General features: G+C 44.8%; 10 protein-coding genes and 1 non-coding gene across 22 annotated transcripts; 5 read left to right on the top strand and 6 right to left on the bottom strand.

Annotated features, from left to right (window-relative positions):
• Positions 1 to 17,834: 17,834 nt before the first annotated feature.
• LOC112897157 (photosystem II 10 kDa polypeptide, chloroplastic) lies at positions 17,835 to 19,584 on the bottom strand. The gene is made up of 4 exons (XM_025965375.1): positions 19,337 to 19,584; positions 19,110 to 19,165; positions 18,912 to 18,964; positions 17,835 to 18,128 (listed from the first exon to the last, which is right to left on the bottom strand). The coding sequence occupies exons 1-4, from the start codon at positions 19,526 to 19,528 to the stop codon at positions 18,034 to 18,036; spliced, it is 396 nt and encodes a 131-aa protein (XP_025821160.1). The 5' UTR covers positions 19,529 to 19,584; the 3' UTR covers positions 17,835 to 18,033.
• Positions 19,585 to 26,619: 7,035 nt separating this feature from the next.
• Positions 26,620 to 34,160, top strand: LOC112896479 (tubby-like F-box protein 13). 6 transcript variants are annotated; one of them, XR_003229467.1, is made up of 6 exons: positions 26,620 to 27,004; positions 27,117 to 27,195; positions 27,392 to 27,482; positions 28,067 to 30,661; positions 30,745 to 31,178; positions 31,252 to 32,136. XR_003229467.1 is itself a non-coding variant. In XM_025964454.1 (5 exons), the coding sequence occupies exons 3-5, from the start codon at positions 32,847 to 32,849 to the stop codon at positions 33,917 to 33,919; spliced, it is 600 nt and encodes a 199-aa protein (XP_025820239.1). In that variant the 5' UTR covers positions 30,757 to 31,178; positions 31,252 to 31,346; positions 32,750 to 32,846; the 3' UTR covers positions 33,920 to 34,160. The 6 variants fall into 6 exon arrangements, 2 of the variants coding, with proteins under 2 accessions (XP_025820239.1, XP_025820238.1); XR_003229464.1 differs by having other exon boundaries at positions 26,622 to 27,004; positions 30,755 to 31,178; XR_003229465.1 differs by having other exon boundaries at positions 26,622 to 27,004; positions 27,279 to 27,482; positions 30,755 to 31,178.
• A 456-nt stretch (positions 34,161 to 34,616) lies between these two features.
• LOC112896918 (obg-like ATPase 1) lies at positions 34,617 to 39,787 on the top strand. The gene is made up of 12 exons (XM_025965042.1): positions 34,617 to 34,665; positions 35,077 to 35,267; positions 35,385 to 35,508; positions 36,023 to 36,114; positions 36,202 to 36,300; positions 36,417 to 36,530; positions 37,144 to 37,208; positions 37,702 to 37,818; positions 38,342 to 38,417; positions 38,664 to 38,756; positions 39,250 to 39,300; positions 39,389 to 39,787. Exons 1-12 carry the CDS (start codon positions 34,617 to 34,619, stop codon positions 39,485 to 39,487), a joined length of 1,170 nt encoding a protein of 389 aa, XP_025820827.1. The 3' UTR covers positions 39,488 to 39,787.
• A 2,280-nt stretch (positions 39,788 to 42,067) lies between these two features.
• Positions 42,068 to 48,397, bottom strand: LOC112896325 (KH domain-containing protein At4g18375-like). 2 transcript variants are annotated; one of them, XM_025964260.1, is made up of 8 exons: positions 48,240 to 48,397; positions 46,506 to 47,116; positions 45,566 to 46,063; positions 45,241 to 45,480; positions 44,876 to 45,163; positions 44,710 to 44,768; positions 44,503 to 44,593; positions 42,068 to 43,851 (listed from the first exon to the last, which is right to left on the bottom strand). In XM_025964260.1, exons 2-8 carry the CDS (start codon positions 47,103 to 47,105, stop codon positions 43,720 to 43,722), a joined length of 1,908 nt encoding a protein of 635 aa, XP_025820045.1. In that variant the 5' UTR covers positions 47,106 to 47,116; positions 48,240 to 48,397; the 3' UTR covers positions 42,068 to 43,719. The 2 variants fall into 2 exon arrangements, with proteins under 2 accessions (XP_025820045.1, XP_025820046.1); XM_025964261.1 differs by having other exon boundaries at positions 46,506 to 47,112.
• A 6,063-nt stretch (positions 48,398 to 54,460) lies between these two features.
• Positions 54,461 to 58,537, top strand: LOC112896326 (cold-responsive protein kinase 1-like). Of its 6 annotated transcripts, none has more exons than XM_025964266.1 (7): positions 54,461 to 54,596; positions 56,112 to 56,199; positions 56,294 to 56,400; positions 56,495 to 56,705; positions 56,797 to 57,034; positions 57,123 to 57,273; positions 57,741 to 58,286. In XM_025964266.1, the coding sequence occupies exons 2-7, from the start codon at positions 56,145 to 56,147 to the stop codon at positions 58,080 to 58,082; spliced, it is 1,104 nt and encodes a 367-aa protein (XP_025820051.1). In that variant the 5' UTR covers positions 54,461 to 54,596; positions 56,112 to 56,144; the 3' UTR covers positions 58,083 to 58,286. The 6 variants fall into 6 exon arrangements, with proteins under 6 accessions (XP_025820051.1, XP_025820052.1, XP_025820050.1 ...); XM_025964267.1 differs by lacking the exon at positions 54,461 to 54,596 and adding an exon at positions 58,414 to 58,537 and having other exon boundaries at positions 54,606 to 56,199; positions 57,741 to 58,089; XM_025964265.1 differs by lacking the exon at positions 54,461 to 54,596 and adding an exon at positions 54,606 to 54,849.
• Positions 58,538 to 59,173: 636 nt separating this feature from the next.
• Positions 59,174 to 61,747, bottom strand: LOC112897839 (NAC domain-containing protein 21/22-like). The gene is made up of 3 exons (XM_025966232.1): positions 61,465 to 61,747; positions 60,793 to 61,109; positions 59,174 to 59,741 (listed from the first exon to the last, which is right to left on the bottom strand). Exons 1-3 carry the CDS (start codon positions 61,634 to 61,636, stop codon positions 59,346 to 59,348), a joined length of 885 nt encoding a protein of 294 aa, XP_025822017.1. The 5' UTR covers positions 61,637 to 61,747; the 3' UTR covers positions 59,174 to 59,345.
• On the top strand, positions 61,161 to 61,234 carry TRNAV-AAC. Its single transcript has one exon. It is a non-coding gene; the product is annotated as a tRNA-Val (tRNA).
• A 10,022-nt stretch (positions 61,748 to 71,769) lies between the features above and the next one.
• On the top strand, positions 71,770 to 73,974 carry LOC112896917 (putative F-box/LRR-repeat protein 23). Its single transcript, XM_025965041.1, has 3 exons — positions 71,770 to 72,107; positions 72,918 to 73,612; positions 73,691 to 73,974. The coding sequence occupies exons 1-2, from the start codon at positions 71,770 to 71,772 to the stop codon at positions 73,567 to 73,569; spliced, it is 990 nt and encodes a 329-aa protein (XP_025820826.1). The 3' UTR covers positions 73,570 to 73,612; positions 73,691 to 73,974.
• A 3,910-nt stretch (positions 73,975 to 77,884) lies between these two features.
• LOC112896916 (putative F-box/LRR-repeat protein 23) lies at positions 77,885 to 78,809 on the bottom strand. The gene is made up of 2 exons (XM_025965040.1): positions 78,520 to 78,809; positions 77,885 to 78,410 (listed from the first exon to the last, which is right to left on the bottom strand). The coding sequence occupies exons 1-2, from the start codon at positions 78,807 to 78,809 to the stop codon at positions 77,885 to 77,887; spliced, it is 816 nt and encodes a 271-aa protein (XP_025820825.1).
• Positions 78,810 to 79,545: 736 nt separating this feature from the next.
• On the bottom strand, positions 79,546 to 81,042 carry LOC112897952 (putative F-box/LRR-repeat protein 9). Its single transcript, XM_025966357.1, has 3 exons — positions 80,740 to 81,042; positions 80,255 to 80,659; positions 79,546 to 80,154 (listed from the first exon to the last, which is right to left on the bottom strand). Exons 1-3 carry the CDS (start codon positions 80,769 to 80,771, stop codon positions 79,644 to 79,646), a joined length of 948 nt encoding a protein of 315 aa, XP_025822142.1. The 5' UTR covers positions 80,772 to 81,042; the 3' UTR covers positions 79,546 to 79,643.
• Positions 81,043 to 100,339: 19,297 nt separating this feature from the next.
• On the bottom strand, positions 100,340 to 102,663 carry LOC112896913 (putative F-box/LRR-repeat protein 9). Its single transcript, XM_025965035.1, has 3 exons — positions 102,463 to 102,663; positions 101,819 to 102,216; positions 100,340 to 100,847 (listed from the first exon to the last, which is right to left on the bottom strand). Exons 1-3 carry the CDS (start codon positions 102,661 to 102,663, stop codon positions 100,340 to 100,342), a joined length of 1,107 nt encoding a protein of 368 aa, XP_025820820.1.
• Positions 102,664 to 108,121: the final 5,458 nt, after the last annotated feature.

The following is a 108,121-nucleotide window of genomic DNA, read 5'->3' as shown; positions in this document are numbered from 1 at the left end:
ATCTCTGGTGCTGGAGTCAGGGATCCCACATATTGGATGTATACTTTGACCTTTCATTTTCTTTGAGAAATTAAAATCCACTAGCTGCAGATGTCCTTATCTGTCGACTATAAGAATGTCACTATCTGGCTCAAGAACTAGCTTCATCTCCTAGCCACCACAGTACTCACCAAACCCTGCTACTTGTTGCAACAGATCAGCCTGCAAGTTAAGAAGATGCAACACGCAAACAGCTTCAACTACCTCTGGTCTCAGGCATACATTATTTGAACGGATTGGTCTCCAGTAGACAGAAATACAACACACAGCAGCTTGTTCCTAGACCAATCGTCCATGGATAATTTAATTCAAGAAAAATAATAAAAGTGTAATTTTCCAGCAGCAGCAGCTATCACCTACTCCATCCGTTCCAAATTATTAGTCATTTTAAATTTTCTAGATACGTAATTTTTTTTGTTATGTACCTAGAAAAGCCAACATCGATAAGGCACAGCATACTTGATTATACACCAGGCTGGGTTGAGTTTGGGCCGGGCTAGAAAAAAAACACGATGCTTTTTTCCGTGGCCCGTGCCCGACTCGACCCAAGCATCGGGCTGAAAATCAATCCTGGCCTGTGCCCGTTGCACATCGGCCTGGGCACTCGGTTCTAACTGAACCGATCGGTTTGGTTCCACGGTTCCTACACAAGTTCGGTTCTTAGAAATCAGGGACCGATCGGTTCTTTTTAAAAATGGGAACCGAGGAAATTTGGTTTCGATTAGTTCGGTTCGGTTCCGGTTATAACCGAACTAACCGAGTTCCGCCTCTTCACCTCCGGTGCTGCTGGACCACGCACTGTCGATGTGCAGCCGCCGTTGATTCGTGGCCGCACGCCATCAATCCGCCGCTGCCGCGCCCTCCCGCGGCTGCACGTTGCCACCACCACCCCATCCCGCGGCCGCGCGTTGCCGCCCCCGCCCCCGCTAGGAGGAAGGGAGGGAGATGGCGGCCGGGCGTGGCGCAGGGCGGGGGCCGGACGCTGGGTGGCGGGGGGCGGAGGTGGGGGCGACTGCCGGGGCGGGGCAGCCGGGTAGGGCTAGGGTCCGTGGAGGTGGGGCGTGGCCACGCGGGGCGGGGGCCGGACGCGGGCGGTGGCGGGGACCGGTGGCCGGGCGGCGGCGGGGGCCTAAAAAATAATTGGCGAGCACCATTGCGTTCCGCGAAACTCAAACCCAAGACCTCTTGTCTCGCATGTAATTTTCTTACCATCCCACCTGCACGGCACATGTGACTCTAGATGGGATGCTTTCTATTTAAACTAACCCGCAAATAACCCTTTAGTTCCGGTTGGTAACTCCAACCGGGACTAAAGGGTCCAACCGGGACTACAGGATCTTCCTTTAGTCCGGATTGGTGTTATCAACCGGGACTAATATCTAGAGAAATATACTCCCGATTAGTAACACCAATCGTGACTAAAAGGTAACTACTTTTATTCCTGGTTGGTGTTACCAACCGGAACTAAAAAGTCCTTTGACATCCATAAAAATTTGTATCCGGGACTAATGAGAGCATTAGTCCCGGTCTAAAGTCTACCGAGACAAATGAGAAAGATGAATGTGGGTTTCTGTACTGGTGTCCCTTAAAAAAATAAACCAAAACCTGCAGTTAAAATGAAAAGTTATTACATCATTTCAGTTGAAAAGTTGTTACATCAGTGTTATTCCTGTAGTGTATCAAAGAAGAACAAAATTAGTACTTTTCTGAAAACACTATCGATTGTAAAGCTCCATGATGAAACTCATGATTTCAGCCTCCAGCAAGATGCTCAAAAGCTTGCAATCAAATGCCCATTTAGCTAGTGGTCCATAGCAGTCAAGAAACAATTTACACAAAAAAAAGACTTGAAGCCCATGTGAAATAGAGTAAAATAAATTTTTAAAAAATGGCTCACCTGTTACTAAGTGGTTGCCACAACATTCCACTTCTCATCAAGTAAAATATTGAACTGCTTTGATAATTTGATGTATCTTTTCAAGTTACCTCAAACAATTATAAAAGAATAGACCGAATGGTCAAGAGTGCAAGGCCAATGGGCGATGACTCCTGTTACTGCATGAGGATTACGAACCCATCGCAAAATATTCAGAAGGCAATAAACAAAGGATATGCATATCATCCTACTTATTGGACATAGAGAACCAAGACAGAAGATGTACTTCACTAAGTTTAGGGAAGATATATCATCAAATAGCTGGTGGATAAAGGCACCTAAGACTGAGTTCAAGACGTCTGCTCCATGCTGCCCCTCGCTGCAGTTAGTCAGGCAGGAGGGGCTCGTAGACCATCACCTTGTTGACGGACTCATTGATCCCAAGATCTATAAGCTCCACAGTTTGCTATGCTATTCCCATTATTATAGCATTTCTTAAACCTACCTGCATCAGAAATGAAATCATTTAACCAAAACAAGTGTATCAACCATCCTGCATACTAAATCTTGTAACTTTTCTTTTTATCTAAATGTATCGTGGGAACCTAGACACCATTTACTTGGCTAGCATAAAACTTTTCTCATTTACAAACCTCTCATTTGGCACACAATAATTTAATTATTTTCCCATTACCATTTGAACATCGATAAGAATCCATGCACCATAGAAATAAAAAAATATTCACAATTCTATAGATCACACAAAGAAATACTAGCCACGCTGCAAATTAAATATTTTGAAATTTCTATAGATCAAAAAATGGGAATGGATCTTGTCATGTCCACTTTATCAAGTTTATCAGATTATTTGTCCTTGATTGCAACCAACCTTCTTGGCAAGTGCTCTAGTGGGAGATCGCTTTGCAACATGTGTACATTGATGCTCGCCCAACAAATAGACTTTGTGTCAACATCCTTCGGTCCTTCATCTTGATCTCATTTCATTTATTGTTTTGTGATTCCTCCTTCAAGTGCCCAGCCACCAGCTCCTTCAAGCGCTATCCGAATCTGATTGGATCGTTTGTCAAGTTAAATGCATATATGACTTTTGTCAACCATAATTTATTGCTGCTTCATGTGTGTCATCTTGTTCAATTGACAATACATGTTGGTAAGAAGCAAATTTAATAATAAATCTAATATATAAAGGAAAACATGATGTGCTAGCTATTAGCTAACCATTGGAGAGTTTGATGTCACGTCAAGACATCATCTTGAGATTCTTCTATCTTGAACTATGCTGCTGATCTTGACCTCAATGCTTCTAGAATACATTGCTCAAAGTAGAAAATATGGAAAGAAATAAGAGCTCCAGAAAATTAGTGTTAGCTTGATTATGTGATTTACCTTGTCCCCAAAGTTTCTTTTCTTCTCGATCACCTCAGTAGTAGTGCGCTCTCTCCAAATCTGATAGAATACGAGGAAAAGGTGGACTGTGAACGCCATTGGCAACCACAACATGCTTGTTAATTCATCAGTTAGCACATCAACCCACAAAACTTGCGCGTACTGAAGCGTCCCCCCATCAGGGAAGACTTAAAAGTGTTGATTTATCAGTCCCAGGAGGCTGATAACACTTTTATTACATCAGATGGTACATCACCGTACAACTCTACGCGGTAATGGGCAGTGAAGCGCCACTATCGCGAGGATTACAACTAAAACCCACACTATTATACTGGCTACGAAAAGAGGATCATCAGAGTCTTGCGCCATGCGGAATCCAACGGTGGCCTCAACCACAGGCAAGACTGGGTGCAGGACGAAACCCTACTCGTTGTCTTCGGGGACGTAGTCTGGGTCTTCCACTGTAAAAGTAAGAATGGGGTGAGTACAAACGTACTCAGCAAGTCCAATCACACCCACGGAGGGGGTATAACAGAATTTAATGCACAGGACATTCCAAGGATAAGGGTATGGTTCATTTGCGGAAATCTCATTTGTATGCAAGGGTTTGTTTAAAAAAAAAAACATTTTCCCAAAACGAGTTTTCCTTAACACCAAAGAACACACGACGTTGATCCACACAGGATCCGAGTTTTAAACTGCTACCGGACTCCCTGTCCGCCGTAGCTCTCGGCACAACTGCCGAACTCCTTCCAAATAACTCACACCAGCCCAATACATTCCCAGGGAGAAACACTAGTTATGTGACCACACCGTAACTTGCCCAATACCGTGGGCACGGCTATTCGAATAGATTTTTAACTCTGCAGAGGTGTGCAACTTTACCCACAGGTGGGGTACCACAGCACGAACACCTTAGTGCCGGTGCAGATCCCATCAAAGCCATTACCCACCTTAGCTAGACCTGACTAGCCATCACGGGATCCATCAAGGGGTCATTCGACCTATCTCCGAGGTTTAACCGGGGCATAAGTCACACAGAGCTTATCCCTTCTCCTTATCACCCGTTGCTCTCAGCTCTCCTGATGGCTACCAGACTAACTAGTGGGATTTATGCTAAGCCGTTGCCCATACAACGGTCAAGTGGTTCGCACGACAAGAAGCTAGGTGAGATGTCACATCAACTCGGTCCTTAGGGGTGACAAGATGGATATCTCCCTTCCTCGCTCAACCACACAGGTACGAGCACACCAATCGGCAATTCACACAGAAATGCCATCCATCTCGTCTAACTCACTTTTCAAAACCACATTTTATCCCTTCCCACCCACACGCATTTTCTTTATAAATCAGGCAGTCAAAGTATGGTTATTTCAAACAAGGGTGGCTATCCTACCGGGTTTCCAGCACGCAAAACAATGCAATTTTATAAAACAGGCCATTAGGTTGTGTTTATAAAAACTAGGACAAAACATGCATCAAAGGGCGGAATTGAACTTGCCATCGTCAAACCCTTGCGGGAAGTCCTGATCGAAGCGCTGTCCTTCGGGTTCGGGGTCGCAGTATTGGTCCTCAGTTACTTGGTCGCGGTCGGGAACTTCGTCGTTCACTCCGTGTCCTACGACGCAATCAAACAGGCACACAATCAAGCACAAAAAATAAAAGCTTTTATCGTCGAGCTTGAATCGGAAATAATTTAGTTACGGAGGTCGGGGCAATATCTCTGGGTGGTTTCTTAATGGCATGGCTAGAACTATACTAGAAAGGGAGTGGTAAAGTTTCGGGTCAATCGGAGGTCGTTTCGCACATAAAATGACGCGCTAAAGGTGGTTTCAGGGCTTAAACGGGGGTCCAGGGGCTTGTTCGTAATTATCCGGAAAGAGTAAGGATCTATTTGCGAATCTTAGAAATACCCTAGGCATGCTAAAAGGTTGTCATACCTATCTAGATGTATGCATTGGGGGGTTCGATTTGAAATATCAAAACGAGCGAGGTTTCTTTTGTAAAAGGGAGTGGATGGGGTGCTCCTAGAAAGAGGGGGGGTTTTCTTTGGAGAAAAGGAAGAAGGCCAGGGGCCTTGTGGCAATTTTGCCACCATCTTCCCCTTCTCCCCGTACAGAACAGAGGAGGGGTTGGGGGGGGGGCGCCGGCGGCCAAATTCCGGCCAGCCAGGGCCAAGGGCGGCTCGGGGGTATGGGGGATGAGGGAGAGGGGGGCACGGGGATCCCATCCCCGGCCTCACCTTGAGCCGAGGTGGAGCGAGGGGGCCGGGCGACGGTGGCCTGCGGGTGGCGACCGAGCGGCGTGCGGCGGCGGAGTTGGGAGCGAGGGAGGCGGCGAGCGGTGGCAGGGTAGGTCGTGGGAAGGGTGGAGCGGGGTGGGGCTGTACTTATAGGCCGGCGGGGCGATGAGGTAGGGGGGGGGTTGGCCGGCGGCTCCGCGGACGGCCTTTAATGGCGCTTGGCCGTGCGCGGACGTCGTGGGGCGGCGTGGCGGTGAGGGCGCCGAGGTGCCGTACGTGAGCTGTGCCGGCACAGGAGCGGGGAGTGATGGCGCGTGCGGTGGGGCGGGATGCGGCACGGCGGGCGGCGCGGCCTGTCGACGGGCGGCGCGGCGTGCCGTGCAGCCCCGGGGCCGTGTGCGCGAGCGCGTGGGCGCGAGCGTACGCGAGCCAGAGCACGCGTGCGCGGGGGATGCGGGGAGCAGGGACGCGTGGGCGCGTGCGCGGCGGCTCGGGCGGAGTGTGGCAGCGGCGGGCGGCGCGGCGTCGCGGCGCCGGGCGCGCGCGCGTGCGCGCACGGCACGCGTGGCGCGGGCCAGGGGGCGGGGTGCGGGTACGGCGCGGCCGGGCAGGAGCTCGCGCGCGGCCACGCGGGGCACGCGGGGGCGAGCGCGTGCGCGGCACGGCAGCGCGCGGCGTGGGGTGCTCGGGAGCAGAGGCAGGGAAAGAGAGGAGGGAAAAGGAGGAAGGGAGGAAAAAGAGGAAAAGGAAAAAGGGAAGAAAGGAAAGGAAAGAAAGAAAGAGAGAGAGAGATTGGAAAAAGAAAAGAAAAGGAAAAAAAATGGGAGGGAGAAGAAGGAAAAGGAGAGAGAGAGAGGGAAGGGATGCGTTGGCGCCGGTCGCGGCGGCGACCGCGGCCGGTCGGCCACGCGCGCGCGGGGATTCGCGCGTGGCACGAGGAGCGCCGGCGCTAATTGCGGCAGCGGTCGCGGCCGGTCGGCCACGCGCGCGGTATTCGCGCGAAGGGAGTCGCGTCTGCGTTAGTTATAGCGGACGGTCGCGAGCGATGCGGAACAGCGATCCGGTTAGGGTTAGGGTTTTGACGTCGAACCGAATTACTCAAGCGCATGATTTTATTAAGTAAATTTTCAGGGCGTCACAAACCTACCCCACTTAAATGAATCTCGTCCTCGAGATTCGGCTGGCTCCTAAATAGATGGGGAAATTCGTTCTTTAGAGCCTCTTCGCGTTCCCAGGTGGCTTTCTCTTCTCCGTGTCTGCTCCATTGAACTCTGCATATCCGTACTTCGGAGTTTCTTGTCCTTCTGGTGACTGTGTCCAGAATTCTGACCGGTACTTCCTGGTATCGCAGATCTGGCTGTAGATCTATGGTTTCCACCGGCACATGTTCCCCCTCGGGTACTCTCAAACACCTTCTTAATTGCGAAATGTGAAACACTGGGTGTACATCTGACATTTCTTCTGGTAACTCTAGTCGGTATGCCACTGCTCCGACTTTCTTTAGAACCCGATATGGTCCAATGTATCGAGGGGCTAATTTTCCTTGTACCTGAAACCTTCGTGTCCCTCGAATGGGTGAGACTTTGAGATAGACAAATTCTCCCGGATTGAAACTTATTTCCCGCCTCTTCTTGTCCGCATAGCTCTTTTGTCGGGACTGAGCCGCTTTCAATTTCTCGCGGATTTCCGCTACTTTTTCTTCTGCTTCTTTTATGAGCGCGGGTCCTACTAGGGCACGTTCCCCGACTTCTGACCACATCAAGGGGGTTTTGCACTTTCTTCCATAGAGGGCTTCGAACGGCGACATGCCCAAGCTGGCTTGGTAACTATTATTGTACGAGAATTCTGCATAAGGTAGGCTCTGTTCCCAATCATTTCCATAGGTCAGGACGCATGCTCTCAGCATATCTTCCATGATCTGGTTCACCCTTTCGGTTTGACCGTCCGTCTGTGGGTGATATGCGGAGCTGAAATCCAACTTGGTGCCCATGGCCTGATGCAAGCTTTTCCAAAATCTAGAGGTGAACTGGGTTCCTCTATCCGAGACAATTCTGCTAGGCATTCCATGTAACTTTACTATATTTTCCACATAGAGTTTTGCCAGCTTTTCTCCACCATAAGTGGTTCGTACGGGTATAAAATGAGTCGATTTAGTGAGTCGATCCACTATTACCCATATGGAATCGTGTCCCTTCTGTGTTCTAGGCAGACCCACTACAAAGTCCATTCCTATCTCATCCCATTTCCAAACCGGGGTAGGCAAGGGTTGCAATAATCCTGCCGGCTTTTGATGTTCGGCCTTGATCCTTTGGCAGGTATCACAATGCGCCACAAATCGCGCGATATCCGCTTTCATTCCACTCCACCAATATTTTTGCCTTATGTCCATATACATTTTGGTGGATCCTGGGTGGATGGAGTAGGCCGAGTTATGGGCTTCGTCCATAATTATCTGCCGGAAATCTCCATTCTGGGGCACACAAATCCTATCCTCGTACCATAATGTTCCCTTATCGTCCACTCTAAAACCTGGCGCTTTGTTTTCTCCAGTTTGCTTGCAGATCTTTACTAACTCCTGATCCGAGCTTTGAGCCTCTCTAATTCTATCCTCTAGGGTTGATTGGACGCTTAACACATGGCTGGAAACTCGAGGAACAATGTGCACATTTAATCGTGCCATTTCCTCGCACAGGTTGTCATCCTTGGGTCCATAAGTCTTCCGGCTTAGGGCATCGGCCACTACATTCGCTTTTCCGGGGTGATAATGGATTTCCAAATTATAGTCCTTGACTAACTCTAACCATCTCCTCTGTCTTAAGTTCAAATCTGGCTGGGTGAAGATATATTTCAAACTCTTATGGTCAGTGTAAATTTCACACTTATTTCCAATTAAATAGTGTCTCCAGATCTTAAGGGCATGCACTACGGCTGCCAATTCCAAATCATGGGTCGGGTAATTCTGCTCATGAGTCCTGAGTTGGCGGGAAGCGTATGCAACGACTTTCCCTTCTTGCATCAGTACACACCCTAATCCTTGTCGGGATGCGTCACAGTAAATGACAAAGTCCCGATGAATGTCCGGTAGGGTCAGCACTGGGGCGGTTGTCAATCTTTGCTTCAATTCTTGGAAACTTCTTTCACAAGATTCCGTCCAGGCGAACCTCTTCTCCTTCTTAAGAAGTTCCGTCATAGGTCGGGCTATCTTGGAAAATCCCTCGATAAACCTTCGATAGTACCCAGCTAAACCAAGGAAGCTCCTGATTTCACTAACGTTAGTTGGTCGCTGCCAATTGGAAACGGCTTCGACCTTCTCTGGGTCCACTGCTACGCCTTCCGCGGTCAGGATGTGACCAAGGAAAGCCACTCTTTCCAGCCAGAATTCACACTTGCTAAACTTGGCATATAGCCTATGTGCCCTCAGCTTTTCCAATACTACCCGCAGGTGTTGCTCATGCTCCTGAATACTCTTGGAGTAGATAAGTATGTCGTCGATAAAGACTACGACAAACTTATCTAGCTCATCCATAAATACCTTGTTCATGAGGTTCATAAAATAGGCAGGGGCATTGGTTAGTCCGAAGGACATTACGGTGAACTCAAACTGTCCGTAACGGGTGACAAAAGCTGTCTTAGGGATGTCACTTTCTCTAATTTTGAGCTGGAAATATCCCGACCTTAGGTCGATCTTGGAAAAATACTTGGCTCCTTTTAGCTGATCGAACAGGTCATCAATCCTGGGAAGGGGGTACTTATTCTTAATGGTGACCTCGTTCAGTGCTCGGTAGTCTACACACAACCTCATGCTTCCATCTTTCTTCTTGACAAACAGCACTGGGGCTCCCCACGGCGACGAGCTTGGTCTAATGAAGCCAATTCGTTGCAGTTCTTCTAGTTGCTTCTTTAACTCCGTCAATTCCGAGGCTGCCATCCTATAGGGTCTCTTGGCTATAGGGGAGGTTCCGGGGATAAGGTCGATGACGAATTCTATATCCCTGTCTGGTGGCATACCGGGGAGTTCCTCGGGAAAAACATCTGGGTATTCGTTCACTACCGGGACTCCTCCTAAGGGCTGGGCTTCCATGCTAAACACCATTGGGTCAAATTTACTATCCCGGGTATGGCAGATCACTTGTACTCCTTCAGGGTTTGTTAGGTGTACCACTTTGTCAGTGCAGCCTACGAGACCATGGTGTCGGCTTAACCAATTCATTCCAAGGATTACGTCTATTCCCCCAGACTTGAGTACTACCAAGTCTGCTAGAAATTCTACCCCACTTAAATTGATCCTTACCCGTAGACAGCCTAATTGACAATTTATGTCGCCCCCAGGCGTCCGGGTTAATAGGGGTGTTTTTAGTAGTACTGTGGGTATTTTGTGTTTTTCCACAAAGCTTGAGGATATGAACGAGTGCGATGCTCCAGAATCAAATAGTACTATTGCCAGAGCTGAGTTGACTAGATACTCACCGAGCACTACTCCCTGAGCTTCTTGAGCCTCCTGCGCGTCGATGTGATTGACGCGGGCTCGTCCAAATGATTGCTGGGTTTGCTTCGTCTGCTGACTGTTGTCATTGTTGCGGACGGGCACTCGGTTGGCACCGGTCAGGGCTGGTCTGGGTCCATTCACCGAGTTGGAGAAGGCTGATGTGGCCGGCTTATTCTTGGTATAAGGGCAATTGGCAATGTAATGCCCTATTTCGCGGCAGTTGAGGCAGGCCCTAACATTGTTGTTGTCGGGGGTGACTTGGCTTGTATTGCTCTGCGGGGTCCTCGTGGTATTCTGGCTCCTGGGCAGGGCCTGTGGTCCTGTCACCTGCGACTGAGTTCTATACTGCATCGGAGCCTGAGATCTTGGTGCAGTGTAGTTGGAGTTCCTCGGCTTTTGGAAGCGGTCCTGCTGGCGGGCCTTGCTTTCCAGGAATTTGCGTTTGTTGTCCTTTCTTTCTTCAGCCTTGGCCCTTTCCGTAAGGATGGCCTTGTTCATCAGAGTGTTGAAGTCAGGGTAGATCTGAGGGGTTACGTTTATGTGATGTTTAAGTTGTTTAATTCGTATATATATAAGGCAGAATCTACCTCCTGCCGGTACTCATATAAATAATCAGCACACAACAAACCAGCACACAACATCACAAACAACAAGCACAAACCATTTTATTACTGCAAGGGGGTGCAACTTAGGCTAAGGCTAGGTCTCGTACTACTCGTCTGGGATCAGGTACCACAACAAAAGTGGCTAGGGACACATTACTAGGGTGGCGCCGGTCATTTTACTCGCGGGGCAGGCCTTCTTCTGGGGCAGAGAGCGTGAGTGATCCTTTCTCGCCGTCCTCTGGGTCTCCATTGGTCGAGGGTTGCGCTGCAGCATCCCTTTCGACGGTGGCAGCAGAGCTTTCAGGGTTCCCGGGTGGGGCTTGTGTGTTTCCAAAAAGGGGTCCCCACCCTATGACGGGTGTCCCGAGTAAAACATGGTCTTCCCCTATCGCCGGGACTGGTGTCCCGCTTTGGGTCCAATCTTGCATACGTCGGTCTCGGGCCTGCCTGAGGCTCTCTTGGGCGACTGCTTCGCTACTGACTGCGGCTGCGGCTCTCGCCTCGGCATGGGCGGCTCGGATCTGCTGTATCCTCACCGCGAGCTCTGCTTGCTCGGCTCGACGGGTCTGCTCCCTCAGAAGGTTGGCTTGCTCATCAAAGAGTTGGTCCAGGGCGGCTAGGTAAGTAGCCACTTGGTACAGGGGTCCTTCTTCGTGGCGGCGTCGTTCCAGGTTTCTCATGCGTGCTTCCCAGACTGGGGTCCTGATGGCCGGCGGGAAGAACTTCGCTGGCGTGGGGGCGAGGTGTTCTTCAAAAATCCGGCACAAATAACGGAGTGCTTTTCTGATGGCCAGGGGGTAGGTATCTTGGTGTCTAAATCCTGTGGCGGTCGCTCGCCAAGGCTGAATGTCGGGGTAGCGGTTGCTCCTGGCGATGACCAGGATCACCCTGCAGCGGAGGGTACCATGGTGCTCGTACTCTCGGCTGTAGTACCTTGGGCGCTCCGCAACGCCAAGGTCTTCCAGGGTGTTGATCAAAAGGCTGGGGAATCCAGGTGCAGCTTGGCAGTCGCCCTGGGTCCATCCTTCCTCAGCCATCTGAAACAGAAACAGGGTAAACAATCTGGTACAGGTGTAAAAGGGAGTAGATGATCTTTATTATTACAACAAGGGTGGTACAGTTTTCATGGATACGTGGTCATTAGGGTAGGGTTCTAGCTCGGGGTGCTAATCCTATCATGGGGATTCTTCCTCGGTCCTGATAGAGCGCTTCTTTATTGGAAGGAACCGATCCATCTCGTTTTCGGTCTGCGTACCCTTATCCCAATGGGTCTCCATGGGCTCTTCTTCTTCTTGTCCAAGCCCCCTCATTCGGGCAATCCAGGTGCGTCCTCGTCCCTCAGCGGGTGGGAAAAATCCCATAGGAGTCCGCTGAAGGTGGTGCCTGTAGAGCACACGCAGTCGTCGCAGGGTTTTACGAGCGGCCTTTCGATAGGTGTCGGGGAAGCGGAAACCAGTGGTGGAGATGAACCAAGGGTCCACATCAGGGTAGCGGGTGTTTTTCTCCACAAAAACCATCATGTCGCACCGAAGGGTGCTTCTGGCGATGTACTCGCGGTAGGCATACTCCGGTGGTTCCATAACCCCGACGCGTTCCAGGCTGAGCAATAGCAACTTAGGGAGGCCGGGCTCTGCGTGGCAGATTCCGCTAACCCATCCATTGCCAGCCATCTGGAACAAGGCAAAAGACCAGTGGTGAGTGTTTGTGCAGAAAGTTTCCAAATCGGGACAAATTCTAGGGCCTGAAAAGGGGTCTCGCTCCTAGGGTCACGTCCTACGGCCAGCCTACGGCTCTGATACCACCTGAAGCGTCCCCCCCATCAGGGAAGACTTAAAAGTGTTGATTTATCAGTCCCAGGAGGCTGATAACACTTTTATTACATCAGATGGTACATCACCGTACAACTCTACGCGGTAATGGGCAGTGAAGCGCCACTATCGCGAGGATTACAACTAAAACCCACACTATTATACTGGCTACGAAAAGAGGATCATCAGAGTCTTGCGCCATGCGGAATCCAACGGTGGCCTCAACCACAGGCAAGACTGGGTGCAGGACGAAACCCTACTCGTTGTCTTCGGGGACGTAGTCTGGGTCTTCCACTGTAAAAGTAAGAATGGGGTGAGTACAAACGTACTCAGCAAGTCCAATCACACCCACGGAGGGGGTATAACAGAATTTAATGCACAGGACATTCCAAGGATAAGGGTATGGTTCATTTGCGGAAATCTCATTTGTATGCAAGGGTTTGTTTAAAAAAAAAACATTTTCCCAAAACGAGTTTTCCTTAACACCAAAGAACACACGACGTTGATCCACACAGGATCCGAGTTTTAAACTGCTACCGGACTCCCTGTCCGCCGTAGCTCTCGGCACAACTGCCGAACTCCTTCCAAATAACTCACACCAGCCCAATACATTCCCAGGGAGAAACACTAGTTATGTGACCACACCGTAACTTGCCCAATACCGTGGGCACGGCTATTCGAATAGATTTTTAACTCTGCAGAGGTATGCAACTTTACCCACAGGTGGGGTACCACAGCACGAACACCTTAGTGCCGGTGCAGATCCCATCAAAGCCATTACCCACCTTAGCTAGACCTGACTAGCCATCACGGGATCCATCAAGGGGTCATTCGACCTATCTCCGAGGTTTAACCGGGGCATAAGTCACACAGAGCTTATCCCTTCTCCTTGATCACCCGTTGCTCTCAGCTCTCCTGATGGCTACCAGACTAACTAGTGGGATTTATGCTAAGCCGTTGCCCATACAACGGTCAAGTGGTTCGCACGACAAGAAGCTAGGTGAGATGTCACATCAACTCGGTCCTTAGGGGTGACAAGATGGATATCTCCCTTCCTCGCTCAACCACACAGGTACGAGCACACCAATCGGCAATTCACACAGAAATGCCATCCATCTCGTCTAACTCACTTTTCAAAACCACATTTTATCCCTTCCCACCCACACGCATTTTCTTTATAAATCAGGCAGTCAAAGTATGGTTATTTCAAACAAGGGTGGCTATCCTACCGGGTTTCCAGCACGCAAAACAATGCAATTTTATAAAACAGGCCATTAGGTTGTGTTTATAAAAACTAGGACAAAACATGCATCAAAGGGCGGAATTGAACTTGCCATCGTCAAACCCTTGCGGGAAGTCCTGATCGAAGCGCTGTCCTTCGGGTTCGGGGTCGCAGTATTGGTCCTCAGTTACTTGGTCGCGGTCGGGAACTTCGTCGTTCACTCCGTGTCCTACGACGCAATCAAACAGGCACACAATCAAGCACAAAAAATAAAAGCTTTTATCGTCGAGCTTGAATCGGAAATAATTTAGTTACGGAGGTCGGGGCAATATCTCTGGGTGGTTTCTTAATGGCATGGCTAGAACTATACTAGAAAGGGAGTGGTAAAGTTTCGGGTCAATCGGAGGTCGTTTCGCACATAAAATGACGCGCTAAAGGTGGTTTCAGGGCTTAAACGGGGGTCCAGGGGCTTGTTCGTAATTATCCGGAAAGAGTAAGGATCTATTTGCGAATCTTAGAAATACCCTAGGCATGCTAAAAGGTTGTCATACCTATCTAGATGTATGCATTGGGGGGTTCGATTTGAAATATCAAAACGAGCGAGGTTTCTTTTGTAAAAGGGAGTGGATGGGGTGCTCCTAGAAAGAGGGGGGGGTTTTCTTTGGAGAAAAGGAAGAAGGCCAGGGGCCTTGTGGCAATTTTGCCACCATCTTCCCCTTCTCCCCGTACAGAACAGAGGAGGGGTTGGGGGGGGGGGGCGCCGGCGGCCAAATTCCGGCCAGCCAGGGCCAAGGGCGGCTCGGGGGTATGGGGGATGAGGGAGAGGGGGGCACGGGGATCCCATCCCCGGCCTCACCTTGAGCCGAGGTGGAGCGAGGGGGCCGGGCGACGGTGGCCTGCGGGTGGCGACCGAGCGGCGTGCGGCGGCGGAGTTGGGAGCGAGGGAGGCGGCGAGCGGTGGCAGGGTAGGTCGTGGGAAGGGTGGAGCGGGGTGGGGCTGTACTTATAGGCCGGCGGGGCGATGAGGTAGGGGGGGTTGGCCGGCGGCTCCGCGGACGGCCTTTAATGGCGCTTGGCCGTGCGCGGACGTCGTGGGGCGGCGTGGCGGTGAGGGCGCCGAGGTGCCGTACGTGAGCTGTGCCGGCACAGGAGCGGGGAGTGATGGCGCGTGCGGTGGGGCGGGATGCGGCACGGCGGGCGGCGCGGCCTGTCGACGGGCGGCGCGGCGTGCCGTGCAGCCCCGGGGCCGTGTGCGCGAGCGCGTGGGCGCGAGCGTACGCGAGCCAGAGCACGCGTGCGCGGGGGATGCGGGGAGCAGGGACGCGTGGGCGCGTGCGCGGCGGCTCGGGCGGAGTGTGGCAGCGGCGGGCGGCGCGGCGTCGCGGCGCCGGGCGCGCGCGCGTGCGCGCACGGCACGCGTGGCGCGGGCCAGGGGGCGGGGTGCGGGTACGGCGCGGCCGGGCAGGAGCTCGCGCGCGGCCACGCGGGGCACGCGGGGGCGAGCGCGTGCGCGGCACGGCAGCGCGCGGCGTGGGGTGCTCGGGAGCAGAGGCAGGGAAAGAGAGGAGGGAAAAGGAGGAAGGGAGGAAAAAGAGGAAAAGGAAAAAGGGAAGAAAGGAAAGGAAAGAAAGAAAGAGAGAGAGAGATTGGAAAAAGAAAAGAAAAGGAAAAAAAATGGGAGGGAGAAGAAGGAAAAGGAGAGAGAGAGAGGGAAGGGATGCGTCGGCGCCGGTCGCGGCGGCGACCGCGGCCGGTCGGCCACGCGCGCGCGGGGATTCGCGCGCGGCACGAGGAGCGCCGGCGCTAATTGCGGCAGCGGTCGCGGCCGGTCGGCCACGCGCGCGGTATTCGCGCGAAGGGAGTCGCGTCTGCGTTAGTTATAGCGGACGGTCGCGAGCGATGCGGAACAGCGATCCGGTTAGGGTTAGGGTTTTGACGTCGAACCGAATTACTCAAGCGCATGATTTTATTAAGTAAATTTTCAGGGCGTCACACGTACCCACGTGGTTGAAGCTCTTGAACATCTTGGGGTGTCCGGTTGCCATGAGAAGACTTGGAGTGCAAGAAATTTGGTGGTTGACTGATCAAGGGTATTTCATCGAACACCTTCCAAGCAGCTATTTCTCAGATAGAATAGTATAATCAAAGGGGCGGCAATGGGTAAATGAGCCTTGGGGGAGGCAACATGAGACACGATTTGTCAAGAAGGATACCCCATCATATCAATCCCTTGGCACCCGTGGGCATTGCTGGCGATGATGTTGTCACCATCACGGATGTGTTCGCCTTTGTCAAGTGCCAGCCATAAGGAGAAACGTACAGCACCGGCCAACTCTACCAGGAGCTGGATGAAATCCAATACGGGAGACAGGAACTCCCTTGGTAGACCAGTGCTAGAGAATTTCAATCCATGGCAGGAAGCGCGGGGGACCTAGACGGGGAGGAGGGGCAAGCATTGTGGCTGTGGCACTTTGTTGAGGGCGAGCAAGCGCTGGATCTCGAAATTACGAGTGGCCCGACCATCACCATTGATCATGTGCTTCATCTAGGCCGCCACCGCCGCCCACCGTCATGGACGCTTCCTGTTGACCCCTTGGGCCCCCGCCACTGTTGAGGGGCTGGCTATTGTGATGGAGGTGGAGGTGCCGAGTCAGGCTGCCTCCATAGCAGCCACAACTACTGTTTCCTAGGCCTGTAAGCCACCGCCAGTGCTGCTGGCCATCATAATTCTGGACATGGGAGGGGCGGCTATGGCGAATAGAGAGGGGAACGGGTGCGGCTGCTATCTAGGCGAGGCGCCGAGGACGTGCGTTTGGCGAGTCAGTAGGGAAGCGCGAAATCTTGCGAAGAGGTTAAGAGGCAGCATGTGGCAAACGTCGGGGCGTGATCCTTGGATGCGAAATTGACGGGCGGGATTGGGCGGGTACGCGCGGGCGAGTAGGAAATTTTTTGTTGAAAAAAATAGGGGTAAAAAGGCAGAAACATTTTAGAAAATGTTGTTTTTTTCAACATTCTAAAACTTTTGCATCTTTCGATCGTCAAGCGGGCCCTTGTGTGAGGGGTACGTGGGAATTTTTTTGATGAGGAAGGTTTTCAATTATTTTAGATTCTTATAGTATATAAAAATAATAGAAGATAGATAGATTCAAAATCAGATCATATTCTTTTTCATATTAAATCACTGCTAAGAAATATATTTATCTGGTAATATTGTTTTGCTGAGTTGTTCGTATCCGAATTTTATACTCCCTTCACTCATGAATACTCGTGATATTTTGGATGAGGTATTCAGGTAAACATTTCAAAATTTGATAATAAATCTTTAAAATAGTCAGGTGACATATGTGTGGATTTATATTGAAAATATTTTTCATATCCGCATTATTATATTTGAACTTATTAACATATTCTAGTACAGAATAGTGATCAAGGGAACATATTGGAGATTGTGTGTTCTATCTAGATCATAATTACTTTTGCTTCGTGGCTCCCTCGGTCCCATAACATAGGGTATTCTAGCATTTTTATAATAGACTAAGAAGATGAGAAAATGATGTATGTCTCCATATTTATTGCCTTATTAATTGAGTGTAATGTTCCACGTTTCTTTCTATGCAGTTAGTAAATTGTATGAGGACCAAATGCTCTGCACACGTCGATGCTATGCAGGTTTTCATTTTCATCCATATTTGACTAAATGAATAGATATTCAAATTGTATTCGCAACATCATTTATTTGACATCGACATATTCAAGCACATCAAAATCACATTAGTATCTTATTTAGAACACATGAATGCGAATATGTTTGACCACACACTTCATTCATATCTTATTCATTTTCTATCCCTAATGACTGAATTATTTGTGTATGGATCGTGTATAACTTACACTACATGGGACCGGAGGACGGCCAGCCGGTTAGCTGCTCCATCCATGGAGTCAGCGGCCATGGTTCAATCCCCGGTGGACACGCTTTCGCTAGAGTGGAAAGCGGTCCGGCTAGGAGCAAAATGCTCAGGTAACGCGGGGCCTAGTCTAGCCTCTGACCTCTAATAACTTACACTACATGCGTCGCATATTGGGCATAACTTAGTACATACATATATTATCCAGCACTTAGCATCATCATCTTCGAAAAGGCTCACAAACAGAGAAAGTTACCAGTTATTTAATCTAAATATATAGCATCATCAAGTAATTAATCATTGTCCCAAAAGTATGGAGAGCCGTAGTAGCATTGTTGCTTGAACCAAGCATTATATTGGGCATCCCAAGCAGGCTAGATTACAGACAGACACCCGGGCTGATCTTACACGAACCGCAAGCGCTTGCATGAATAATGTTCTTAGCTGGCGAGGGCGCTGGTGTTGTAAACAAGGAGGGCGCCGCCACCAAGGAGCCCGGCGAGGGTGACGGCCCAGATCAGAAGTCCGGTGGTTCCTGTAACATAAAGAATAAGGATATCAATTACCACAAACCTTTATTTCAGAAGGACTCCATGTAGGATCTTAGTCTCCATGCGAGCATTACTACAACATGTTGGATATGATCCAAATTATAACCGTGTCTTGTGGGGACGCCGGGAGAGCCCACGGTTCGGGTTACGTGATTAGCGGATTTATTTTCGTTGACTGCAGTCAGTTCAGTCCGCCCTATATATACATCTTGCAAGCCGCATGGGAAGAGTTGACGACTCAATGTATTCTCTGCGTTGTAACTCTCTCATTATCTCTCATTACAGTGAAGATCGCCGGTTGGCGTCCGCAGTTTTTTCGCGCAAGGATTTTCCACGTAAAAATCGTGTCTCGTGTTCGATCTTGTTTTCGCATTATTTGCTAACACAACATGTTCTTTGAGGTCATGTTTGTTTCCTATCCCAAAAGATCACATAATCCAGCTTAGCTTATTATATAAAGCTGGATTATGTAATCCGGGCCAGGGTGGAAACTTTTTTTAAAAAAAAACAGGACCTAGACACCGTTATGGAGTCACAATACTGGTGTAAATGTAAATTTTAAACGGTGTGTATGATAAGGAAATTAATACAGACATTATGGACCACAATAAATTAAATATAATGAATGAAATTTTCATCGCTTTTAAGCTGTGCATACTAACTGAAATTATTCAACCAAGCACATAGATCTGGTGCTTAATTTCCTTGTAACCATAGCAATATATATATTACGGACAAGTGAATGAGTGAAATTACTAGCTACTTACCGCCGACGTAGACGTCACCGGTGGGAGACCAGTCCTCCTCCTTGTAGATTGGGCTGCAAATTGTTTGGCAAACAAACATAATAAGCGTCCAATCAACTACATACTGATATTCACGCACGTGAACAGCTCTATGATCCTCTCCCAAACAACACATGGATCTTCATGCCTGCTATCGTCTACATGATGATGCATGCTCACCTGTATCCGTCGACGTTGGCGCCGTACTTGTCGACGAACTGGTACACGCCCTTGCCCTGCATCCATCAGAAAAGCAAAAAGTTCAGCTAGCTTTATCAATGGTCATAGATGTACTGAATCTATATCGTCGAAAATCTCTCAGAAATTCCTGTGTTCCAAACTGGGATTAATTCGAGTCAGAAAGAAAGAAAGAAAGAAAGAAAGAAAGAAGCAGTAATAGGTCTCACCTTGACCTTCCTCCCGGAGGCATCTTTGTCGACGGTCAGGCCACCCCCAATCCCGAAGGGCTTGTCGGTCTTGATCTTCTTGCCGGTGCCGCAGACGACGGCGAAGGAGGAGGCGCGGCGGCCGAGGGACGGCAGGCCCTGGGCCCTGGCCGGCGCCACCAGAGCTGACGACGAGATCATGGAGGCCGCCATTGCTGCTGCTAGCTGCTGCTGCGATTTTCACTCGCTCCTGCTGTGTGATGCGCCTCAGAACTGCCAATATACTTGTGGCGCCAAAACCTGTGGATAATGCCAGGAGGACAGGTGCGGCCGCCGCAGCGCCACGTGGCGGCTCGCGGTTGGTTCGGGCTGATATGGCAGGGCCAGAACGTTATCCTCTGGGGATTTTTTGTGGGCAGCGGTGAACTCGTCTCTTTGGAATGGGAGGGAAATTTTGTGATGGATGGATGCACAAGCTTCATTCTTTGCCATGAAAAGAATCAAGAACCTGTGGACCTGTGGTGCCATGCAGACTTGTCCTACTAGATGCCAACGGATGCACTTCGTTCTAGAATGTGCTGGTATGAGGATGATGCATCGACTCAAATTTGTTGTGGGGTGAAGAATAAGGTATAGGAAAGCAGCATGCCAACCTTCATAAAGTTGGAGAACAATTATGCTAAAAGCCCATTCGTTCAGCACATTATCATATTGAGCGTGTGTGTTTTCAGTTGGATGACTTGTTACTAGCTAGGGAAACATCTCAAACACAAACAAAAATGGTAGATGACAATCTATTATGGACAATATAAAAATCACTAAGAAAAAGAAACCGTGGTGTATAGAATAGTGGTTATCTTGGTACACCCATGTTGCTCGTGTGTAATACTCCCTCTCGTTTTAATTTTTCTAAAACACAAAATTTTTACTGTATACTGTTTAGTTCTAAATGTATAATTTGGCTTCCCTAAAAGCTATGAATCTAGAGAACCAAAATAACATATAATTTGAAACATAATGAACATCATCTAGAACTCAAAAATGGTAAAATACTGAGCAAATATGACCCGTGGTGATTCCATGCGTGCTTATAAGTGCACGCGTGTTTTACAAAATAGTAAACACTAGTACTCCCTCCATCCCAACTTGTAGCTACATTTACAATTGTTCCAAGTCAAATATTTTCATTCTTGACCAACAATATCTCTAAAAAATAATTAATCTTAAGCAGAAAAGTTACCTGCTATGATGGTTTCAAGATAAATCAACTAGTATCATTTTTATGTTATCAATCTTTATTTTGCTACTAGCAAAGTCAAAGCTTAAAGATTTGACTCGGTGAAACCTAAGGCTCCCTTTGGTTCAGGTGTGAACCTCACATTCACGTTCCAAAAATTAGATTTCCAGCTAAAGGGTTCCCTGGAACGAATCGATTCTCGTAAATCGACGATTCCGGCTAGTGTAAACTGAAATCGGGGCGCACCCCAGATTTCACCATTTGTCAGCGGTATTTACCCGCATTGCCATCCGTTATGCAGGTCCTCCCGCCGCCGCTGCAGGTCCTCCCGACCCCCCCCCCCCTGATGGAAAAAAATTCCGTGCGAACCTGCCGCAAAAGGTCTTTATGCGAACGGTTGTTGATCGATGACACGTGGATATCCAAGGGCACGGTGTCCACGTGTATTGCTCCGGCTCCGTGACTCCGTATCTCGTATATGGCTCCGTATCTCCGGCTCCGTGCCTCCGTACGTGATCGGCTCCGCCTTTTTCGCTAGGAAAAAGAAACTGCTGCCTTCGACTTCCTCGATCGCGTCGCCGCCTTCAACTTCCAGTCTGGAAAACTTTCGATCGCTTGCGCCGCTGCTCGCTCGTTCCGAAAAACTTCATCGTGGTGAGGCCGCCTGCGTACATCCTCTTGGTAAAACGTATTATTTTGCTTAATCGTTAGTTCTTCCTAACACTAGCAGCCGCCATGGAGGTTGACTCATCGCTTGGTGAGGACACCGTCCTGGCAGAAGATCATGATGTGGTCGGGCAGGAGGATGTTGAATTCACTACGCACTCCCATAGCATGGAACGTGTAGACGATGGGGTTCAGGTGACTCATGAGGGTGCTCAGGCAACTAAGGTAAGGTCACGTTGTTTGTTTGATCTATCTTTTTTTCAGTCATTTAGTAGATAATAATGTATGATGTTAGATAATGCTGTACAACAGGTGGCTGATAAAATTGGACAAAGTTCAATCATCATTCCTCAAGTTGGAATGGCTTTCGAATCTGAGGACCACGCTTGCGAGATGTACAACGACTATGAAGGAAAAATTAGGTTCAGCATTAGAAAGAGCACCACAAAGTATCGATCAGATAGCACTCTATATTAGAAATACATAGTTTGTAGTGCCCAAGGATGTGGGAACACTGAGTCATCAAAAGGCACGACGCGGTCAGGATGCAGTGCTCGCATTCAGTTTGGTGTCAGTAAAGAGGGGATTTGGACAGTGCAAAGGGTTGTACTTGAGCATAATCATTATCTTGCTAGTCCGAACAAGAGGAAAAATCTAAGATCCCAACGATGTGTCATAGAAGCAGATAGAAAGCTAATTGGCCAGATACGGGAAGCTGGAATGAGGCCTGCCCAAGTGTATGAGTTCATGAAGGAGTTCTATGGAGGAGCCGACAAAGTGCCATACTCAAGGATGGATTGCAATAATGAGATTGGTCGTGAGCGCAAGAAATACTTAGAATCCAATGATGCACAAACACTATGCAACTACTTGAAGAATAAGCAACGTGAGGATCCTACATTTTTCTATGCAGTAGATATAGATCAGGAAGATGGACCTCATAAAGGCCGTATAACTAATTTTTTTTGGGCAGACGGTCAGTCGATCATGGATTATGCATGCTTTGGTGATGCTGTGTCATTTGACACCATATTTCAAACTAATAAGTTTGAAATGCCTTTTGCTCCAATTCTCGGAACCAATCATATCACAAGCAAACCATACTTTTCGGAGCTGCATTGATATTTGATGAAACTATTCCATCGTTTGTTTGGCTCTTTGAAACTTTTTTGACAGTAATGTCAGGAAAGCACCCAAGCACAATCTTCATCGATCAAGATGCAGCCATGGCAGGTGCTATTGCATATGTATTTCCGAACACAAGCCATTATCTTTGTATATGGCATATCTATCTTAATGCTGCTAAACATCCTGGGCATGTAATTAATAAGCATAAGGAGTTTTTGCCTGCTTTCAAGAGTTGTGTCTATGAGGATAGATCAGAGTATTACTTCAATAAGAAGTGGCATGAGTTGTTGCGGGAGTACAACATTGAGGACGATGACTGGCTGGCAAACCTTTATAGCTTAAGGGAAAAATGGGCTATTACCTACCGTGACTCTTTTACAGCTGACATGACCTCTACTCAAAGGAGCGAAGGCATGAATAATGTCTTCAAGAAAAGGTTTTGTAGAAAGCTGGGTCTTTCGGAACTCCTTGTAGAATGTGAGAAGGTTTCTGCCAGTCTTCGTGAAAATGAGTTGAATGCAGATTTTCATTCACGTCGAAAGATCCTGGTTCCTTATAGTCCAAATTTACCTATGTTGAAGATAGCAGCTGAATCATACACAAGGGGAACGTACTCAGAGTTTGAGGCAGAATTTAAAGATCAATTTCTATTAGTTGGTCAATTGTTAAAAGTTGAGGGGTCAATCTTTGACATATACGGTTGCATATTTACAATCAGACCAAGGGGCGACAGTTATGTTCAATATTGAAAATATGACCATCACTTGTTCTTGCAGAAAGTTTGAAGCTACAGGTGTGTATAAATTTTTTAAATTGTGATATATTTTTTATATACAGTTTCATGAATAACACCTACATATATGTCCGTCGGAGGAAATCTCCAGCCGGGTGGCGGAAAGCACCCGCCTAATCCTAATTAAGGATGGGTTTGGAGGAGTCTTATGAGCGCTAGATCAGTGGACAGATGAACGCAGGAAAGACGCAAGGATTTAGAGTGGTTCGGGCCGCTGGAGCGTAATACCCTACGTCCACTTTGGTGCTGTATTGACTATGTAAGCCCTTAGGTGGAACTTTGCTTGGACTTGTGCTTGTGTATGCGACCTTAGTATGTGTCTGTTGAACCTGTCTTCTATCGAGTGCACTCTCCCTTTTATAGTCCAAAGGGAGTGCTTACACTGAGAGGGGCCCCGACAAGTGGGCTCGGCCAACGGGAGTCTGTTCTACGAGAGATATGGAGGTCTTCTCCTCGAGCTCCTCTCCCTAGTCCTCTCGATCGAGAAGTTGATGTGCGTATCCACAGCCAGGATATGGCCGTGTACAGCCTTGTCTTGCACAGTGTCCGATGTCAGCGTTGCCCAACAGTGAGGCCGTGCTGTCACTGTTGGGATGGAACCTCCTGTCAGGTGGTGAAACAGCACTGACCCGTTGCGTGCGCACTGTTACAGCGCACGCCTTGGCTCGCCTATTATAGGCCATCATCACGCGCGCAGCGCCGTGACGGGACTGTACACAGTCCGCGCACTGTACACGGTGATACGACGCGCCGCCTTCAGGTCAAGCAGGCTTACCGTAGTGTCAGCATACCTGCCCCGTGTGTCAGTGGCAGGCCGCTCTTTTTGACTTGGGCGCGCCCGGCCCAACTACCGCATTAAATGCTGGTAGGTGGGGAGGTGACCAGCGAAGGGCCTCCAGCCGCAAGCACGCGGCAGGGCCAGCCTCGCTCCCTCTGCAGGACGGCACGTGGCGGCACCGGACCCCTTCCCGGGGGAAGGGGGGTCCGGGCCCCCGAGGCCGGTCGGAGTGGTCTGGCCTGTGATGGACCGGCCATCACACGTGGCGGCCCCGGACCTCCCTGGGGAGACCGGGTCCGCCGGGGCTACCCGAGAGCTCTCCAGCCTTCCTGGGGATGTGGAAGCCCCAGACCTGAAATAGCACGGGGAGGGTCCGGAGACCACGGTCCCAACTGTCAGGCCCGGGCCGTATGCCTCATCCCCCAGAAGGCGAGGGGGAGATTACGGATTGTGAGACGCCAAGGGCCTGGACACCCTAGCAGGAGGTACCCCTGTCTGTATGTACCGACAATGTCAGGTATATTATGCAAGCATGCCCTCAAAGTATTCAACATAAAGGATGTTTTTATTTTGCCATCAAAATATATACTAAACAGAAGGACTAGATATGCAAAAAGAGAATTTTTTGTTGAGAAACATGGGATTGAGAAGGAGAATTTGTCCACTCAAGCTGCACGTATCTCGCGAAAGGCGACATCTGTTGCATTGAAATGTTCTCTGTCGAAAGCACTTCTTGATGATTTGGAAAATGCCATAGATAAACTAGATTTGGATGCAGATAATTCTATAATCAAGGTGCAAGAAAAGGCCAATGAGCTTCCACCAGTTTCATCTTACTGTTCTGCAGATACATTAACAGGCAAAATATCTTTTAGAGTTCCACGTGTAGTAAAAGGCCCAAAGAAAAAACGGTCCACCACATCCCTTGAAAAGAAAAAGGGGAAAAAAAATAGAAGTGCCAAGGAAGACAAAGGTGCTGATCCAAAACAAAAAACGTTAAGACACCTGCCTTTTTATTTGTACTTACTTACATGTAAGTCTTATGTATAATTTTATATTCTGTGACATATAGTACCTTGGAGCCAGTACGATTGAAGCTAATAGCATGCCAAACTATGTGTACGGCCAACCTTCAGCTACGGCGCTTCCATCAATCTAGGGCTGTTATGCTAATTCCATAATGCCGGACTTTAATATGCACATGAATTCTTCTGTGATGGATGCTCATGTTATGCAAGGAGGATACACAAGTCTCTTATTTGGAGTTGATAAAGATGCTGCATCAACTACTAGGAAATTACAGTTTGATGGAATACTAGATCATGAAAATATATGACCGTACTCTTTGGCAAGTTTCATGTTTCAATTTCCCTTCTATCTTGTTATTTGTAATATGATGGAACCAGTTAGATTCTCAACTGATGCAATTGAACAGTCTCTGTTTGTTAGTACTAAAATTTCTGTAACTGAGATGGTTCAGTTTAGTGTGACATGATGGATTTGAACTGCTTGTATGCTTCTTTTTGTCAACTTATCTTTAAAGCGCAATGCCCCATACAATCACTTCATCTTCACGAAGAGAATATATAAGTCTTCGAAGCTAGCCGGTAGTTTGGAACTTCACGATCTCCAGCCAAGACGGTGCCCTCACTGGCGAGCGAACGATCTGAACTCTTTCTCCTCATTTCATCAAACACTTGATAGGCCTGAGATATACATCAAAGCTGATGGCATGATGAAGCGATCGAAAGCTTTCCGAACTGGAAGTTGAAGGCGGCGGCGCGATCGAGGAAGTTGAAGGCAGCAGTTTGTTTTCCGGCGGCGCGATCGAGGAAGTCGAAGGCAGCAGATTGTTTATCGTATCGAGGAAGGTGGAGCCGAATATGTACGGAGGCACGGAGCTGGAGATACAGAGCCATACGAATCGAGGCCTTTGAATACGCGTGCCATACAAGATACGGAGGCACCGTGCCCTTGGATATCCACGTGTCATCGATCAACAACCGTTCGCATAAACACCTTCTGCGGTAGGTTCGCACAGAAATTCCCCCCCCCCCCCCCCCCCCCGACGCCCTCCCGCCGCGCCCCCCGCTGTGCTGCCCGCCCCCCGCCGCCCCCACCGCCCCCTGCCGCGCCCCCCAACGCGCCGCTCGCCGCCCGCCCGCCGCCGCCCCACGCCGCGCCGCCCGCCGCCCGCCCCCAACACGCCGCCCAGCCGCGCTCCCCAACGCGCCGTCCGCCAGCCGCCGCTCGTCGCCGCCGCCGGCCGCTCGGCGCCCCTGCTTGCCCCGCGAGCCCCCTCCAGCCGAGCACAACGATTGCCGCCGCCTGTCCTCCCTCTGCACGTCGCCGACGCCACAGCGCCGCTACAGCCTCGGTCTAGACGATTTGCCTTCTTTATTTTGCCGGTACGTAGTCCTTACTCCCCTGGAGTTGAGAGAGTTGGATTGATTATTGTTCTATTCTGGGGGAGGTTCTTCTTCTTGTTGGAGTGGCGGAGGGCCCGGTATTGCCCGGGCAATACTCGGCTCGGCCCAGCCCAACTAAAAAGATCTAACCCTATCGAGTCTGCTCCCCACCGTGACTCTGCTCCCCACCGTGATTCTGCAGCCCCGCGCGCAGCCCCGCCCGCCGCCCGCCCGCCCGCCGCCGCTCGCCGCCCGCCCGCAGCCCCGCCCGCCGCCCGCCCGCCGCGGCGCCGCCCGCGCGCCGCCGCCCGCCGCCCGCAGCCCCGCACGCCGCCGCCCGCCTCTGCCTTCTGCGGTTCTGCCCTTGAGCACTGCCTTGAGCCCTTCTGTCAAGACGTCAAGTTCTTGGTAACTTGGTTTCCTCTTTGGTTTTCACTTTTCAGGGCACTGCTAAGAGAGTCCGGTCACAGAGATTTGGGAATTTGTGGAGCTGCACTGCTGCGGTCCCCGGTCCACGCGGCCTCATCTGCGCCTCTGCGGCCTGCGGGACTGCGGGCTGCGGCAGCGGAGGGCCCGCTGGCCGCCGCCGCACCGGCCACCGCACGACCGGCGGTTGCGCGTGCCGCTGGCCAAGGCCAGGAGCCCAGGAGCGTCCGCGCCTTCGCCAGTTTGCCTGCAAGTACGGCTCCAGGCTCCAGCCCGCCTCCGCACATTGGCGCCGCTTTATTCCTCTTTTTAAACATTCTTCACTTAAATATATCATTATTAACTCATTTTTATCTTTTTTGCAGATTTTTAATTGCTATATTGTAATTGATATTTGGCTATTAATTTATCATGATCGCGTCATCACGATGACCTCTTGATAAGGTATTTTTTTCGCTCTCATTTCAGTCTCATTTTACATTTGCTTGTTGTGAAAAATGTTTAAATTGCGGCATGCATTTTTTTAGCTCGTTGTCTCGGCAATACCTTGATTTTATCGCGTCCTCCACCACTGTTGTTGCTGCGAGCAATCCAATGCGCCTAATACTGCTTCCTCTCTGCCCCTGCACCACTGCCGCAGCGCTCGCAAGTGCGGCCGCGCCCCCCGTCGTCGTCGCCGGCGTGCAGTGCGCACCCATCCGTCCGGAGCGAGGTTGATTTCTTCTTCTGTGGTAAGAAGAATCCCTACCCTACCTTGCCTGGATGGTTGTAGCCTTGTAGGATTAAATTCGTTTGCCTGCTAGATATACCAGTTTGCACTGGGACTGCGATAGTGCGATACCAGTGTCCTTGTAATTTATACTTGAGTTTGGTGATTCCAGTTGTGATAAAATCATAAAAAGGAATAAATTTACTGACTTGTCAAACCTGTCGGCGAGAGCTGCCCAAATGTGATTGTTACTTTGAGATTCCCTTCTACTTGTCCTGCATTATGTGCTCGATGACTGCTTGCCGGCTCTGCTGGGCTTGGCAGGTTCAGCCGGCAAGCCTGCCAGACATTTGTAGCATGCAGGTAAGTACCTGGTGGGTACTGCAAGACCTGCTTGCATCCTTACCTGTAATTGGTGGCTTTAACTGTTTTAGCTGATTTACTGTAACATTATTATATAGAGACAGAAATTGTCTTTCCTCCGGTCATCTCTTGGGTTTAGCCATTATGTGCAATCGGCATTGAATTTAAATGTTAGGTTTTCCTGTTCAGTAATGGGGACCATCTAAATTTTTTTTATACATGTATATTTCTTTTTCGATGCAGGCATATTTCTTTCTTTTATCAATAATGGTTGATGGGTCGTAGGAAGAACTGAAAGATTCATATCTCCAATGCTCCTGTGGCGGTGGCCCAAATGCACTGCTGAATGGTTCAGGCACAGGAAGGTTTTCCCGTGGGAAGCTGCTTCCTGCCCCTTCTCCGTATTCACTGCTTCAGCTCAGTTAGATGACTCGAGCGGTGATGAAAAGCTGAATTGTGCTCCTGATAATGAACCTTTCCGGAAACGACGCCGGACTCTGAGCTCTGACAGTGTTGTGCAGACGCTCCGCTGCCTGAGGAGGAAGCCTGCTGTTGCATTTGCCTACTTTAAAGATACACAGAGCCTTGGGTTTCACCATGACTTCTCAACCTTCTCAGAGATCACGCAAATTTTATCCCATTCATTCCAGGGGAAGATGCTCGTATCCTTGTTTTGTGAGATTATCTCAGCAACTGATAGTGGCGGTCCGGAAATCTTAACATCACTCCTTGATCACCTCAGGAAAACATGTGTCACTTCTCACGTGCTCCCGTTTGCAGTAAATTGCTTGATCAAGGCATGCACCACATGCTACGATGCACAAGCAACAATAGAGGAATTTTGTCACCTTTGCAGGCTTGGATTTCTCCCAACAGTTTGGGCTTGCAACTTTGTGCTCCAATTTGTATCTCAGAGTGGTGAATCAGATATGGTTGTCGCAGCTTATGATCAAATGAAGTGCTTTCAGTTGACGCTGGATTCTCATTCATTGAAAATAGTCACTAGGTCGCTTTTTCAAGCAAAGAAGGCAGATGAAGCATTCCAAGTGTGGATTGGGATGATTGAAATGGGAGTGACACCAGATGTACGTGGATACTCGTCATTTATAATTGGCCTTTGTGATTGTGGAAAGTATGACCTAGCTTATAACATGGTAAGCAGATATACTGTTCTACAAGAAATCACCCAGGAGAGGGTTCCAATTGCAGCCATGGCTTATAACATGGTAATTGATGGACTATGCAAAGAAATGAAACTGGAGGAGGCTGAAAAAGTCTTGGAGAACAAGACCAAACATGGATCTGCCCCTGATCTATATGGTTACAGCTATCTCGTTCGTAGTTATTGCAAAATGGGTAACCTACAAAAGGCGTGGCAACATGTTGAAGCTATGGTATCCCATGGCATCGATATAAATTGTCACATTGTTGGCTACCTTCTACAGTGCATCAGGAAATTAGGCATGACATCAGAAGTTATTGTGTACTTCCAGAAATTTAGAGATTTAGGAGTCCATTTTGATGGCGTGCTTTATAACATTGGCATGGATGCTTATTGCAAGCTCGGTAATATGAATGAGGCAGTTCAGCTACTGAATGAAATGATGGCTGAAGGTTTGGCACCAGACAAAATCCACTATACATGCCTGATCAACGGTTACTGTCTCAAAGGAGAAACAGAAAATGCTTGGCAAGCATTTGAGCAGATGCTGAAGGCAAATATAAAACCAGATGTAGTTACATATAACATACTGGCTAGTGGATATAGCAGAAACGGTCTTGTGATGAAGGTATTTGATCTTCTAGAGCACATGATGGATCAAGGGTTGGAGCCTAATTCACTCACCTATGGTGTAGTTATTGCTGGTTTTTGTAGAGGAGGCAACCTGAGCGAAGCAGAGGTGTTATTTAATATAGTAGAAGAAAAAGGGATTGATAATATTGAAGTGATGTACAGTTCTATGGTTTGTGGTTATTTGCACTCAGGCTGGACTGACCATGCTTACATGCTTTTCCTTAGGGTTGCTAAACAAGGAAATACGGTGGATCAATTTTCATGTTTAAAATTGATAAGCGGCCTTTGTAGAGATGGAAAAGTCGAAGGAGCTTCAACTGTATGTAATATGATGCTGGAAAAGAATGTTGTTCCTGATGTAATTTCCTATAGCAAACTTATATCAGCTTATTGTCAGACAGGAGATATGCACAGTGCTCGCTTATGGTTTGATGATATGGTTGAGCGAGGACTTTCTGATGTGATTGCATACACTGTAATGATGAATGGTTATTGCAAGGTTCGCCGGTTTAAAGAAGCATTTGACTTATTTGATCAAATGAGAAATTTAGGAATCAAGCCTGATGTAGTTGCATACACTGTGCTATTGGATGGCCACCTAAAGGAGATCCTGCTCCGAGGGTGGCAGGATATTGAATCTAAGGAAAGGAAGATTTTTCATCTTAGAGCAGAGCATAAGAAGTTGCTGAGCTCTATGAAAGACATGGAAATTGAACCTGATGTAGCCTGTTACACAGTATTGATTGATGGACAGTGCAAAACAGAATATCTAGATGAAGCTCAGGGATTGTTTGATGAGATGTTAGTGAAAGGACTTACTCCTGATGTTTACACATACACAGCTCTCATAAATGGATACTGCAGCCAGGGAGAAATAGCTAAGGCTGAAGATCTTTTACAAGAAATGATGGATAAGGGAATGAAGCCAGATGAACTGACCTTTTCAGTATTACATCAGAGAACCTTGAGATAAAGGCCCATTCATATTTATGGTGTACATAGCTGTGTGTTGATGAATGACTGGAGATCATGCCAACATAAAGGTAATGCTTTCTCATAATTGCATTTCATCTTGTCATCATGAATTTACTAAATATTTTAGCTTATCCAGTATAATGATGTTTAGCCACCTGCAGACTGTTGTGTTCTGAGAATCCTACCAGATTAGGTTACCAGTGATCTGTGAGCCTGTATGTCAGGAAGGCAGACACCTGGAGCATGGAAAGACTGCCCCATTAGCACAGCATTGGGTAATCGAGGAGAAGAACAAAATGCAGGTACTTTCAAAGTCAAGAGTCAAGACCAATGACTACCAAAATGGAGCTGTGCACATGCCATGCTGGCAAAGCCTGCTGTGGCAGCTGCGCCAACTATGAGGTTTTACCAGACTATTTTGTTCCTGTGACTAGCGGTGTATTCCCAGACAACCAAGAGGGAGTAGACAGAGGTAAGCTCTCTGGGATTCGGTCCCAGGCTATGGGGAGCTCTCGATGCTCCTGAGACTGTGCTACATCCATTGGGCTGTAATGAGGTGATCCCAATTGTTTGTTCATACAGTAGGTACGTATCAACTTCTAGTATTCAAGATCTTGTATTTGATACCGGGAACTCATTTTACCCTGTTGTTTAACAGAGAGCAAGCTGGTTGCTGTTCGGTTGCACTCTTGAGGCCGTCTCACTGCCTGAAGACCATCTCTCTTGCAGAGACACTGATGCTCACCTGTGCAGGTTACTTAATTTGCGCAGTGCCCACAGATTCTTATCATTTTGGTTCCTCCAGGGGACTAACAGATTAAGGGTCCCTTTGGTTCTGATTCTTGGTACCGATTCGCGTCCAAGAATCTGGAATCCGAACCAAAGACGTCCATCGCAAAAACCGCTTCCGAAAAATCACCCGATTCCCGCAGTTCACTTTGGAATCGGGTGAGACACCAGATTTTACCGATTCCATCCCGCCGCCGAGCTCCCGCCGCCGCCCCCACCCCCGACCTCGTGTCACACCCCCCGCCCACTCCTCCGATCCGGATCTAGCGCAAGCTCGGGCTCGGCCTGGGCCCAGGCTCCCGCCGCGGCGTCCCCGCAGTCGTCAGCTCGAGCTCCCGAGGTGCGTGCCGCGCGGATCCGTGCTCCTCCCCTGGCGATTCTTCGGGTTTTGTCGTTCTTGAGTGTTTTCCGTTTGGTTCGCGCGGAAAGGAGAGGTTTTTAGGCCGTTCCTCCTGCTGATTCCGTCGGGCGTGGTGGATTTGATGGAGACTGGCTCGTTTTTTAGGAGGAAATTTGGTGGGATTGGTGTGAAAGGGAGGCGCTTTCGACTGTTCCCGTAGTTGACTTTCGTAGGATTTGGCCGCTAGAGAAGGATTTTCTAGTACTCATTTTTGGGGCAACCATCGTCGTATGCGGTGGAACAAATGCTGCTCCACCGTTCTGTTGAATAATTTGTGCCTGTGCTCATTTTCGTGTGCCTCCTGGGCTACATCTGATTTACTTCTCGTAATGCAAAAATCCCTGGTACCAGTTATGCTTGGTTTGATATGAGCGATATTGCTTGTGTTTACAAACGATGCATATGCATCTGCTATTATTGTACTGTCTTGTCTCTTTTCTTTTTATGTGTAGTGGTTACTAGTGGAAGTTAACATGTTTGCAGTGGGATCCTGACCAAATCGAGTGTCCATCCAACCAACCCAACTAACTGTACTCAAGTCTCATTGTTTTTAGGATGGTACAGCTTAGTAAATTGAGGTTGGTGGGTTGGTGGCCATATTAGGGGAAGGTACACGTTTGTTCTTTATTGGTGGTGATCTGACCTCAACTTGAGGGTTTTGCCCTTGATGATAGGCTGTTGTAGAATTAGTGCGCTGGAGCTATATGCTGGTTTGATCACCATCCGTAAAATCTGGTTGCTAGTAGTAGAAACTATCTTTGTCTAGCGGATGTGTTGAAATTGACATAGTGCTTGCTTTGTATGGCATACTGCCCAATTACTGTACTACATATGGGGTTTGCTTTTTCTAATTTAATCTTACATGGAGGTAGGCTGTTAGATGTAGGAAAAGGACATGGCTGACCACATGTTTCTCTCCAGAGGGAACTGCAATAAATTGTTACTAACAGACTAATACATCTTGCAGGTCTTGCTGTTCAGCCCTTCAGCTAAGGGAGATGCTTCTGCATCTCTAGGAGCTCTTTTTTTGGTACTTCAGCAGTGTTCTTTCCTTTTTGGAGTAGATGTCATTTCGAAGCATTGTGCGCGATGTAAGGGATGGCTTCGGGAGCTTATCTAGGAGGGGATTTGAGGTCAGGCTTCTGGGTCATCGCCGAGGGAAATCTCATGGTGCTGTACATGAGCTGCACGACCCAGTGCCTGTGGTACAGAGCAGCTGCTGGGCTAGCTTGCCTCCTGAATTACTTCGAGATGTGATTGAGAGGTTGGAGGCCAGTGAGGATACATGGCCTTCTAGGAAGAATGTAGTTGTTTGTGCATCTGTCTGCAGAACATGGAGAGAGATGTGTAGAGAGATTGTCAAGAACCCAGAGTTTTCTGGGAAGATCACTTTTCCTGTTTCTCTGAAACAGGTAATGGTTCACTTATGTTATTAACTTTTTCTCTATTTGTTCTTATTCTTTGGCAATATCAATATTCCTTGTTCAACATTAATATACCACTTTTGTTTGGATAAACTAATAAGCTTCTGTTGTTCCTCTTCTTTGTACAGCCTGGGCCTCGAGATGGAACTATACAGTGTTTCATTAAGAGGGATAAATCTACACAAATCTACTACCTGTACCTTTGTCTTAGCTCAAGTAAGTTTATTGCTGTGTGGAACTATGGAATCTTTTGATAAAAGTCCGGTATCTGTATTTCGTTGTACTAAAAGTTGAAACTCATGGTGTTCTGTAGAGAGAATGCTAGTTATTTTCTCACAAAGTTACTCTTAATCAAGTAATCAATCATGCTTTCTTCGCAGTCCTTTGTAGTCATTGGACGCATCAGCAATCATGAAGCATGGAAAATTCTTATACAATTCTGTTTCTCATTTTACTTAAATGTTTCTGTGTTACCAATATTTGTATGCATGCACAGACAGCTTTGTGTTATTAACTGCATATTCATTTGGCAACCTTGATATTTTAAAGGTGACGACGACGATGAGAAGTTCTCAATTGCCGATGAACCAGAGGCAGAGCAAGTCCTGGTGGCAACCAAGCGGCAATCCAGGAGGAACACCCCTGTCCCTAGTAAATACAATGGCTCGGATTCACCTTCTCTGCCTGAAATTGTAAATGATCAGCGGCTGTAGAAAGTTCTGCAGTTTTCCATTCTATATTAAGTGAAGGGCACAATAATGCTTTTGAGTACCTCTAGTTTATACAAATAAGGAGTAATGGCCAATATTTATTTTTGCATGTATGGTTCTTTTGCCTGGTGTGTTCTACCTATTCCCGTGAATTCTTCACTCGTGAAGTTGTTGCTGGGATATAGGATGCAACTGAAATTCGGATACTCTATTGTTTCTGAGGACTGTTCAGTTTAGTTTGCTCCATGGATGTTGCTGTCCTTTCGTACCATATTTCTGCGTGCCTGTGTTCTTGCACTATATTTTGCTGCTGTTATTAGTTTTGTTATGGGATTAAAATGAGAGGGTTTAATTTAATGTTTATTGGAGCTAGGCTCGTTCCCAGCAGCCGATCGGTTTGAGTTCATTTACATTTTATTGTCTTTATGATTTTTCATGTAGTTTTCTGTGCGTTTGACCATGTTTGGCCAAACCCTTTCACAATTCGTAGCTTTGAGTAAGCAACAGTCTCAGCTCAGGTCACCCCTGGGCCACTGGGTGATCAGCTCTTCTGATGAACGGCGATGAGGTGAATGTCCATCTCCTTCAGCATGACTGACCGCCCACAAGAGTCACATGGTGCCATCCTGGATCCACAGATACTCTCATGCTCATACATGTTTCGGAGTCGGTCACGAGCATCAACTGGTTCTCCACCAGCATGGACCGTGTCACCGCAGAACCGGCACACAATCAAGCGCAAAGGGCAGGTTGAGGATTGGTGTTGGATCTGATGAAGTCAACTTCGTAGCTTTGAGTAATGTACACAGGAGCAATTAATCAGCATATAAATAGTCTTATACAGTCTCAGGGGTAAAACTGACATTTCTCACAGAATCCCACGGTTGACAGATGTTTCAGCCAAACAGCTTTCAGCTTTTCCACAGCTGTCAGCTCACAGCAGCTTTCCCACAGCTGATTCTAGAAATCAGATTTTTAGGAATCCACAGCTGAACCAAACACATCCTAAGCTAGCCAGGGAAATGAAGGATGCACCGTGAAATTGTCAGGGCTTAGGGTTTGCTTACTGTGGGGGTTGGTATATTCTGGACACAATAGAAGAGCTCAAGCTTTTTTTTTTTCTTTTTTTGTAATTAAACTTTGGGGGGGGGGGGGGGCAGGTGTTCTGTCATTCCATTGGAGCTGTATATACGTCTTTGCATTTGTGTCAACTTTCTTCAACATAGTAACAAAGCTCGCAATACCAGCTGAGAACTTCCCTTTCTGTACCATTAAACCAAATGAGGCACATGTGAATGTTCCAGATGAGCGATTTGACTGGCTTTGCCAACTTTACAAGCCAAAGAGTGAGGTCTGTTTCTTTTCTTTGCTCATAAAGTAAGGACTAGCTTCTTAGGTTAAGTTTAGATGAGCAGTGACTGTTGAAATCATGTTTCAGCTGTATTGTGACCATGGAAATTCTATGCAGGTGCCTGCATATCTGGAAATAACTGACATAGCTGGGCTTATTAGAGGTGCTCATGCAGGGGATGGTCTGGGCAATGCGTTCCTGTCCCATATACGTGCTGTTGATGGAATCTTTCATGTCTTGAGTACGTTTCTGTTCTAGTTTTGTTAATATTTAGTATTCTAATTAAGTGTGCCTCATTTTAGTCAACATTCACCACTATGCTGCAGATTATTCATTTGTTTTTTACAATACCTTCATTCACTGATAATTTGATTGATCTAATTCTTCTTTAGTCTGTAGTGCCATATAAAATTATAAACTGGAAGTTTTAATTCAACATTTAGTGATAATATGGCTACCATATTATTTCAGTGTGAGGCAAAAGAACATTTGCGATTAATGAGTGATTGGTTTCATTCTTTCCTTTTTTGTTTCTTCTTGTCTGCTGATGCCTCATAGTGTTTCTAGTAATTTTTTTTCCAGAATAAAAAATTATAAATAGTTTGTTGCTCTAACGTAGACCAAAATTAACAGATTAATTTCTCATGTCATTCCATTCAAGGAATATATGTTCTTTAGCAAGGTTTATTTTCTAATTTAACTAGACATTATTTGTTATACCTTTTAACTGATTGAGTGTTGCGCATGGTTTTCAGGGGCATTTGAAGACTCGGAAATTACTCATGTTGATGATACAGTAGATCCTGTTAGAGATTTGGAAACTATTAGTGAAGAGCTCAGACTAAAGGTTAATAGGATTTCTGTTTATTGGCGCATCACCTTGTACAACATTTGAAGCTTCTTTTGACAGTGATCTATTGTATTTTCTGTGCAGGATATAGATTTCATGAATAAGAAAATTGAGGACCTTGAGAAGTCAATGAAGAGGAGCAATGATAAGCAGCTCAAAATTGAACATGAATTATGTGAGAGGGTGGGGCATCAATTACTTCTTCAATTTTGCCTCATAGCCATGTATCTGTTAGTGACCTTAAATATAACTGAAAATGAAATTTTCTGTATTGTTAACTTGGGTTTATCTCTCAACAGGTCATAAAACATCTCCAGGATGGGAAAGATGTCCGCTTAGGTGATTGGAAAGCTGCTGACATTGAGATCTTGAATACCTTCCAGCTACTTACCGCAAAGCCAGTTGTCTACTTGGTATGGGTTCTTGCTCATCTGCATGCCCATTCTATTTGTCAATAGTCTACTACGAGAAACTTGATGTTTTTGTTTTCATGATTTTAAAGTGTCCATGGTTCTTAATTCAGATTCTCAGTTAATTGGGGTATCATATGGGTTTCTAAGGAAAAAAAGGCAGACAACTATATCATTTTATTCTTTTTATGAATGCCTTTCTAGGTGGAAGTGTCTAACATGTGCTTGTTACGACATAGCTTCTTTCTGCAATGCTCTCTGCTCTGTTTCCTTGTATCTATTTCTCTGCTTCCTGTTATCAACATTTATTTGGAGCCATTACACATTGTTACATGAAAGGCAACTAGTACTAGGTCAGTTGTTTGCCTTAAAGGGTTCTAAAATAATTATCCGTGTATGATGTATTATGATATCGATTATTTATGCATGTGTACTTGTGTAGTAGCAGAAGAAAATGCATTTTTTATGTATGGATGCAGCCAACATTCAGCTGAATCTGGTTATAAATTAACCATTTAACTGGGGTTTTTTTTCAAAACTGCTTCAGTCTTTTGATGTGACCCTTTATTAATAATTGAAATGCATAGGCTGCAAAACCAATCTGTTATTTGTGCAGGTGAATATGAGTGAGAAGGACTTCCAGAGGAAAAAGAACAAGTTTCTACCCAAGATACACGCTTGGTATTATTTCTTTAAGATTATATTTCCCGAAGTGCTAGGTTTTGTGGTACAAGTGACAGAAAACCCTAGATCTTATCACGTGTCGCACATCCAAATAACAAGGTTTAAAATTTTGATCCCACTTGCCAGCAGATGTTAATTCACGTTGGCAAGTTGGCCCCTCATTAGCTTCTAGTGTAGAGCCACATCATCTGTAAATGGAATCTAGATAAGAAAGCTTGTTATTTGGTTCATGGTGGAACTTTGTGATGTAATTGGATAAGTGGACCACAATATGTTGGTTAAGTGACGTGTGCCAAAGAACTATAATTTTACATTTGAACAGAAAACCTGGGTTTTTGTGAAAGACTCTTCTATAGATGTTACACAGATGTTATATCTGGTTGTAGCCACTTTACTGATAAAAAAATATAATCTTTTTCCTTTGGTAGTGTATGTTCTGTAAATGTCAGCATTATAAGCACAAATGGGCTGATATAAATATTTTTTTCAGGGTGCAGGAACATGGTGGTGAAACCATACTTCCTTTCAGCTGTGCTTTTGAACAGAAACTAGTGGATATGCCAGAAGATGAAGCTGCTAAATATTGTGCTGAAAACCAGTTAACAGGGCAAGTTAACTCGCCGTGATATTTGAGTTGGTTAGCTTGGTCATGCTAAATGCTTGTAGTGATGCAATATTGGACCTATCTCATGAGGTTGCAGTTTCAACTAGGACAAACTAACATCTTAACACACAGAGATTTTATTTCTTACTCATGGAATTCGAACAATTTACATTTAAATTCTAAAACTTTAGAAGCTAGAATATTCATCCCTAAGGCAAATATTAAGTTGAAGTAATTCTTTTATACGGACATCCCTAGCCTTCAAATAATTGCCAACTTTTGACCAATCACACATGGTTAAGCAACAATCTTTTTTGTTTAAAATGTGGCAAAATGCCCCTTAATATCATCTCAAGCAGAAATAAAGAGGGGCATTTTGAGAGTATAGGCCTGAAGGCTAGGGAAGTGCCAAGTGTTTGTAAAATAAAAAAACATTTACCTAAAAGTGTCAGTTGTTTGACAACTTTCTGAGTTCTCTCATTGGTTCTCAATTTCAACTAAAATGTTTCTCTATTATGTCCTGCAGCATGATCCCAAAAATTATTAAGACTGGTTTTGCAGCAATTCATCTGATATACTTTTTCACTGCTGGTCCTGATGAGGTACTTGTTCTTTTCACTGCAGCATAATCTATCTTCTGTTATGTTTTGCTAAAATGTAACAGTAGGACAAAGGTGCCTGGTACAAAACTAGTCTGCAGGTAGTTGTGTTTTGTTGTAAGAAACGTCATGACCGGAGGGGATACCAATTAATGTGCTTTTTGTTGAACTTTAATAGTGTTCAGTTTTCCATTAGGAGTATGAATCTGAATTAGCTGGTTCAGTGACACCTATGAATTATTTCTTCAGGTCAAGTGTTGGCAGATCAGACGTCAAACCAAGGCCCCTCAAGCTGCTGGTGCAATTCACACCGATTTCGAAAGGGGCTTCATATGTGCTGAGGTAACCCTCTGCTATTTTATGTAGCTGATATATTTGTTAATTATTGTGATCTGCAGCAGCTGCAGTTACATATAACCTGATTTTACATAGTTGTCCTACTTGAACATTTTGATTGTCTGAATCTAGATGCTTCTGAAGTAACTTGTTTTCACCTCTTGATGTATTTGTGTCGATGATGTTCATTGATTAACAGCACTCCTGAGTTCTTTATTTGATGTTTCATACTTCTGCACATGTTTATTAAGGAAAAACACAAGATAATATGCCCTTTTAAAGCCTGAACAGTGTGATTTGAATCTTGTAGAGCTTAGGTCAGTCATTTACTAGAGCTCTATTCATGTTTGTGCCAATGTAGTTACTCCCTCCAGTCAAAATTTGTTGTCGTTTCAGACAACCAAATTGTCCTGCACTTGGTTATATTTTGCTGTGATAAACATCAACTACTCCTGACTTGAAGGAGTATATGATTGTTACATCTACTTTTGTGGGTCAGGTAATGAAGTTTGATGATCTGAAAGAATTGGGCAGTGAACCTGCTGTCAAGGTATGTGTGCCACCCCCGAACAACCGTTCTTGTTCAAGTGCCTGTGTTGAGTTTCGGCCTTAGAAATCCAATTCCATGTGTACTGTAGGCTGCTGGAAAATACAAGCAGGAGGGGAAGACTTACGTGGTGCAGGACGGGGACATTATCTTCTTCAAGTTCAACGTGTCTGGTGGCGGGAAGAAGTGAAAACGTCGGGCATTTGATAGTGCGTTACATCTTACCCTGGATTCCTACATTTTTGAGGCCACTAGCCAGTAGCCAGGTACCACAGTGCAAGTTTAAGATTGTACAACGAGGCTTTAAACAGTTGGAAAGATTGTATTCAAATAACATGTACGGTGGTATATCATGAGGAGCTCGCTGTTACCGAGTCGTCTGCATGCCAGGAAACTTGGAAACAGTGGAGTTGTGTTAACACTTTGCATCGAGTAACCTGGCATGCTGCAAATGATTTGTTTGTTGTAGAGGGAAGTTATTTGAAGTAGTTAGGGCAGAATGTGCTCTTGTGTGGAGTTTTTTTTAAAAAAGGGCTAAAAAAATTAAATTTGAAAAAAGGGTACCGTTTTGAAAATTTTGGAAAAATGGGTGCCTCGGATTGGGCGGGAGGCGTGGGGCCGGCGACCTCCCGCCCATCCAACGGGTGGGAGGTCCGAAATTTTTTTCCAGGCCTCTCCCGAGGGCTTCTTCACGAATAAAAAACTTTTCTTATTCGTGAAGTGGCCCCCTGAGGCATCCCGCCTAACGAGCGGGAAGTTTCTATTTTTTTATTTTCTGTTCGAATTTTTATTTTATATATTATTTAAAATTTATATTTTTTTCAAATACAAGATTTATTCGCATTCTCTTTTATATAGATATAAAATTTTAATTCAAATTTACGAAGAAGATTACTGTATCTATAAAACTTGTACGAAGATGGTTAAACGATAACATTTTGCAACGTATAATCCAAATATTACGATAGTACGATACATCAACCCATTAAAAATAAAATAGTATCATATAAAAAATAATTTAAATATACAGAGTCCACCGAATTAGGAGTATCTACTCTGCCTATTTCGGACCTCGCGCTCTCTTGGCCCCCCCCCCCCCCCACCTGGTCCTAGGACGTCAGCGTATGTGGCCCTCTGAATACGTGAGTGCATCTGGAGCATGGTGAGGACGAGGCGGAGGAAGCGCCGGTGTGAACGGTTATGAACGGGTCATCCTGGGACTGTGCAGCTGGAGCATCATATGTCTGGGAGAGACCAATGATGTCAGGCCCGGCGCCGCCGCCTACCAACTTCGAGTAGGTAGGACACCCGCTCTGGAGGCAACCGGGCCAACAGCTTTAACCGCAATGGGAAGCCCGAGGAGGTAGGCACGTGTTCTGTCATTCCATTGGAGCTGTATATACGTCTTTGCATTTGTGTCGGCAACAAGATGATGAATTTCCTCACTGAGATTTTGCCCTTTATAGATGAATCAGACAGGATTTGAAAGGTTGCACAAAGTAGATGCAGCCAATAATCTGTTCGGATGCATTGTGAAGTGCTTTGTTCCTGCAGATTTTTAGTGTTATAACTGATCTAGCTGGTTCAGTGTAACATCATTATACAGACATGCTGCCACCGTATAGCTCTTGTTTCAGGGAGGGTGAAACATTTCGGTGTCGGGGTGTAGTAGTTCCATGGAATTTTGCAGGTAAATTGTATACAACCCAGGGCCCACAAAATATAGTATGTTGCTGGATTAAGGCACAATTTGAGTTTGAATCGCAAAATTCCATTTTCAATCTGGTTGGTTGATGGCTCTCTCTCTGGCGAAAACCACGAACTGACCTGAGCCTTGCAAATGTTGCCAACACAACAATAGATTTCATCGCACTTACAATAACACCTGCACATGTAGGATTCACTTCATGAATGTGATAATCATAATACCACGCTTTTGAATATCGGGCATAGATGATGATCAGACAGACAAAACTTGAGTGGTTACACAAAATTGAATTGGCATTGCATCTCATCTACAAAAACTTCTCTGAATTAATGCAGTTGATCATACAGTTATCTGCTAGTTTTCATAAATTTGATCATACGTACAGTAATGTAGTTGTCTACACATGATGCGAACGTGTAAAATTTTTTGAATTATAGCTTGCCTCCTGAAAAACGAGACCCAAAAGATGCGACTAATGCAAGAAACTAGCTGTTGTTTTGCAACAAAAAGAACATCCCAATCACCGAGTTTTACTTCCATGCCACAGTAAAAAAAAGGCAAAAAAAAAAGGAACTGGCGCCATGTTTTGAAAGGAAACGGGAGAACTAGTCCAAGAGCGTTTTAAGTTTAAAAAATCTTAAGCTTAAAAGATGGGCAATAATCGAGATGACCATAAAAATTTGAAATTTCTATTTTAGTTGGCATATCAAACCTTCCCTGGATAACATACGGCCAAACATTTTTCACAAAGAAAAAACTAATTTTTGAATCTTCCTTTGGCAATGATGGGAACCGATGACAAAATAAAAGTATCTATTGTTATATTATGTGCTTCATCATGCGTAAATAAGAAGGCAATGCCACTTGAAAAGTAATTCTTTATAGAACAAAAAAGCATAGGGGAAAAATACAAGTGTAACCTTTTTTTTACTAATACAATTGCATGCAGAACATGAGTCAGATTTATATTCCACAAACAGATGCAAGATAAAGCACATAGCACATGTAAAAGATGCACAACTAAGCTCCAAGCTCAACCCAGAAACAAATGCATCAATCAACTAGACAGTAAAAACAGACCAAAAGATATATAATACACTTGTCAGTTGCCTCACAACAGCAAATAAGGAATGAAAAAGAAAAAAGTAAGAATGTCACGCTACTGTGCTACAAAATTTCAACATCATTCTCATTATTTACAGAAGACATCTCGGGGTAGCCACATCAACTGTCACAGCCCCAAATAACTCAATTACAAAGTTGTAGGAATAGAGATTGTGATACACTGTAACTATTTACACTTCACCAGCACCGCAGTTGTTATCATGGTTACAGGCAGTATGCAGAACGCCCAAAAAAAAGCTGGTGCACATGTTGGGATCCAAGAACCTGACCAGGATTATGTACATGGATGCTTCTGAATAATCTACGGCTGATTGTTTGTTATCGCAGAATGGTACAAGTAACTCCACAGGTGAAAGGTGAATGGAGGGGGGAGGGGGAGCAACTATGCAGAACACTAGAAAAAAAAAAGTGATCTGCATGTTGTGATCCAAGAACCTGATTAGGATTATGTACATGGATGCTTCTGAATTAATCTGAACATGCAACTCTTTGGAACCAAGGTTGAAAGAATCAGGTAGTATTGGCATGACGAAGTGCAATGGGTGAACCAGTCAGACTGACCGAGACCAAACCCCCCTGGCTCTAAGGCTATAGCAGCATTGGAGGGCTACAACGATGACAAGACTGATTTTCAGAAATCCAAAATGTTAGAATAGTTCTCAGATATCCATCAATGATGGTCACACGACACTGCAGAACACTCCAAAAATTCGATCTGCATGTTGTGATCCAAGAACTGGAGTAAGATTATGTACATCAGTACATGGTTGCTTCTGAAAAATCCAGCATTTTCATGCAAGTTTTCAAGAATAACTATATGCTTTCTCAGCATAGTTAACAGCAGAAAAAACACGCAACTCTTGGGAACAGATGATGAAAGAATCTGGTATATATTGACACGACTAAGTTACGAGAACTGAAGCAAGCAATGGGCAAACCAGTGAGATTGGCGACAAACAGACCCTGTTCTATGCTTACAGTTAGCAGCATAGGCAGGGCAGAGCTAGAAAACTACAGCAAGGACGTGAATCAGCCCAATGACATTCACTGGAACTTGCCCACCTTTATGGTGTCTGAAACACAGGACATTCAAGGAATTTTGGACAAGCATTACACAAAAGGTTCATTCTCGCATCTCAAAAAGGGTCCTTGCTACTACAGAACGAATCAGCTCGAAATCTGACAGGATGAAATTATGAGAGCTACACTAAGCAGCAATTGAAACAGCCCCTCTACTATTAATGGTGGAAAGAATCAACTAAGTATTGACAGGACAAAATTGCAAGAGATAAGTTAAGCAGCAACTGAACTAGTCATTGAGATAATGAAGAGTACGACGCTCGAATCACGATGATAATGCCAACAGAAAGAAGTAACAGTTGAGGATCTAAGGAACACAGAGTGCTTTGTCCACTTTGGGAGTACACCTCCCTCAGAAACGCATGATATTTATTGGGAACTTTGACGGGTCGAGGAAAACACTGCATTCAATGTTCCTTCACGAACCCAAGGAAACTATGGATGGCAGGAGAAGTCAAATGAGATTGATTGAAGAGATGAGCTAGCCTTCTCAAACTGCAGAAGGAATCTTAGGTAGACATTATGAAAGCTTTGATCAAATTCTCTGCTGATTGCCTCTCCTCAGAGGTGCCAGATATGTAAGCAACATGGTCATGACGAGATGATTTTGATTCAATAATTTCAATGTGAGCTCCAGAAATCTGCAACAGCACCCATAGAAATATGCATCATCATTAAAATATAATACAAAGTGGATCTTACGCAAATAGCAGGTCGACAAAAAATCTTTCCATAAGATGACCTGATACAGCACCTGTAGATATCAGGGGAATAAGGGCTCGCCAATTTGTTGTTTCCAAATTTTGTTGAATACTATGTTCTTTCATAAATTATTCTTGTGTACTAATCCTTCTAATACTACGTTCTTTAAAAATCTAGTCACAGAATGAACTTAGTCTCCTTATCCTAGAAATGCCAATATATATGCTTTTCTATTTAGATAATAAACTGCAAAAGGATGAAATGATGACACTAAAAAATAAACTCAACATGTCCAGTTATAGCAAGTGAATGAGATCAAACAGAAGAAAAACTCCAGTCTCCAAAGCAATTGGAGCAAAGTTTCACGCAATTCTAAGGGTTTTTTAATAAAAATGTTTTGATATTTACCTTAGCCCTTTCTGCTCACACTCGAACCACATGCCAGATCCAAAACAAAAGTAAGGAGAAAGTATACTTAATTCAGGACAAAAGGGTGTGTAGTTATCGTCAATAACAAGACCAGGATTTTAAGTTGTCACATGCCTTCGTTCAAATAGTAAGCCAATAACAAAATAGGAATATAAACTGACCTTTCTAATGTTTTCCAAGTTTGTGCCACGTTTCCCCATTACTTTTGACAGGCCACTAGCAGGGATAGTCATTTCCACCCGCGGTACACGTCTGTCCATTGATATTTGGCAAAATGAATTATAATAGCAAGTATCAAACAGGATAGGAAGTAAAGGAACACTAGCATGGTAGAAGCAGCACAGATAGCAAGTTCAGTTGAAACATACCCTTCATATGCCTTTGATGTATATGATGAAAGTCCTCCATAGCCATCATCATCTGCGACCTGATGGAGGATATCAGCAATGAAGATGACAAAATGAAGTTACAGATTAGGAATGTCTAAGATCTGAGCAGGAAGAGATAAAATTGATGCAAAATCACAAACCATACCTGCAAGGAGCTATACCCATAAGAACTAGTACGAGGGAATACTTCCAGACCTCGCTCAGTTTCACCCCTTCGATCATAGCCCAAGGGAGCGATTTGTTGGCTGTGAGAGTGAGGTAATAATGCAGGAAAAGGAAGACTACTGCCATATAAGGAATCAGTGGTGGCAACGGATAGCTTGCCATCCCTGTCAGAATTTTGGCTGTCCACACTCTCTTTCAGAACATCTTCCCTAAGTCTTAATACTATCTGAACAAGAGCATCACGCAGCTTGTCAGCCTCTCCAGATACCTACATGCATTAACAAAACATCTTGATACTAAGGCTATTTAAGTTTTGGAAATGATAACACTAATGAGAACGCATACCTCAACAAGCTCATCACTGGAAGATGCTCTCCGGGGCTTATCACCCTTTGAAATGCGGATGTCTGCCTTAGTCTTCTTCCTCATGTCATTGACTATTGAACCACCCCTGCCAATAAGACAGCCTATAACCTTAGTTGGGACAAGAAGGCGAAGATTCATTCTATCTTCCTCATAATCGTTGATCTTTGCTTGAAGCAGTAAAACAGCTTCCACAGCTGCAGACTTAACATCATCGGTGGCCTGAAAAGGAAGATACAACCTAAAATACAGTAGATGATAGGATACCGAAAACAGGCACAACCTAGGTGAGGAGGTTTGGTCTAACCTCAGTGGATGTAATGGTGATTATACTTTCCTCCTTGTCATTCTTCGCGTCATCAACATCTATCCTTGCACCACTCTCTTGCCTTATACCCTTTATGGTAGACCCACCTCTACCAATAACCAGCCCAATCTTATTACCAGGGCATAAAACACGAAACTCAAGTTCACCTGAACATTTTGGGGTACTATAAGCAGGAATTATTGGAAGTACAGATTGATAAATAGGCAGTCGACCGTGACCATCGGCAGATAGAAGTTCAGGAACATGAGGTGTTGACCCTAAGATAGACAGGCTTGGATGTCCAGAAGGTATAGTAGCATCTGGGGCTGAGTAAAAGTTACTAGTTGGATAGACAGGAAGTTCTGAAGGGACTATAATGCTCGGAGTAGGTTCAGGAACAGAGGTATCAAGAGGAATGTTCTCTTTTGATGGATACTTGTAGAGGATGGTTGATACTCCAAACAGTGCCTTTTTAACAGCTTCAGCACCACCAGTTATCTGTTTAGCATAAAGATATCTTCAAGGTTAGTAACAATGAATGGATACAATAGAATATAGCAGAATTTAGAAGAAACAGGTGGTGGATTGGGAATTTTAATCACGACACAATGAAGTGTGTGCACCAACCAAAAGCATACTTTCATAAATAAAGGGATACAATAGCATGATAGACAGAAGTGAAAATAAAACCACATTTGCCAAAAAGGACAAGAAAAACTAGAATTGTGCTAGGAGGTTGCAACTTCATTCATGTGCCATGATAAAAGATACGCATAATATAACAGTGAGATACAATACATACATCCATTGAGAACCAAGCAAGTTACTACAAATGCAATTATACTGCTCAATATCCTGGCACTGTTTCATACTGGTTGGTACCATTTAATGTTGGGAACTTACATTTGTTTGCCAAACAGTGAGATGCAAGAAAATTTACCTGAACAAAATTATCAAAACTCATAGCACACGAATGTGTAACGTCACTTGGATCTTTTGGGCTCACTTTAATGAATGCTTTGGATGTTGACCGAAGATACTTGATGACAACACCAGATTTTCCTATAATGCTTGCAGCCTGACTAGCTGGTACAAGGATGTTAGCTTCTTCTGTATTCTTCTTATCAGAGTCTCTACGATTCTTATGTAGCGTATCTAGTGCATCAACAATTGCATTATGCACTCTAAGTAATGCATCTTGAGCTGGGCAAACAGGTTCATTGTCATCACCCTCATCAGCATCAAGGTTTCTATGCTTGACATAGCAATATACCAAGATAACCCTTTTGTCTGCACCAGGGTAGGGGTCAACAACCTTGACTTTGGCATTTGCTTGTTGCCTGATAGCATTTATCACATTGCCATTCTTTCCTATGACACTGCCAATTACACTGTCTGGACAAAGTATACGGTAAACAACCAGCCCATCATTATTAGAGCTTTCCTGAGCATGGGCAAATGGCCTCTTGTTTTGGTCCTTCCTTTCTTCTCTTTCATATTCCCTATGTTGACGGGGACGTTTACCAGTCTGCTGCCTCATTGTTTAGCTAACTGCACAAGGAAAGAATCCATAAGATGCATGCAAAGGTTAATACAGACAAAGGTGTAACATCTAATGGTAACATACTTTCAAAATGAAATCCAAATTCGAACAAGGAAAGGTACAGTTGTAACACAACATAACCATCCATGATCAAATCACAAGACATGGTAGGGATTCACTATAAAAAAATGGACATATCTAATTAGAATCTAGTCAAACTGTAATACACCAGCTCCATCAATCAGTTTAGCATATCAACGTAAATGCATAGGACTCAAGAATTAAGTGTACGATTAAGTATGTTCTAATAACGCATCACGGAAATAATTTAACAGTGCAGAATTACACGTACCCATGACTCAGCACGAACCATGCACCCACAAGGGATGCGACAGTTGTCGAGTAGAAATAGTGATTAATGTGTCCAAACCGACAAGGCAAAACACGACAAGGAACTAATTTAGAGGCGAAAACATACCAGCTCCACCAATCAGCTAACATATAGACATGAACGCATAGGACTGAACCATTGCAAGTGTACAGAAAAATATTGTTCTAGTAACGCATCACAGTAATAATGAAAAGAGAGCAGCAGAATTACATGTACCCGTGGCTCCGCAACAATCAAGCAGTCACAAGGGATGCGACAGTTGTCACTAGAGCCCCCCAACCCAGCAGTAGTGATTAACACGACTACACCGACAAGGCGAATTGTCACAAGATACTAAATTTGGAGGAACATCACAAAGAAACTAGATTGGGCCGTCAACGACCCAGAGCGAGGGCAAGAGAGCGCGCAAAAACCGTTGCCTATCAGTCATCATGGCCAAGGACGATGTCACACAAATCATTGGAACAGCCCACAGCATGAAAACAGATCAACGGAGCCCTTAGCCGTCAGCACAAAAACATTGGTCCGAGATGAATATAAATAGATCTCGACGAGCGCATGGAGAGCAGGGGCGGACCCAGCATGGAACATTGGATGTACAACCGATAAGTTTTGCAAACGAAATCGAAGTTAGTAGGTAATATATTGTAACTGGATTCAGATCCAAATACAAATAGTTTTGTTAGGGTTTGGGGTGCTCCGTCTCGCACAGCAGAAGGAAAGAGAAGGGGCGGGCATACCTGGAGGATGCTCGTCGCCGGCAAAGGGCTGGGCGAAGACGTGACAATTGGCGCCGCCGCTCGCCCAGTCGTCGCCGCCAGGGAAGGAAGAGCAAGGGAGGAGAGAGTCCGAGAGAAGGGAAAGGTTTAAGAAACAGAGGGTGGATAATGGCCTTGCGTTCCATAACTTCTTCCGAGCCTATTACCAGATATTTTCGGCTCAAAAAATTATATCTAACAAAACTCGCAAACAAAAAAAATTGGAAGTGTTGGGGCTGAAACACTAAAAGAACCACCAGTGGACCAAAATCTGTATTGTACTCCTTCCATTTCAAAATATATCTTATTTTATTTTTTTAAAATTATAGATTTTGCTATGCACCAGAACGATTTAATTTGATAAATGAATGGAAAAAGAAACTAGAAAGAGAAGCATATCCGGATATTTAGCTTTATTATCTTGTGCCTATTTTGGCTTGTGCGATATAGGAACTCGCTAGCTAACGGAAGGCTCTACCCTCCAGCTATATTATTTTAACTTTGGATGGTTGGAAAATTAATAGAGATAGAAGGATGTATACACATACCATGCAAATAGAAATGCTCCAGCTTCATCGAATAGTTCGATCTCAGATTGTTGGAGCTCGCGAGCTCTAGGTTAGACCCAAGCTCGACTTAATTCCTAGTGTAGCCCAACTTGAATTGAGTTTTTAGCAAACGCGTGTCTCAAACTTTTCTAATAACTCTACTAAGAAATAGGGATGAACTGTGAATGCTCAACAGACCAACATGTCATGACGCGTTTTATTTCTTTACCTTACTCCCTCTTTTATACTCCTATCTTTTCTTTTTAATATAATAAATAAAATAATAAAATTTGTTGATCATCTTTTTAACAATGCTGTATTTAGCTATACAAAACATGTTATACCAATTAAATTGGGCTCTCCTCTAATCATTATCGTACTAGACCAATCTTTTTAATATTAGCTATTGATCTAAATCTTACACAAGTACAAAAACACATGAAACTTTAGAATTATCGTATTGGGTCAATATTTACAATATTAGATCCAAATCTTACTCAGGTATACACAACATGAAACTTTAGCAAATAAGATGAGAAATAACATTCCATACATACAAATACTAATAAGCTAAATTCCGGCGAGCAAAAGGTCACATATCTACAATACATATATCTAACAAACAAATTAGGGAACCGTCTATCTTCTCCAACTTGACTTTAAACGATGGCTTAAGAAATGCGACTAAGAAAAATAATGATACGATATTCATAGCAACCGTCTGATTTAGTGCTTATAATAGATGATGTTTCGACTGACGATATCCAAAGTATTGAAAAGGTTGACCTCTTATGATTCATCATTTGGAACATCTTGTTGGCATAAATATTTTTAGCATAGTGTTTTACAACAAAATGAATGTGTTCTTGAAATGAAGTATAGAAAGTTATATTATATTACAATTTTATTACATACTAGCTCCTAACATTTTAAATAAAGAGTGGACTATTTTCTTAGTTCGTTATTGATTTTAATCATTAAACCTTTCATCAGATATAGAATTAAAAGAGGACGGATAGATTGTAGTCTTTTCTAACTTGAAATCAAGACCGTCTTATCTTCTTTTACAGACACATTATTAGCAAGAGGGGAAGGGAAAGAATGTGAGCAGAGTGAAGTAGAGCGTGCCACAAACATGGAGGCGGCGGCTTTCACAAGGTAACCATGCATTGTAAGGTAACCACACAAGAAAGCCGGTAACAACATTGTCGAGCGAACAATTGGCGAGCAAAAGAAGGATTGGCTCGCTCATCAAACCACAGTGTCGGGACGAGCACACATGCTAATATGGTGGCACCCTCATCGCTGCTAAGTTCAAGATTGCGATAGCCATCACCGTGAAGGATGGAAGAGAAATTTTTTAGGAAGGAGGATGAGTGGCATGTATGAAAGTGTTAAGAAGTGCTAGAGGTCAAAATTTATTTGAAAGGACTTTGAATGATATATTGTCATGTGAAATTTAATTATATCATAATAATATTTAAGTAGATAAGATTGATAGATGCTTCATAATATCACATGTAGCAACGTACGGGCATATTTACAAGTATTACAACAAATTATTCCAGCTAAAAAATTGTTATTCTACCACATTGTTAGAAAACATATCCTGCAATATTATAAATCATATAGTGGAGAAAAAAATCATATTGATAGATATTTTATGTGCTAGTTATGCAACAACTAACATAGATTATAAATAAATACCAGACAATCATACACAAGACATGTTATTATCTGATCTTGAGAAGTTATTGCTTAAAGAGGGATGGAATATAGTGAAGCATACAGAACTTTTCAGATAGAATCATCATGAGGGAAAATAATCTAGAAGCTCCGTAGAAATGGAAGATTCGAAAGAATAATATATGTTGTATACAACATATATATTGACTTATACAATTTATATCTAAAATACTTTATTTCTAGATTTAAATGATCATATCATAACCATGTAAATAAATAATATTTACTTAAAAATGCACAAAATTCATAAAAAATAATTATTTAGTTTGTCGTTGGAGATTTCACTCCCCAAAATTGAGAAGAGAGAAAGAGTAGAAAGGTATGAAGGGTAACACATGAGAGGTATGAAGTCACAAAGCAAGGGAGCAAGCATGGAGTGCTCAAAATAAGTTCCCTCCTTATGACCCTTTGGATCCTTTATATAGAAGAGCGAGAGATGTCAATTTGCTTCCAAACCCTTGGTGAATATAAAATTTATAAATAGGCTCTTGGATCTTTACATGTGAAGTAATGATTTTTATTTAGAATATGATGAAGTTAGAGGTTGTGTACATCCAACTTTTAAAGTCTAAATTCGCCAGTGATGGAGAGGTCAGCCAGACTACCAATTCTGGCACACTATAAGAGGAAGAACATTGTCTACTCAAACTACTGGATCAGCGGTGCGGCCGTCGACTGTTTTACCGGAGGGCTACCGGGTTGGTCTCTGGATTTTTAGGAGGAGGAAGGCGGAGCTGGGTGATTGGCTAGGGGGAGATGCTGGAGGGTGGACAATGGGCCCTTGCGTGCATAAACTCTTGACTTCTTTCGAGCCCATTGATAGATATTTTCAGCCCAAAATATTATTATCTAACGATCGCAAACAAAAAAAAGGAAGTGTTGGGACTGAAACACTAAAAAACCGCCGGGTGGACCAAATTATATTGTACTCCTTCCGTTTCAAAATGAATGTAGCTTATTTTGTTTTTTTTAATTTATAGATTTTGCTATGCATCTAGATAAAATATATATCTAGATGCATAATAAAATCTATGAAATTTGAAAACTTAAAACAATCTTTAGAAGGGGATATCAATTTAGGATTATAAAACTGAGCTACTATTAACACGAAAGATACCATGATCAAGCATCTACCATGGATAAGTGAAGCTCACCTTTCACAATGAAGGCACTATGGCACCGTGGAAGAACAGGAAGGCTACTTATGCTGAAAACTCTACGCAAGGGAAGATTTGAAAATTTGAAGTACCACCCTTCTTCTTAACCTCTTCTATCTAGGATTTGGACAGGTGAATCATGGGGAAGCGATTGCTGAAATATTTTGGACCCAATATGTAATTTAGCCCATTAGAGAATTTAGAAATTTCTATAAATCTTAATGGCCCAAGTATGCATGATGCAAATCTTAGTCCCAATTTACTAGTGGAGAAGTGGAATGACCAACATAAATATGGATCTTTATCTCCACTCTTCCAAACTATGTGACGGGGGATAAAAGAAAAACACCACACGCTTACGCCACATCTCACCAGGCATGGCTTCCTTTGCAGTTTTATTTTTTGATGACTTGAACTCGAAGTCTGTAAGATATGAAAATATAATCAGATCGCAATTGTGACACAAGGTTGTGTTGGTTTCACTGTGTATACATCCATTGACCTCCACCAAAAATAAATTTAATGGAACTAGAGTTTTGCTTCCTCGTTGCTGCACTGCCACCGTAGTGAAAGTGCATCTAGGCCCCTAATTGATTTTGGTGATTCTTGACCATCACAATTTGGGATATGATGCTTTGATGAAGTTGTGTGCAGGAAAAAAATGAAAGAATTGAGAAAAAGATGAAAAGAAGGTCCCCAATTCAAATATGTATGGTGGTGGAGTTCACTGGTGATTTAATTCAGATTTTCATTTTGAATTTGAGTATAAGACCACCGTACTATAAAGGGGGACGCTGTCGATTGATCCAAGTTGTCAAAGTGCTTCAATTTGAGATGAAATTCTTTATTGAGAAAACCTTCCTTCCAAATTCATTTGGGTCGGATGATCCGGCCCTAGGCCGGATGGTCCGGCCTGCCAGCAAATGTCCTCTGCCCCAGGCCGGATGATTCGGTCTGCCTGGTTGTTCCCCTCTGCCCTGGGTCGGATGATCCGGCCCTAGGTCGGATGATCCAACCTATAAGTCTAAAACCTTCTGCTGCCTGTCGGATGATCCGACCCCTGGCCGGATGATCCGGTCCTGGGAATTCTGAAGAGCTTTTCGTGCTTAAAATGAGTGCTGGGTCGGATGATCTGACCCTAGGCCGGATGATCCGGTACCCCTCAGAAATACACATAACAGTCACTTGAGGAGGGTGGGGTATTTATACCCTCTCACCCCCCTCATTCATAGCTGCTGCTTCTCACGACCTAACACGCCTCCATAGCATTCATTTCAACCCTCCTCTCCATCCAAGAGCTTGATTCTTGTAAGAATTCACCTAGGGATTGAGAGGGAGTGAGATTTGGGGTGTGGGAAGAGAGCTTCGTGGGCTTTCACTTGTTCATCTCAAGAAGCACTTGAAGTATCTTTTGATTCATTGATTTGCGTTTGTTACTCTTAGAGCCCAGCTCCTAGACGGTTAGAGGTGCCGGGAAGCTCCCATTCCTTTGTGGTTTGAGCTCCCGGAAGTTTGTATTACCCCTCTCTTTGTGAGATCTATAGTAAGTAACTCAATCCTCCTTTGTGGTTGATTGTGTGAGAGTTGGGGCTAGTGACAGCCCGGCTCTTTGTGAGCATCTCAACGGAGACGTAGCTCCTTTGAGGAGTGAACTTCGGATTAAATTTTGTGTCTCCTTTTACTTATTGTTGTTCTTATTGTTGTTGATCTTGTTTCGACCCGATCTATTAGATAGGTGTAGATCTCGTACATTGGATTACTGCATATGCTTTGCAATACCTTTCACCAACTTTGTATTCAAAGGGAATCGTCAAAAGTTAAGTGCATTTTGAATTTAGTTGTTGGATATTTTCTCCCAGCAGGAAGATCCGACCATAGGCCGGATCATCCGATCCCCGGAAGATCCGGCCGCTAACGTTTTTCTGCCAAGTTTTTCAGGAAAGTTTGAACAAGTCCTATTCACCCCCCTCTAGGCCTAGTGTTGATCCTTTCACGTAGCCTTCACAATCCCGAGTGCCAGCATGTACCGACGAACGGGAGAGCAGGTCTCTGGAACCGGTCGTGTTTGGAGAGAGGGCGAATAAGATTTTTGTGAAGAGCTCCGTGCGACTGCTCAAGCTCTTCATCACGGCACGTCTTCCAATCAACTCCGTCACCTCACATGCCAACTGCCTTCAGCATCTTCCGCATTAGCGGTTTGTCGACCTTCCAGCAACAGCTCAGTACGCACGTATATTGTAATCTGATATATTCTGTAAGTCCTGAGATCTATGCATGCTAGTTGCTGTGCTTATTATGTTTTATTTCTTTCGGCAGTTGTCTAATTACTCAACAGAAATGGGCCCACATGAGACTTTGCAAATTTTGATGGAAGCACGGTGGCAGCATAAAGCTGAGAAGGACAGGGGAAGGCATACATTCATGATTCTCTTCAAACTTTTAAATGTGAATATAACACCTTTTTTTAGTCACTATTTCTTAAAAACCTTTGGAGTTAATAAAAATATTTCCAAAACAGAAGAGTTGTGTATCTTTTGAGTCCGATAAGTTGTCTCTTTTCTAGCGTATAGCGTAGCCTTTATTTGCAAGATTAAATATAAATGAAGAGCTATTTCAAGAAACATTTAGTTTAATCAATCTTTGGAGCAACCATCATCTACTAAACAAAAAGGATATATAAGCCATAAATGTCATTATACAATTTATGCTTGCATGGCATCTCCATTCTCCAGATCCACATGGACCCAACTACAGTCGAGTCAGGTGACCTCGTAGTCCAATTACAATATCCGTTCTATCATTTCTTTTTGGTGGATGGCATGGAATAGCAGCAAGCAACTAGGAGCAGCTAGGATCTGGCCTAGGGCCACGTGCTGCCTACAGCTCAGGTTTAACCATTTCTTTAACCAACTTGTTCCTTGTTGTGACTTCAGAGTTCAGTCTAGAGAGAGTAGAAAGAGAGGGATTGATTAGATAGGAGGGGAAGTTCCTCCATTGCTGAGCGCTTTTGTGTCTTGGCTCTCTGCTGGGCTGCTGGCGGTGTCTCTCCCATACCACCTCCTTCTCCTCGGTCCTCAGCGAAGGAGCCCGCCGCGGGTTCTTGGGCGCCAGCATTGAAGCCCAGCGTCGCGTCAGCGTCAGGTGATTTGCGCGTTCTTGGCGTCGGGTGCTCGGGATCTAAGCTCCTGTTCTTGGGGTTGCCTGATTCTTGGGCTTCCAGGATCAAGGTGGGTTCTTTTCCCCCTTTTGGGTTGGAGGGTAGCGATGTGCGTCTGCATTTCCCCACTTTTGGGAGAGATGGTAGCGATGTGCGTCTGCATTTCCCCACATTTTCCTCTTGGTAGCGATTTCCAGGTGATCTTGGTTGATTCTCTGGTTTGTGCGGCTTGTTTGTTGATCCGATCTTCTCAGGAATTGTTCAATTGGTGGAGTCTCGTAGTGTGTGTTGTGGCTGCAGCAATTGCTCAATCCTGATCACAACGAGTTCTGCGAAGGCAGTTTAGGTGTACTGGATGAGGAAAATGCAGTTTGCTTGCGGTAGATTGATTTGTTCTTTCAATTTTCGTCCCAAGGAACCAAAATGCTCTTTCCCCCTAAGAAAGGATAATGCCCTGCTTGTGAATGGTTGGTACACAATAGGTGGATAGGAATGTTGTTAATTTCTTACTTTTGACTGCTAATTGTTAAATAGGCTACTCTTGAGTCGTAGGCACCATCTGAGTTTCTTTTTACAATCAAGTACTACCATAGTAGCATGAGAAAATGGAAATATTTTCGTACAATGGTGAGAAAAACACAGAGTTCAAGAAATGTCAGCACTTGGTAAAGATAACAGTGCACTGCTTTCTTCTTTACTTGTTTGAAAAAAAAAGTTTTTGTGGTTTCTTCAGTGTAAAATTGGTGGTGCACCCACAAGATGTTCGCTAGCTGTGCCACTGCTTGCTTTCGTTGCTCAAACTTGTAAGCAAAGCTTTCGCTCTGTTTATTTTTTTGGTTGGTGGGTGGAAACTGTACGATTTCACTTGGTGGTGTTGGTGGGGTAAACTGAATAGTTACATTGAACTGGTTCTGTCCTCCTGAGGATTTAGTGTTTCTTGTGCTCCACTAGACACATTTTAATCTAGCTTGACAAGTTGACCATTTAGTATTCAACTCCAAATTCAAACATTATTTTATCTAACAGTGCTGATAATGAGAGAATGAGAGATGGAGAGTCAAATCTGCACATGGGTGCACCCAGTATCTTACTATATACCTAATTAAGATTTTTTCATGGCCAATTTGTACAGTTAACATGCCTATAAATCTGCACAGTGGAGGCTGTTACATTGAGACTGACTAGTTGTACTATATCACCTATTAGAAAGAAACACCTTTCTGATGTCCCTCTGTTTATTTCTCAGGAGCTTAGTTTAAACTATATTCAATTTTCAAAAATGGCTTGCTGTTTTATGTGTGGGACTGACATGAAACAAAAGGTTGAAGGTGAAGGTGAGCAATTTATATCTTAGCTCCATGGTATAACCTTTTTCTGTGTATAAAAGAGCTCCTCCTGATACACTTGGATGTTTTGTGCCTGTGCCAGGACGAAACAAGGTGAAGGTTTTTTCCTACAGTGAGATGAGGAAAGCTACACATGGTTTTAGTGGTGCTAATAAAATCGGTGAAGGTGGTTTCGGTTCTGTATTCAGGGTAATTTGCACTGTTGACCACTTCAATAAGTTCTATTGTCTATTGCCTCATAAAAAATGAACTCTCTTGCTTAAAATTCATTCTATCTGATCAGGGAAGGCTTAAAGATGGAACAATAGTTGCAATAAAAGTTCTGTCTGTTGATTCAAGGCAGGGTTTCCGAGAGTTCGTAAATGAACTCGCAGCAATTTCCGATATCGTGCATGAAAACCTAATTACCCTGGTCGGTTGCTGTGCTGAAGGGTCTCATAGAATCATTGTATACAATTATCTTGAGAACAACAGCCTTGCATGTACATTGCTAGGTATGATTTTCTACTTAATGTCTTCCGCATACCAAGTCACCCTTTCAATAGCTATGTGACTTTTGCACTTACTGCTCACATGGTATTGCAGGATCAGGCCGTAGCAACATCCGATTCAATTGGAAAGCTCGTGTCAAAATTGCGGTAGGTGTTGCCCGTGGGCTTGCTTATCTTCATGAAGAAATCCGCCCCCCTATAATTCACCGAGATATAAAGGCAAGCAATATTCTTCTTGACAAGGATCTCACCCCAAAAATCTCTGATTTCGGGTTGGCAAGGCTGCTGCCTCCAAATGCAACTCATGTGAGCACTAGAGTTGCAGGAACAATGTAAGCGTAAACTTGTTCTGAATGTTTGAAGGAATTCCTGCGCAGAGTATATTTTGGTCTTACCTGTGTCTTTTATCCCCCTTACCAGAGGATACTTGGCTCCTGAATATGCGGTCAGGGGACAAGTGACAAAGAAGTCGGATATCTATAGTTTCGGTGTTTTGCTGTTGGAAATTGTTAGTGGCAGATGTAACCACAATGCTAGATTGCCTCAGGGAGACCAATTTCTGCTCGAGAGGGTAAGCTTTATCATACTTAGTAAGCCTACACATCAGTTTGAGATTTCTCAGTTTAATTACCTTTCCAATACTGAAGTTATCATCTGGGACCTGCTCACCTGCATGGAACACAGGGATTTTACAACTTTCACAGGATATAGATTAACTATTCCAGGAATAGGGGAAAAAAATTCTGCGTTCGAAACCAGGCCTAATGTTGATTAGTATTAGGTATCTGATGAATCATCTGTGACTATTTATTTAAGTTTTGTCATATGCATCCTGGTGAGCAAGCAAACATCTTTGTATCTAAAAGACTAAAACAAGTTCAAGAATCATATGTTGTAGCGTGCCTTGTTACATATCCAAATAAAATCAATGCATCTTTAAAATGAATGACCTTCCAAGTACAAAAACTCAAGATGATTTTGCTGTTTGTGGTTCTCATTTACCTGTCTGATTTTAATTTTCTGTTGGTATTCTTGTAGACATGGACACATTATGAGCAAGGAAAACTAGAGGAGATCATAGATATAGATCTAGGGGATGACCTTGATGTGGAGGGGGCGTGCCGGTTATTGAAAATTGGTCTACTGTGCACTCAAGACGCAATGAAAGTGCGTCCCAACATGACCAGCATCATCCATATGCTGACTGGAGAAAAGAGTGTCTGCATGGACAGGGTCACAAAACCAGCTGTGATAGGTGACTCAGACCTCAACGGCAATAATGAGCAGAGACCAACTGATCCAGACTCTACCACAATGAGATCCTTCGCCACGACCCAACCATTAACATCATCAGAAGTGAACACGGAGACATCTCTGTGAAATACTGGTATTAAAAAAGTTCTTGTAAATTATAGGGGGAAAGAGAGATGGAGAATTATTTTAGTAGATGACGTGATGCTAAAAATGATGCATCAGTTTTGTTAGTCGTTTTCATTTCTTGTTTCAGTTTTTTTTTGTATATACATTGAAACAAGGTCATTGGACGGGTAAAAAGGAATAAACAAACTTAATTTTTTTTGGCCATCTATTTGTTGTCTTGTTGCTCAGTTTGATCACCTTGAATCCTTGCAAAATGTTAGTTCCAATTCATCGAAGTGATCTGGACCAAGTTTAACCCTCTGGATCATGCTTCATCTTATCATTAATACAGAGAGCAACCATTCAATTTGGAACAGATGATCAAGGTATACAGAGATGCTGAAGTACATTGGGCCTGAAGTGGCATATGTTCTGCATCATTCTGCAATTTCAGATCGAAGGACGACATGTACCCAAGAAATATGTATAGCTTCATATAAAGTTTTGGCTGCATATGAGAACTTCTGGATCGAAAAGGTGACAGGAACGTGGGAGTACATCAGAACTTGCTGCCCCAAATTCGAGCAACCGCCAGAGTTTTCTCAGATGATAATATGACATATTTGTGTTTACTGGTTATCTGAGGTTTATCAGATAACCTCAGATTGTAACAGCCGAATGGGTTATAGAGTGCTCTGAAGGTTCATATTTAGTGCCTTCCTGCAATCTCAGATAGGAAAACAAAGTGTACCTACGGAAAACTAGAGAACATTATAGATGAGATCTACTTACCTAGTTAATCACCGTGGATCTGTTAATTTTGAACCTGTGAAGTGTTTTACTGGCCATTTGATGGAAGTGAGCTTGACCAACTTTATTTTGCGCTGATCATATTCACATCTTACTTTTATAACTGGCCATTTAAAAATAATCTCATTGTAGAATACAATATGGACTATGGAGTGGACTGATTATATTCTCTATAGTTCTCGGGGGGAAGGGGGTCCAATACGTGTTTGTACTCGGAAAATCAATACCTTGCGGTGAATTCACAGCGCAAATATATTTGTGTTCATCTGTAATTAGAAACATATTTGAAAATAGAAACAGGAGGAGATAAAGACAAGCTCCTTTCATTAGCAACAGTCCAATGTACAAATACTACACCAAGCCATTAGTCCAATAATGAACAATCTACTCTGCTGTATGTCACACTATACTAATCGAATTTAAGCAGCAGAAACTCTACCAACCACTCAATACTAATCATCACTAACACAGATGTCATATTCCAAGGGGGTTCCACATCTGTGACAGTACATTTTCCTGGTTCCAGTTGCAATTTGGAGGCAGCTCCAGTACTGAACTGCTGTTGCTTGGCATGCTGCTCAGCATCACTGTCCCGACGGATACCTTCTCAGAGGTGTCAAAGGCCAGCAGGTCACCAAGGCTCACTGGTCTCTTGAACGGCAGCGCCGGCAGGCCGGAAAAGCAGGACACCTGCTGGGTTACCGTCGGGGTGGCGCCAAAGGCAGTGTAGGTGTCGGTGAGGGGTGCAAGCGGCAGGGCAGCCGCCAGGTCCGGCTCAGTTGATCGGGTGCCGTCCTGGGCATCTTCAGATGGCAGCTTTGGGGTGGTTGTTCTGCTCTTGTAGAACACCCTGCACAGCACCCAGTCCTCCTGTATTTTTGCAGATGCATGTTAGAGTTCATATAGCAAGTGTAAGGGATATATGAAATGGATAAATTGTACCAATTGCAGTTGAGCATAATTTCATTGGATAAAGTAGAATCCTTGTCGTTGGTTGAAGATGAGGGCTACAATATTTCATTCTGAATTCTCATTTCTCAATGGTATCAGTAGCCTGTTGCATAATGTTGATGGATGCAACATGACAACTCTTTGTAACAAGTTGTATCGAAAAACTTATTTTTTGGAAGTTAATTACTCGAGGAAGTGGCAATCAAAGAAACCTCAGTGTCCAATTGGCAATTTGGAGTAAAAAACAATTTGTCGTCTGGAGAGTCAAATCCTTCTCAAGGGAACGTTCAGTACATCAATTTTACTTCACTATAGCTTATTTGATGTTGGTGGAAGTGACATAATACATTATTTTGCATCAAGCTACTTTAAGAACTTGACTTTTGGAAGCTTGTTACTTGAGGAATTAGAAATTACAAACCTAGTTCCCAATTGGCAGCTTGTGGCAAGAATTAGTCATGCAGAGACAGTCAATCCTTTTCAAGGGACTGTTCAGTGCACTATTTTACTTTACTAAAGGAATGTTCAGTGCATTAATTTACTTTACTATATAGCTTATCTGATGGAACCAGTTGAACAACTTTCCACTAATTGGATCATTTTAGTGATGTGGACATGGATTGACTAAAAATACTAAATGGATAGGGAGAGTAGGGCATGTGTGGGCCCCATGTAGGATGATTGGGGCAACTTTCATGTAGTCTATCTTGGGAAAATGTTCAGGGCAGCATCTTCAGTCTTCAGCATGAAGGAGACCTTACTTGGTTATAGAACCAAAGAGAAGAGCTTACCAATCACAATTTGGGAGACAAATTTTCCATACATTCAAAGGACTATAAAAATCCTCGAACAGTAAAAATCGTACTACTAGTCATACCAGCAGGGCATCAATCGGCTTTAAAGATCTGTGCCGGAGCTTTGTCAGGTGAAAAATACAGGAGTAACAACACGAGCTAGGAGCTGAGGTTACCTTGAGACGCTGGTGCCTCGCCGCAGCTGGGAGCTGGCGTTGTTGCGACGGCGGCGGCGGCGCCGCCGGTGGCTCGAGGCGGAACTCGTGCATGACCCACCCCGTCTTCCTCCCCTTGGGGGCTCGCCCGCGGTAGAACACCAGCGTCTTGCGCATCCCCACCACCGCGGCGTCCCCGCCGGCGACGACGGCGCGGTCCTTGCCGGTGGCCTTCCAGTAGCCCGACACGGTGGCGCGGTTGGTGCGCTGCCCCGTCGCGTACTTGCGGTCGCGCAGGTTGAAGAAGTACCACTCCTTCCCGCCCACGCACGCGGCTTCTGATTAAGGAAATAAGAGATTACGGAATAAATTGCTTTCCAGAGCACCAAGGTTTCGTGGTGTAGTTGGTTATCACGTCAGTCTAACACACTGAAGGTCTCCGGTTCGAGTCCGGGCGAAGCCAATCTTTTTTCTATTTTTTATTTCTACCCCTGTTCCAGAACTAGACTCCTTACATTCTTGCTCCGTTTTTGTCTCTATCTGTGTCTTTTTTTTTTGGAGAGAAGAGATTGAGAATATGAACCAGAACATTACCAAAGGAAACTGCAGATAAGTGAATGAAAAGAGGAGTTCAAATTACTGAATTGGTGATGCTGAGTACTTAATTGGTAGCTAGTGCTCCTGAATACCGACCTGGAAGGTCCCATGGCTCGCACTTGTTGAGGTCGACATCGACCATGGCAGCGCCGCCGTGGGCACGGCCTGAGAGCTTGTGGAGGAGGTAGTCGAGGACGAGCTCGTTGTCCCTCGGGTGGAACCTGAACCCGGGAGGCATTCTGGCCTCCATCATGCTGATCGAGCTCATCTTCTACCTACCTATCTGCTGGCAGCTAGAGAGAGAGAGAGAGAGAGAGAGAGAGAGAGAGAGGTGTTTGAGGGCCAGCAGGGCACTGGGAAATGGAGCACCTCATGAACCGGTAGAGGGTATAAATAGGGGTGTGTAAAAGTCAACCATGCAACTTGCTAGTTCAATACTTACATGCTTATGGTTGAATCAAAGAAATACCGATCATCTCCATATGTCCTATAGGGTGCAAGAGGCTAGCTAAGCTAGTGGTTTCAAAATGGCGCTAACCAGAGTAAGTCAAATGAAAGGGAACACCAATCCTCAGCTACTCCTTCCATTTTGATTCTTTTTTCTTACTTGCATCTGTTTTGCAAATTGAATTCTTACATCCTAACTGTCAACTCAACAACATTATCATTAAGTGGTTTGGAAGAGGATCATAACCTGGCCGCCCTCATCCAGCACAGTCCCCCTCGGCGAACCCAAACTTAAACCCTAATTAATAAAGAGTCCCTTGAAATGGTGCTTTCCTATCTTTTTATTTGTTTTCTTTTACAAGGTTAGAGGAATGTATCCAAGTATATATGAATATGTACCTGCATAAAATTGTTAAATGAGTACTACTACTTGTGTTCTAAATTCTTGAATATATGTGCTCTTGTGTCTGGATCGTTTTGAAGCCCGCGTGTCGGAAAGGCTGGTGGTCTGCATATGCTCACACAAAGTTGTTTGGTATCGATAAAGTCGCATATAAGACTTTGTAACCATCGAGTCATGTATGTAAAACATCATCCAAAGACACGTGAATAAGACTGTCGGCAGACCATACCTCCACAGAGGATTTCCCATGACATTTCCATGTGCAAATGAACCGACGAAAACCGATCCATTGCGCCCAATGCAAAGCGAAGATGGCAATCTTTTCTTGTAGTAGAAAACATACACAATGTACAAAACTGTTTGCTGGTCTTTTAGCCGGCAGCTAGCAACAAGTTGGAGAGTCATACCCAAAGTGAAGATGCCCAATCTTTTTCATATTTCTTGATACAGGTGGAAGTTTTAATTTTCAATTGCAGCATACTAATGTATGTCCATTCTTCTGTAATTTGGACGAACGGCTAATTAGGTGGATATGTGTCCATTCTCGAGAGTCATTCTCTATCGGGTCAGTTTAGTTCACTTGAAGCCTCTCGAGAATTCAGATCTTCGCGGACCAGCCAGAAGGATATGATGAACCAGTGGTAACAAGTGGCATTGGACATCGCAGTTGAGCAAAAGATAGTGAAAGTGACTCTTCTGCTTTAATGAACGGTAGAGCACTGCCAGGCTTTCCAATCCTTTTCTTTTTCTTTATTGGTGAAAATGTCACAAATGCTGAGTTTAAAGTACTTGGAGGCTTCTTTTGCGATAAGATTTTTCAATTGGTTTAGATATAAGATAGCTATATATAAATAGCTAGCGAAAACGGATTTATCCGTTGGTAATGCCACACATAACACATAAATAATGGATTGTATTGGCAGTGGAAAAGACAACATAACTAAATAAGAAGCACCCACTATTTCCTCAAAGGAAAAAAAAACAAGCTCCACAATATGCCATATATGTGCCAATATGCCAGTTGAAAGGGAGACACCACTAGCTCAGAATGCACTACTGTCACGAGTTGCACAATCACATACATGTATTTCCCAGCTTTCAAGACAGCGAGTGCTCTAAAATCTTATCTTCACAAGCTTGACGATGACGACCAACCGAAACTGACCGCCGGCATAGTCGCATGAACGACGTTAACCCTAGGGGGAGCAGCTCCACATGGCCTCTCACGTGACGCTGTCCACGTGTCCACAGCCGTGTCTGTCCGACCGGAGATCGACGGTCTGGAAATCACATGAGAGTCACTGTCCAGGGGCCACTGAATGCTGCAGGCATATGGACAGATAAGTTCGCAACTTTTATCTGAAGCTTCTTCTACCTCCTATTGGCACGCCTATTATTGGCTGCACTTACACATGAGATGGTGCATGATAGAGATCGAGAAATCGATGGACGATGGATGTTATAGTGATCTTGTCGGGCTCATCTTTAGCTAGAAGTGGAAATGTTTGGTCATAGTGGCTTTTATCAGTAAAAGAAAATGTGACTTACCTTCTGTAGATTTGTCTGGATGGTTCATATGGTATACAGTCACAGGAATTAAGCTGATATAATGAAACCCTTGGAGACATTATATTACAGCTAAAACTTTGCCAAACATGAAGTTTGTTGGGCATCTTAGGATAGCTCCTGCTCTAGATCTGAATTCGTAAGTTGAAACCTTTTGGGCTTGCCCTCTAGGGGTGCAAACCTGGTACAAATTGTTGGGCATAATATCCAACTGGCGTAATTGATATAATGCTAATTTCATATATGGTATGGAATCTACGGAATCCAGTTCAATTTATCACCTATTCTTATTTAACTTACTTCAACATTCAGTTTGAATTAGTCGGGTTTTGATATTTGGTGCATGCACCTGGCCCCTTTGCTGCCGGTGTCATTTTCAGAACAATTCTGCAAAGCAGTTGCTTTGCACGCCTTATTTGTACTCTATGTATGATTCTCAAACATAAGAAGAGACAAGAAAATGAGATATGTCCTGATCTGTCAACATCAGGAGGACTAGAGTGACAATGGCATTATTCCACTAACATATAGTAGAGAAGGGAGAACCGGAATTTTAGTCATCTTAGCCCCTTTATTTATTTCGTTTCTATACTAGCAAGGTGTCCCGCGCTAATAGCGTGGCTAGTGATAGGTGAAACAACATGAAACTTTTTTCTAGGATTTTTTTAAAATTCTTCGCATAATGATGATGAGGTACATTTATCTTTTCCAAACAACAAAGGAAAATAAATCGAGTGGAGTCAACAGAATCGATCAATCGAAGAGAATTTCAATGAAATTCCTCTTGTTACTGGTTAAGTTGAACCAATGTCTAATTAAAATCAAGTTCATACTCCCTAAAATGATCAACCGAAGTTCCATTTTGCATCGTTGTGTACTGTTCTTCGAGAAGTAATGGGATAAGTGCCACACTCTTCTCCACCCTCTTATTGGTTGCGTTATTACTATCCTGCATCTCATCGCCTCGGAGCTGTGATGTATTGATCTCCACTCGCCTAGTTCAAATTTGGCTCATCGTACCAGTCTCACTAGGGACTCTTTCAAAGTAAAGAATCAGGCAAATAAACTGAAGACATGCTAGATGAAGGAAGATGATGGTTCAATTAAAAATCTAGGATGCTCCATGGTTGGTTTGATTAACACATACATATATCTTTTTGCTCCTTTTTCCCTTTCAAAACTATTAAGCTACCAAGTAGAATTATATTCATTTAAGTTATGTGAGGGCTGCATATTTAGAGAGACATGACTTTGGGTTAGCGCTGGAACATAGTGCATGAAATCAGTTAGCTCTAACCTCTCTCCCCTCCCTGATGGCTTTTGGCGATTTGTGCCCTGCATAAAATTTTTATTGTTTCGACCTATGTTCAATTCTGCCAAAGGAATCAATTAAAGGTGAGGCGTTTGCCACCCTATTGTTTCCATAAAACAGGAACAATGAAATCAGGTGCTAGTTACTTTGTTTTGGTTTGTCTGATTATCATTGTGTTTTTCCTTGGAAAAAGAATGTAGATGAGATGAGGAGTAAGGAAGGAGTTGTTTATCTTATTTCTTGTATACTTGTTTTCTTTTCTATATTTTATTCTATGTATATAAGTTTTTTTCTAGTTTTTAAAGGATATTCATTTCCTTTCTAGCAACAATCAAATATTTTTAATTATATTTGATATGAACTTCAGATTAATGTAGACCATTAGATCATAAAATTCAACAGTTTGTATGTTTTTCTTTTTCCGATTAATGTGGTAATTTTCGGGCCCTCTCGGACGAACGTGGTGACTTCTCTTAACACTCTCTTATTAATACTGAACTATACTATTTGTTAAGCTATTTTTCTTCCTAATTTGTTTCTTAATCGCTACACAAATCAACTACTATTTTTTCTATTTTTTATTTTTTGAATTTATCTATTTATTGGTCATGTTCGATATATACTCTTTGATCAACTTCTAATTTCCTTATATTTTTTCTTCAAATTTAGCTATTTACTAATATTATTCGATATGGACTCTTTGGTGATGTCCTAGTTTTTTTAATTTTTTAATTCTAACATAGTATTTATTAATCGTATCTAATATGGACTCTTGAGTTAGTTTAGACAGCATGGACTCTTGAGTTAGTTTGCACTGTTAGATCTTCATAAAATTTAATGGTGCAAATCCTTCTCTTTTTTTGATTAACGTGAGAATTTTTGGACCCTCTCGGCGAACTCGGCGAACGTGGTGGCTTTTTTAACACTCTCTTATTAATATAATAGATGATAGAGATTTGGTGTACAAAGTACATCGTGACATAACAATATCATGTTTCATATTGAGATAGTCATTTAAAGCATGAGAGAGTAGGTCTTCTGTTTGTTGTTTAAAAGACAGGAAATAGTATTGTGAGGCGCCAGGCTGAACAAACTAATACTAATTCAAAAATATAAAAGACAGGCTGAACAAACTAATACTAATTCAAAAATGTCAAAGACAATGTTGACATCAACACAGATGATACTGTGCACCTTAGTAATTTGGAATAGGATAGGAAGGGAATTGGGGGCTGTTACACAGGAGCAGCCGTGGGGAAGAAGATGGACAGATATTCAGTTCAGAGTTTTCTCATTGCTTGCCTCTCCACAATAAAAAGATAAAACAGCCCCCCTACTGGGCTGATGCACGGCTTTCAGGCCCAACTTGAGTCTAGTTTACTCCTACACTTTAAGCCCACAACTCCTCTCACTTAGTGGTTCGCAGTGCACTTAAAAATTCACAAATTGAATATAACAACTTAGCCAAAGTATATTCATATATGGAAATACACATGTGCTCCACGTGGAATATGGACCCAGAGATCAATTAGTGGTAAACGACATTGTGCCCTAGGACTAATTTGGTCGCATGGTATGCTTGATGTCTTTGAAGAATCTTGGAACTTTGATCTCCAAGAATCCTACACAGAAACGCGCGCTTTTCATTGAAGCTGATACCATAGCTGTACATGGTTGATCAACACTGTTCCTTTTCTATCTCTACATTCATCTTGTCCATGGGAATTTGGGAACCTTGATTAATCTTGTGCCTCTTGCAAATTTTAGGCGTGGAACGGCATGAAATATTTGTCCATCATCCATGCATTTGTAATGATACGTATCTCTATGCTTCGAAATTCTGGCATCCAACAAATTCAAAATAAAATAATAAAAGTGCAAATGTTCATAAAATAGAAAGTTGATCCCTAAATGTTCTAAATGATTGGCTAATTGCATTGCTACGTATTCGATTATTTTAGTCGACGTAAAAAAAATCCGTTACCGACATTATCCATGCATGACAAATCACATATTCGATATCGATTCACATCCGCGACTGATAAGCAGCTTTTTAATCTCTGGAATCTAACTAAATGGGGGCTATAGCGGCTACATTGTACATGAAAATAGATGTACATCCATAACCAAAGATATACTCCCTCCATCCTAAAATAATATGGCAACATTTAGACTTGGTTAAAGTTAAATATTTTTATTTTTGACCAATAATATCTCAAAAAATAATTAACTTTAGATAGAAAATATTACATATTATGATAGTTGGTTTCATTATCAATCAACTAAAATATTTTTTATGCTATCAATTTTTATGGATTTTTCATTATCATTAGTCAAAGTTTAAAATATTTGATTTAGAAAAAAATCTAAATGTAGCTATATTTTGAGACAGAGAGTACTATATTATGAAACAATATATGAGCAATATTTCATTATCCAATCTATTTTCACCCTAGTAGTCTTAAATATCAGGGCTGCACGCTCGATCTAACCACCCCTGCTTCTCTCCCCTGCCACACCACACGCCAGCGAAGCGATGCCCTCCTGCCGCCAAGGGCGGAGCCAGCTATATTCCTGGGTATTCCCAGGAATACCCAACAAAAGCCGGCGGTCCAGTTCCCGCGCACCTTTGGGTACCTGGCGTACGTGAGGGAACTCGGGCACCGCGGCAAGCTTGAAGATCGGTCGACTCCAGACGTCTTCATCGGCTACGAGGAAGGAGTCAAGGCCTACCAGGTGCTGGACTTGGTGACACAGTGTGTGCGCACAGCGCGCGACGTTGTGTTTGATGAAGATCGCGGCTGGAGCTGGTCGCAGGAGGAAGATGGCAACACCGGGTGCAACTCCAACTTCATCGTCGAGTACCTGGTGGAAGCTGCGGTGGCTGCAGAGGAGTCTGCGCCAAGTTTTGGGGAGGGAGGATCCGACCCCCTCGAGTACTTCTCCGCCCCCACGACCCCTCCTGGTATGTCTCTGAGTACTTCGAGCTCTATTTCGAGTACTTCTAAGGGGTGAGGCGACCCCCACGACTGCTTCTCCGACTCCCTCTACTTCGGCGGGTGTGACTCCGGGTACTTTGGAAGGCGCTTCAAGTACTCTTGAGGCCGCTCCGAGTGTTGATTCACCTCCAAGCGCTGCTCCAAATTCTTTCCCGACCTACGGCAGCAACGACTGCACCTCGACAACAACCACGATAATGCCCCATTGCACTATCGCACAATGGAAGACTTGCTTAGTGAGCCGTACCCAGGCCTTGAGCAAGTAGAGTTTGAGGAGGCAGAGTTGATGCTCACCAGCACGGGGGAGCCATGCTCCTTTGCTAAGGTGGAGCGAGAGGAAGTTTGGCGGGCGGCAATGGGCGATGAAATCAACTCGGTTGAGCACAACAAGACTTGGGAGCTGGTCAATCTCCTAGCTGGGCAGCAGGTCATTGGGCTAAAGTTGGTGTTCAAATTGAAGCGTGACGAGGTGGAAGAGGTGATCAAGCACAAGGCAAGACTGGTGGCGCGCGGCTTTGTTCAGCAGGCCGACGTCGATTTTGATGAGGTCTATCCGCTTGTGGCTCGCATGGAGTCAGTGTGAGTGCTTCTGGCCCTTGCAGCTCAGGAGGGCTGGACTGTCCACCACATGGACGACAAGTCGGCCTTTCTGAATGGAGATCTGAAGGAGGAGGTATACGTCAAGCAGCCCCCCGGGTTCGTCGTCCCAGGGGAGGAAGGAAAGGTGCTGCGGCTGCATAAGTCCCTCTATGGCTTACGGTAGGTGTCGCAGGCCTAGAACGCGAAGTTTGACTCGACGCTCAAAGCATTCAAGTTCAAGAAGAGCGCGCATGAGCCGCCTGCCGCTTCAGTTCGTTGTTAGTTGTTACCATACCCTAAATAAGACTCCTTCCTTCCTCCTGAAAACCCAAGCACTCCCAAGTCCAACAAACCCCAACCAGGCCATGCCCTCGCGCTGCATCAGCGGCCGCGGGCGAAGCCGGCGTGGGTGCCGCCGCTGCAGGGAAGCGGCGCCATTGGCCGCGGCAGCGGCGGTGGTCGAGGCGGAGGCGAGGGACTGGGCCGACGACCTGGGGACGGACCTGCTCCTGGCCATCCTTGGCCGGGTCAACCACGTTGACATCCTAATGTCTGCCAACCGTGTGTGCTAGAGCTGGCACCGCGCCGCGCGTAACGAGCCCACCCTAGCGGTGCGTCGTCATGCGCGGCGGCCACGCCGGGATCGCGCCCGGGCTCAACTGCTGCGGCGCCGCCTACGAGGCCGTGCGGCACGGCACGCGGCGGTGCGAGGCCTTCTGCGTGCAGTACGCCGCCGATGACGGCTTCCTCATCTACCTCAGCGAGATGTGAGATTGACAACTTAAATCCTGCCCTTCTAAATGATCAATCTGTTAGGTTATTAGTAATGTACTTAGTGCATAATCTGATTGGAAAATTTTATATGAACTCATGCTTTGATCAGATTTAAGCCTAGCCAGTCGCAAAATTATTATAAAGTTTAATATTAGCCATGTCAAGCTGCAAAATTGTGGGAAAACCGTACTCTTCGGTACTGTAGATGCTACTTAATTTGATAACCATGCTTTTGTTTTTTTTTGCAAAACCACCATATTTTTGTTGCTTTCGTAGAAGGAATCAGATACTTTGATTGACTTTGGCTTTCATTAAGGCCAAATCTTCTTGGGTGGTACTCTTAAAAGGAAAAATAAAATGCTCCAGCGCATCTGGATGATGCATATATACTAGCACATAACTAGACAACTCTGTATGCTATAAATTAAAATTGCCATTGTTATATGGGTCCCTTGTTATATAGCTTATTATGTTTGTGGTTCCTGGAAATTTAGGTTTTAAGATGTTTCAAAAATAAAATAGAAAAGATAATAAGGTAAGTTCTTTTGAAGCCACCGAATTGTGGATCATAATTAACACCCTAATGTTACTGTTGCAGGGCCCCCTATTTGAAGAGCCTTAGTCTCATTTGCAGAGGCAGTGAAGGAGCTCCCTCTGCTTGTCTCGAGCTATCACTCTGCGACAATGTTGGCGGCTCTAGGGTTTATAAGGTTGTTGGTGATGCATGCACACAGCTCAAGCACTTCAGACTGAGCAAACATAGTTTCGGTCCTGGAATATTAGAGTGGTGGCAAAACGTGGACAAGGATGTGCCCGGAAACCATCTTGGATAACTGTCCCCAACTGGAGTCCCTTGACATACGCCGCTGCTCCGACCTCAAGTGTGCCAAGATCAAGAAAATGAGGCTCCCTCATGACTCAATTGATGACTATGACCTCAAGGATCAAATGTTTACCATGAAAGTTAGCCTTGTCATGCCACATCTGAACCATAGAGTAGTACAACCTGCTTTTAGAGGCAATTCTTACCGCTACTTCAACCGTGATGATTTTTTCCCACGACTCTCAAGATGATGATGGACTGTTATATGCCCATCAAATATATAGTGTTTTTCTTTGTAGCAGTGGATTAATGATGCCATGTGCACACACAGTCAATTGAACAGTTTCCAATTCTACACAAAATTTGTTATTTGCTTGGAATTATGTTGAGCGGTCGATGCTACAAAAGATTTGCCGATTACGTTTATTTCAGGTTGAACAATGTTTGACGGTTTGTTGGGAGGATGAATACTTATCATGTGGAGCAAACTCAATTCTATTTTCTGCAAGCCAAAGGGGATGAATTGATACCTCATGTTTTAAAGCAAACTCACTTAAGCTACACTAAACATTTTTACGAAGTTTCTATGAAAACGAACTCGCTTGAGCGGTTTCTAGTTTCTAATCCCCGTGCTCCATCCTGTAATCGCTAATTGATCCCCAAAGCAACACAAGCCTCACAAATTTAGTCCCTTCCTCCAATGGAAAAGCAATTGATCTTGTTGTAAGCCTTACAACGGTGCAAACTCTACATCAGATAGTCGAGTAATTATTGGATGGTCCCATGTTGCCGCGCGAAAAGCTAAAGGCCCGAAGATGAGAATGCTAGCCCAACAGGATCGCACACTCAAGTGGGAGAACGAGACCGACTGCCGGATAGCTTTTCCTTGTTTGATGCATTGTTCAATCAAAGGAAAGGAAAGAAAATTATTACTCGCTCTGTTCCAAAGTATGCAACCACGTTTAGAGTTCAAAATTTGTCCAAAAAATTGCTTCTTTTGAGTTGTCTAGCTTAATTGAATGGATGAACGGATGGGAATCAACAGCATTGTGGTTGTGGCTGTCAATAGATGGCAGTGTGCACAATTCTTTTTTTTTAACATGGAGACATGTTTAACGAAGAGTATATTAGACCTTTTCACCACTCTCTTTAATTTTTTTTTAAGGGAACCACTCTCTTTAATCCATCAGTAAAATGCTAAAATAGCTATATTTTGGAACGAAGGGAGTATGTATTTTCTTAATGCGGACCTAGTTACGTCATATTTAGCATAGTAACTGTTGATCAAAGCATATCCTAGTCGTAATGAAAAGAAATACAGCATGTAAAATACAACGCAGTTTAATTTGGAAGTACATGATCACATTTAAATTTGTCTTCAACAACAATTGCCTAATTTTATCAAATTATAGTTTGGAAGTACAAAATCACATTAAAATACTATACGCAGCTTGTCACAAACCCTAAGCCTCGCAACCCCACGGGTCCGCCGCCAGCCATGACCTCCGGCGACCTGGGCGGGCTCATGGAGGCCGTGCCGGCGAGGGACTGGGCCGATGGCCTGGGCACGGACGCGCTCCTGGGGATCCTCCACCGGCTGGACCACGTCGACGTCCTGACGGCCGCCGACCACGTGTGCCGCTCGTGGCGCCGCGCCGCGCGGGAGGAGCCCGCGCTGTGGCGCCGGATCACCATGCGCGGGCGCGAGGGGATCTCGCGCAGGCTCAACCGCGGCGGCCTGGCCTGCGAGGCCGTCCGGCGCAGCGCGGGGCGGTGCGAGGCCTTCTGCGGGGAGTACGCCGGCGACGACGGCTTCCTTGTCTACCTCAGCGAGCAGTAAGAATTCCTGTTCGTCCGTGCAATCTTGAGAATTGATTTAGTTCACCTAGGTGTTTGATTCGATGCGTAATCGTTGCTAGATTGTGCCCGATTTGGTTGTCCAAAATTAGGTGCTTTCCCCCCATCTTTTGATGTTGCTGATGGAATTCAATTGATCTAGCCAATATAACTGTAGTTTAAGATACATTGTTTGGTTGTCATTAATTTTCACCCTCAATAGCATGCCTATAGTAGTTTAGGTGGCTCGGCAAGGGCTCCACATGCGAAGGAGAAATATTATGGTGGGTTAAATGTGTCAGATTATGTGGTGCTAGGTTACACAAATTTTCAGCACCGATTCATACAGGTTGAGTACGAGCAATGTATTTGCAATTAATGTCATTGTGCAGAATTGAAAAACCGCTGCTACATGTACTTTATTAAGTGCTTTAATCCGCAATCAAGTTTATGTTTGTGTTTGGACTTTAGAGACTGAAGCTAGCTGATGATTTGTTTGTCAGGTCATGTTTTGCAAAAGATAATATTTTAAGTGTGTGTGTGTGTGTGTATGACAAATTACTGGATTGAAGCAACTGTTTTACACTTGTATCCAACACTGGCATACTCAAAAAAGTATGGTTAACTGGTGTCGTCAACGTGATGTTTCTCTTGCCTGATCTAAAAATATTACTTAGTACTAAATGTCAATCTATTTTAAATGGGTTGATTTCAAAAGTTTAGTAGTGCTGAACAGTTTTAGATTGAATTTACTGAATTTTAGCATATGACACTCAATTAACGATGGTTAAGATTGTGCTAATTTTGCAGGGCCCCTTGTTTAAAGAGCCTTCGCCTCATTTCTTGCAATGGTGTCACAAACGAAGGGGTTGCTGAGGCCGCGAAGGGGCTCCCTCTGCTTGAGGAGCTTGAGCTTTCTCTATGTGACAATGTAGGTGGTTCTGAAGTGTTTGAGGTTGTTGGCGAAGTATGCCCACAGCTGAAGCAATTCAGACTGAATAAAAAACGTTTTGATGTTACAGTGTGGGTAAAAGAAAATTATGTCCAAGGGATTGCAACTATGCATGGGCTACGAACCTTGCAGCTTTTCAGCAACATTCTCACAAATACGGGTCTAGAAACCATCTTGGACAACTGTCCCCATCTGGAGTCCCTTGACATACGCCACTGCTTCAACGTCGGCATGGACGAGACTCTGCTTCTAAAGTGTGCCAGGATTAAGACGCTGAGGCTTCCGGATGACCCGACTGATGACTATGACCTCGAGGTTCAAAGCCCTATCAGGACATATGTTCCTCGAGAAGAATACATGTGTTATTCTGATTGCTGTTATAACCGCTATGAGGACTCAGAGGACTCCGGGGATGACTCAGATTTTTATGGTGAGCCCTCCCGCTACGAGAGTGACCTTGACAAGTATGAGAAGATGCTTCCGTTGAGCATGCGCACGTTCCTGAGATGAAGACCATCTGCAGCCTGAATTCCATGGAACCGCCCTGATGCTGGTACATACGTACATCCTCCGCTAGCACACCCATGTGCTTTGGCTAATAAGCTTTGTTTGATTTTTCTTTTTTGTGCAGCATGGTGGAATCTGTTTCAGCTTGAATCTCTGCTCTCATGTTCGTCAGGTGAATTGGTCCTATGATCCAAAATTTAGCTCACAATGAGGTGATGAATAATTCTCATGTAAACATTGCTGTGTCCTCTGTTCTGAAGTGAGCTCCGTCTGAATGTTGTGAAATAAGTACCAGTTTCTAGGTTATTTGTCGAAAACATCTGAACTTGTGTGTTGTGGCTTGTTCCTGTCGCCTGCATGGTGTGCAGTACACGACTGTATTCCTTGGAGAACGCTTTATTAATTTTCTCTTGCCACATTGTGTTTTTTATGGCTGCGGCAAAGGTTTTCACGACCAAAACTAGAATTCAGATTTATCTCTTGGAGAGTGCTTATACGTCTGAGATGTTTAGGTCCATCTGTTGTGTCTCTGAAATACCAAAGTAGGAGAAATCTATGTGTTGCCACAGGGGCGTCATGAGGATAGGGACCAAATAACTCTCTAGTACGCTAATGCAACGCTGCAAATACAACAGCTTCATCTGAGATGCATCAGGCACTCAGGCCTCTATGTGTGCTGCCATGCCATGGCCGGCAGCCGCCCGGGGTGCTCGACAACGGGCAGGTATGGCTGCCACCAGCAGACCTCTCCATACTGGTGGTGCGCACCTTGGGTGTAACAGGTCTCGATATGGGCAGTATGGCACAATGTAAAGAGATTTATCATACAAGCTCATCCAATGCTGATAGGGATCTCATTGTTCCCACAGGACGCGCAAACGTCATCAAATATAACACATTCTGACCAAACTGATTCAGAAAGAAAAAGGATGCATCTGAAACCATAAAATTGAATTGATCATCGTAGAGTAATGATAGGTAATATCCAAGACATCATAATACTTAAAGTTCATCAACATCCTCTCTAACATACCTAGTAAAAAAAATTCGTCATACATGTCGTCCGATTCATAGCCTTCTTGCGGACCATATTCTTCATAATCAGAAGAGTTTTCATCCGAATCACAAGGAAGACACAGATTTTTCACCCTAGCACATTTTGCACGCAGCTCCTGATCCATCCTGCCAATGACAGAACCGCGTAACATGGAGAGATTCCAAAAGAGGACAACTAGATGGCTGTCAGTCCTGCAGCGGTGAGGTTATAGTGCAGCAATTCTGAAGAGCGTAACTCAGACAGCACTGGAATCACATATGCTTCTTCATGATAAATGTCCATGTCGTCATCATAGTAATTGCTGTCCAGGCATACACCCATGATCATTCTGAGTTTCTTGAGATGAGGGCAAGCTTCACATATAGCTTCAAACAACCCCTGAGAGGCACGATCACTAAAATACGAGTGAAATGTCGACATCTTCAAGAAGAGGAAGCTTTTTGAGTAGTGTCACATCCAATGCTACTTTGGATGCATCGTCATGTGAGACATGTAAGATTTTCAAAGAAGGTGCTCTGCATGAAGGAGTGCCCTCAAATTAGAAGGGATCGGATATACTGGTAATGATTGTAGCAACTTAAAAAACATATGTGTACAGGGCGCCCAACTCCCTCCAATCACAGATGTATGTCACTTGGGGATTTATACTGGACTACTGGTCCATCATTTTTATCTTTAGCAATGATGAGTTCCTAAAGAATTACTTGGACACAAAATGCTAGATAGACTTTGGCTCATTATTAAAATACTACAGTAATATTTGTGAAATGTTTTTATCACGTAAATTTTTTTATCCGAGGGAGTAGATAAGACGACACAGTTCTTCATGACGTGTTTGCAATAATATAATCAACTGGATTAGTTATCCTTACATAACTAAGATAGCGAAGTTCACAAAACTTGAGCACAAAAAATCTAAACCGTGTAAACTGCCTAACAGTTCACGTTTGCAGTAGTATATAGAAGACTATTAAAATCTCGCTTAAGATCCATAAAAGAAAACTGTTCGTACTGGTACAAGTTTAGACACAAAAGGAAGATAACAGTACAGAGTTCAGCTTTAGATGAATGTTCTTCTCTGATGTTTACGGTAGCGAATGTGTGAAAGAGCTAGCACGGATGGATACATACCTCTCAGCCAAATAGAGTAGGAAGTCATCATCGCAGGGACCCGAGAAGTGCTCGCACTGGCCAGCGGCGCGGCCCACGGCGACGCGCGCCATCGCCCGCCACGGCTTCGTGGTGGACGACCACCGCCGGACCGTGCCCATGTCGACACAGCGCCAGAGCTTGGGCTCGCCGACAGACACGCGCTGCCACGCTGAGCAGGCGCGGTCTGAGCCCTTCATGATCTCGCGTGTCCCCGGGCAGCGCCGCCCAGTCCCTCTCCGCCATGGACGACGCGGGTGCCGGCGGCGGCAAGGCCGCAGCAGGTTTCTTGCGGCGACCGCCGCTGGAGGGAGAGGGCATCGCTGCGACCTGCAAATCTTGGTCAGGTGTGGAGGAGATTAGGATGCCAGAGCTCAGAGCCAGATGCTGTTTTTATGGACATCTGCAGAGTCTAGACGCGTAGAAGACGATGCGCCATAGCGTCTCTCCGTATTCTGGACCGTTCTTCAAAGCTGCATTCCTGTTATTAATGCTAGGCGCTTGTACATCTTTCTAGGAGCCCATTTGGCAGGCTCCAGAAGCGGCTCTGAAATTGGCTCCTGTTGGAGCCCTTCCAAACGGGGTTCAGGTATTCAGCTTCTGAAGCTTCAGAATTTACACTCTGGAGCGATTTAGTGGAGGAGGAGCCACAAAACGTGGCTCCGCGCGGCTCCAGGAGCTTCTCCATCTCGCTCGTCACCTTTGCCCCCCTCCCCACTCGGCGCGCGCTGCACCTTCTCGCGCTCCCTTTGCGCGCTGCGCCTCCTCGTGGTGGCCGGAGCCCGAGGCGTGGCGCGGCCGGCCGCCAGCGCTAAGCTCGAGGCGCAGGTCCGAGGCGGAGGAGGCGGCCTGCCGCGGGCGTTGAGGGGCTAGGGCTGGAGCCCGAGGGGCGGCGGAGCACGGCCGTAGGAGCATGAGGCCACGGTGGGCGAGAGGCGGAGGTGCCAACGGTGTGGGTGGAGGAGCCGCGGCAAGAGAGAGAGAGGAGGAGGGAGGAGGTGCCGGCGGCGTGGGCAGAGGAGCCGCGGGCCGCAGCAGGAGGGAGAGAGGAAGAGGGTGCACGGAGGAAGAATGGATAAGGAGAGAATAGGAGGTGTAGAAAAAATAAGAAGGAAAGGAATATGAAGAATTGAGAAAAAAATAAATAGATAAGGGTAGTATGGCCATTTGATATTTTTCACTATATTAAACAATAGGAGGAGCTATTTTGCTAAATATTTTTTCAAAATGGCTTCAGCTTCGCCAGAGAAGCCAGAGAAGCCATTCCACCAGATGAGCAGATGAGCCGGAGCTGGAGCCGTTTTTGGAGGAGCCAGGAGCCATGCCAAACAGGACCTAGCTATGTATTATCTCTATCTTGTCGGCTGCGGCATCGTGTTTCGAGCTTCGCAAAAAACTTTATCCGCCCCTACATGTCTGCCTTCATGTTTGACACCCTCCTACTCTGTCTGAGACTCCTCTGAATCTCGTGAATGTAGCATATTTTTCAGAATGATGCAAAAACAAACACATCATTACAAACACGTTGTTTAAGAACTCTCAAAATGTAGCATAAACAACCTACTGCAAACTGATTTTATTAGTTTTGCTGTACTTATGTAAGACGGTACAGAACTGATTTAATTACGTAACATTTGTAGCGGAGTTCAGAGTTGAGTTGCTTCGGATGCACAAGGAAACTCATCACTCAAGACCTCTCCTTGATAACAGACGATTTCATTTCCATTGATGCATACACACGATTGGTGATAGAAGCAGCTCAAAATGTACTTTGGCTCTGTTTTTTGTTCAGTATGGTGGAATCTGTTTCATTTTGACTCCGTTCTCTGGCGCCACTGCAAGGCCATACACATAAAACTACAATATGGCATAAAAATTCTACAGAATGCATGTTGAACCCTGACTCCAAAATAAAGCTATCCTGGCAGCACAACGCAGAAGGGCCTCACTACAAAAGAATGGTCGTCCCTGACAACAGTTGATCCCACTACATATAGATCCAAACACCATCATTATTGCAAACAGGATGACTAGAAAGTACATACATGGAACTTTACATTACAAATCTAAAGTCACTAAAGGGGAAGTTGCCATGTACATGCACGCTAAGGATCAGTCATCCATCTCCAAGGGCCCAGAAACTTGTCTTCTGACCGGACCATTACGATGAAATCTGTAAAGCTTCACTGATTTACCAGGAAGAGTCAGATCCTTCACTCTAGCGCATTTCCGCCGTAGCTTCTCATCGATCTTGCCACCAACTAGAAATCCAGTAATGTGGAGAGTTTCCAGTAGAGGGCAATTGTCAAGGATTGCTCTCAGTCCCTGGGTAGTCAGGTCACAGTGAAGCAATTCTATGGAGCGCAAGTCATGCATCGGTGCGATTCCTCCATGGATTATCTCCAAGGCCACGCCATTGCCATTGTGGAAGTCAAAAGACTCGCTGCAGTTCAGCCTGAGTTTCTTGAGACGAGGACAATCTTTGCAGACGGATTGAAGCAAATTCTCAGAGGGAGTGCTGGCAAATGAAGGAGAAATTTCAATATCCTCCAGGAGAGGTAGTCTGTTGAGCACCGAGTTCAGTACTTTATTTTGCGCATACAGATGTTTCACATGCAGGACTTTCAAGGAGGGTGCTCTGCAGGAGGAAGAAAAATTTCCAGATCGATCACAGTTCATATGTACACTCGATCAGTAACGCTAGCGCTGCCCTTTAGTTTCGAAAATGGATTTCAGAAAGGGCGTACCTTCGAACCAGGCAGAACAGCAAGTGGTTGTCGCAGGGCCCCGAGAAGGCTTCGCACTCCCCGGCGGCGCGATCCATGGCGGCGTGCGCCGCCGCCCGTCCGCCGGAGGAAAACGGCAAGACCTCCGTGCCCATGTCGATGCGCCGCCACAGCGCCGGATCATCGACGGCGACGCGCCGCCAGGAGGAGAAGGCGCGCTCCGCGCCCCGCATGATCTCGGCGGGCCCCAGCATGAGGATGACGGTGATCAGGATGTCCGGGGCCAGCGAAGCCCAGTCCCTCGCCGCCATGGCCGCGGAGGCTGACGAGCGAGGGTTCTTGAGGTGGGGGGAGGAGGCCATCGGTTGTATCCTGGACTGGAGATCTTGGGGCGCTAGAGAATAGGAAGCGAATAGGAAGACTCGGATCTTGTTAAATGGAAGATTAATTGCAAACACCCCCTGAGATTTACTCAAAGTTTGGTTCTCTCTCTCATTCTTTTGCCAGTAGTTTCTCATTACTGACAACTCTTGTCTAATTAAACAAATGATGAACCACTATAATCACAATTATGTTATAGTTTGAACCACTAGTCTCCCTTCACAAATACTTAGCAACTGACTTTACATACTGTCAGAGTTCGATCATTGATTTTCTTGCATATTTTATTGTTCAAAGTTTAGTCATATGGGAGGCCCCAGAAGGCGATGAACTGAACTGCGCCATGGTCCACTGCGGCGCGCACCATGGGGCGCACGCACGGTGCTCGCCGGCCCGGGGACAGCATCGGGAACGTGCCCATGTCAAGGCGGCGCCTCAGCGCAGGCTCGTCAATGGTGACGCGCCGCCACGCCGCGCTCGCCGCCCGGGGACAGCAACGGGAACGTGCCCATGTCAAGGCGGCGCCACAGCGCAGGCTCGTCGATGGCGAATATTGAAGCTTAATTTGGAATTTTTGTATAGTTTCAGCATAGGTATACCTGTATCTTGATTCTTGCACGAATTATTTCATGGAGAAAAAAAAGGATAAATTGACAAAGTCTCTTGATAAAAAACTTGGTAAACATTTTGAGATACCACACGGACGCTTTACCACAGTAGTAGTTAGGCTAAGGCAGCGTCCACAATAAGGATCATCACATCTCTCAATAGGAGTCCGAGCCGAAATCGCAATCCCTTAAGCTGAGAGATTCGTACTCGTCGTCAACATCAACCTCGCGACGGCGGGGAGGAAGCATCAGCGACTTGATCCCGGCGCACCTCGCCCGCAGCACGTCGTCGGCGACGATGTTGAAGCAGTCCATGAGGTCGAGACTCTCCAGGCGAGGGCAGCAGTCGATGACGGACGCGAGCTCAGCGTTGGTGACGTCGCTCCCGATGAGGACGAGGGTCCGCAGCTCGTGCATCGCCGCAAACCCGAGCGCCTCCCCGGGCTTCTCTGCGAGCAAGGAAACAAGCATCCTCTTGCACAGCCTGAAGCGCCTGAGCCGCGGGCATGCCCGGCCGGCAGCCTCGTAGACGTCACGGCCGCCGATCCTGTGGCACAACGCAAGCAGGAGGTCCTCTAGCATAGGGCACTTGTTGATCAGCTGCGTGAACCCTTGGTTGGAGACGCCGGCGCACGAGATGAGGCTGACGGTCTTCAGAGCGGGCGACCTGTGACATTGTCGAATTCGTTCAAGCTGGGTGTATTCGAATTGGGATTAATTTACGATGCTGATGAACTTTTTGAAGGAGGAAGACGATAAGTTGGTACCTGTTGCCGATGTACTCCAAGAGTTGATCGGTAACGAACCGCATGGCCACGAACACCTCCAGCTGCCCACGGGAGCGGTCGACGGCGACCCTCGCCATGGCGCACAGGACATCGCGGTTGATCTTTGGCTCCACGGGAGAGGCGCGAACTGTGTCGTCGTCAACGTCGACGATGTTGTCCACCACCTTGTGGCACGCCATGACCACGGACCGCCACAGCTCGGGCAGCTCCGCTGCCTGGAGCCAGGAGCGGCATACGAGGCCCGCGCCCATCAGGATCTCGATGGCGCCGAGCTTGACGAAGACAGACACGAGGGCGTCCAGCGGCAGCTCCGACCAGTCCCTGGCCGGCACCGGCCAGTCGCCTGTTCCTATCGGTGGTGCATCGTCCATTCCCTCGCCACACCTGATGAAACAACACAGACAATTGCTAGTAATTCACCATCATCAGCCTGCAATCCATCTTGCGACAGCCGAACTCCGTACCTTCGGCGGCGAACCGGCGAGGCCATCATCATCCACCACCACCGTACCTGCTGCCAAGGAAGGAGATGGAGAGCTCTTCGATGTGACAATGGAAGGCTCTTCGTTCTTGGTGGCGCACTAGTTTATAAAGACGAGCAATCGAGAGGCTTTTCAGTCCCGTCTTGCTTAATGAGAAATTCCTCGTTTCCTGTGAGAATTAAAGCGCCACTTCAAGGCCGGGCACAGATACAAATGGGATGAGCAAAGAAGAAGACGAGAGGTTCGGCGTGCTCAGCCTTCATCATCACGCGGCTGCGAGGTCTCTTGAGTTCTGGCCTTCTCCAACTCTCTGTTATTATCTTAGGTTTTTTATTCGGATCGGAACTGATGATGTCTCGACTCTCCACACAGATTCATAAAAGTGGAAAGCAACGCAGTCTGAAATCATGATGCAGGCATGGCATGCACAATAATTTAGGCCACTAATGTACTATATGAGTACTTACAGCGTCACATATATATGTAAATGGAAGACAAAAAATTTATTTTACTACATATATAATACACTTTGTCCGCCTTAACCTGTGAACAAATATTAGTCTCGTTTTACCCCCTAATGTGTCATTTTTTCTCCATATAGAGGTAGAGTTTTAAGTTCAAATTAAACTTTGTGAGAAGATGGAGAGCATGATGCCTTATGTTAGAAAAATACATTAAGAATTTTTCATGATTGTTTACAGAGGTTAGAAATATTGATCAGAGAGAATATACAATCTTACTCAGAGTTCCGAGAATACAATAGCGCTCTCTCTCTAGTTTCTCTCTCTAGCGGAGAGCCCCCTCCCCAACCGCCGGTGACCACCCCGGTCCCGGCGGCAGCGGCCCCTTCGGCCTCGGCGGCCACCTTCCCCTCGAGTGTTTGCCCTGGATCTGGTGTCCGCAGTCTCCTGCATGTGCTGTGCTCTTCCAGATCTAACGAGATGAGTGAGGACCTGCACTGGCTCCCCCGCCCGGGCTCCAAGAACTGCAAGCGCCCTCGTCTCCCGGCGTCGCAGCTGCGGGGGCGCGGTCGTCCGGTGCGTCGGATCGTTCTTGGCATGGATGCTGCTGTCGCCTCGAACTCCGGAGGCCTTGGTCGCTTGGCAGCCTCCGCTTCAACTGCTTCGTCAGGCTCGACGTCCACAGGTCGGCCATACTCCAGCCCACCGTCGATCTGCGGGGCCTCGCCGGGGACCCCGCTTCACCGACCCTTCCTGCCCCCCACTCCCGAACGGCCATCCTTCCCGGCGGCCGCTCCATGTCACTCGCACGATACCTCGCTCCGTGGAGTTACAGGCTGAGGAGGATGCTCTGGCGGCGATGGCCCTGGTCGTTTTGGTCGATGGCACACGCCCATTGCTTGCTCCATATCAGGTGCGCCGCTACAGTCAAGGCAATTATGGCCGTCCAGGAAGTAGTTTCAGCTTACATCGGCACTGGCTAGAGGACTTCCTGATCATATTCAGAAATCATGAAGATCTGCTCCATGTGCTCAATGCGCCGCCCCTCCCGGTTGCTAACATATGGTGCTCCGCTTTCGACGATGGACCCATTTGTCAACTGCGGACAGTGATTCGATGCGGACCAGCGCATGCTTGGTCGGCTGCGACAGCGCATATTGTTCTTGGGGATGCTTGTGCACGGCCTGAACCAACACCATCTACGGCGGCGCGTGCTGATCTGCGTCGTTTTCAGGCTGTGGTATGGTGTAGCGACCCGGATCTCATACCAAACGAGGCCACCATTCGTATACAGAAGCATGTCAATTTGTTGGGCGATAATCCATTGTTTTGCGCCCGGAACAGATCATCAACCATGAGCTTAACTTGCTTAAATACAAGATTGAAGTAGAAATTCTTGAGATTCAGGACTGGAACGAGAATGGAGGCTCTTCTGATGACTCTGGGGATCTTCCTGATCGTGTTCTTAGCGACTCCGATGATGAAGATGACTACCCTGGTTTTCATCAAGCCTCTCGCTCTGGTCCGTGGCCGGGTCGGACGGTCTTTCGGCAGCCGGGCTTTGGTGATGTCCCTGGACCTAGTGGTGCTGCGGGGGATCTGGGTCGAAGGCCCCGGCTGATGCCACGCCACCTTTGTCTGCAGTAGGCCACATGACGGCACTTGGCTGGTCGCTCACTGCTCCTTTGCGGTTTGGTTCTCGCGCTCGGGAGCACGTCGTTCATCCTCCTTCCTGTGATTTGGCTGCATCTGCCCCCTCAATTTGGCAGGAGGAGTCATTTGCTTTTGATCTGGTCGATGATGTGCACGCCACGGCTGATGAAATTCAGGTGTTTGATCCCATTAGGGCTGAATCGGAGGGCGGCCGGCGCCGTTGCTGCGCTTCGAACTGCGATCTCGATGTTTCCATGACCCTGCTACCTCACCAATGTCCGCCAACAGCTGTCGTAGTTGACCCCATGCGACTCGAAGCGATAAATTCTTCCTTCTCACCCCCTGGTGGCAGGGGTGGGCAGCTCCTGGAGGTCCGGTCAGCTGGGGTTTCAGAGCAGGTCTTCATGGCGCAACGTCACAGTTGCCTGGGGGACTAGGGAAACTCTCCCATTGCACCTCCTCCCGGAGGCATGCACGCCGGTGAAAGAAACCTTGGCTAATTTCGCACAAACTGTTTGTAGGGAGGTTGAGCCACCGGTGCCGCAGGTTTCTCCACCAATGCGAAGGTCTCGCCCGCAGCAACAAGCCTTCGCTGTCCGGCGCAGCGAAAGGCTAGCATGCAACGAAGCTGGCTTTGCAAGCTCAAAACGTGATGATCAAGCAGCTAGGCGCTACCTCGGACAGCATGCCGCCGGATGCTTCTTCGTTCCAACAGTTCACAGATACATTTTCCTCCAACCTTACCATCTCGCAATGTGATGCTCTTGATGCGCTGCTCCCAACTGGGCTGGGCTTTATGGCAGCGGAGGCGGCTGTGCCCGTGATTTCGTCGTAAGCCTTTTGGCTGGTGGCTAATGGTCGCCAATTGCATTAACCAATGATAAGTGAAAATTGTCTTGTATGGAACGTGCGTGGCTTAAACTCTAGAGCCCGCAGGGATGTAGCTCGTGAACTTGTAAGTCATGAAAATCTCTCTTTGATCTCGCTTCAGGAGACAACTTGATGATTGCTCCGACAATCTGGTGATGGAGATTTTTGGGAAAGCTGAATCAGTTTTATTTTGGGCATACAAATTTTTATTTTGGGCACTAGTGGGGAGCAGACAAACCTGATCAGTTTTGATGAACCAAACTTGAGGGCAGAGCACACTGCTATTCTTGATCATTGTTTCTCTGAAGAGGAGGTGTGGCAAGCTATTGTTGATATGCCTGTGGACAAGGCGCCTGGACCGGATGGGTTTAATGGCATGTTTTACAGAGTTGCTTGGCCTATCATTAACGGGGATATTATGAGAGCTTTCCATGCAATCTGGGCTCTGGATGGCCGAAGTTTCTACCTCATGAACCAAGCATACATGGTCCTGCTGCGTGAGGAGGAGGCTACTGGGGTGGGTGATTATAGGCCGATAAGCCTATAATCTCCTCACCAAGGTTCCAGAGAGGCGCTTGGCGCCGTTGATGAACAACCTTGTCAGGCCCAATCAGCGCGCTTTCATCCAGTCAAGACTCATTCATGAGAATTACAAAGCGGTTCGGCTATCAGCTAAGCTACTTCATCGCAGCAAAATACCAAGTGCTCTTCATAAGGTCGATATTGCTAAAGCTTTCGACTCGGTTAATTGGCGATTCTTGATTGGGCTTTTGGAACATCTAGGCTTCTCTAGGCGATGGCGTGATTGGATATCCATGCTACTTTCCTCAGCGAGCACGAAGGTGGTCCTAAATGGCGCCCCCGGTCGTTGGATTTGCCATGCCAGAGGCCTACGCTAGGAGGACCCTCTCTCCCCGCTTCTTTTTATCCTGGTCAGGGAGGCCTTGAATGCTCTGCTACGGCTTGCTGATGATAAGAGACTCTTTCACACACTACACACTAAGATCAAGGAAAGAGCCTTTATTTATGCTGATGACGTGGTGATTTTTCTATCTCCAAGACAGCAAGATTTGGTGCTCACTCGTGGGATACTGGAGATTTTGCAGGTGCATCGGGTCTCAAAACTAACCTCAACAAGTGCCTCATCATATCCCCAATCCAATGTGATTTGGAGGCCACGGTGACCCTGCTTACTTTTTTCCCGGGCAAGCTTGACCCCTTCCCCATTACATGCTGGAATTTTAGTGAGCTTAGCCATTAACAAATTTAGAAATTTTAATAAATCTTAAAGGCCCATGTATACGTAGAGAAAGTGGTTCAAATTTAGTCCCACCTTGCTAGTGGAAGAGTGGGATGACCAACATAAATATAGAGGTTATCTCCACTCCTTCAAACTATGTGATGGAGGGAGGGAAGATAAACACCACGCGCGCGCACACGCCTTGCCTTGCCTCCCCGGACGAAGGACGCGGGCGCGCGGCCCTCCTGTTCGGGGGCGCAGCTTTGTTTTGAAGTTTTAATTTTTAGTCACTTGGTCCTAAGTGTGCGAGATATGAAAGTCTAAACTCTAAACTTAATTTGTTTATATCCCGATCACAACGCGAGGTCGGTTTGACTTCCCTATATATACATGACTCATCGGCCTCCACCAAAGACACACCAAAACCTAGGGTATTTGCCTCTTCTCGTTGTTGCACCACCGCCGTAGCCTTCTCCATCCTAAGCGCCGGCGTGCACCAGCGAACGGAAGAGCAGGTCTCCGAAACACTTCGCCTTTAAGATGCTGTACCGGGAGAGCGCGAATAAGGTTTTTTTGGAAGCGCTTTTGCGCGACTGCTCAAGATCTTCACCACGACGCGTCTTCCACCTAACTCCATCGCCTCACGAGTCAACCGCCTTCGTCGTCTTCAGCAGCGGCGGTTTGTCGTCGTGAGGCCTCGAGGCAAGGCTCAGTATGTCCACGAACCGCCACAGCTCGGGCAGCTCCACGGCGTGGAGCCAGGAGCAGCACACGAGACCGGCGCCCATGAAAATCTCCATGTCCCCGAGCTTGGCGAATACCAACGCGAGGGCATCCAGCGGCAGCTCCGACCAGTCCCTGGCCGGCACCGGCGTGCCGCCTGTCGTCAGCGCCTCCATTATTCTTCCGATCCCTTGCAACACCTGATGAAACAATAGGGCGATGTTAGCTAGTGACCATTCGCCACAGACAGCGTTACAGGAGATTACGACCTTGTGGCACATCTCTTCACCTTCCGGGGGCGACCGTGAATAGCGGCCAGCGAGGCCACCTTGCACCACCTTCTTGCCGCTGCCGAGGAGACGGAGAGCTCTCTCTGCGCTGCGCTGCGAAAGGCTCATCTTGTCCCGGGACTACCAAAGGGCCGGTGTGGAGTGGCGAAAGGCTCTATAATTGGCGAACGAGAGGCTTTTCGATCCCGGCTTGCTTAATGAATGAAGGAACTCCTCGAATCCAATGGAAATTAAGACGCGATCGATCGATCCCCCGTGTTGACAGGAGAATGAAGATGAGAGGTCCGGTTTCCTGGAGGTTGCTGGGGCCCACGCGCTCTCGGCTGCACGGCGCTGCTGTGGCGTCCTGCCTGCCTGACTCCTGCCCTTCTCTCGCTTAGAATGCGCATCTCCAACACATTATCCATACCTTCTAACACACTCTCTCTCCGTTATCAATAACTATTTTTATATTTTTTAATGGTTGCTGCAGCAGACTGCTAAAATTCAATCACCAAGAATAGGGTAGAGGGAAAAATCCTCTTCATTTAGGTGAGAGAGAGGAGTGTTTTGGTGATTACCAATTTTTATGTAACGGGGCTCGGATTGGTAATCTGCTGGAGCACCTCCAATCATCAAAATATTAGTTTTTGATATTGGGAAGAGGGATAAATAATCTGTTGGAAATGCTCTGATCTCAATCTATTAGTGTACTTGTATCATGTAAGATGTAACCTTCTCTTCTCCGAGGATGCCACGACATGCCATATGATGATTGACGAGGGAATGATATGTACAGCTTTTATAATGGCTAGTAGTATCATATTCTTTTTGAAAGGCTAGTAGTATCATATTGGTTGTGTTGTTTTAAAAAATCCCAAGTCGATTATTAGTTAGTGTCCGGATCATCATGACTCTGACGGTGGGCCCAAAACATGTGCGCGGTTTTCAAAAGTTGGTTTTGCGTCTAAGACACATACCCTTGTCTCTTTAATTTATTTGCTATGTTAGCAAATTAACCCTAGGTGCTACTTAAGGCTAATCCCAGTACATTGTATTTTCGCTCTCTGCAATAATATTGCCAAGCCATACGACACTACCAGACTCAGAGGCTTTGCCGAGTGTCTGGGACACTCGGCAAAGCCCGAATTACACTCGGTAAAGATGTCTTTGCCGAGTGCTAAAAAACACTCGGCAAAGAGAAGCACTCGGCAAAATGTAAATCGGAAAAAATCCAAAAAATGAATTAGGAAAAAATAAATTTTATTAGGGGAGGCATGCACAGCCAACTAATGACCTATCTAATGGGTTGCATATTTTTTTCAGCAATTTTTGATAAGTTGTTGATGATAGGATTCGAACTCACGACCTCCTGCACACAAACAACTCCCTCTACCACTGCACAATTGAACCACATGTGTCAACATTACGTTTTTATTCTCCACATATTATAATTGTCCGAGTGTAAATTGTTTGTTTAAGATAGTAACTAGATTCAAATGAAAAAGTTGTTAACTACAAAGTGGCATAACTTTTCGAGATCTACAACTTTTATTTTGCTAGTTTCTTCATCCGAGATCGTTTACAAAATTTGAATTTCAAATTTAAAAACTTCAAACGTATTTTAATATGACACAATGATTTCAAATCAAAAAGTTGTCAACTACAAACTTTCATAACTTTTTGAGATCGATAACTTTAATTTTGATGGTTTTTCCATTTGAGGTCATTTGCAAAATTCAAATTTTAATTTTCTATATTTAGATGTAGTTTTTTGTTGATAAGATGACTTCAAATTAAAATGTTGCCAACTGTAAAATCTTATAACTTCTCAAGATCTACAAAGTTTATTTTGGTTGTTTTGTCATTTCTTCATCTGACATGATAATTTTAATATTATTCACAAATCTTATATATCTCTCTTATAGTTTCATAAACTACGAGAGAGAGATATATATTTTGTGAACAAATGTACATTTATTTTGTCAAATGAAAAAATTTCCAAAATAAAAATTGTGCATCTTGATGAGTTATACAACTTTGTAGTTGAAAATATTTTTATTTGAATTAATTTACTACTTCAAAATATGATTTGAAAATTATCTTTGCCGAGTGTCTTAAAAAAGGCACTCAGCAAAGAGCTTCTTTGCCGAGTGTCTAAAAAAGGCTCTCAGCAAAGACTGGCACTCGGCAAAGAAGCTCTTTGCCGAGTGCCCGAAAAAAAATACTCGGCAAAATATTTGACACTCGGCAAAAATCTTTTTTCCGGTAGTGCGAATATAAGGACGGTACAATCATGGACACCAACAAAGTTGTGAATACAACGACATCCACATCTACAAAACTATCATCATGCATGGAGAACATAGAGTGGAGACCGAAGGTGAAAACCACACCTGCAGAATTGGAGGTATTCTGACAAGCTGATCTTACAGAGATAATTAATAGAGAGTTTTTCGAGGCTCCATGAACCGGAAGACCACGTGACCCAAGTCAAACCTTGCTATAGTCAGGCCTTCCCAATATGGAGCGCACACATATATAAGGGAATCGGTTTTTTAATATAAATAAAGTTTATATTTTTTTAATCTTTGTTGTCTATTTATTTTGTGCACTGGGTAAATATCACCCTCGCACTCTTTTCTTCCTCGCAGAGAAATTTGTGTGCGATTTTTGTCTACAAACACAGCTCCCTCCATTTGAAACTACAAGATGTCGCAGTCGCTACAAGGAAGAATCACGTCCTTCACCCTTTCACATTTGACTCTTAGCTCCTCATCCGTCTCGCGTTTGTTGAAATATCCCTTCACATGCAGAGACTCCAGCAGTGGTGGACAACTGTAGGGATCAAGGATAGCCTGGAGTACGTCCCCTAGCACAGAGTTTATTTATAACCGTACAATCTTAAGGATCGTAACATCACTGTAATTCCTTCATCAATTGGCTCAAACTTCTCACTGCCCCTATCACACATCAGCACGAGCTCCTTGATATGAGGACAAGCTTGGCAAACAGATAGGAGAAGATTCTGATCAGTGACGTACGGGGTTGCATTTCGAAGATCTTCAAGAAGAGGAAGCTTACTTCTTGAGCGCCGCGATTTGATTTAATTCTGCGATGGATTGGTGTTCATCACTACAATGTTCAAGATGGAGGATTTTCAGAGTTGGTGCTCTGAAGACAGGAACACCTACAGGTTAGATTACATGTGCATGTGTGTGTGTGTGTATTCCGTAATGCTAATGATAGAAGTGATTCATAAACAATTCATATGTTCCCAGAACACTCAGATACAGGTCTAGATGTAAGCATTAATCAACATGTGTTCTGGAATATCTATGCTCCAATATATAGTGTCAGGTTCAGGTTAATCATCATATGTTGTTCTAATAAAAAGGTTAATCACCATATGTCACATGTGTTGCAACTTGCAAGAGAATGTGTAGAATCGACATAGATCCATTTATTTAATTAAAAGTAAATCATGTGGCAACATGCATGATCTCGAACCAAGGCAGCAAAAGTGAAGCGTCCCCCCCATCAGGGAAGACTTAAAAGTGTTACTTTATCAGTCCCAGGAGGCTGATAACACTTTATTACAACAGATGGTACATCACCGTACAACTCTTCGTGGTAATGGGCAGTGAAGCGCCACTATCGCGAGGATTACAACTAAAACCCACACTACTACACTAGCTACGAAAAGGGGATCATCAGAGTCTTGCGCCATGCGGAGTTCCAACGGTGACCTCACCCACAGGCAAGACTGGGTGCAGGACGGAACCCTACTCGACGTCTTCGGGGATGTATTCGGGATCTTCCACTGTAAAAGTAAGAATGGGGTGAGCACGAATGTACTCAGCAAGTCCAATCACACCCGCGGAGGGGGTTATAACAGAATTAAATGCACAGGATATTCCAAGGATAAAGTTAAAGTTCATTTGCGGAAAAAAAACTCGGTTTTATGCAAAAGTTCGTTAAAACGTTTTCAAAACAAGTTTTCAAGTGCCAAGGAGTACGTGCTGTTGATCCACACAGGATCCAAGTTTTAATCCGCTACCGGACTCCCCGTCCGCCGTAGCTCACATGACTCAACTGCCGGATACTTCCCAAACAACTCACACCAGCCCAACCGTTCCAGAGAGAAACACTAGTTATGTGACCACACCGTAACTTGCCCAATACCGTGGGCACGGCTATTCGAATAGATTTTAACTCTGCAGAGGTGTGCAACTTTACCCACAGGTGGGGTACCACAACACGATCACCTTAGTGTCGGTGCAGATCCCAACAAAGCCATTACCCACCTTAGCTAGACCTGACTAGCCATCACGGGATCCATCAAGGGGTCATTCGACCTATCTCCGAGGTTTAACCGGGGCATAAGTCACACAGAGCTTATCCCTTCTCCTTGATCACCCGTTGCTCTCAGCTCTCCTGATGGCTACCAGACTAACTAGTGGGATTTATGCTAAGCCGTTGCCCATACAACGGTTAAGTGGTTTGCATGACAGGAAGCTAGGTGAGATGACACATCAACTCGGTCCTTAGGGGTGACAAGATGGATATCTCCCTTCCTCGCTCAACCACACAGGTACGAGCACACCAACGGCAATTCACACAGAAATGCCATCCATCCCGTCTAACTCGTCTTGCAAAACCACATTTTATCCCTTCCCACACACACATTTTCTTTATAAAATCAGGTAGTCAAGGTATGGTTTCCACAAACAAGGGTGGCTATCCTACCATGTTTTCAACAAGCAAAACCATGCAATTTTATAAAACAGGCCACTGGGTTGTGTTTATAAAAAAAACAAGGACAGAAACATGCATCAAAGGGCGGAATTGAACTTGCCATCATCAAACCCTTGCGGGAGGTCCTGATCGAAGCACTGTCCCTCGGGTTCGGGGTTGCAGAACTGTTCTTCATTCGCTTGATCACACTCGGGACCTTCCTCGTTCACTTCGTGTCCTACGATGCACACAAGCAGGCATACAATCAAGCGAAAGGACTAAAAGCTTTTATCGTAGAGCTTGAATCGGAAATAATTTAGTTATGGAGGTAGGGGTAATATCTTGGGGTGGTTTCTTGATGGCATGGTCAGAATTATACTAGAAAGGGCGTGGTGAAGTTTCGGGTCAATCGGAGATTGTTTGGCGCATAAAATGATAGGTTCTGTAAAAGTCTAAGGGTTAAACAAGGAGTCAGGGACTTGTTCGTAAATGTTTTAGAGGTAGCGGGGCTTGGTTATAACTCCTGGGGGTACTTAGGGTATACTAGAAAGGTGTAGGGACCTAGTTAAAATTAAATTTATGAGACGGGGGTTTTAGTTTTTCCTGAATAGTTAAAAACAGGAGGGCCTGCAGTGAAATGTGGCACAAGGGGGGTTTCTTTTGGAAACAAGGGGGAGGCCAGGGGGTTTTGTGGTAAACGACCACCTTCTTCCTCCTTTCCCCCCCACGGGAAACAGAGGAGAGGGGATGGGGCGCCGGCGGTGGAAATCCCGGCCGGCCCGGGGCCTGGCGGCGGTCGGGGCGGGGAGAAAAGGAGGAGGGAGGCGAGGGGGTCGTATTCCCCTACTCACCTCGGCTTGGGACGCAGCGAGGAGGTGGGACCGCGGTGGGGGCGGCGGCCGGTGATGGCGTTCGTGGCGGCGGTGGTGGGGGCAAGGAGGTGAGGGCTAAATGGCGTTGCGGTTTGTGGGGGTGCCGGGGGTGCTCCTCGGCCCCTTTTATAGGCGCTTGGGGCGGTGGAGGCCGAGGTGCGGCGGTGGCGGTGCCCGGCGGGCATCGTGGGGCACCATAAATGGTGCTCCGGCCGCTTGTGATCGTCGCGGCGTGGCGCACAGGTGGCGAGGTGGATGCCCGGGGGACAGGACGTCTCGGTCGAACGGCGGGCGGCGCGGTAGCTCGGTGTGGCCGGACGGCGGGGAATGCGGCCAGCAGTGCCGCGCGTGGGCGCGCACAGGGGCGAGCGGCGGTGAAAGCGGGGCGCGCACGCGGGTCTGCGCGCTGGTGGACGCGGCTCGGGCGCTGTGCGGCACAGGGCGACGGCGCGAGCGGCGAGGGCGGGGTGCGGCAGCAGCGGGCGTCGCGACGTCGCGGCTCGGCCGCGCGCGTGCAAGCAACGGGCGGCGCGGCGGGCAGCGCAGCACGCGGTGCACGCGCGGGTGCGCACGGGGCACGGGCGGCCAGGCACAGGGGCGTGCGCGCGCGCGAGGGGAGGGAGGCGGCCGGCAGCTGGCGTGGCGGGGTGCTGCCGGGCGCGCGTGCAGGAGCCAGGCAGGAGGGAGGAGGGGAAAAGAAGAAAGGAAGAAAGAAAAGAAAGAGAGGGAAAAGGGAAAAAGAAATAAGGGGAAAGAGAGAAAAGAAAAAGGAGAGGGAGGGAGAAGTGCCGGCGCCGATCGCGGCGGTGACTGCGGCCGATCGGCCACGCGCGGGGGAAGCGCGCGGCGCGAGGAGAAAAAGGGGTTGCGTCGGCGTTGATTGTGGAAAGCGGTCGCGCGCGGCCGTCGAAAGGGGTTTAGGGCTAGGGTTTTGACGACGAACGGTTTTTAAACGGAACACTCTAGCACGCGATTTAATTTGATGAATTTTCAGGGCGTCACAAAAAGTAACAAGATATATGTATCATCAGCACTCAATCCTCAGCGCTACATATACATACATACATACATACATACATACATACATACATACATACATACATACATACATACATACATACATACATACATACATACATACATACATACATATGGAAAATCTATTCTACATGTGCTTATATATATGTATATATTGTTTTGCTACAATGCATCTAGGTGCATTTTGTATAGAGAATGCGCCCACCCTCTCAGTTGCATGTGACAGTTCTACCGGTTCGGTCTGAGTTGCAACCGGTTCGCCTTCAGTTGCAACCGGGTCGGTCTGCATTCCAACTGGTCGCGTCCAGTTGCAACTAGTTCCTACCTAGTTGCAATCAGTTCCGTCCAGTGCAATTAGTCTATTCTCCCAGTTGCAATCTGTCTAGTCTCTCGGTTGCAACTGTAGGGTGGGTGCATCACCTTGTTGCATTTTAGCCTCGTCATGTGTGTGTATATATATACATATATATATATAATAAAAGCAAATCCCGGATATAAAATCATCAGGTTTCTTTGTCACAGAGATAAATGAGGATGCTCATTTCCAAAAAAAAAAAAGATAAACAAGGATACATGAAAGGCCGACCTTCTCCCAGTTAGGTCACAATACGTGATCCCCGTAGCATCACCTACTTTCAACACACAGTCATGGATTGTCCTTACTTTATTTCAGCAAGGTGGCAACATGATGCAGAAGCAAATTAATAAACCTATTCATCAGCATCACACTCATATGACCGGTTGCACGCCCAGTTACACGTATACCTGCAAATAATGCTGCTGAAGAACTCAACAGTATGTGAACTATGGCACTATGATTATATATATTTAAACTGTGGTTGGCGCAGACGTGGAGTCGTGGAGTCATACCATCAACTGACACATAATTGGTGACCTACATTGCAAACTGATTCAATACGTTTCCATATGGTCACACATATGATGTACATATAGATAGAGCAGTGCAATATAAGTTCACACAAAAAAAGATGATGGCGCGAAGCCGGTTCAGTAACATGCAACACCAACGTGGGAGAAGGCCAAATATTTATTTCCTTATAACCATGGATCATAGCTGCAGATGCTGCCTTTGCCGCAGATGCAGATGTTTCCTCAGAAGGGGGCAAGCTTGGCACACAGATTCAAGCAAATTCTCAGTGCCACTGCTGACATGTGATGCTGATACTTCAAGATCCTCAAGCACTTCATTGGGTCCATCGAATCTTAAGAGATGGAGGCTTTTCAAACAGGGCGCTCTGTAGAAAAATATGTACTGCATTATATACGTGTGCTGTAAGAAGTACAGAGTTGCAACTTTATAAGAATATTGTGCTCTTACAAAGCAGTGAATCGAAACAACACCGTGTGGATGTGAATTATACATCTGATCCATTTTGCCTACGTGAGACCGAAGGAAGTAGCCTCTTACACTTTTACTGTCACAATAATACAATTACATCTGATCCATTTTTCCTACGTGAACACTAGTAGTTTAGATGCACAACGACGCCCACTACTCCAAATTCCATTCTTTATTAAATGAACGTTTCTTCCGCTCAGTGATCAGAAGAAGTAATATACGTGAAGTAAATCATGCATGGTGCTGAAAAGAAAGAGGAAAATGATTGATGCCCCTTGCCCATTCTTCTTCCGCGTCCAGCCCTTCCCATTGCCGCTCCTCTCCGCCGCCTAAACCCTACTGTGCGAGCAAGCGGAGCCTCCGGTGGGGGCGGAAATGCAGCAACAGAGGTCCTCCCTCTCTTTCTGCGCCTCTCCTTCCCGTCCACATCGCCTCGGCGGCGACTGCGACCATGGGCGGGCTTCCCTAACCTCCATGGGCATAGATCGATGGCGGCTCCGGTGGACACAGCCCCATCCCAATCCCAAAGCGGGAGAGGATTTTGCTGGAGATGCCTCCCGTTTCGTGGGTAAGTTGTAGCTCATTGTCTTCAGATCATTCCATCTTTGCCGCCACATGCTCGATGCATGCTCACCACATGCTTGATGAAATGCCGGCAAGGATTGTTGTTCGCACAGTAATGATTTTTTTTTTGTTGTATTCACTAATAGGACTGGCAAGAATGACTAAAACATTCTGATGGAGCGGATGCAATTTTTATTTGTCAAAGGAGCGGCACTCTCGTATGGTCGAGCGGCAACAATAAGCTTACTGGTGGTAGTCTTCAAGAAAAGGAAAAGGGTTTCTTCTGCTCAATATGATGTTGTTTGCCGTGCAAATATGCTTTTCCAATACTCATTGTCCTAACATGAATTTGGTTCCATCTTCAATCTAAGCACCCCAATTAACTTCTCCGTTTCAGGTTATGTACCATTATGATTGCGTCAACAGCTTGGCTTTCTCTCTCTGGTTTTTAGGAGCAAACCCACCATAGCAGGGATATTCAAATATCAGCTTGCGCAGGTAAGCAACATGGGACCAGCGAGGTTTCAAGCGTCAGGTATGTGGAATGTCATTTTCCTGTAACAATGTGGTAGTCTTTGCTTGCCTATTATTTTTTCTAAGTAATTCCATGATTGATCTTTTGATGAATGATTAGTTTAATCAGTTAGTTTTCTGGTCAGCTCCTACCAAGCTAGCTCACATGTTGTCTCAGTGATATATTATTATATATTTCTTCCTTGCATGTAAATCAAGTTTTCTGGTCAGCTCCTACCAAGCTAGCTCACATGTTGTCTCAGTGATATATTATTATATATTTCTTCCTTGCATGTAAATCCCTTTGCTTTCTCATTAGGATTTGGTTGCTGTAGGTGTAGGAGTAGGACCGTAGCTTAATTTACTGCAGCATAACTCTCGCAGCTCTTGCACTTGAGCTGGTGGGCTGCACAACAGGCATGCATGGGTAACTTGTTCTCAGTAGCTCCACTCTACCGTAAGTTTACCAACAAATGAGTAGTTCGTCTGTCTGTTTACTTTCTCAGCTTGTAGCAATCTCTATGCCTCTTGTTTTACTTATGATTGGGCTTTGGAGATGGTGCAAGGTGGAATCTTGGGTAGAGTGTGATACTTTCTGGAGGCCGATGCTAACGAGTACTGTTATAGCTTGTGATTTTAATTTTCATAGAACAATATTTCTGGTTTAATACCTTATATTACATTCGTGCTCGTGAATTTATTTACTACGAAACAACCAGAGCTAAATCTCATAGACAACTCAATCTCACTTCTTTATTTAATGCTCAGTATAATATCATTATGAGATCTCTTAGGGCTAGGCAAAGAAATGGTTTTCTGGTACTGGCACTGAAAATTTTTCCGTTTATTGGCATGGAGATATCATCCTTATCTGGTATTAACACTGAAAATCTTGTCTGAATGTGAGCTATATGAATTTGTTGTTTGGTGTGTCGATCAGTGATATTTTACCATCACATGCAGATAACTCTTTGTGAATCAATCCATGCATCTGTAAGGAGGGAAACAGATTTGAACAAGAAGGGAAAGGTATGTTGTGACTGCATGGATTTGCACTGACCGGTCTATTCTACGTTGACAATTATGCAGCAGCACCCAGGTGAGAAACATTGTTCCTTTGTTTCAATTTTGATCACTTGAGGAGTTCTTCTTTTTGAGATATATCTCCGTTACTGTTATTTGTAGTAGGCGGATCTTGGTAGTGTGCACACCAACTGTTGGTGTATGCCTTGCCAAATTACAGGATCAGCGAGGTTTGGTACCCGCCCGCACACGCATCCACAATTTACGTACAGGGCCATGGCTTTCCTCCCCGTGCCATCTTTCCTGCACCGCACGCATCCTATTGTGATTAACTCCACACTATTCCTTTGGCTCGCTATGCCTGGAACAATATGCTATTCTTTAAAGTCTCTATGCTATTGTTGGGCTGGCTCCTAATTTTTGCACCTGACTATGACTATTTGGGCAGGTTCATCCTGATGGTTGCAAAATCAAGCTTGAAGCAGACACGGTGGACAGATGTCTCTGTAAGCTATGTTTAAAGAGAATGTTTTGGAGTTTGGAACACATCTATTAATCTATATGTATTTCTTTTTTAATGAACATTAGTTTGGCAGCATTAGTTAGTTTATTATACTAATATGTTCTGGGTGTGAAAATGTAAGCACATCGTTTTTTGGTGCTGGAGTTTGGGGCTGTATTATATGCATTTGAGAGATCAGAGATGAAATGATAAAATGAAAAACCTGAAGTGGATAATGTGAAGTCAATTATTAATAAGCAAAAGAGTTTATTTTTATTGCTTACAATATTTTGTCATTCTTGATGCAAAGATGCGCCAATGAAGGAGTTAATGACAAATGGTACGATAAGCCACACATGTCTCTTGTATCCATGACGAATTCATCTGAATAACGGCATCATTGGCTACAGGCAATAGCAATGCCTTGTGTTTCTCTTGTAAAGAATAAATAGATAATTTGGAGGACCTTGTGGACAAATGCTCAAAACAATGTGTGTAAGTAACAAGCACTTGGATATTAGTGATGTACTGTTGTGAACAAGCACTTGGGTATTCCTAAACTTACACTTCATGTGGTAGTATCACCTTTTCAATCAAGAGGAATTTGCAAGCTTTTTAGGGTGGATATACAATACACCCTGTCTTTTGATGCATATGTTGGTCTAGCTTATAAGACCATGAATACAGTGGAGTACTTCAAGTTACAAATGGTACTTTTTGAATAATTCACATGAATGAGACCCCCACATCTCGTTATATTAGGATTTCAATTATTGTCATATCAAAATACAGCAGGCGCGTGCCGCGCAGGCCACCTTACTAGTACTCTAAATTACCAAATATCTTTTTAGAAAGGTAATTTTCTTATATGCCACCGAGAAAATTTGTAATATCTCATATGTTATCGTTGTGTTTATAACGTTAATTGGGTCCCTTCACTTAGCATATAAGGGATATAGAGTTTAAGCAAAGGCATGCGAGGAATTTTCCTTTTAAAAAATACTATCTGCAACTTTCATGGTCGGCCATTAAGGCATCCATAGTGTCGTCGAGGTTAGAAATGTCATTTCACCTGTGTAGTTGAGGTTAGAAATGTCATTTCACCTACTATGTTCAGATGATGCTTCAGTTCATTCTCCATAACAGCGTGCGACATCGAGGCCTGAAGCATCGTGGGACCTATATATCTGCATATAAAATACAATAGCTTGACTATGCTTCAATTTGATTGTATGTGGTTGCTGAAGAAGGACTTCGCCAATAGTCACATGTGACTTATTTTTGTGAACTACTATTTTCTTCAGCAGTTGAAGTGGCCATCGATGCATGTACTCATCTCTGTGCCTGTTTTTTGAACTGAGCATCGGTATCCACAATGGGAAAAGTAATGCTTGGAGTAGGAGAGAGAAGAATGGAGCATTGTTTTTCTACTATACTGTAGCTGCTCTAAGCACTAGAGCGTAAAGTATGGTCACTTGTCTAAATAAAACCATTCGTTAAGTTGAAAATAATTTATTTTTCTTCACTGGACATGCAATTCTCCTTCTCTGTTGATATAGACTGACAGCTTATGTTCAAAAAGAGGTTGGATATGTAATTCTTTGATGTGTAATAGAACTCGATCCATCCACGACGCAAAGCATATTTTTAGGTATGCATCTATTTTATTTTATAGGGAATTCATGAGTAGTACTTTGAGTTTCAAGATATCAAAGAAGAATATTCATATTTGGGGTATGCATCAAAGAATTTATATGAAATAGAGTGTGATCAATAAAATCATACTCTCTCCGTCCTATAAAAATATAAAAAATAAGTTATTCTAGAATTCAAAATTTATCTAAAAAACAAGTCACTTTACCCTGTTTAGTGTATGTGCAACAAAGAATCAACTACTGTCAAATATGGGTAATAAATAGAGATAAATATAATTATTTTACTTTCTCATTAATCTATCCTTAAATTTCTATAATAACTTATATTTTAAGATGGAGGGAGTAACACTTGGTCACAGGGCCATCCAGTAAACGTCCCAATCCCCGATGAATGCTATTTTTTATTTAGAAAAGATCATCCAAACTTGACCTGCCACCACCGAGACTTTTTTTTTAATGTTACCACCGAGACTATTCTGCAGAAACCAAAAGTTGTCTGATTGGACCCATTTTGACTAGATTGGTCACTACCCCAATCACAAATGAATGACACAATAACTTGTGCATGCTGACTAAGTCACTATCACAGCCATTAACACATCGCTGCTAAAAAAAAAAAGTTTGTAGAAACGTCCAGTTTTTTTTCAAAGACAGATTAAAAGGTAATCCACTTCTACAAATGAAGCGTGGTTACTGTAGCATCCGACCCGCCCCTAAAAGGATATTTTAGGGAGGGTGACGTCATCATCTGTCCCTGCAAACGGGCAGCATTTTCAGGGACGGGTGATTCTAGAACGGGTGACGCCACCGCTCGCTTCTTGAAATACCACCAGTTCCCTAAAAATACATTTTTATGGGGCGGGTGATGGCATAACCCGCTCCTACAAATGGTTCTACAAAAAAAATTCATAACTTTTTCATATGATCTCCGATGAAGTCAAACTTTATATCAAAATTATAGAGAATGATGAGATCTAAAACTTTATAGTTGATAGCTTTTTTATTTAAGGTCATTTAATAGTTCAAAAAGTTATTATAAATCTATATCTGTATAGTATCTCATACAACTCAAGTTATACTTTGAGATTTCAACAATCTTAATCTTTATATACACTGAAATATATTTAGCATATTTTTTATATATAACTCATAATAATCATAGTGTAGAAGTTTATTTTTTAAATTTTTTTTGCTATATGGAAAGATTTAAATAAATTTGTGGAATAAAATTGAAATATATTTTTGGGGCGAGCGGTGGCATCACCCGACTCTAGAAATGGATTTCTAGGGGCGGGTGATGGCGCCACCCGTCCCTACAAACCAATTTCAGAGTTAATATAAAAGAATAGCACTCATAGAGTTACAAGTGACTGTGTAGTGTGGTGGAGAGAAAGTTACGCGTGAGGTTTGAGGTATACGGTTTGAACCCCGGATGATGCAAGCGTACATATTGCATTAAAAAAAGTTGTAACTCAATAGTACAGGGGCTTGCGGTGGTGGCTGGTTGGCTGCAATATTTTTTCTTTTTTATTTGTTGTTTCCAATTTTTTTCATTTTCTGAAAATCGATTTCTAGCCGTGACGGGTACCGCACACGTCCCTAAAAATATATTTTTACCCGCCTTTAAAAAACTTTTTTTAGTAATGCATTAACATGGTAGATTATTATATGAGCTTTGGTCCACTGTACGTAGATGGCGTTGTTGTTTTCACTCGGTGTCCATGAATCATCCCATATTCTAATGTTTTCACCATTTCCCACTCTTCGGATCATCCGATATATTGTACTAAGCTCAGAGTAAACAGTTAGTAAAAAAGGGAAACCTCTCAGAGCACCACTGGCCTGCCCGAATTTGAGATCAGCTTGCAACATCTTCATTACAATCGCGGCGCTGCGAGTTTTACTCCATCAGAAACAAAGCAAAAGGAAGAACATAGCCTTATCATTGCCGAACACAATTGCTTCTGACTTTCTGAGGAGGTAGCATCTGTGAAGCAAAAGAGGAGGACGAAAGCCAAGAATGTGGCACAGCCACTGCATCAGCATAGAGAGCTCAGATGGTGCGACTTCACCCTAGAATCCACAGCATACTGCAGAGGTAATTACAGCCATTCCCGTCGGACGATGTATTTGGGTGGATGGACCAGAAACTCGTAGCCAGCAGTGGAGTCATGGGGGAGCTTCAACGTCTTGATCCTGGGACACCTGGATGTAATGGTGGCGCGATCCATCTTAACATTGAAGCACTGCCGAATGTCAAGGGACTCCAGGTTGGGGCAGCCATGAAGGATAGCAGCCATCCCTGCGTTGGTGAGCTCGCAGTTGAACAGCTGGAGGGAGCGCAGTTCGCGCACCTTTGCGATCCCCATGGCTTCCTCGTCCTTGTCAGTATCACCACCTTCGATGTCGACGAAGACCTTTCTGCTCAGTCTGAAACGCTTCAGGTTCGGGCATGATTCGCCGGCGACGGCAAAGGCCTCCCCATAGACGTTCGGGCTGATCGAAAGCTCCAGCTCCTCGAGCAGAGGGAACTTTCTTATCGCCTCCATGAATGCTTCCTGACAGACATCATAGTAGGATATGAAGCGAAGCCTCTTCAGCAAGGGCGCCCTGCAACCGTTGTAGTAGCGCATGAGTGTAAACAGGATTCAGTTACGGAAATTAAATAGAGACTTTGGTTGCATGACAATTCCAGATAGCAAAGATACAGAGGGTATTTGGATTCAAGTGCTAATATTCAAAAGTTCACTAGCTCCTCCAAATATGAGTGTTAATGGGATGGACTAAATTTTAGTCAAGATTCAAAAACTTTAGCATAGGATATAAGTACTAATAGGTGCTAAAGTAAGCATCCAATTTTAGCTCCTCCAAACAGACTCCAAACAGACTCATGGTAAAAACCTGGCATTTGATCTGAACCGTGAAATGAATATATTATCGAAGGACAAAGGACAAACTTAGTTCAGATCAAAGCATGAGCACATTATGCGAGAATCAACTCATAACAAATTAAGAATGCATATTTCCATCTCTCAAAATACGAGCAAAACATGAGTGCACAGTAAATAAATTCCAAATTAGATGAAATTTCCTGTAAAAGAATTGATCTACGCAACCACGGCAGTTTACCTCAACAAGTTACCGACGGACCACAAAATCCATGCGAAGTTTAACTACTGGAGTTACTTTATTTTTATTTTCCATCTGTACACAGTCCACGCGCAATGTTTATCAAAATAACCTCTTGCAAAAAGCCTGCATTTTCTTAAACTTGTTGAACTACACAAGAATACCCTCACATAAAGCAGGCGAAATTAACATGACAAACTCCCTACTGTGACAAATCTTTTAGTTCGAACCTGGTTTCATCTGACAAGTAGACTAGTAGAGCTGGTGTTTCCCAATATCACTGTTAAACATGGGAAATTTTATTCCGGCGAAGAGATATCATTCTAACAATCTAACCCCCAACTTTGATTATCCGAGGTGCCAAATAAAACCAATCAGAGGACAAGTAAAAGAAAGTGGCCACGGATTTACTCTGTTGGGAAAAGTACTAACAGTAAGGAAAAAGATGTCACCTTTCGGCGAGGAAGAGGATGAGGCGGTCGTCGCCGGTGTACTCGCCGTAGGACGCCTCGCACAGCCCCGCGCTGCGCTGGAAGGCGTTCCGCGCCAGCGCGTGGAGGTGACACTCGAAGGAGAGCTCGGCGTGGAACAGCATGTTGATGCGGCGCCAGGAGCGGCACACCCGGGCGGCGCCCCTGAGGATCTCGACGTGGTCGAGCTTGCCGAGGATGCCCGACAGCGCGCCCGGCGGCACTGCCGTCCAGTCACGCGGCGGGTGGCCCGCCCGGCGCCGGTTTCGGCGGCCGCGCGAGGAAGGCATCGCTCGCTTGCCGGAGCGGATGTCGCCGGAGTTGGCGGAGAAGTGGTGGTGATTGGTGATTGCGGAGGCGCTGCAGGAAGCCGGGAGCACCTGTATTTGTATTTAGGCTGTTTTACGACGCACGTGCAGTATAGAGAATATCCAATCATACATTAGAAGGATTAAGATTGTTATTAATAAATTAATATAAATTAAGAATAGTTTTTTAAACTTTTTAAAAATTAGCACCTATCCCCTCTTCGTGTCTCCCTTCTCCCTTCCAGACCGCCGCCACGATCGAGCTCGCATCCTCCCTTTCCAGCCACCGCCCGTTCTCTGCATCTCAACGCCGCTTGCCTCCTCCCTTCCAGTCCGTCGGCCCTCGTCGCGCGTGCTCCCTTCCTGACAAGCGGCCGCCTCCTCCCCGTGCCCGCCCGCGTCGGGCGTCCTCGTCGGCGCCGGCCTCAAGATCGGGTTCCTGCCCTTGGACAGCAGCCGCAGGTGTCGTCGGCCCTTACTTGCGACACCGCAGGCGTCTCCTTCCCTTGTTTCGCGCATCACCGCGGGCACCGTCGGCCCTTGCCTCACATGACGCAGGTGCTGGCCCCTGACATGCGCCGCCCCGCGCGTCCCCGTGCCTCATCTTGCCGACGACGCCACCACGCGGGCGACCACGTCCATCGACACCAATTTGCCATGGCCCAGGTAATAGTTCTCATCTTTGGGTGTGTGTGGTTGGGATATGGTTTTTGGAAAAGCTGCTGTGAGCTGTGGACTGTGGAAAAGCTGCTGTGGGAAAAGCAGAAGACCGTTTGGTTAGAACAGCTGTGAGCTGTGGAAAACTATGTGTTGTGGGTAAAATACCTATAATATCTCTGAAGTTTTGTGGGACTGTCTATATACCAAAATACTCGTGCAAATAATATGTTCACTATTTCGCATGTAAATGTATCTTTTGGAAAGAAAAATATTAAATTTTCTAAATTTTTCATCCATATGGTCCACATAAATAGAACTGTAGCAATTACAAAAGGTAAATGGCTCATAAAATTATGATATATGTCAACATAACTATCCTCCTCTCGTACTGATCGAATCATCAGCGATCTTGTCATGAATAGTATTCATGGTATCCTCATTCTCTATATATTCACTCCCATCTTCTTGTGTTTGTGCCGTGCCACTTATAGATGGTACCAAGTACTGCTCATCAGCATCACCTTTCTCAAACTTCTTATCACGTAAATTACTATCACGGATAAAACTATGCAAAGCAAAACAAGCTATAATTATATGCTTCTGAGTACAAGGTGAGAAACTTGGCATGCTCTCCAAAATACGCCACTTCCACTTCAAGACTCCAAAATACCTTTCAATCACATTTCGAAGGAACAAATGCAACAAATTGAACACCTCATACTTTCCTTGAGGAGGGCCTGTACGATGCCGAAATTCGGGTATGTGATATGTACTTTCTTTATAAGGTGCAAGATACCCTATTCAGTTTGGATAACTCGAATCTACGAGATAATATTTTTCTATAAAAGTAAGCAAGTGAGGCAAAATAAATAATACAAATACAACTAACGTAAAATGAAGGAAATATGTACCATGCATACCTTTAGAAGGCATGGGAAATAAAGAAAAATTTACCAATGCATGGTTAAAGATATGCGTGTCATGTGCAGCACCTGGCCAACCAGCAACAATAAAAGTAAACCTCGTATCATAGTCATAAATTGCTAGCACATTCTGAGATGTACATCCGTGACGATATGCGTGGTTAATCACTTCGTCCACTTGCACTACCAATTTCACATGTGAACCATCTATTGCTTCAATTGCACCTTTGAAGTATGGCCAATAATGGTTCTCTCATAGAAAAAGTAGGATCTCTCTGAATAATATTATCTTTACCTAACTTGTGCATACACTTCAACACTTCATGAAACTTCATGTGAACTATCCAAAGCGACCGAATGAAACGATTTTGAGCTTGTGAAAATGATTGTGGTCCTCCGAGAATCCACAAGAACATCGCCAATAGCTCAATGGATGAAATATTATTGGTAGAGGTCAATCCCTCGGTAGAGACTAGCAAGTCATGAAGTGCCATAGAAATCTCGACGCTCATCTAAAACATCTTATAAAAATACCTTGGACGACCCATGCACCTCGTCACCCATTGAATTTCAATTTCTGTCATTTGCATGTAATCATCTCTGTGCAAATACTGTTTATTGTACAACTCTCCCATTTCTCCCATAATAGCAGCATGTTGGGCTAGTTCAGCTAGCATCAACAATCCCTTTTGCCTTCTTTGGCAACATCTGCTAATTTTCTATCCATCTACAGAAGAAAAACAACATTTTTATTTCAACATAATATAATAATAATATAATAATAAAAATTAGTATTTTACATGCTAAATTGGTTCAGATCTTTGAATCATGATAATGGTACATAATCTTGATATAATAAAATGGTTCAGAATATGAAAATATTAAAATAATAAAATATGAAAATAAGAAATCACTGGCGTCCACCATCCTCCCTCTTAATCAAATCGAGTCTTCTCTCAATTATTTCTAGAAAGCTAAAATCTCCCTAAAATCTGGCTTCATAATAAGTGAGATGGCTGTATATATTAGACCAGTTCCTTCTTCCACCCCACATTCTTTTATCATCTTCATAGTCATTGGTATGGTAGGAACATGGTTTGTTGGAGGAGCGGATGATGCTTCAACACTTGTGGAGATCTTGTCTGTAGCAGTTTTTATCTTCTGACAAGTGCTCTTATACAAACGAAAGAAAGGGCTCTTCTCATCCTTCTCCTCAGCACCAGTGGATGCCCCCTTGCGTTTTCTTTTTCTGTGTTTCTTATCTTCTTAACATTCTGTACATATTTTAGTACCATATCCTCATCCTCATCACTTGCATCATCAGACGATATATCTCCAGAACATGATGCGGAAGACCCACTAACATGTAGCTTGCCAAACACATAATGCATATCATCGAGAAACTTTGGACCTTGTTTCCGGAACTTCAAATGAGGGCATTTGATTATTTTCTCTTTATTGTTGCACCTCTTAAATTAAATAAAAAAATAAAATCAGGAAGGTACAGTATATAACAAATATTAGTGAAAAAAATACCAAAGTCAGATTATTCCACTTATAGCAAGGTGTTCATCCCACCATTCATCCGAGCAATCCACAATTTGTTTAGCCTCATCCCATCCAAGTCCAGTTGCAAGATTCTTGAACTCCATAAAAAATATATAATCCTTTTTCAAAGCATCTATCTTGTTCTTCAATTATTTTTATACGTTTATCGGTAGATTTTTCTACAAACTTGAATACATGATTCTTCCAACCGGTAGTAGTAAAAATTCCTAACGGTCTATTCCCAGCTTCTATCTCTTCTTTGCATGCATCATACAAATGCCTAAAAAACATCACCCCAATCTACATTGTCACCCATTCTTGAGCCAAACAAAAATTTTCCAATCAATTTGCATGCAGCATGATTAAGTTGGAATTGATACAGATAAAATATACTTGCTCAAATGCCTGTTCAAATATGATATCATACATAAACTCTTAATTTCAAAACCATACAACCGATAAGATTGGTCATAAGAATAATAGAAAACTCTTAATCACGGATTTATGTGAAATATTCACGTGGCGGCGACGGGCGGGGCGGGCGGGGTGGGGCGGGAGGCGGGAGGTGGGGCTGCGGGCGGGATGGGGATGGGAGGCAGGGGTGGGATAGGGCAGGATGAGACGGGGGTGGGAGACGGGTTGGGGAGATTAGAACGAACCGTTTTTTCATAACTAATGGGCAGGCGGATAATTTTTTACCCCAAAAGCCACTGAAAGAAGAGGGAGATGTGCTTTTGCATTTGTACTACGGTGAAAGCTGCTTTTTGGCAAAAACACCTAGGGCGTTTAAGCTCTTTGGTTGGCTTTTGACTTTTGCAAAAGCAAAAGCGGGTTGAAAAGCCCAACCAAACACACCCTTTGATTTCTTGGTATTTCAGCCTGAGTACATATTTGATTCGAGTTATTCAGATAATAGTATGAATAGACCTTAGGACACAATTTTCAAGTTGCAGATAAGAACATGTATGGGGCACAGATTTAGTTTTAGTTTTTTTTTTGTATTTGAGAAGTGAAACCGATTTTTCTGCTGTTTTGTTACACTTCACCATGTTCGTAAGAGGTAGCCAGCCATTCTCACTTGATCATATTGCTACTCATATATGCACCTGAAATCATAGCACTTGTTTTGTTTTTGAGAAACAAACATTTGAAACTTTCAATCTGGACAAGTCAGCATGAATATTTAATAGCTAGTCTGTTGCCTACATGCTTTCAGGATCACGCATGAACAAGAATAAATCCGAATCAGAAAGAAGGCATAATTAAGGAAAAGAAGGCCATAATCTTGTGCTACCTCTTTTGCCATCTTTTATTCAGGGAATGTCCAGCAGACTCGAAAGAAGCATCTGCAGTTTGATATTTGTAGCTCCAAGGTGCTGACAGTTCTCTGAATTCGGTTGGATGCGTGGCATTTTTGAAAAGGAGTCTGGCAAAGATGTTGTTTCTGCTGCAGTTGACTTGCACCCAGATGTTGCTGTTAATAAACTTGTAAGCATGGATGAATAGATTTGCCTATGTCTGTTCTCCTCAACTCTGAACTTGATGCCCTTTTTGAAGCTGATCAAGAAGATGTCAATTAAGAACCCTTCTGGGCAAAGTAAGCTGGTGTTCATCAATCGCGTTGGTTGATGACTGCGTTAGGTGAATATTCCCGAAACGTCCATATGGTGATTTCTAGGATTGGAGTCTGGGAAATGAAGTTTTTTTTTTATGTACTGACGATGCAATGATGTCAGGACAGAGAAACTAGTGTGTAAATGATTATTGTTGTTTGAAGAAAAAAGAATGTATTTGAGTTCAGATGTACAGGATCACTAGATGGACGCAGAGGTTTGTTTGATACAGTGCAGTTATAATCATAGGATGTGTATGACTGAAAGCAGATTGTTTTGCCAAAAAACTGATTTTTGTGCTAGATTTTTGCTTGGATTTTTATTTCAATATGTACCCAGTGATGCTATGGAGTGTGGACTATGATTGGTGATTGATGAAAAGTGTTTGCAGTTTATCTGGGATCTCTGTATTAGTTTGTGGTGTACTGGTGTTTGAATTTTCAGCTACACTTCTCTCTTGCAATTCTCTTGTCGCAGTCCTTTTCAGACAATAGCGTATGATTGTATTATATGCCATAAAAATCCTCTTATACACCGCCGCTTCCGCAAGCTTCATTAGCAACGGTTGGCTCGCCAGGTGTCCTCTGATTTTCGTGTGATGTCACAAGAATTCGAATTTCGAAACCTGTGTGGCTGACATGAAGGACAAATGGATATTTCTATCAAGGATCCAACATGATCATAAGAGCAAACTATTTTGTGTTTCTATATTTCAAAAGAAAAACAGAAATGAACCCATTTTGCTTTTTTGAGAAAATTGTATGAGATCTTTCAAAAAAATAGTATTAGCATTCGGGCTATTTCTTTCTTTCTATATATATTTTTTTCTTGAAAAAATAGATACTTGGTCCATTTCATCCTATTGTCACACCATAAACTCAAGCTATATTATTGCGTGAATAGTTAAATTTATTTTTTATTTGCTTTCGGGTCGAGCATTTGGCTCTTCTATATTGCAAGGGTTTGGAATTCCTTATACCATGTTTCCAATTTTTTGGAAGATGTAAAAGAAACATCTTCTAGTATTTTCTAAATTTTATAAAATTTTATTTCAAAACTTTATGCCGAATAGCTTTTTTTCAATATTTCCTTAAAAATAATATATTTGGACAGCTCATTGTATTCTTGTCAATGTGTAGAGAGAGAGAGAGATGAGAGAGAGCCTCTTGTACCGGTATGGATCCATAATAGACCAGAGCAAAATGAGTCCTGCCTGGTCCGGCCCGATACTCA

Source organism: Panicum hallii, chromosome 6 (genome assembly GCF_002211085.1).
Source record: "Panicum hallii strain FIL2 chromosome 6, PHallii_v3.1, whole genome shotgun sequence".
Taxonomy (NCBI): Eukaryota; Viridiplantae; Streptophyta; class Magnoliopsida; order Poales; family Poaceae; genus Panicum; species Panicum hallii.
Note: the sequence above shows the minus strand (reverse complement) of the source record. Positions and strands in the feature narration are given on the sequence as shown.

What these genes read in the sequence shown, in the direction of transcription:
- LOC112897157 (XM_025965375.1), bottom strand. Translation starts at nt 19,528, where the DNA reads ATGGCGGCCTCCATGATCTCGTCGTCAGCTCTGGTGGCGCCGGCCAGG. An exon ending in CCTCCGGGAGGAAGGTCAAG is followed by an intron (nt 19,166 to 19,336) that starts GTGAGACCTATT and finishes TGATGGATGCAG; the next exon opens with GGCAAGGGCGTGTACCAGTT. An exon ending in CGGTGACGTCTACGTCGGCG is followed by an intron (nt 18,129 to 18,911) that starts GTAAGTAGCTAG and finishes TTTATGTTACAG; the next exon opens with GAACCACCGGACTTCTGATC.
- LOC112896479 (XM_025964454.1), top strand. Translation starts at nt 32,847, where the DNA reads ATGTCATTTCGAAGCATTGTGCGCGATGTAAGGGATGGCTTCGGGAGC. An exon ending in TTCCTGTTTCTCTGAAACAG is followed by an intron (nt 33,195 to 33,334) that starts GTAATGGTTCAC and finishes TTCTTTGTACAG; the next exon opens with CCTGGGCCTCGAGATGGAAC. An exon ending in GTACCTTTGTCTTAGCTCAA is followed by an intron (nt 33,423 to 33,755) that starts GTAAGTTTATTG and finishes GATATTTTAAAG; the next exon opens with GTGACGACGACGATGAGAAG.
- LOC112896918 (XM_025965042.1), top strand. Translation starts at nt 34,617, where the DNA reads ATGGACCGTGTCACCGCAGAACCGGCACACAATCAAGCGCAAAGGGCA. An exon ending in CAATCAAGCGCAAAGGGCAG is followed by an intron (nt 34,666 to 35,076) that starts GTTGAGGATTGG and finishes GGGGGGGGGCAG; the next exon opens with GTGTTCTGTCATTCCATTGG. An exon ending in TGGAATCTTTCATGTCTTGA is followed by an intron (nt 35,509 to 36,022) that starts GTACGTTTCTGT and finishes CATGGTTTTCAG; the next exon opens with GGGCATTTGAAGACTCGGAA.
- LOC112896325 (XM_025964260.1), bottom strand. Translation starts at nt 47,105, where the DNA reads ATGAGGCAGCAGACTGGTAAACGTCCCCGTCAACATAGGGAATATGAA. An exon ending in CCAGTGATGAGCTTGTTGAG is followed by an intron (nt 45,164 to 45,240) that starts GTATGCGTTCTC and finishes TAATGCATGTAG; the next exon opens with GTATCTGGAGAGGCTGACAA. An exon ending in ACATCAAAGGCATATGAAGG is followed by an intron (nt 44,594 to 44,709) that starts GTATGTTTCAAC and finishes ATCAATGGACAG; the next exon opens with ACGTGTACCGCGGGTGGAAA.
- LOC112896326 (XM_025964267.1), top strand. Translation starts at nt 56,145, where the DNA reads ATGGCTTGCTGTTTTATGTGTGGGACTGACATGAAACAAAAGGTTGAA. An exon ending in GTTTCGGTTCTGTATTCAGG is followed by an intron (nt 56,401 to 56,494) that starts GTAATTTGCACT and finishes CTATCTGATCAG; the next exon opens with GGAAGGCTTAAAGATGGAAC. An exon ending in ACCAATTTCTGCTCGAGAGG is followed by an intron (nt 57,274 to 57,740) that starts GTAAGCTTTATC and finishes GTATTCTTGTAG; the next exon opens with ACATGGACACATTATGAGCA.
- LOC112897839 (XM_025966232.1), bottom strand. Translation starts at nt 61,636, where the DNA reads ATGAGCTCGATCAGCATGATGGAGGCCAGAATGCCTCCCGGGTTCAGG. An exon ending in CGAGCCATGGGACCTTCCAG is followed by an intron (nt 61,110 to 61,464) that starts GTCGGTATTCAG and finishes TTCCTTAATCAG; the next exon opens with AAGCCGCGTGCGTGGGCGGG. An exon ending in CGAGGCACCAGCGTCTCAAG is followed by an intron (nt 59,742 to 60,792) that starts GTAACCTCAGCT and finishes GCAAAAATACAG; the next exon opens with GAGGACTGGGTGCTGTGCAG.
- LOC112896917 (XM_025965041.1), top strand. Translation starts at nt 71,770, where the DNA reads ATGACCTCCGGCGACCTGGGCGGGCTCATGGAGGCCGTGCCGGCGAGG. An exon ending in CTTGTCTACCTCAGCGAGCA is followed by an intron (nt 72,108 to 72,917) that starts GTAAGAATTCCT and finishes CTAATTTTGCAG; the next exon opens with GGCCCCTTGTTTAAAGAGCC.
- LOC112896916 (XM_025965040.1), bottom strand. Translation starts at nt 78,809, where the DNA reads ATGGCGGCGAGGGACTGGGCTTCGCTGGCCCCGGACATCCTGATCACC. An exon ending in CTGTTCTGCCTGGTTCGAAG is followed by an intron (nt 78,411 to 78,519) that starts GTACGCCCTTTC and finishes TTCCTCCTGCAG; the next exon opens with AGCACCCTCCTTGAAAGTCC.
- LOC112897952 (XM_025966357.1), bottom strand. Translation starts at nt 80,771, where the DNA reads ATGATGATGGCCTCGCCGGTTCGCCGCCGAAG. An exon ending in TCGCCGGTTCGCCGCCGAAG is followed by an intron (nt 80,660 to 80,739) that starts GTACGGAGTTCG and finishes TTGTTTCATCAG; the next exon opens with GTGTGGCGAGGGAATGGACG. An exon ending in TTGGAGTACATCGGCAACAG is followed by an intron (nt 80,155 to 80,254) that starts GTACCAACTTAT and finishes ACAATGTCACAG; the next exon opens with GTCGCCCGCTCTGAAGACCG.
- LOC112896913 (XM_025965035.1), bottom strand. Translation starts at nt 102,663, where the DNA reads ATGCGCGAAACAAGGGAAGGAGACGCCTGCGGTGTCGCAAGTAAGGGC. An exon ending in GACGGACTGGAAGGGAGGAG is followed by an intron (nt 102,217 to 102,462) that starts GCAAGCGGCGTT and finishes ATACAAATACAG; the next exon opens with GTGCTCCCGGCTTCCTGCAG. An exon ending in ATCCTCTTCCTCGCCGAAAG is followed by an intron (nt 100,848 to 101,818) that starts GTGACATCTTTT and finishes CAACGGTTGCAG; the next exon opens with GGCGCCCTTGCTGAAGAGGC.